At 38.9% G+C, this 144179-nt stretch overlaps 7 protein-coding genes across 9 annotated transcripts in view; 5 read left to right on the forward strand and 2 right to left on the reverse strand.

The window, feature by feature from the left end:
• RGS4 (regulator of G protein signaling 4) overlaps window positions 1–5826 on the reverse strand; it is a 9168-nt gene extending 3342 nt beyond the window's left edge. Inside the window, exon 1 of the mRNA XM_089497673.1 lies at window positions 5657–5826. Coding sequence (XP_089353799.1) covers window positions 5657–5826 — 170 coding nt within the window. The remainder of the gene's footprint in view (window positions 1–5656) is intronic.
• A 20802-nt stretch (window positions 5827–26628) lies between these two features.
• NOS1AP (nitric oxide synthase 1 adaptor protein) lies at window positions 26629–52362 on the forward strand. 3 transcript variants are annotated; one of them, XM_089497687.1, is made up of 10 exons: window positions 26629–26733; window positions 33725–33796; window positions 46006–46098; window positions 46540–46613; window positions 47377–47485; window positions 49754–49931; window positions 50788–50909; window positions 51036–51188; window positions 51519–51684; window positions 51971–52362. In XM_089497687.1, the coding sequence occupies exons 1-10, from the start codon at window positions 26629–26631 to the stop codon at window positions 52360–52362; spliced, it is 1464 nt and encodes a 487-aa protein (XP_089353813.1). The 3 variants fall into 3 exon arrangements, with proteins under 3 accessions (XP_089353813.1, XP_089353814.1, XP_089353815.1); XM_089497688.1 differs by having other exon boundaries at window positions 46555–46613; XM_089497689.1 differs by having other exon boundaries at window positions 46555–46613; window positions 51039–51188.
• A 3846-nt stretch (window positions 52363–56208) lies between these two features.
• CUNH1orf226 (chromosome unknown C1orf226 homolog) lies at window positions 56209–57452 on the forward strand. The gene is made up of 2 exons (XM_089497706.1): window positions 56209–56537; window positions 56927–57452. Exons 1-2 carry the CDS (start codon window positions 56209–56211, stop codon window positions 57450–57452), a joined length of 855 nt encoding a protein of 284 aa, XP_089353832.1.
• Window positions 57453–66075: 8623 nt separating this feature from the next.
• On the reverse strand, window positions 66076–72775 carry LOC149283324 (UDP-N-acetylhexosamine pyrophosphorylase-like). The gene is made up of 10 exons (XM_089497686.1): window positions 72490–72775; window positions 71469–71673; window positions 71155–71330; window positions 70789–70961; window positions 70507–70700; window positions 68737–68877; window positions 68398–68586; window positions 67659–67706; window positions 66361–66427; window positions 66076–66174 (listed from the first exon to the last, which is right to left on the reverse strand). The coding sequence occupies exons 1-10, from the start codon at window positions 72767–72769 to the stop codon at window positions 66076–66078; spliced, it is 1572 nt and encodes a 523-aa protein (XP_089353812.1). The 5' UTR covers window positions 72770–72775.
• A 14134-nt stretch (window positions 72776–86909) lies between these two features.
• On the forward strand, window positions 86910–99553 carry LOC149283325 (flavin-containing monooxygenase 5-like). Its single transcript, XM_089497655.1, has 8 exons — window positions 86910–87050; window positions 87657–87845; window positions 88375–88537; window positions 89236–89378; window positions 89988–90184; window positions 90681–91036; window positions 93635–93707; window positions 99208–99553. The coding sequence occupies exons 1-8, from the start codon at window positions 86919–86921 to the stop codon at window positions 99551–99553; spliced, it is 1599 nt and encodes a 532-aa protein (XP_089353781.1). The 5' UTR covers window positions 86910–86918.
• Window positions 99554–109353: 9800 nt separating this feature from the next.
• On the forward strand, window positions 109354–117796 carry LOC149283326 (flavin-containing monooxygenase 5-like). Its single transcript, XM_089497656.1, has 8 exons — window positions 109354–109485; window positions 110093–110281; window positions 110868–111030; window positions 112150–112292; window positions 113857–114056; window positions 115251–115600; window positions 117046–117118; window positions 117457–117796. The coding sequence occupies exons 1-8, from the start codon at window positions 109354–109356 to the stop codon at window positions 117794–117796; spliced, it is 1590 nt and encodes a 529-aa protein (XP_089353782.1).
• A 6806-nt stretch (window positions 117797–124602) lies between these two features.
• On the forward strand, window positions 124603–130696 carry LOC149283327 (dimethylaniline monooxygenase [N-oxide-forming] 2-like). Its single transcript, XM_089497707.1, has 8 exons — window positions 124603–124737; window positions 125674–125862; window positions 126098–126260; window positions 127020–127162; window positions 127564–127763; window positions 128935–129287; window positions 129415–129487; window positions 130345–130696. The coding sequence occupies exons 1-8, from the start codon at window positions 124603–124605 to the stop codon at window positions 130694–130696; spliced, it is 1608 nt and encodes a 535-aa protein (XP_089353833.1).
• The last annotated feature ends 13483 nt before the right edge of the window (window positions 130697–144179 follow it).

A 144179-nucleotide genomic window follows, 5' to 3' on the forward strand; every position in this document is an offset into this window, starting at 1 on the left:
CCTGGACCTGCTGCCCTAGGATACGTCACTGCATGGGCCCATCGCTAAACCACAGAAAGCATGTCATTACTTTACAAATAGGCTGCTGTGCTTTAAATGGCAAAACCATAATATGGTGGAGCTCTGTATCTGCAGTGGTGGAAGGAGATACTCTTTTCCTCGCAAAGTAAAGAATTCAACTGTCTCTTTAATTACGGAGCACAAGGCACCATATTGTTACAGTAGTTGTAAAAGTCAAAGTATTTGCTACTTATGGGGGGTGCAGAGAAAAATACGCAAACGTTAATAATAACAATCATTAGTTATTACACACTGTTAATACAATAATCATTGTTATTGAATTGTCTTCCTTTAAATTACACAGGTCTACAACCAATAATTCTTCTATAATTAAGCCTTTCAGATGACACAGCTCTGCAGCGTATGCATTGTACGCGTGGGCTTCCATGCATATGTATGCATGCACAGATTTCTCGTATTCTTTCCTTATTATAACATGCTATTTAATCAACACCTTCCCTCCGGTGCCAGCCGCACTGCAGTTCAAGTGGGAGTATTATCCTTGGGGACTTATTTCTGGGTCAATATGAACCTTGCCCCCAAATGATGAAATGTAAATTCAAAAGAGACAGCAGTTATTATTCTCTATATCGCAAGCAAAGAGCACTTACTGACTCATTGTGTTAGGATATAAATAAATCTGCAGATTTGTGCTATTCTTAAGCATAGAGAGGTCCAGGTCATTATAACCTCCTATAACTGTGTAGTTTTAACTCCTTCGTCCCATTATTATACCTATATTATCAAGCATTAACTAGTTTGAAAATATAAAGCTTCCCACTAGGATATGATCTATAAGAAAGGTTATAGATCACCGATGTAATTCGGTCTACTATGGTCTAAAGGGTCCCAATGGGACGAAAATAGTCCAGGGCATGTTTGGCCCATGAACCTACAGGTTAAGTGATTTAAATGTTCCCTGCAATTAAAAAACACACACAGACTCTGTGGATTAACTGGTATTTTCCCAGTCCAGGCCTACTACCAGAGAACTACCACTCTATTAGACCGGAGCTGTTTAAAGGGACTCACTCGCTATTTTTTTATTACTAGTCTCAGAATAAAATATGTTTTTAAAAAGATTGTGCAGTTTTATTTTTTGTGCTTATTATAATGTTTTCAGTCAGCTCTGTATTAGTAATTTGTATGTGTTTTAGCTTTATCACACTGCCTATGGTAAATAATAGAATGGCTCAGTCTCAACCAACCGGCCCGGCACTAATAAAAGTCTATAGAGAAACAGATTTCATTAGCATTGCCATATAGAATCAGTTACATAAGGTGTTTGAGCAGAGGACCACAGCTATCAGCCTACCTTAATAAACTCTGTTCTTTGTGATGCAGAGCCAGACCCACCATATCGGTGATCGAAATGAGTTATATAACTTCAAATACATGCAAAGAGTCGCATGTGAGACATAGTGCTCATATATCATTGCTTCAAAGTGTCTGGTAATCTAGCTGTAAAATTTATACTGTACATCATAATGGAGTTTATTTGTGCATTGTAATTAAATAATTATTAATGTCCTATTGACTGGCATTCCCTAAATGTATGTCCACCAATCCATTATCCACACAGGTGTATTTACTTCCAAACACATATAACTCATACTATACACTACACTGATTTAAAAAAAAATAGACAATAAATCTTCTGTATTGTGCTATATTTAAACTATAAACATTTTTTACACTTTCACTTAAAAATAGCTGGCATCCAACTCCGAAATAGAAGTTCTTCTAGAATGTTATGTTCTCCAGAACAATCTTTCATCCTATTTTTCAAATTCCTTGATATATATGAAAACGTTCATGAACTCCCCCGTTCCTTAAAAGTATATATTTTACAGTTCCTTAATGCTTTGTATAATAGATCGCCTGGAACATAGTAAGTTCTTTTAATAGAATCTCTTTGCACTAGAAATTACCTCTGTATGTCTAAATGTGTGGTCTTCAGAAACAGACACACTACATTATGTGGAAAAAATGTAAGTGAATATTCATGACATTTAACAATGTATATAATTAGATCTGGGCTGTCTCAACAAATTCTGGAGTAAATTCTTCATCATAAAACACTGTCCCTCGCACCCTTGTAGTGCTCTTTTGTTAAAATGGAACTCCAAATGAACATCAGCCAAGTCTTGATAGTCTCAACATCTTTGGAGGCTCTTTTTTTGCTACCTATGTATACAATCTGTCTTCCATACCCCATAACAGGGCAGAGCGGGGCCAGGGACAATCTTGCCATCGCAAGGTGATACAGACCAGGATCGATACTCCTTGCACAAAGACCAGGGACAATACTTCTGTCTTAACAGGTTTTTACCTGGGGTCATACTTTATACGAGGTGAAAAGGAGTTCTGGTAGTTTTCTCCTGGTAAACGTTGTTAGCATTGATTGGCGTGTAGAGAAAAGAACATACCAGATCTGCTTTTCACTGCATACAGAAAAAAAGGTAACATGAATAATAGAGTATTATTATTATTTATGGATATCTACTCCAACGTTAGAGGTTGATGTTATTGATCAATTATATCTGCCACCACATAGGGGTAACCAATAAAGAACCAAATCATAAAGTGATCTATACAATGAATAGTTGTATCATATTAAAACGTAAGCAAGAGTAATCACCATTTAAATGGAACTCTAAAAAAAATACATTATCATTATTTTACGGAGCTGTTTTTAGAGATCTGAATAATGTAAACCTCTACGACATCTGGACACCTTGACGTTACAAATGTAACTTACTTTAAACAATAATATATATTATTTTTGGATCCAGGCAAAACCTTAGAAATGACGTTTATCCTTTTCTTTTTACTCTCTTCCAAATTGGTTTGAAAACCACCTAAAACCTACTTCCCCTGTAATAGCTCTTTGCTTGACTAGTATGATTGAATTTATTTGTTTTAATTCCTACGCATTTCAATCTGAATGAATATGTTATCTTGCATATTTTATTGCTATAATCTGTAATATATTAATTACGGTATATATTGTTTTGCCTTTGTAAAGTTTAATAGAAATATAAATAAAACTCTAGACTTGAAATTCTTACTAGTTAAATTATAAAGAGCTAAAATTAAATATCCCTGTTCAATGGCAAATAAAGCACCAGATTAAAAATGTTTCTTAATCACACAGAGCTAGATTAATTATTCATTACGTAGCATTACATGTTTTTTCATCATGGAGTGACGGTCCTGTTCAACCTGGCATGATTTACCATGTCTTCGAATCCTGAAATAATGTAAGTTATTGTAAATTGATTTCGTTGTCCATTCTCCTTATGTTATAAAAATGATACAGCTCTTAAATTGCTAGTGGCTTTCTAAATATCTTATGTTATTTAGATATATATGAGCTGCTGTACATTGTTAGTGATGTGAAATTTTCCCCAAAAAAAGAATTTATATTGAGAAGCATAACCTTTACCTTTAATACTGTTTAACAGAAATGTATTTACCCTTCAGAATGGACTAATATAGTTATTTAATGAAATGCTAAGGGTGTACCCTTTCTGCTTTTATTCCTTACAATGCTTCTTCAGTCACTGCATTGACCTATTCTGTCCTTTCGCTGTTTTATTCCCCTGTCTAATCATCTCGGTTTTTATGAGCTGCCCCATAATACTCAGCTTGTGCCATGTTCCTCTTATCAATCTTTCCATTCCCTGTCTCAAATCATTTCCCGTCTCTGGCTATGCCTTGATGCTTTCTATAACTGTGCAATACAATGCCCCTGTCTCTGGCTGGGCCATTTGATTTCCTGTGTGTGTGTATGTGTGTGTGCGTGTGTGTGTGTGCATGTGTGTGTGTGTGCGTGTGTGTGTGTGCATGTGTATGTGTGTGTGTGTATGTGTGTATGTGTGTGCATGTGTGTGTGTGTGTGCGTGTGGATTTGTCTGTGTCTCACTTATTGTGTGGCAGATAAGACGAAGCAGTGTGCTGCTGGTCTAACCTACCATTGTCTTAACTCCTTCCACTGTACACTAACCTCTCAAATATTAACCAGAAATCATCCCCTAGAGAGCATTCCACACTGACAACCAATTTATGGGCGTTTAACCATTCATGTGTGCATGACAGTATATGTGTATACATGGATTCTCCTTACAGTATGTATGTATCATATAAGATGTTTGTTTGTACATGAGATATACATATAGACAACATTTATGTTTATTTTCTGCTTAACCGCAATATTGCATGTAGTATGTGCCTTGATAGCCATGATCACAGCGAGCTTTGCAGTAAAGCTTAACATGTTATTTGTGACATACATGTTTAATTGGTTAAGGACGTGTTCTTTAGATACATCTATAACTGGCACAACAATTGTCCCTGTGGCTATTGTGTTTTATTTTGTATTTTCTTTCCAAGTTGGTCAACAACACGTTTTAAGAAGTGGCTCAATCAGTGGCTTATTCATGTCAGCAGATCCATCTAATTTGTGTAAGCTATACTTATAATGTGCCTTTGTATGTGTGTATATGTATGTATATGTGTGTGTACACGTGTGTATATATTTATATATATATATATATATATATATATATATATATATATATATATATATATATATACACATATACCGTATAATGTTCTCAAAGAACAGAAGCAATGACAATGTCAAAAAATACACTTTATTAGAAGCCAGCTACAAATCCTGGTGCCCAGCCAATAAAGGTTATGTAACTCCATGGGCCAGAACCAACCCAGCAATGCAGAGTTGAATGGGTTAACATAGAAACATAAATGCTAACATACTATCATACTAACAATAGGTAAATGACCCTGATGGTCTGAGATGGTATATGTACTAACATTATGAGAACCTTGTTCACACTGTATATGATTATTATATTATTGCAGACACAACATTCATATAATTATATTTACACAGCAGGACCAACAAAATAAAACACTGATTTTTCAAAACACGATGCAGTTATTATATATTACCGTAAATTATATTAAGCCATTATTCCTATTGCCCAGGTATTATATACTATATGTACTCTGTGCCAAATTGTCATAGATCCTACATACTAAGTTCTGAATGTCCTCAAGTGACCAAAGACAAAATAGGTCAAAAGAATGTCCAAACATAAAACCCTGATAAAATACCATAAATACCCTGTTTAATATGATCGTGACCCCAACACGCAGCATGCACTAATATCAGAAGGCACGAATGTATACATTGCATACTATATAGGCAGCCACATTGATGTTACATAACTTTACTTATCCTCACCAATAACAAAACGTTAAACTGCAAGAAGCATTTAATATAATGATGTCATAGTTAAAACACTACAAATGGGGACCATAATACAGCACCTGGCAAAGCGTTAAACCCCACTGAGAATGAACAGCCAATGATGCCCCACACCCTCCCTGCAGCTCCCTATAGGCACCTGGAAATGGCTGAATTGGGGCATCTAGCACACCAAGGGGATCTTCACATTGCATTGGAGATGGGCAATGTGCATCGCACTAGTGAAATGCTCTGCACGCAGCAGGTTGCTCCTGTTCAGCATAAGACACATCCCCATAGTGCGATGCTCTGCAGGCTCACCTTTTTAAGCAGGTTGCGGGGAAGGAGGTGACTCCGGCAAGTCCTTTACACATCTTGACGGCGAGCTCGGGCTCCCACACTGTGCTGCTCGGATAGTTAAGCTTGGTGTCTGTCTCACTGGGTCTGTCCGTCCAGCTTGTCAATGCTCGGCTGCTGCTGTTGCTTCCCATGGTCTCATCTTTTTATAGCGTCAAACAGCAGCACTCAGATCCAGCTCCCAGCCAATCACAGCGGCCCCCCAGCTCCCGGCCACAGCATCCTCCCTCTTCAGCATCAGCCCTCCCTCCTCCAGCAGCTTCCAGGCTCCTTCCCTTTCTCCTTTCCCTGCTTCTACTTTCCTCCTCCTCTTAAGCAAAAAGGGAAAATAACAAGTCTACTGACGTGTGAAGCAGCAGAGGAGGGGGGTGAGATGTTCAGGGAAAGTTTTGGAAACAGCTGTATCTAGAAACTTTAGGGCTGATGTAAATCAGATCTGCATGTGTTTATGTTTCAAGAAACAATGCTTGGAAGTGGAGCGTCATTTGGATATTATTACGACCACTTATTACTGGTACAGACCTATTCTCTACACCGGCGTGCGTAAAACACAGGCCGCCACTACGTACCAAATGGCAGGAGGGATCTGATCAAAAGAGCTTGCAGTTAAAATATTGCAAATACACATGGAAAAAAATTTGGATAATCTGTATTAAAAACAAAATCAACATGTTGATGCGAACAATAAAGATATTATTTAAAAGACAAGCGTGCAATAATGTATACATGATCATATATCCATTCCATAAAACCATCTGTTATGGATTAAAATATATTGTAAGAGGATTTTTTTTAAAAAAAAACAAGCCATATTTGTTGTTTGGTTTTCTGCATACTAAAATCTGTTTTGCTAACATGCAAAATGTCAGCATTGTTGTCCTATGTTAAGGTGATGCATGACATGCAAATTAATCCGTTCCTTTAATTGTATAGGTTTAATTAATTGTATGTGGAAATATACAGGCTACAATTCTCATTTTATCCTTAACTATAAAGACCCTTATATAGCAAATTCTGGATGGGGGCATTTGTAATAATCTGTCACAGCAACCTCTAGGTTATAAACTCGTTTGAGCCGAGCCCTCCTTACCCCTTGTTTCTGTAAGTCATATCTTTTTGTTATACAGTATATACTACTTGTTTACCATTTGCCCAGCGGAATATGATAGCGCTATATAAAATAATAATAACGTTTCTGGGAAAAACTGGCAGTCCTTGAGTAAAATGGGTTAAAATCTATCTTGGGTATAAAGGCGTGCATTGCCTTTCAGCAGGGTCAGCACCAAGGACAGAGGTATGGACCTTATAATATTACTGTCTCTGCATACATAGTGGTTAGGGGATATAAGAGCATTCGGCCCATTTGGTCTTCTCATTTTACCCCTTAAGGACAATGGGCGGTCCCTAAACCCATTGAAAATAATGCATTTTGAGCCAGTACATGTACGGGCTTTGTCATTAGGGGGTTAATCAGGCCTTAGATTGAGAATAGCATTATATCTATCCATACATGCTTACAATTTGTTACTATGTTAGCCTCTACCACTTCTGCTTGGATGCTGTGCCTTTCATCTACCACCCTCTCATCTAACCCTCTAGTTTTAGATTGACTTCTTGTTCTAGCGTTTCTCATCCTTTGAAACAAACTTCTCTCTTGTTGTCTGTTAAAAGCATTAAAGTATTGAAACGTTTCTATCACATCTCCCCTCTCTCGTCTTTCCCCCAAGCTTACTCCATGATCGATGGAGCATTTTGACATCTGTAATGAAAAGTTTTCAAAGAACAGCATTTGGGAATTAAAAAGATATATTGTGTTTTATTATTTCCATTACAATAGACACTGATATACTTGTCTTTCGGGAGGGTTAAAAGAGTTGCGCTAGATATTTGTTTGCAGGCAGTATTCAAGATCAAAACTACCACCATTTTATGCTTTTGGTTTTCGTTTGCTATTTTTCATTATTATTTAAAAAAATATATATATTTAATTTTTTTTGTTTCAAAACTGTATTTTTTTTTTACAAAAATCAATAACCTAATAGTACATGCCATGTGTCATGTAGTAAAAAAATTATCATTATTTATTAATATCTATAGTTCCATCGTAGTCGGCAGGGCTGTACAAGGGTTACAATGATACAAAAACACAGACACAACGTCTACTCGGTATACTACACTATAAAATGAATGATTTATGGAAGTGTTGGGTCCATTTTAATTAATCATATTTGACTTTAGTATAATCCAGTTAATCTGGAAACGACGCTGGCAAGAACCTATTATAGCGAGCAGATATCCAGAATCGCAAGCCATGGTTTTCTGAAACAAAATATGATAATTTGATTGTTTTGGGCCGTGGGCTTTTATTTAGTTTTACAAATAAAAATACAAATCAATGTACCAATGTAACCAAAACATCCAACAACTATATATATTGCCGCCACATAAACATCTATTAATATAATTCATTCCCGCCATTAGCACAGCGTGAGCTACCTTCGCTACCTGGGCGGGAAAAAAACGCAGGCAGAGAGAGAGAGAGTATACCTTGAAATTTCCTACATTAAAATTTACATATAATATCTTTTTATAATTGTTTTTATTACCTTTTGACACTTTTATTCTTAATATGCTGACCTCTCCTTGACTTCTTTATCCCCACAATCACATGCTGCGTTTGCACACCGCAGATAAGGAATCACAGAACTCCTGGCCTGTTTGCGGCCCTCAAAGGCTGGAGTGGCACAGCCCTGCTCTAATGCAATTAAGGGTTCAATTCCATGTTTGTTTTTAAGAAGATTTTTTTCAGGCAGGTGTGAGAGGTGGTAATGAAATAGGAGAGGAAGTAAAGTCATGGAGATAATGGAGGGAGATGTGAGGTGATTCGGAACTAGATAGGAAATACAGTGCGGTGTAGCTTTATTGGTTAAAAGAAGGATTTGGAATAATGGTGAATATGTGGAACCAGTGAATGAAATGAAAAAGATAAGCAACAAATAAGTAAGAAAAACTAGACTACTAGCAACATCAAAAGGAAGCCGAGGTGCGGTAGCAGTGACATGAGAAGACCAATTAACAGGGTGTCAAGGCTCAAGATAATATGTATTTAAATTATAGTTTGGGCTACTATGTACTTCATTAAATAGATAAGCTACATATATATTTATATACTGTATATATATATATGTACATACTGTATATATATATATATATATATATATATATATATATATATATATATATAAAGTACATATACAGTATATACATAATCATGTGCTCCTTGTATGTCTGTTATTTCAGTCTTTAGTGTCCATCTATGTTTGGATTTATTTTATTTATCAGTTTCATAAAAATGTAATGCATGTATTACATGGAGTCCTTGAAAGTCAAAGAAAGATGTTATAATTTAAATACACAAAATAATAATGGTTGACTAATAATTAATTTAATGCTAACGGCGACTTAAGGGTTACTTAATACTTAAATAATAATGTGTTAGGAATATTGACTGAATGCATGACTGGTCGTTCCTTGTTACTTTAATGCAAAGCTATCATACAATGACTTCTGTTTATAAGAGCTACATATGTGATTGACACATTGTAATCTAGATAAGGCTTCTGTTTATGTCACGTCCATCAGCCGTGTTATCTGTAGGCAACTCACAATACGCATTCACATTAATCACATTGATAGGTATGGTATAATTTTATTGACAATAATGTTAATGTTATAATCCAATGGTGGAAGGTTACGACTATGTATCAATGATTTTCAGATGTACACAGAATATCCACCAAATGCCCATTTTTGTTTGGCAAGAATAAATTCACAAATCCCTCAAAAATACTGCATCTGCACTATGTTTCTTTATGGTTCAGCACTGTTAGAGGTAAAAAAAATCAAGGGAGTAAAACTACTGGCCTCGAGGTCAATGGATAGACTAGGATTACTTGACCATAAATTGATTAAATGTAGTGGTTTTTTTTAATCAACCTGTTCTTATGCAGGGATATCAAGAAATATACAACATAAACAATAATAAATAGGACTACTGCCCGCTCAATCTGTGTTAATAAAATCAATATATGTGGGCTACAGTGATGATTTCTACTCAAGCATAGAGTCAATCTGATTCTTTGGTTTATAAAGACTGTTTATGTAGAGCGGAATGCACTATATAAATTATTCCTGGCGCTGGTCGTGGTTTAGAAATGTCACATTGAAAAATCTTCATAATTCAGAGCAGCCATATTTTAACATGGCTCAACGAAGCAGTATTGTTTGCCTTATTGTTAGAAGTTATCCCATTTCACATTGGCGCTCATGTGAGAAGTGCTTCAGTTTCCATTACCCTCCAACTACTTCCTGGCATCATGGGATCTGTGAACGAACCCACTCAGTGAAAAACTCCTGGTTAATGTGATTTTTTTCGTGTGTACTCGCAGTGCATTTGCATCCGGTGGTTGAGTTTAGCAGCCAGTGGGAATAGCCACTTTGCATGGAATTACTCATGGAAGAAAACTATGCGGAGACATTTAAAGCAGCACATATTATAATAAAACAATATATGAATAATAAATGATTATAAACCTGAAAATACCCAGCTTTAAATCCCTATAGTATCGTATTGGCCCGAATATAGGCCGCACTCCCCCCCCCCACTTTAAGTCTTTAAAGTGGGAGTTCAGCATATATTCAGGGTTTAGCGCAGGGATGCGCATTTCGTATCGCCCAACGCCCGGGACATGCAGTGCTGGGCGGGTGCTTTTTTTTCTTTTTCATTTATCCCTGCTGCGCGTAAGGACCCAGACCTACCCGCAGCGCTGCAGGGGACCTGGATGCTCCTCTCCACCGGGGGCACTTCCGCCGGGGCATCTATGGTGGAGCACCGACGTGACATAACCTTCCGGTGCTCCACCATAGAAGCCCCTGTGAAAGTGATGGCAGCGGAGGTTGTCTGCGCGCATCGCATAGACATCCACCGACTGGCCCAGCTAGACACCAGGGAGTCTGGGGGTGCATTGGTAAATCGGGGGGGGGGGGCGAGTGGCACTTCTCGGAAGCAGAGTGGCATATCAGGGGGGCAGAGTGGCACTTCTAGGGTGCATAAAGCATATCTGGGGGTCAGAGTGGCATATCTGGGGGGCATAAAGCAAATCAGGGGTTATAAAGCATATCTGGGTCACAGGGTGCGGCCTATATTCAAGCCAATACGGTATTTCCGGGCAAGACATTCTACGGATTGTGTTGCCATAATTATTTACTACTTAAAATTTTCTAGCTATAACTAACTAAGAAACGAAAAACTAAAAACACCCAAAAAACACGTGTAAGGTGATGGTAAAAGAATAGGAACCAAAAATTACTTCTCTAATGTATCACTGCCGCAGCCCAACCAGAACGCTCCTCTTGGCGTTCAAACACGTAACCAGCAAAATTCGGGGCGCATGTGTACATAGAAAAAAGAAATAATCTTATAGCGTAATATTGTCAAGAACAATAAGCTATGTAAAAGGTGTGAAATGCACTCACAAACAGTGCCAGCACAACAGGCTCGTCTGAGGTATGAAGACTGTTCTTTATTCTTTAAAATCTCTAAGAGCATAAAATAAAGAAAACAACCATATGGTGCAGTATCTTCCTTAATAGTATATGCGCAAGTTAAAAAAAGCACTTACAGGATGGTTGAATTCAAGTCGCTATTCAAACTAAATGTCCATTGTAGTGGATCAGGAACATGCAGATTAAAAAACTTCTCTTAATCAGGAACATGCAGATTAAAAAACTTCTAGTTAGTTATAACTAACTAAGTACTGAACCATATGGTGAAATAGCAATTAATGGAATGTTCCTGCTGATTTGACCATTCCATTGGTTGCTATGGTGAGAAAACCACTCTCCTTGGTGGAGATTACCAACCTTAGGCATTGTTTTGTGTTACAGTGTTGAAAAATATGTACTGAATTATATGTTAAATGATGGTCTTTGATGTGTTTTGTTTTAAGCAGTTTATATTGAAATAATGAGATAACCCCAGGGACCCTTAGCTCCCGCTTTTCCATCTACAATTGGGTTAGTAAATGTAGTAAAATAATTATTGATAAAGGCCTATGAGCCCACCTAAGCTAAAGACCTGAACTCTTCTGCTTTCTAGGTCAACATAGATACATAGTTGCCACCCAGTAGTGGTAGGTAATATTAGTAAAGAGAACAATGTTCGCAAAAAAACATTTTAACTTTTTATTGCTTATTTTGAAAAGAACGTTTTGATCTCAGAACATTCTGTTGCATTCTGCGGCAGATCAGGAATTCAATTACCAACAATGTTTTACAGATGACTGAACACAGCCATGATCACGGCTGGTCACAGCCTTAGTTAATAAAAAAAAATTAGCAGTACCTCCTCAATCGCTTTGAGTATACCTAAATAGGATCAAAAACTTTAAATATTGCAGAATCTGTTTCTTCTGTGTTTGGGTGAGTAGAAATGTGCATTTCAAACAAGGTAATGAGTTCAAGTTATTATTAGACTGGTTCATATAGGTTTATTTTTGAAGTAGAAGGACTTTAATTGGGAATCATTTTATTAATCTCTTCAAATGATCCATTCTAACGTAATTCAGCCGCTTACCATATAGTTTTTATGGAACTAGCCAGCAAGAAGAGCATTCAGATGTGAAAGCCTTCCTTAGGGACCTTAAAACATATAATGTTCTAGTTGGATAAAAATGTAGAATAAATGTAGGATTTTAATTTATATGACATTACCTAAATCATATTGGCATGTGATTTGGACAACACTCAATACAGACCTCTCAATGCCACTGGTTCTACTCGTTATGTCATACTTCATATGCCTCTTTGGCCATAATCATGGTTTTAAGTTGAAAATAAAAAAATGCTGGTGGCAGTCAATTGTCTGAAAATTGGTATATTCATTAGGGAACAGCCTCCTAGCAAGTATGGATGGTACTTTGAAGATTAAACATCAGAACTATTAACAGAAAGCAAAAATCTATTTGAATGAAAAATGTGTAAAACTTTGACATCTTAGTTAGGGCTCTGTAATTCGCAATGCAAGGCTATGATATTGTAACACATATCTTGGAGAATATAAATAAATAGCACTAAGCTAAAATTAATATGCTATTATAAAAAAAAATGTATAAGACTATATAGCTAGCTTCAAAACACTGAATGTACGAGACATGATGAATGTGAAGATGTCTCATGGTGGTTGCACAACACACGTCTCACAGAAAGAAATTGTATTTTTAGAAGCTGATCACGAAATAATAGCTTACTACAGACCAGTCTGAGTCACATTCAAAGCTTAGTCTGTTTGCTGTCCACCTCCAGGGTTGCTGGGAAACTTCCTCACTGGCGAATGTTTTATCCAGACTGGCTCTTACTGGAAAGTAAGAATGTGCACTTTCTGGTCCTCAACCCTCTTGCCTCACTGCACAGACAATTACTTTAGACAGTATTATTTAAAGAACAGCTAGTGCAGATGCTAATAAGAGAAATATACAAACTGAAAATCTATACTTTTGAACACTGAGCAATATTACAGTTATTACAAGGCTAAATAATGATGCCTCTCGTCCTTAGGGGCTGAAAAAACATCAGGAAGACCTGCTTATACCTATTTAAATTATCTGACTTTATTTTATCTAGAGAAGGTAAAAAAAAACCATGAGTTTATACCTAGACAGCTGTATTTGGATCCATTGGGTGAGAATATAAAAAGGTATTGATATGAGTTGGGAGAGCCCTGGAGATTTAAATAAGAAAATAACGTTTTATTATCTAGTATAACTTTGTTATACTAGATAATAAAACGGGTGATACGGCAGACACAGTGGATGGGATGATAATGTATTCCACCTACCTCTAACTCACATCCACCCGCAATCAAGCAACTCCAACATGCTACCTTTCACCATAGGCTGACCTCTTCCTTTCAACATACTATGTTACTCACTTAGTAACCCAAATCTGCCTTATTATTGAGATAAATGGCAATCTATTCAAAATAATTGTGTGTGGTCTTCAGACATCCTGATCTGGTGTGCAAACCATTTTAACTGGTATGTTAACAAATATGATACAAATTCATACTGAAACCTTGCTGGTAAGAACATAGACTAATGATGAATTATTATTAAACCAAAAGGATCATTAATCATCCAACTCAAGCCATCAAGGCTTCCATGAAACAATGCTCTGTAATATAACACAAAAAGATCTTAAACATCAAAGCCTTATGACAAACATCACATTAAAGGCATCATTTTGTTTCTTTAGCTGAAAAAAACAAACAAACCGATCTTGATATCTGTGATAAACCTCACTCTTTTTAGAAAATTTGAATACACTATGCTCTGTTGCAAATACGTTACTTGCAAGGTATTATTGTTATAATCTATAACAAAGAAAGCGGGGGTTGTAACAGATACTAGACCCCTATTTTACAAAAGTCATTGAAATTGCAATTTTATATTGACTTACAGGGGTTCAATTGTAATAGTTTGTATATTCACTCCCTTGTTTTCATTTTTTCTTTTTTTCTTTTTGTTTTAGAAAAGGTGATTATACAAAATATTAAAATTTAACCCAATCAGTGACCCAATATTTGTTGCCACAGCAAAGGCATTAGTACAAGAAGGAAGGAGGTAGTGTGAAGGAAAGAAGAAAGAGAGGCAATATGATAAAAGTGTTTTAAGTACCGATAGACAAATATGTGAGAGGCGATATGATAAAAGTGTTTAAATACAGATAGACAAGTATGTTTTCAAAGAGATGAAATGTTACCAAATACTTTTAGATGAGCTAAGGCTTTGATGTGTTTTAATAAAATTGGTTAACTGAGATGGTGCCGGATATGAGGACATTCCAACAAAAGTGTTAGCGGCTGATACAATGAGGGACATTGTACATGCATGGTAGAGGCATAAGGCTCTCCTAAGCAAAAGAATAGGCAGAGAACCAAGATAGCTTTGACTTTATAGAGGAGAAAAATGTAGAGCAGCCTAATGGCTCTTATCTTTTGTCAAATTCTATAAATCTGTATTACCAAGGACTGCCATATCATTTAATGCATCAGAGACTGCTACTTAGTTTACCTAGTGCTCTTATATTTCCAATAACCTTTATTTGTTTGAACCGCAATGATGCATTCTGTAATTTAGCTTAAGAGCTGTAGTGTGAATTAATATCATAAATATTACTGTCATGCTTTTGGATTAGAAAGTGTTTATGCAAAGTCTTCGACGTGCACGTTTTTTGGGGTCTTTCCAGTAATGTGACAGGAAATACGAAGGATTTTACCCGTGACCTTAAACTAGAAAGAGAAAAATTCCACTGGTCACCAATGAATCAGCATTCTGACCGTGGTAACATTCTCGACAAACTTCATAATGGAAGTTCCATTCAATTAACTGGCTTTAAAAAAAATCCCATGTCTTTTCCAAGATGACAAGAACACATCCATGTGATCAGTGGTGACAAGTAATCGTTAACAGAAAAACAATATATACAGTACATAATATACACTTGTCAGGCCCGGCCGGGAGCACCTACCTCGCTGCGGGGGCCGCCGCCTCGGAGCGCGATCCCCACCGGCAGACCTCCTAGCGACGTGGCCGCACGGTCCCCGGACCGTGCGCCACGCAGAGTATCGGGTCCGGCGTCGCGGGAGACGTCGGGCAGGAGGTCTAATCCTGCCCGCGGACCTCCCGATCACGGCGCGGCACTGCCTCGTGGCAGGCCGCGCTCCCGGACTCCCGGTCTGCGGGCACGAAGTGCCGAGCACGAGCCGCGCACCCGGAGAGGAGGGGGGCGGGGCTTAACCCTGTTGATGCAACCTCCCTCTCCCACAGCCACCAGAGGGAGGGGGAGGAGATAGACCCAGCTCTGTCTCCCTACACTCAGGTGTAGCAAGGGGGAGGGAGACAGGCACTTTGGGAGGTAGGAGTACAGGTGATAGGGGGTGGGAGCCTAATTACCTGCCCCTATATAAACTCCCCAGACCTCTACACCAGTGCTTCTTTGTTAAGCTTCAAGTGCTTGCTTATCCCGACCTCTAGTACTCGTGTCCTTGGTATCCTGACCTTTTTGGCTTTCGTATTCCGTTTATGCTGTCTGCTGCCTGCCTTGACCTTTGGACCGTGACCTTGACTATTCTCCTGGATTTGCCCCTCTTTGTGCTACGCTCCTGGACTCTGTATAGTGGTGCCTGCGCCACGCTCCGCACCCCTCACCTGACAACACTAAATGACAAAAAGTCGAAATTATTGAGTTTAAGTGTTTCAGCCATACCCATTGCTAACGGGTATATAAAATTAAGCACATAGACAAACATTAGCAGTAGAATGGGTCGTAGAGAAGAGCTCAGTGGCACTGATATCTCACTTTGTGGTTGAGCAGAATATATATAGAAGGGCAGTGATGCTATTTCACTGTTATTACTGCATGCTTATCTCTAACTGGAGCTGGGCCGTCAACATGTGAATTTTCTTTGTGTCTTCAACCAGTCTCATATACCATAAAACTTTGACTGATTACTTTCTCCTGAGATAAATATGACATGAAAACAAATGGGTGCACAATCTATAAAGGATATGATAATTAGTTAAAGTCATGCTCTATAATGCATGAACTTAATCTGTATAATTCAAAGAAACATGGTCACCTGATATTGACTGCATGATTCAATGCAAGTTTTAACTAAAAGAAGAAAAAAGCCACCCACATATTTTGTTGTAACATGGATTCATTTGCATGTACGAGACAAGTACAGCTGAAAATAGAACTACAGTTATGTAACATTTATTAGCATTTGCAAACCCTGTTCTTTTAAGAAAACCTAGTATTTGCTTATTGCATTTTGTTGATGGGAATCCAGAATGTAATAATTGTTAGATGTGTATTGTTGTTGGTGCTGTGAAAAAGGATTGCATAAAAATGTCAGGGTGAGACACAATCAATCATTCTTGGCATAAAACCTGGACAGCATGTTCTGTGGTGATATTATTCATAACCAAAACTCCTACCAATCCGGTTCATTAGGAAGAAGGGTCCTTATATTCACCAGAGGACATAGGGAATCATTTGATCATCATGACTCTATTAAACCACCAAGGGACAAACTAGAACTGTTGCATGACTTTAATATTACAATGCACCAAACCTCCCAGGTATGCTGACCTCCTGCTCCATATATGAACTGAAGGAACTGGGTTGGGGAGGAAGGGATAACCAAAACTTGAAGGTAAGTGTATGAGAGGATATGTAACCAGGCAAGTTGGTGAGCAGAGCCCTATACCACCCCCCTAGAAAACAATCTCTACCTAAGAGATTTGTAATCAGCTTTGATACTCTAATCCTCCTGGGCCCATTCAGAAAATTTACCGGGATGCGATTTTAGTTTTTGTATTCCCAGACATTTGTCCTGACCCTGATGCCATCAGTTGAAGCCTGATTTGGTTAAGTGATGTTAGACATCGCTTGGTAAACTGAAACAAATATTTTTTGGATTGAAAAAGTGTAAGCCCAGAAACGAAATTCATTTTGAATTTTTCACAGATCTGATGCAGGCATGGTCAATGATTTGCGTTGTGGTTAGAAGTAAAGATCACCTTCATTCAGTTATGTGTTCTATGTAAAAGTGAAAAAAGAAACGAGAGACTCACGATTTCTGAGAAAATAAGTAATTTTCTACTAGGCATGTTGCAGATCATGGTCAATCGTGCAGGTAATGCAAAAGACATCCAGCATCAAATTACAACATTTCTAGTCCTGCTGAGCACTCAACTCCTTAGTGATTAATCTTTAATCATGCAGGAACACATGGATGGACTCAATATCTGGAGAATTAGCAAGAGAGTTTGTAAGAGAGCTGTCGTTTCAACTACTGCAATTCACTATTCATTATGGAGAACCAAGCCTCTCAAGCAAGAATGGCTGAGCTGGTCCTGCATAATTCTATAGGTGAGGAGACTTTGAAGAAACCTAACTGATTCAACTAAACATCCTACTGGATCTGCCAAGCTCCTTCTGCAGCAGAAGCTCACTGGAGGTAGACGTTCATAATGTATAGAGAGCTCAAGGAGTTGAACTACAACCTTACAGCAAAATATCCAGACAACTCTCTATTTACTGAGCATCAAAGAAATGTACGAAGCCTTGAATAAGGCCCACACATATAACCATTGCAGGGGAGTTGCAGTTTTAATACATTGATCTCAATATGCATTATAGTGACTGTCTGCAAGAAGAGGCTTTTAATGGGAAGTGTGATGATGGTAGTGGGAGCGTTGATCGCCAGCAGGGGAAGAGTTGTCCCTGGATTGACATCAGGCAGCCACATACAAAAAAGATTGAGTCAAGTGTCTATGCTCATTGAATAGCAGAGGGAAGGTAGGTGTATCCCTGATTGGTTGTTGTCCACAAGGAGAGGGGTAGGCGATCCTCCCATGAGCCACTTTATCTCCACCCTGTGGGTATGAAATAATCTGCTTCTCCTGATTAGTTGCTTAGTGTAAATCCCTCTTTTTATTGGTTTATTGCTTCTGACACCTAATTTAAATTGTTAATTATTTTTATACCTTTTCGTTGTTCTGCAGTGTATAACAGACACGGTTTTGTTACTATAAAATCTGTAGTTGTCCACTTAATTGGATTGAAAACACTGATATAAAGCCCTTGCAAAAGAGGGACATTGATTTCTTCACTACTTCTGAAGAGTTAGTGCGTCATAGGATCATTCTCAAAGGACCTGGAAAAAGGCCTAAAAAGGACCCAATTAAAGACCCTTTCTCCCACAACAGAAACCAACCTGCAAGAAGGGCTGAGTTTACCCTGTATAATGCATACTTCACCCAGTAATATGATTTTCATTTTCTAACTTTTGTGGCACATATAAGATATTGGTGGGATTGTTAGTGGAAAGCCCATCGGAACACAGCATTTTTAATGGCGCTCCAATTGTATTCTCCTGCATATCTGAGTGTCAACCTCACCCTAGTATTGAGGTTTTGGCCACTTAATATTATTTAAACAAGATCCTGACAACATTTGTTACATTCCCTTTATGTGCAGACAGCCACAAAGAGGCATATTTAAAAAATATTCATAATTTGAAGACTTTCAAATATTTGAGTATATAATATATATATATATATATATATATATATACACATACACACACACAATATAGACATTTTGTACACGTTTATGGCTTTCTGTAGGATTTGTAATATTTTTTTTGTTGAATGACTATCGGGTATTTGTGTGTTACCTAATATATATAACAGGAAGTAATGGTTTTAACAATTTTCTGTTCCTAGTTACATTACATTACATTAATTTATAAAGTGCCGGCCGATTCCTCAGCGTTGTTACATTCATAGAACATTTTAAAAAAACACAACACATACAATAACAGACTGGTGCAAAGGAGAAGTTACCTAGTTACCCAGGTGTACAAAAAATTAAAATATCAATGAAATGAATGTGTATCTATAAGTGTGTGAAAGGGACTATGTGTTAGCATGAGTGTGTGTGTTCGTATGTATGTAGAAGAGCATGTTAGTGTAAGTAAGCATGTTATGAGCATACGGGGACATTTCCAGACATGATGGTCCAAAGGTTTCTCCTGTCCATATGGAACTAGTAGAGGGCAGTGCCAGACTGGAGGAGAAAAGGAGAAAGGAGCTTGTCATCATAGATAGCCAGAAGATTTTGCAAGTATGCCCATTTCCTGTCTATTCCATCCGTCTATTGTTACTAGGTGTAGGGGCAATAGGGATATCGGGACTGATAAGTCAATGTCTGAGCATCCAGAAATAACTACTTTACTCTACCTGCTACAGAATAGTTTACAATGTTAATGTTACTAATAAAATTACCTTTTCAAAATATGTCAGTTTTTGGAAGGCAGATTAAAAGATAAATGGCATACAGCATGCGTCTTAACATGGGTTTGTATTTGTTGTATTAACACCATATGTGTAGTAATACACTGATACCACTAGATGGCCACCAAACCAGTCAGTCAATAATATTTTACAGCCTTAATAAAATAAGATGATTTACACAAGGCAGTCTAATAAATTTAAGGAATACATTATAAATTGAAGTAGTCAGCTGCCCGAGGTACTGTGCTACAGGGTGTTTTGTAGTCTAGGCATACCAAATGTACCTTGTTTTGATTTCACCAGATGTATTTACTATGTTCACGTCTCAAAATGTAAACAGACATTATTGATTAATAACACATAGAAGTTGAGCACCTACATTTGATACTATTTATCACTGATCACAAGTGTCCCTAAAATAAGTTGGAGTAGACAGAGTAAGTATTGGCACTGTCCAATAATGTTGGGGGCTCCTGGGTTGCATGATGGCACTCCTGGATGTGAGTTAAATTATTCATTTTTAATGTCATATAAAACGTTCTGGAATCTCATGAAAGAAAAGGAAAACAGCCCTAAGAAACTTTAGTAAGTTGTAAGGGGTGAGGCTTAAGAAGTTGTTATAATCTATTGTTGGGTTCAGCATCTGCCAGTAGGTGGCACTGTAATCAAATTAATTTCAACAGCGCCAAGAAAGACTGCAGTCAAACGGGGTCACTTGAGAAACAGGAGGTTGTCTGCAGGTGTTTTTACTGTGTAAATACCGTATTTTTCGCTCTATAAGACGCACCTGCTGATAAGACGCACCTAGATTTTAGAGGAGAAAAAAAAGGAAAAAATATTTTGAGCTAAAAAATGGGCTAAAATATTTATTACAATAACTGAATAAGCTATGAACACAGTAAGACACACACAGTAAGACACACACAGACACAGTAAGACACACACAGACACAGTGAGACACACACACACACACACACACAGTAAGACACACACACACACAGTAAGACACACACACACACAGTAAGACACACACACACAAACACAGTAAGACACACACAGTAAGACCTCCCTCCCTAACCCCCCTTCTCAGTATCTCCCCTCTAACTCCCTAACCCCCCCTTCTCAGGATCTCCCCTCTAACTCCCTAACCCCCCCTTCTCAGGATTCCCCCCCCCCCCGCCCCGGTCACTTACCTTAAACTCCTGTGTTGGAAGCGTGAGGCGTTTGTCTCGGGTGCCGGCGCTTCACTGCTGAGCGCCGGCGTCTGACGTCATATGCCGGCGCCCAGCGTAAAGCGCCGGCACCCGAGACAAACGCTTCCAACACAGGAGTTGAAGCGCTGAGGCAGGCGGCGGTGGCGGTGGCGGTGGCGGCCGCCGCCAGCAAAGGATTCCTGTATATCTGTCAGGCAGGGGGGCCCGAGAGTTGCCGAGCGGTTGTCTTCAGCAACCGCTCGGCACCCCTTGGGCCCCCCTGACTGGCAGAAATCCAGGACTCCTCTGCTGGCGGCCGCTGCCGCCTGCCTCAGTTGCGACCCCGGATTTATCGGCGTATAACACGCAGGTAGGGTTTAAGCTCCGGATTTTAGTTAAAAAAGTGCGTGTTATACGCCGATAAATACGGTATATCGTTGCCCCCCCCCCTCCCTCCCTCCCTGCCTCCCTCCCTGCCTGTCCCTGCCTCCCTCCCTGCCTGCCTGCATCTTCGCTCCATAAGACGCGGCTGATTTTTCATCCTACTTTGGGAGGAAAAAAACTGCGTCTTATGGAGCGAAAAATACGGTACCTATTGTTCTTCTTTGCTTCCTTCACTGGAGCTAAAACTAGCAGAGCTTTAGTTTTTTCACTTGGTAATGTATGTTCCACATTAGTATTTCTTCCGTTGTCTTCTAACCATTAATGCAAATATTTTTTATTCTTTACTATTTGCTGATATATTGGTTCCACAGACAAGAACAAAAAACTAGTAGTTGGTGACATTGCAAACCTATTTGTACTGAAGCAGAGAAGACCCTGCTGAAAAGAGCTTACAGACATACAGAAGAGAGGGTACAGTGAGGCACATGATGTAGCCACAGCATGGCACAAGCTAAACAGTCCCTAGACTGGTAAGGCTGGTAAATAGACTTTTGATTACATCATGTATTTCTCCCACCAGGATTAAAGCACTGGACTGAATGCAACAAGGTTTTCAGCGTTAATGGAATGTGGTGGAGTTTTCAAGACATAATATTTACTTTAAAACTTAAGTAAACTCTAGGAACTGATAACAAAGCTTACTTGAAAGATATGAGATAATGTATACAAAAAACTAGTGTAAAATCCGACACATTTCACCTGGTTTTAGAAGTCTAACTTTTTTTAAAATAAAATAATTGTTAGAACAATGCTGACCGCCCTACTAATGAAGAATGCATTTTAAAGTACTCCAGTCTACCGACTAAATTCAGCATATTATTCCGAGAAGTGCTGAATGTACAAATTCTTTCTAGAAGTAAATCTTGAATCAAGAAAAAAAATGCCTTGTTTATAATTTTGGCTGGGAGCATTTATTGGTTTTATGAAACAAAAGCAGGCACTGTTAGGTAGTTGTTTTCTGTGTTGCTTTTATGTGATTGTGATTGAACCATAAGAGGCAATAATAAAACTGAAGTTTGCTTAAAGGGAAACTCCAGCCATAATTTGCACTTTAATGCATATGACAGCTATGTGGTCCCTTTAAATTTTTGTGGTGTTCCTTTTGAAAATGTATGGATTCTGCAGAATCCCCCATAGCCATATGCCCCTGACCCTCACCGATTGCAGATGAGTTCAGCCAAATACATTTCAATGTGCATGATAGACAATACAAGCAGCTAATCAGTGTCAAGAAATGTCGGACAACAGACACAAAGGGCAGCTGCAACTTCTACGACAGGTAAATGCATATTAAGGTACTCACACACCACTCTTATATGCATTCTCCTTTAATAGAGTATCATGGACATTAAGGAACAGCATTTTGAATGTACCTATAAATACCTAATATCCCCTTTCCCTGGATCAGATGACCAAAATATATTGTATTATAAAACCTACAATGGGGTTTATTTACTTAAAAGGGAATTATAGTTAAAAATTGTTCATTTTACCATAGTTACTGCGCATTATGAAGCGCCAACTGTGACATATTAGCAATATTAGCCTTTCAATATGCACTTATAAAGCAGTAACATGAAAACTTTTCATTAACCTGAAATACACTATTATGTGAAGAAAACCCATTATGTCTGCATGCTCAGGAATGGCCTTTTTGCTGTAGAATATTTTGTGTCATAGAACCAGATCTATACCATACATCTAAAGTGTTTAGGGCTTTCTAGGTTACCAGTGAAACCTCATTTACAATAGTATAGTTCTGGATACCATGGGACAAAGAAGATTCAAAAGAAAACTATTAACTGCTATCCCTTAGGTTCAGTAATAAACAGATGTTTGCCTGGGTCAGGGCCTGTGCAAGGAAATGTAGAAACTGCTAAAGAGCCGGTCTTGGAGATCGATAACTGTAACTACACCTTATGTCTGGTATATAATCACTCCAAGTGATTGTCTTCAACGTCTATGTGCTCTATAAATAGCAGACAGGGGCAAAAAAACTGCAGTACCAGCTGAACTTGTGATACCTGACAGTTTATTTGAAGATTGCTCTTTCACCTTAAAATGCCCATTGTACAGTGTTACGGAATATGATGGCGCTACATAAAACAATAAATAGTATGTGCATATCTACTTGAGGGCATATTCTATATATACAGTATTCCTCCAAATCCAAAAAAAATTATGCTTTCTAAAATGTTGGAAAGGGGCATAATTAGCGCAAGCAGCCACCTCCCCTGCTTGCCCTCTCTAGCCCAGCCTGATGTAAAAACATGCTTTGGTGAGTTCCGCACACTTGTGGTACACAAATCCAAACCCTAAACACTCAACCAATCTGGATTTTTGGGGGGTATTTTGCAGAGTTCAATAAATTATTATATTATAAAAATAGAGTGTCGACTGGCAAAAATTGATGGTAAAATGTGTGCCATGTGTACTATTCTCAAATATTAGTGGGACTAAGTGAATGTACACTATCAGGTACACTAGTTGTGGGCAATTTTTCTTATAGAAAAAAAGTTTTTCTTACATTAAATTGGTATTTTAAATAATAAATGAACAAACAATTGATGAAATGCTTGGGATAAAATATATCACAAACCCTTGTATATGTAGGAGGTAAACACAATATTGACAGGTGTAATGTTGATGGTGCTCTGTTGACGCATACAAAAAGCTTCAAGAAAACAAAATAGACAAACGAGGCACTGGGATTTCTATACCAAACATACGGAGTGGCCAGTGGATAAACCGGGGAAATGCCCGCCTCTCCCTTATTTTAACACCCATTACTGTGGCCGATCTGTTCCTTCAGTGTGTGGCCCCCAGGTGCATCATGTATCTGCTACTGACCTTAAAGTATAGATAGGTGGAGAATGGTCGGTGTATCTGCCTGTCTTTCTATCTATCTATATACACAAAGTCTAAGGCAACGATGACATAATTTTCACTGTGCAGTCAGGTTGAGACCCGGAGCATGATAAGATAAATGATTAATTGTGCTGGAAGCATACATGTTTCTAGTTGTTTACATGTAGAAGCGTTGTCTTTCATGCAAATGAGACTTCGCTCAAATGCCAGTTTCGCCTCAAGCTTCCTGGCTTGGTCAAATGCCCAAAGATGTCCTAGACTGATGCAAAATATCTAATACAAAAATTCAAGCCATCATAATGGCAAGGTAGAGCAAATTGTATGCATATGGTGAGGATGTCTCCTGATCGGCTAGAACAATATGAGATGGCTTTAATGCAAGTCTATATTAGGAGTATCTCTTCAGGAACTGTTCAGCTTTCGTAGGCAATGGGGATCATGGGCCAGTTGGGGAGATCCTCTGGTCTTTCAACTAGCCCAGGGAGCTGTAAAATCAAAAGATGTGTGTTATTGCCAAATTGCAAGTTGCCTCTTCCTGTATAGCAGATGGGTAACCATGGGTTGATCTGCTCCTTCTTGCTACACTGGCATCTTACTGTTCCCCAGCTCCTTGCTTTGCTGGAGTTGCCAAAAACATCCCCTGCTTGTCAGTGTGCAAGATATCCAGGCGGCCCCCCTGTGTGCATGGGCAGAAAGCTTCAAGGAGGGTACCTTCTGTTGTTCGAGTTTTAGCTGCTTAAAGCTTGCTGCTCTGGAGCTGCAGCTTCTCTTGAAGGTAGGTGTATGTTTTTGCTCACAAAGTACTTTAATATGCACTCTTTGTTATTGCGCTGCATGTGTGTCCCTTTACATAATGACCTAAAATGACGTTGCTATGATTAATTCATCATAAACTACCTGTAATCTTTTAAATACTCCAGGATGTGTTTACTGCAATTAAAGTGTTAGAGGATAAATCACCTCTTATACAGATCCTGTATGTTTTCTTAAAGCTTAATATTTTCTGTGGAAGAAAAGTAATCTAAACAATAAGATACTGTTACATTGTTTGGGTAGGCCCTTTAGTTCCAGTGAAGAGTAACATTAATGCTGCAGCAAAACATATTAGACAATTGTATGCTTTTAACTTTGTGGGAACGATTTTGGGAAGTCCTTTCCTGTTCCAGCATGACTGTGCCCCAGTGCAGAAAGCAAGGTCCGTAAAGACATGGCTTGACAAGATTGGTGTGGAGGAACTTGAGTGGCCCACACAGAGCTCTGACCTCGACCCCATCAAACACCTTTGGCATAAATTGCCTGACCTCACAAATGCTCTTTTGGCCAAAATGGCACAAATTCCCGCAGACACACTAAAAAATCTTGTGGCACTATTGAATGGTCCTAATGTATCTGGCAGAGCATTCCTTGACCTCCATTGGGAGAGAAGAAAGTGAAAGCTCACAATCTACACTGTAATAGAAATAAGACAAATGTTCTCCTAATGTTGGTTGTCCAGGTCACTTTACTTTACTTTACAAGAAATGCTGCCTTATGACCCGCATCTTGAGGGTCCATTCAAGCCAACTCACAAGTTGACTCACACTCATTACATAGGGTAGGCTGCTATCTCTCTTATCCATGCCGGAGAATAAACAGAGATAAACTCAAATGGGCAGAGCAGCCATTTCGCAGATGCATGTTCACTCAAACTCACCATATGGACAGGTATTCTTGGCGGTCTTTCTTTGTAGCAGATGTAGTGAGTTGGGTAAATTTTGTCATTTTATTGAGTCTATGTTAGAAAGTAATGCTGATTGATCTAGGCAGCAGTTACACTCACACTCATAATTCTGGGTATTACATTTACTCACACTCAGTTTTCTGTGTATCAGGTCCATTTACACTAATCATGGTGGGTACCACCTTTATTCACCTTTATCATTCTGAGTATCATTTATATTCACATTGACCATTCTGGGCATCCAATCCACTCACACTTATCATTCTAGGTAGCAGATTTACTCACACTCATCATTCTGGGTATTATCTTTACTCGTACATTCTGGGTACGAGGTCCACTCACTTTCATCATTCCGAGTATCAGGTGCATTCGCACTCATCATCCTTAGTATGAGCTCCCCTCGCAGGCTCGCACTCATCATCATTGGTATCAGCTCCACTTGCACTCATCATCCTTGGTATCAGTTTCGCTCGCACTCATCATCCTTGGTATCAGCTCCACTCACACGCATCCCAATGCAACCTCCTGGGTAGGCTCTCACAGCCAGCATTAAAGCTCGGTCCCTACACGCCCCTCCATCGGTGGGCCGTCTCCCCACGCAGCCCCCGCCAGTGGGCAGTCCCCGCCGCCTCCATTGGTGAGCGGGCTCCCTCCCAGCTCCAGCATCGCGCTTCCTCTTCCCTCGGATCCTCCCCTTGTCCAGCGGGAGGACTCATGCAGCGCAGGGATTTGTGAGACTCAGTGCCTGCCCTGAATGGGCTCCTGTCAGGAAATCACGGGCTCCCCAACATGCCGGCTAAGAGCAGGTACAACCTGGTGGATGACGGCCACGATCTGCGGATCCCCATGCACAACGAGGAGGCTTTCCAGCACGGGATCTGCTTCGAGGCCAAGGTGAGACGAGCTGCCTGACGTCATTTTACAAATGGGATCCCCAATAGTGTGTTTTTTGGGGGGGGTCTAGGGACCCTGACTACGGTGAATGGTTTTGTCACGGAGGGTGGGGGCTCGTTATGTGACAGGTACTACTGATACTAGAAGTGCACTGGGGCAACATGACCTGCCCTTGTACCCTCTCACTATTAGAATACCGAGTACTGAGTATTTCAGGCTGGGCTTTTTCAATGGAGGGGGGGCAGTTTATTGGATTATGAATCCCCTATAGGACATTATAGTGAGCAAAGCTCCACATAGGGGTGTGCAATAGGGGTGTGCATGTGGATGCTGTTATATCTATATATTTTGATTTGGTCAGATCACTTATGATACATGTTGGGGGTTGATGTTGAACAAAAATTGATGAGACTTTTTTGTATACTTATTATTTCTATATAAAGTGCTTTCACACCCGGAAAACACATTACAGACTGGCACTGGGAAATTTCTCTCACCAGTCCATTTGCTCATCGACATCTCGTTATCCTTATCTCCCATGATGTCATCCAGCCCTCTATCTTGGTCTTTGCCACACTTCCTGCTCTCTTGTCAAACACCACAATTAAATCCATAAATGTTTCTATAAGTTCACTTTCAATTTCATAATTGTATCAAAAATAAAGGTTGGAGTGATGTTAGTTACAGTTCCCTCTGAAGTCGGATTTGCACGCTATGCACCTTGGCATGGAATGGAATTTCTGGAATTTAATCTTCCATTGTGAATGTCTGGAGGTCTGCCGGAACCCACTGGGAAGTTTCTCTCATTGAGTTTGCTGTAGAATCCTATAGATTAAAACTGGAAACGGGGGGGGGGGGGTCTATTATTATTAACAATAATATTAATAATTGTTTCATATAGCGCCATCATATTCCGTAGTGCTGTACAATGGGTAGCTATAACAAGTAGTGTACAACATAAGAATTTGACTTACAGAAACAACAGGTGATGAGCATTTATGGGTTATGTGTAAAGAGCATAAAGGTGCAGAATCTGAAGGTTGCCCCCTATGAACAGTTAGGGGTTTTAGCCCAGTAATATTTTATTGGGTATCACGGGCCGTTTAGATATAATTTCTTTGCTCCTGAATAAATATCTAGTGAAACTTGCTACTGTAAAAGGTGGCGTAGCACCTGGCAACCTGTATAATGTCGTAGGTGTTGGATCTTCTACAATAAAGAACTTCCCAAGCACACCAGCCATCATCGCTTATCTCACCTGCTGCATTGTTCTGATTAAAACTATCACACAACCTTAGACGTGGTTTTGGCTTTCAATAGTGTATCCTAGCAATGACATGTATACTCATGTATATGGTGCAATCCTTCCTTATATACACCTTACACATTATTCTTCATGATGTCTGTGAAGTTCTTCACTATTAAGTTCCTCCATACGCTCTCCATTTGCTCTTAGTGAGGGTAGCTCGGTTCCTCTCGAGTTCCTTAAGTTACTAATTAAAGTTGCTTTGTGTTTTATGTGAGTAACAAAAATATACATTGGTAATTAAATTAAGAATTCTGAAGGGGGGTTGTTCTTGATTCCTTTGCTGTAACTTTAGGGAGCTGTCTACATTCCATGTAGAAGGGGGAGGTTTTGCATGGGTAAGGGATTTCTGTAATTCCTGCAGGGGGTATTTGGAATACTATGTTTCTTTGTTATTTATTATTATTTATTGTTTTATATAGCGTCATCAAATTCCCTAGCGCTGTACAATGGGCAGACAGGACATAACAAGTAGTGTGTAATTTAACAATTAGATTTACAGAAACAAGAAGTGAGGAGGCCATGAGTTTACAATCTAGGGTTGCAATTTCTAACCCATGCATTGTCCCGAATGTCTAGATTTCTGTTGTTCTCTCCCTTTTTACATAGCTCGGTGGATGCATTTCCATGTGACCTATATACTTATCTTTACACGTGGGTAATTCATAGATATGGAGTACTGCCTTGTATTACAACCAGATGATTTAAACACATTCCCGTAATCCAGACCAACAAACACTCTTTTATCTTCAAACAGTAATTTGGACCTTGAACTGTTCCTGTGACGGCAGCATAGCCTGTATACAGTATATACATGGGAAATATACATATCTTTACAATAAGTAAAGCAGACCGCCACTTGAAGAAAAAAAACCCCATACATATAAATACAGCTAAACATATTTTATTATATTATTTAAATATTGTGTACCATCTCGTAATGACAATTCTAATTATTTCGCTCCATTTTTGTGTTTCTAATGCTTTTCTTTTTTAATAACTGTACCGAAAAAGGCAATAGAATAAGTTAGGGGGGGGGGGAGTTTTAGCATAAGTTCCACAGAAATTATTTTGACTATGAATACATTTTTTTTTTTTAAATCATACATTTATTTTCCTATAATTTTGAACAACATGGCTTTTTTTGTTTTTATTAAAATATTATAATAAATACCAAAATAAAGACATTTATGTGAAAAATGTGGGGTAAGATATAAAGAGCAATTATTGAGCAAAGTTTGACAAGTCATCTTAATTGAATGAATGTCCCTGTGGGTTGAGCTGTTCCAGTGGTTACTATGATAATAAGTTCATCAACTGCAGCAGCAGAATTAGACTTTGTATCATGTGTATGTATATGTATGTATATGTGTGTGTGCTTAAGCCCCTCCTTTTCCCATACATTTTGGCTTACCTGTACATAATCATAGATGCCCAGATAACGGCTTGGTTTATTCTTGCAACCAACAGCAAACCTATTTTGCCCATTTAAACCGGGCATTACTGCCCATTCAATGTATAGATGTATACAGTGTTCTTACAGTAATCTCAAAAAAGGTGAAAATTCACGTTCACCTGTCTCCGTTGTGGAAAAAAATAAGGAATCTGTTTCTTTGGTTTAAATATAAGGTTTGCTACAGTGGGGGTTTTTGTGTACCAGGATCTGTGAATTGAAAATATGTAGACATTTTTTTTCCAATGCCTTCAGCTTAATCATGCATTGGAATTCCACTAGCACAGCTTTATATGCTTAATACAGAGAAAAAGCCTGGGGGCTGAATATTTTAATAAGCATATTGCGGGGTGGAGAATGTGCCTTTTCCATCACATTGCAATGGCAGCAGGAGACCGGCTTATAAGTTGTTCATGGTCTGTTTCATAAATGAATGATAGGTTCCTTCATCTGATTAAATTACGAGCTTGTGACCAAGGTTGGTTCTTTGTACTTTAGTGAGCACTGTGCTGTGACCCTTCTCTGGATTGCGTGGTCACTTTTTCCTCTGGAGTAAGGTCCTCTGGTTTCTCCACCTGCACCTTTTTGTTGCTGTAGGTAATACGACCTGTTTTATCCGGGGCTGGCCAGGTTTCTCTTAGTATGTCCTCTGGCAAGTATAAATGCAAGCTCTGTTCTTCGTAAAACACAATATCTGTCATATAAAAATGAGCTCAGATAATGAATTCCTGGTTAACAGTGAACAAACCCTGTTCCTGATCTGTTTCTGATTGTAAAAGTTTTAAGTACTTTTTAGAGGAAAGTTGGAATTCTTTCTTTTCACACTACAGGGGACATATATAAACAACATGTGGAGCATTCTCTGTAGCAACCTATGTTGCCATAACCACAATGGTACATTGTGCAAAAACAGAGCAATATAACCTATTTTTAATACAAAATTACCGTAAAGGATGCCTAATTTTCCATTCATGTAAACTTCCTGCTGTTTATATCAGCATACCTAGGAACTCTCCGGGGTTAACTCCAAAGTCTCCAAATGAACTGCTACCTCCCTGGGTCTCCAAGTCACTTTTCCTTTTCTCAGGGCAGAGGCGTGGCATTTGGCGAAGTACACTTAAGTTCAGTACCACCCCAAATAGCTAGACACACCCATATGTGCAGCTAACCCCGCCCCCTCACAGAGCCACTCACCCAGAAGTGGGAGAGTTTCGGGTAGCTTAGCTAGGAAAGTTCCCAGGGATATATATGAGTCATGAAGTTCTTTTGTAATAGAATGACTGTGCTGGACCATGTATAGATAAAAATCATGACATCATCCCATGTAAACCATAACTTTTCTCACAGGAGACCTGTAGCCTTTAATCACGCATTGGGAAATCAGCAAATTGTTTTCTGTCACCTACATTTCCCTAAACGTTGAGGTTAAGTAAACAACCTCTGTATGTTTATTAAGTAAACTCTACATGCACTCACGGTTTGTCTAGAAAGACTGTCAAGAACTGCACCCTCACTTTATTGATGACAGGACAGGTGCACTTTAAGAAATCCCAGTCTGTAAAATGCTGGCTAAAGCAGTTTTAAGCGATTTTAGTTAGAGCGAGTGCCGTTTAATAAGTAATAGACTGTGTCAGTTTAGTTCATTGCTTTCTACGAAAGCCTAAATAGCCTAGTGTTTACAGTAAATGTAAAAAGGAAAGAATCTTGATTACAGCATAAATAAATTAATTAGCCATTGTCATCTTTTATGATAGTTCTATATGTGACAGCCTTATAAGCACTTTCACTTTCTTCAAAACAGGTTTATAAAGGCTGAGTTTTAAAACAAACTGTGCACCTGAAATGGTTGAAAAGTTAACTTTTATTCCCGATAGTTTGTTTGAGGATCATCAATGGTTCCTGAGTCTTCTGCCGGAGCTCTGCCGTCCTGGTTTATAAACGTACCCTAATCTGTGGCCAACTCCCATAACCGGCACCAGAAATGATCTATACCTGGTATATATGCACACACCTATATAGGTATATATTTCCATTATATGCGTGTGTCCACATAGAATTAATTCAGTTGTATAAAAATATCGTATGTTATGCATCTCTGCTTTGTTTACCTTTTTATTTTTGGAAGGTATTTAGTTAAAAATGTTGCATTACGCACTAGATTGCTGCGGATGTTCTTGGGAAATGAATGTTTAGTGATCACCTTGATCCCCCCCCCCTCCTCTATGGCGCTTCTCTGTCCGCAACATTTCTCTCTATCTCCTCGGCTTAGTTTGTGGTCTGTCTCATGTTACACATAATCTCTCTTATGCCACCGTTTTTTTTTTTTACTGTCCTCCGCAATCACTATATCTCTTAACTAAGGTCATTTTTATTTCCCTGCTGCGGTAGTTCTCAGTAAATGCTTTAAGGCTTTCTGTGTATAAAGACAAACTACCACCTGAACAAATCTTTACCTAATATATTATACAGCCTGTATATACCCTACCATGCTGAGTATTTCAAAGCACAGAAAATAGATAAAAGCAACATATATCTTATATAATATATATATATATATATATATATATATATATACATATATATATATAGCCTTATCACTGTGTGAAATCAAATCCACCCTCTTAAATCGTTGTGTTGTCACGTTGATTTAATGAACATTTATTTTATCTATTACATTTTTACTTACTATCTACTGGATAAGAAGTTCTGAGGCAGCTGTATATTTGCCCCTGTTCTGTAGAGACTGGTCATCTAACAGCGCCAATAAAAATGTAACGCTGCTGGATGACATCCGAGGAAATATGGTGCAGGTTCCAAATGTTATGGAGAGGAAGTAGGGGAGGAAAATAAATAAATAGAAAAGAAATTATAGGTGAGTTGAGGAAGAAAGGGAGGTGGAAAGAGAGAGAGAGCGAATGAATGAGGAAAGAAGTAAAACAGAAAGAGAGCTCTGGGGGAGAAAGAAAGAGAGAGAGGGGAAAGAGATTTTGGCCACATAATTTCAATGACCTTTAAAGGGTTTTGAGTATTAAATTCTGTACTTTAATTCTGTAATAGTTGCCAAAATGGCTTGAAGGCCATAACTAATATCCATTGTTCATGATGTTACCCCACTAGCATGGGGTCTTTGTAGGGTTTCTTACATGTTACTCCCATTGACCTTGTTATGGGATTTCTGGCATTGGAAAAACAAAACTAAAAATCACATTTGGCACATCGCAAGACATTTGTCCCTTTTGTTAACAGTACCACACTTGTTTCCAAACAGACCATTGTAAGTCGACAAGCATTATTGTGGTTTAAAGGCAGATCACAAAAGACATTTGTTCCTCATAGAAGACATAGAGTGCTTAGCTAACCTCGTCCAACAGCGTGGACTCTTATCATATACCCTAATGCACAAAAATGCATATTGCTTTTTTGCCCCAAGTGAAAATAAAGTCTTTACTTCCCACTAAACCGATTAGATTGAAAGCTCCCAAGATCAGGGCCACCTTCTCCTTTTGTACCGGTTTGTTATTGTTTGGGATTTTACATTTATCCTACAGCCTCTGATTGTACAGTGCTACAGAATCTGCTGGTGCTATATAAATAAATGTAATGTAATTGCTAATACCATTTAGTGATCCACCATAGTAAGATGAAATCAGAAGAAGCCTCTGAAGTTGCAAAAGCTCATGTAATTTTACATGTTTTTCTTTGTTGGCTCACTAAAAGGTATCACAGTTTAATACTCCATACCCTAAAGTATTGTCCTTGTGTTTAAGGAAACGTGTTCTTGTATGTAAACGGTATTGTATAGTTTATGTGTGTAGAAATATGTAACTCTATTGTATAAACTCTCAGGAAGTACTTAGAAGCAGATGGTAAAACCGTCCTCGTGTAATAAATATGACAGTATAGGAGGTGACCTCGCTTGACTGCGACATTTTGTAACTCTGCTTTATTACATGTAAAGCCTCTGGTTTTATGTTGTGTTATTGTGTATTTTGTGTTGTACGCTGCTCTCTCCCTTTACGGTTCCCTTGCTGACCACATTTTCTAAGCTTCTGACATTTCTTGTATTTCTGGTATGGCAGCCAAGTTCAGTGTAAACGATTTACTCCTTCTGTGAAACAAATGAGACCTCGTGTTGTGTGTGTGTGTTTGACAATATACGAGGACCTGGCACATCGTTATATCCAGTGTACCAATATATATCAATACAATGACATCTTGCGTGTCTCTTGCAGTACATCGGGAGTTTGGACGTCCCGCGGCCCAACAGCAGAGTGGAGATTGTTGCAGCCATGAGGCGAATAAGAGTAAGTCAAAGAATAAGCTGGATATGTATATGTTTGTATTAGAGATTGAGAGGCAATATTTCGCCCTATTCCCATCATAGAAGAACGTTACTTTTTTTTAAATGGAAAATGAATAAAAAAAAAAAACCAGCACAGGGAGTCTAGTGAGGTAACTGGTGAAAATAATAAGAAATAATCACATGCACCTCTTGAGATCTTACAGAGTTGTTTGTGGAACGAGTGTTTTGTGTAAATAATGTGATGGACGGTTGTGTTGTACATTTGTGTGATTGTACAAAAGGGGTGATAAGTGTTGTGGGGTAAATGAAGCCTGCATGCTTATTCTGTGGACGGATGACTTGTGTTATGCAAGTGGTTTGACACGTTCAGGGCCAGTCTCAGATTCTGGCTGCTGCTTGTGATGGACGGACCAGCGAGGTGCCAGCAGTCACCCAGATAATGTCTCTAGGGTGTAGAGGTCAGTCTGGTTTCTGCACTGGTTTGGCTGAGGACTGACCCTGGTGCAAGAGAAGGCTCCTCAACGTGGGGAGACATGCACCAAAGATCCTTGCTTGTATTGGCATTCTAAGTATATGAAAGACTGGGGTGGGGGTGCCACAGAGGCTTCTTACATGGGCACTATTTGAGGACTGGCCCTGGATACAGTGTATTAATTTCTGTGCAGTGAATGGTATTCCCCAAATTTCAAGGGGCAATAATGTGTCTGACATGGTGTAGTGTGAAAATATGGAAGTCATTTGCTGTATAGTTAGGGTATGAGTAAAAGAAACTATAGACCTGTAAGCCCCAACCCCTATAGTGGAAGGTTACTTAAAGGACTGTATAAACAAGATTCAGGAATTTGTTTGACATAACAACATCATTAGTGGGAGTATCGACAGGTTGCTGGGTAATACGTCAAACTAATTAACTGGGTCTCTAAGAAAATATGTAAAATGTATACTTAAGTGATGGGTCAAGATGAGAAAAGATTCCGCAGTGGATGGAGCGGAGGTTCCACAAATTTTCTGATACTTCAGTTAAGTATTACATGCTTCTGGAGTTGTTTTAATGGCAATGGTTTAGGTCTTTGGCACATTTATTTCAAGGGACCTTGCGTTCTTCAACTCAGAGCTCGTGTGAGAATATGAATGTAAAATGCGGTTTGTTTTATACTTTAAAAATATTAATAAAACACCCTGTCTTGACAATGATTGATATACATTAAACCACAAAAATGTATTTTTAGAGAATGCCGCACAATAAGATATTCAGGGGCATTTGGAATGTGATCTAATAGACGGAGGTAAACAAGGCATTTTCTTTCGTCTTGGGTTTTGTGTAGAATTCATAGCTAATCACACGCATCTCTTGAGATCTTACCGAGTTGTTTGTGGAACGGGTGTCTTGTGTAAAACAATTATAATCAAGATTTAACAAAGTAGAGGAGGGGAGTTTAATCTTAATTGTTAGAACAATAAATCATAATCTAAGCTTAGAGGGTCAGTGGCTTAGATGTCAAGTAAGGAGGTATTACTTTACTAAGAAGGTGGTAGATAGGTGGAACAGCCTCCCAGCAGAAGTAGTAGAGGCTAAAACGTTGAGGGAATTTTAACATGCAGGGATGGACATAAAGCCCTTCAATGCATAGTCTCTTTAACTTTTAATGGTGTCCCAAATGCGTTTGCAGAATCCTCCCCTTTTGCCTCTCCCCCTTTTCCCCTACCCCAGTTATTTTCCAAGCAGATGATCTGTTTGGCCGGACATACCTCCAGTCAGTTCCAGTGCTGATTAGGAGAACGATGTGGGCAGGGATCTGTTCAGACCTCCATTCAAACACCCAATCAGTAGCGAGGATTTTTGGCCCACAGAGGACGAAGGCAACTGCAGAGCTGCAGCTTCTACTTCATATAAGAATGTGTGTATGCGGTTTTTTTTGTTGTTTAAGAATGCATTCTTAAGCGATCGTAAATATGCATTTTTAGTAGGGCTGTTAGGGACACTTGATTGTTCCTGTAAACAAAGAGTAATTGATCCTTTAAACAAAGAGTAATTGATACTCCTTTTCCCATGTTCCTCATTTTCATGCCAAGAGAAAATTCACAGTCCAGTATGTTTTTGTTAGAGGAGCACTCCGGCCCTATTTAAATGTTAAGTGCAAATTGGAGTCCACTCTTCATGGGCTCCAGTGCATTAAACTGCTTTCAGCTTGGAGTAGGCTATCTTTATTTATTGGAAGTGGAAAAGGAGATTTGTGTCCCATTTAGCTCCTCCCCCAGCTGCCTCTACTGGGAGCAGGAAGCGTACCATAGTATGCTGCTTGCACATGCTCCCTAGAACTCCCATTCTATCCAGCAGCAACAGCTAATCACATGCATGCTATCTGAACACGATACTGCGAGCATGCATGAGAATTGCTGCCGCTTCAATGCAGTGCTACCAAGCAGGGCATGACACAGGAATGGGTTTCTTTCAGAGGAGAGCAAGTTAAAGAAAATGCCATCAGCGAGCTGCAGAAATGTCTCAAATACATTTTAATGCACTTTGATATTAAAGAAAAAAGTTTGGATGAATAAAACATATTTATCATAGCAAGAGCATAAATAAAGTGTGATTAATAATAAAGGAAAACCAAAACCTCTGCACCGGAGCTGATATCTTGAGGTGAGTGTGTGGTCTGTGCAGGGTGAGGAGATCCGAGCCGCAAAGTATTCCCTGCAGTTAAAGAGCATTTTAAACAAGGCTGTGACTGGCAGTGGAAAGAGGGGAACCAGATCTTAAAATTAACAGAGTAAAAATGTAAACCGTATAAAGGTTATTTCTTGGTATACCCCACACAAGGGCAACAACAAAGAGCGAACAGAGCAGTTGCACGGGAAGTAATAGATATATCCATGGGCGTGCAATATTTGTCATTTTTGTCCCCAAGCAGCTTTTCTGTGCCCCCTAAACAGCCTGTCTGTGCAATCTCTTCCCCTAAACAGCCTGCCTGTCCCACCTCTGCCCCTTAACACATATATATTAATTCACTGTCTCACTCACCCATAGAGACAGTTTAAAGGCTGCAAGACAACTGGTTCCTTGTTTACACAGTAAACCCACATTTTTGGGGGGACCCATGGAGTAACCAATCATTGCATTAAGTTCTTAGCTATTGCATTGATTCCTTAGGCTACGGCCCCTTTACATGCTGTATCCATAGGCAGTAGAGAATAGGGTACTATGTGTTACTATCTCCCTTCACCCACTTTGGAAGTCAGATTTAATTTTTTTCTGCAACGGCATCCGGGAGATGTATCAAAAGACCTCCTAAACAAACATTTAGGAGACGGTACAATTTTAACAGCACTGGGATTTGCTCGGCCTTTTTTTTATTCTGAGGTGTAGCAAAATCTGAAGGATTTACTTGTATGTGACTGCGGTCACGTGAACAGATAAGCTTCAAGCTAATCCTTTGACAGAGATGTGAGTGAGGCATCACCGGCTCCATCTCCAAGCGCTCACATTGTTACAATAATATAAATTCCTGAATGTTAATTCCAAACAAATCCTCCAGATGTTACATTTATTTCTGGAGCTGAGCGATGTACTGTTAACGCGCATTCTCAAACCATATAGGAGATCAAAAGAAGAAGAAAACAATAACTGTCTCATCAAATGCCTGCTTCAGATCTATAGCCTTTGCGCTGTAATAATGTTTTGAGGAAATAAGATTTTCCTCTGTGTGCTTGGGGATTATGAAGACAGTAACCCCTGCATTCATATATTGGCAATGTGAACCTAGGGGACTGTAATATAAGAAGAAGACTTTATTGTCTTCAACCTTCATCCCATTCATTAACATTCGTGGAAGTCAGCATTTCTCTGACCAGCATGGCATTGTGTTGAAAGCTCTACTCTGTGTGGTGGAACTCGAGCACAAAAGGATGTCAAAGGGTTATAGCTGGTTGTCAAAGGCCTTAGTCGCCGATTCATATTTGTTCAGGAATCCAGATATGGGAGAGAACAAATTTAAAGGGGGAAAAAAGTGAGGGAGAATGAGGACAAGGAGGAGAGCTTATAAACCGAGGTGAGGGGGTCATAGATTTGTACCAGGCTTCAGTATAGAGAAGGAATTTTAAGAATGTGTTAGTGTGGGAGTATGAGCGATGGAATTCACTTTGCCGGGTTCATCAGAAGGGGAGTGTAGTCATTGTAGAAATTGGATTAAGGCTGGATCTGACTCCTTCAGTTGATTTACTTGCTTGTAAGGAAAAGTGTTGGATTACAAGGTCTGTTGAGGGCCACTTGCCAGAGGAAAAGAAAAATGGTACTGATTGATTCAATTAACAAAATCTTGGGATGAATGAGCATTTGGGGTTGCTTGCAAAGGTCACATAGTTCTCAAGTGGCTTAAGCAGAACAATTTTATGTATATCTCCACTTGAGCACAGGTGGATAAACCCCTTACTCCACATGTTTTTGCCTGCACCTCTTTACCTTTCCTTGACATCTAACTCTGTATAGTCTTTGAGGGCTGTCTGGATGTAAGACTTGTGGCTTGATGAATGTATTTATTGTTTATTTAATAGTGACATCCACGGCAAATAACAGATCATGTCCTTAACAAAACTAAAATAGGAGAGGAATTTCCTTCTTCCGTGAGCATTTAATCTACAGGAAGATAGGCTATTTCTGTCTCCAGCCGCTCCCATTCCCTCGTAATGAAGTTGAAAGTATAGTTTAGCGCCTGCCACTTTGAACTGGAATTATCAAACGTATATTAAAGAGCAGGCAGCCATCAACAGCAACTCTCCAAACATGATCTTTCCCAAACACAATGGAGGTTATTGCTATGGCAGTAGACAGTAGAATGGTGCTGTAGTAGAAAAAGGAGCAAGCGGCCCTTATGGAGGAGAATGAAGTCCTACAAACTGTGATGTACTGAAAGCAACTGGGGGCTGTGTATAGAGACGCTATTTCCATGTATTTGATCTCGGTGGTTTCTATGGCAACCTGTGCTGTGCCCTCTCATGCAACCCAAGCTTCACATCCATTGTCCAAATGAAAAGCTGTTATTTTCTTTTTTTTTCTTTTTCTTTTTTGCTACCGTTTAGTGTTCCTTTTTTTTTTAACCTTTTAATCATTTGGCGCACATGCATCATGTGTCATTTTAACAGCTTCCTCTTGTATAGGCTCTCCAAGCAACAGTTTTCACAAGTAGCACCCCTATGGATTACGAAGGGAGAATGTATAAGAACTGGAGATGCTCTGAGTCACTTCAATTACCTTTGAGTCATAAACACAACTAGTTAATATATTCTCGTCTTTGCTTATGTCACTTTCTGCCTACACTTCCATCAGGACTAATTCTATGACCATGAATGCAGCTGTGAATCTTTCTCTTCTTATAGTCTTTGTAAATAAAATTTATGAATTCTTTTAAATTGTATTTATTTTGAATGTTTGTCCACATTAAGTGTGTGCTCACATTAAGTGCGTGCTCACATTAAGTGTGCATTCAGAACTGCTGCCACACATATACTGCTCCAGGAGTAGTAATGAATATTGCTTGTTTTGCAAGTGTATCTCTCTCTATATGTTTTTGTGTGTGTGTGTGTGTGTGTATGTATATGTGTGTGTGTATGTATATGTGTGTGTGTGTGTGTATGTATATGTGTGTGTGTGTGTGTATGTATATGTTTGTGTGTGTGTGTATGTATATGTTTGTGTGTGTGTGTATGTATATGTTTGTGTGTGTGTGTATGTATATGTTTGTGTGTGTGTGTATGTATATGTATGTGTGTATATATGTATATGTATGTGTGTATATATGTATATGTATGTGTGTATATATGTGTATGTATGTGTATAATATATATATGTGTGTGTGTGTGTGTATGTATATATATATATATATTATACACTATATATGGTATATCAAATTTAATGGGTTTGTTCTGATTGATGCGCTGGATCGAAACCCGGAGAGGTTCCACGTATAACTATGACTCACAGGCAAAAGATGATCGGCAGACAGAAAACTTTTAACACTTTTTTTCTATATTTTTGGCAAGTTACCTCCCGAAGAAGCCCAAGACTTGAGGATTACAGTCCATCACTATTTGAGGACGAACTTTTACGTATTTGCTCTTTTGAGATTTTGCCCATCTGAAATGTGATACTATGCTATATTCTTTAATTATTGGGGGTTTTTTAGAAAAAGGATTGATTCTGAGGACCCAGGGTCATTCTGGACTTTTGTGAGTGCATAGAAAGAATCCCCCTCCTTTTATATTGAGATCCAATAATACAATACTATTATTTATTATTTGTTTTTCACATGTGTTTGAGCCCCTATTGGGGAAGAGCGCCCCATTTAGGTTACATGCCTTTTATAGGTCTCTCACTGTGTAATGTTACACCTTGGCTAGTGTGTAAATGCATTTTGTATGCTGTTTTTAACATCATAGCTCTAATGCTCTAGTGAAGGTTTATTTTGCTTAATGTGACGAATGGAATCTTTACATCAAGTTACATAAGCGGACAAGACCGTGTAAAGACCCTTGAGCTAGATCCCACGTTATAAGAAATGTACCTTCCATTTTATCAAAAAGACATCATAATAATAAAGCATTTGTTTACAGCTGACTCACTGAAAAATGTATTCATTTCATAGCGTCCCCAGGTATTTAGATCTAATCAAAGCTGTCTTGCTCTGGGGCCTCCATCTGCCCACAGAAACAGTGTTATTATTGGTAATTACTGTGCAAATATGTTCTGTGCTCTTCCTAGACCATAAAATGTGCATGGGGAGAAAATGCACAGATCAGCTAGAAGGAATCCTTTATGGTATACTTTACATGCACTGTAGAACACAATATCTGCAAGATGTGTTTCTTTACTCACCTGTGTGGGTTAGGAAAATGCTGCGCCAAAGGTTACTGGCATATACTGGACAACTAAGCACATCTTAGACATGTATAACACAAGTATGATCAGTATGGTCCAACAAAGGCAGCTTTTGACATTTTAGGTTCTGCTGGGTAGCTGCTATAGTATTGTCTACATACAGTCAATGCTACTGGATTCCAAGGGTGCATCCATGTGTTTGTGGTGTTGATGACATTTGGGCTTAATCCGGGTTTACAGAGTGCAAGCTTCATACGCTATTGACATATCAGCTATTGTTGACTTGTGTTCGTGTGACTTTGGCTGGTCTGCTGTGGTGGACCCCAGGTTCTCCTACCTGGTTCACATGGCATTGGCTGGTCTGTGTAGAACTTGGTTTAGGTTTCAGAGCTGGTTTCAGTGTAGCACTTGTATTATGCATTGGATTACATTTTAGTGTGTATTCACTGTTGTTGCTTTGGTTTGTAACCAACTGGGATTTGAGTTCTTTATAGTATTGCCTTTATTAAAAAAATGTTTGGAATAGGCATACAGATAATAGAAATGATATATGGTGTGAAAGAAAAACAAGATCTTCAGATAAGATAAATCATTTAAGGTAAATTTCTGGGTAGCAAGAGGTTACCTTTACTTAACTTTTATTTGTCCTTTTCTGTTGTTTTTTGACATAAGGGTTTTTCTAGTGGTTCCTAACACTAATCGCTTAACAAAACGTGTTTCCAGGTTATCCTTTTATGTCCATGTGTGAATGAAGCAGCGTATGACTCACCTCGATTTTGTTTTCCTCATTCTCATTTATTGAAATGAGACGACTAATTATCCATCGCAACCGTTACCAAGGAAATGCTGGAAACTCTGGTGATTTCCTTGATAACAATCACACGTTAACATTTTTTTTCTGTCAACATCCTATTGGCTAGATGTGTTGGAATACAATCAGATTACTGGCTAGTATAGAAGTGTGCCGGTGTCACTAGGAACATACTCGGACTACTCTGATGCATTTATTTGGCAATCTGGAAAAGTACTCTCTCATTCTGTAACAATCCAGCTTTGTATGTTGACTCAAAAAGTATCATTGTTTTTGTCTTGGTTAATTATAATTTGTTGAAACGCCTTTTTAACCCCTTGAGGGCCCAAGCTGTTTCACACAGCTTCAAGCCCAATTTTCTTTCTTTTTTATTTAGTATAACCACACAAATTATATCTATTTACAGACTAAAATGCAGTATAACACATTTGAAAAATGGGGGAATATTGTATCCCCCCCCCCCCACAGGATATATTCCACTTCTAAAACCTAATTTATGTACTTACATAGTACACTATTTTTTATTAATGTTTGGGCTGGCAGACAACAAAATGTTGTTTAAAAAAAAAATATATATAGATAGAGAGAGAGAGACGGGTATTGTGTGATTGGCATGTTTTAACTTTCTTTAACATTCTTAATCCTAAACGGATTTCTTTCTGTAAATTTGATATCAATCTTGCATTTTTCTGTAAATTCTTTAAAATACTTTTTGGGGGAAGAGCCATCTTGCTCTTTTGTAGCAGATTATTAAGTATCCAAGTAATTTATATTGTAAAGATTTATGTTAGTCTGGTTCTATATGCTACTTATTAGTACTTGGTGTAAGCCATATCTGTAAAGCTTTCCACTGAAAGTACAACTGCAAGACTATCTCACCTTCATCATTCATGATCACACACGCACAGCAAGAATGAAAATAGAAAACTTTTAAGTCATTAAAATAATCAACTGATACAAATTTAAACTATGAAATACAAAGCTTAACAAAATACTTAAGCTGTTTAAAGACAAATTGAATTAGAAACATGTTTATATATCTGGTGTGCAGATTCTCACACTTTATCAAACTATAGACTTTTTTTTTGTTTCAACCTTTTGAATGAAATCACATGAGCGTTACCATCATTTGGGAAAGCTGGCCAATTAGTTAGCAACTTTTATTTATATATCGTTTCGCATATTATAACATTTGTTTTTAAATTGCTTTTTTACTTTTGACTAAATGCACAAATTACATTTTTTGAACAAAATGTTTTTCATAAGCAGCCAAATGTTGCTTAGAAAATAATTGCATAAATATATATATATATATATATATATATATATATATATATATATATATATATATATAAAAAGAAGGCATAGATCCGGATGTGTTCTTTTAAGTGCACTTACATTTCCTGCCTTTTTTTTGTAATATAGGAGACAAAATGTTTCCTGTGTTGCTGCTTACAGTCTTAGGTAGGACCCAAGGCTTTGTGGCAGACCTTTTTTGTCCTGAGAGTAAGTCATAACAAAACCATAGAGCTGAACTACCAGTCTCCATAAGGAATTGGAATGTATTTACTAAAGAGAGAGTTGGCTGGGGAGTTTGCGGGAGAGGTTTCAACTCCCTCACTTCACTGTGCATGGTTGAAAGTGTCAAAAAGGGTAAACTGGCTCTGTGTGATGCATAATTCAGTGGATGAGGAGAGTTTGAAGAAATCTAACTTTAAGATATCACTTTGTATTATACAAGACCCACCAAGCTCTTTCTGTAACAAGCCCACTGGGGTTGAATCTTCATAAAGGGACTGAAACCACAAATCTTGTGTCAACTCAACCTTTATGAAGAATGTGCAGTGCATTGTACATTCAGTTTGCATGTGATGTATTAAATTCTAACTGGTAATTTTATCTGAATTATACTCATTCCTGTATAGTTAAGTCTGAAAAAAGTTGAGTCATTTTATACAACTCCCTGTGTGGGCCAACGTATTCTTACCGCTTATTGTTTCACATGGAGTACTCTTTAATTTGAGGTCACACCAGTGGGTTCAATATCAAGTTCCCTCCATACCAAACTAGAAATCTGTGGCTACCACACACTCCGAAGAAAGAGTTTACAGAACTTATAGCCCTTCATCATGTATGTAGGCTTCTTAAACTTTGTGCCAAATCCGTAGCCACTAATTATAGCAATGCTCGGACATTCAAAAGGCACATGGACAATTTACCAAGAACTGTGATTTAACCGTCGGATGTGTATTTTAAAACTACATGGTGCCAAAAACTAGAATATCAAGCAATGTTGTAAACCTTGTTTTACAGCGTAAGAATGATTAATGCCATTGAGTCCTCTTTCTCCTTAAATAAATAATTGTATTGTTATATGGCTGCTTTCACACTTTTCTGATATTTTCTGTTCTGCTGCTGCTTGCACCCTGGGAATGTTTGCTTCAGCTATGGTATTTTTTTCACAATTGGACTTCTTCCAATGCCCCTCGCTTCACCCATCCATGTTGAAATCGATGGATCTGTGCAGCCCATCACGAGGGTAGGCAGGGCTAGTTAGTGCGACCATTGAATATTTGAAAAATGTGGTACGTAAACCAGGTAAGGTTCTCACACGGCTGTCTTTGAAGTTCCTCCTTGCTATGGCAGTCATCTGCAGACATTGTCAGCTCCTCTTCTATCCTGACTGCTGCATGCTGGAGGTATACAGCGATACGGAATATGACGATGCTAAATAAAACAATAAACAATAATAATGTGCACCAGGGGAGAACCCTTGCTTACTCTGAGTCTGTTAACTTCCTAACTATGTTGATTAGCATCTACGATCTTCAAGAAAAACACAGGTCCCGCACTCTGAATGTGTATTTATGAAATAAAGTGCCAAGGAATCTAGGCAAACTAACTTCTTAACGCATTTTGCGCTAAACCTAGCGCTTACTCATAAGCTCCAACCCATATATTTATTGGGACTCAAAAAACAGGAGGTAGTCAAGCAGTTCTCCATATGTTGTTGGAAAATGAATCTCATAGTTACAACTCAACCCAAGAGCAGACGAATATCCTCTCCTCACTGTATATATTATAAACCAACCATTGGTTGCCTTCTGCAATCAATATATTATCCTTTTTTTAGTTGGCAATGGATTTTATTTGGCTCATGGATCAGTCACTTGTTAACACCAATAGTTTATATTTTATACACTTTACACCCAAATATACTCTCCCCCTTTGTCCTTGCATAGTGGATGTTTGAGCTGCCCATTGTAAATAAGAAGTCTTTATTAGCTTCTGATTCACTCTTTCTTTTGTGCTCTCACTGGTGGGATATGAACTCTATGGATTAAAGTAACAGGTCAGTGGTGACTTGGTGTGTTAATGGCTGCATGCTGCAGACTGTGCGCTACAGAAATCTTATTTAATTCAGATATTGGATAGTAGTTTGGATGCGCATGCTGAGAGGTTTTGGTAATACAAATGAGTAATTTGAAGAAGCGTGCAACTGTGAGTTGTGGTTTTAGCTTCCTCGTCACACTATTTATTTTTAAGGGTTAACTCTGACAGTTTTCACCAGCAAGGAAAGCAGACTTGGCATTGTATAATGCATCATTCAATGTGTAAGGAGACTGAAGAAATCACTGATTTCTATGCACTATACAGAGCTAGCCCCGCTCTCCTGCAGCAGAAACTCACCAGGAGTGGCTTTCCATATTGAATAGTGAGGTGAAGGAACTGAAGCACAACTCTCCGGCAAACTCTCCTTTAAACCCTATTTAGTGAATAAATCCCAGAGTAAATGTAATCACGTGTCAAAGGTTAATACGTTCATACACTTGGGACGTTCGCTTTAACTGCTAAGGTTGATGACAAATAATGTTCTAGTTCTTTGTTGGGTGCTGTTACCTCTGGTTTGTATTGCTGTGGGGCTTAGATATACAGGGGTGAAGAAGCTTTGGGGTGGCAGTGCACTGGTTGATGGCATGGGTTTTGTGATGCTTGGAAGTGGTGACTGTGACTGACCTCGGCATGGAGGGGACAGGGAGGGTGCAGGAGTAATTTCAACCTCTTAGGTTGTGGTGTGGGCATGTGATTGGGAGCCAAGGCACGAAGGGAGGCTTTGGGTCAAACTGTGGACATGAAAAACACTTCATGGAAATGGGTTTAGAGTTTTCATGGGTTGTTTTTGCTTGCTTCGTTCTCGTTTCGGATTTCAGCTACGCAAAATTGGTTCAGTAGTAACGATTAAGGTAAACGATACTTGACGCACACATTTCAGAACTCGTTAGGAATCCAGTAACGCTTTAGATGAATTTAGGTCTTCATGTCTTTCTTTGTTACTTATACTTGTTTCTTTCCAGAACACTTTTTCTTTGCTTCTTCTTGTATCTTTTTTCCTTTTTGTTTCTCAATCAATAAATAGATTCTTCTCTGTCCCATCTACTGACTCTCTAATGTGTCTGCCTGAAAGTCTTTCGTCCTTTTAGTCTCTCTCATTTAGTTTCTCTCACTAAAGCTCTTGTTTTTCCCACAGTATGAATTCAAAGCCAAGAACATCAAAAAGAAAAAAGTGAATATCCTGGTGTCTGTGGATGGGGTAAAGGTGTCCCTAAAAAAGAAGAAAAAGGTTAGAAAAACAGATTTTAAAGGAGCACCAGTCGCTATGATAATTTACCTTTTATTTTGCCTGTTTTTGTAAGCTAATGTTCCCTTTCTTTTAAATTATGGTAAATCTAGCATGATGGCGTAACTCCCTTGATGGTCACTCTGCGAGTTCTTTGCGATGGTGGGTCCACCTATCCCCATGTTGTCTGACTTTTTCCATCTAGAGCCACATAATATCAAGAAGCTTATGATTCTCTGAAATGAATGATGTACAGCAGTAAATTAACTTTGCTGGCAGATTGTGCTAACATCCAGTTTAATTGCAAAGTTTTATCAAACTAAGCCATATGGGATTTACCCAACCGCTGGAGCATTTAAAGGCTTTTGTGTTAAAATCAGACTTAAAATGTTCAGGAGTACTGGTCACGCTGATGCCTTAAATTCCTAAAATTAACTTTCAGTTTTGCTTTTTTTGCAGAAGAAGGAGTGGGCTTGGGATCAGAACAAGATGCTTGTTATGCAAGATCCTATTTACAGGTTAGTTTTCTTGATTTATTAAATATTATTGGGTTTTTTTGACATGGAGAACAAGCAAGTTGTCTCTCATTTTTCTTGACATGCTAATAAAATGTATGTTACAGGAATAATGTAGACTGTGCTTATGGTGATCTGAACCAGGTCTTGAGGAAGGCCGTGGCTGTATTTAACATAAAAAAAAAAAAACATCCTCATTGAGCAAAACCATTGGCTGTTTCTGCTCCAAATACCCCAGAGGTTATCCACAAATCTACGGGTTTACAGTTCTGTCCATGAGATCATATTCATATTTAACTGTATCAATGGGTGGTTGGCGCCCCTAAAAATCTTGTTCTAGCTGCCTGTCTCCTAGAGCTAGCATTACGCAACTGTTATAGGTTGCCCAACCCATATTTAACATATACCCTCCTTTCTAATTTTTACTTTTTTGGGGTACAGCAAAGTGCACAGGTAAGTGCCTAGGGGCACTTAGCATGTAAAACTGGCCTTGAATCCAGCAGCTTCTTCCCATCACCAATAGACTGTTCCAGCAATGGCCAGTGGCCAAGTGGCATTGCAATTCAGGAAGAGATCTAATCAGGACATGTGGAGAGAAGGGTTTCCTTTTCTTATGTGTAATGTATTATCAATTCAATCATAATTTATATATGAATTTAATACACATGTAACCTCACTTTAGCTCTAATTTTATCACTTTTGTTTCCCTTCTGAGTATCTTCTTTACATTATTTCCAATCTCTAACCAAGTTGTATTTGCCCAAAGAATATTCTATGTATCGCATGACTCCCAGGATCTCAAGATCTTCAGCTATATTGCCAGAGACGGAACCAGTAACATCTTCCGCTGCAATGTCTTCAAGTCAAAGAAGAAGGTAATGTATGCGTGTTATTTCTTTCGTCAATCATACATTGCATTTAAACAGCATTCCCCAGTCTCCGAAATAATCTCACTGCATTGTAGCCCCTCAGATATGCATCAACTTTCAAAAAATATTATTATTCATATCAGTTCTAAAATGCAGACGTCATGTTATTGTGAATGACTGTATGTTGACTTGATGTGAAGTGAAGCCCGTTAATGTTGCTGCTGGATAGAGGATACACATAAATCCAGGAATTCAGCAACCGCGAGGCGATAAACTTTTCATTCCCACCTGTTTTACATAGGTATAGTGAAGATACAATTAGTAATGCATTCTTGGAACTGATAGTTTCACTAAAACAATTTAAACAAATGAATAAAACAATGAAACTTCTCTGGGCCTATCTCCTAAACCCCCTGTCTAGTGTTACTGATAAACCCTGAAGGGGACTGAACTCAGGAGTGCAACTCAGCCAAGAGCAAGCTAGCATAGGGGCCGGGGGCCTGTTTCTTTAAGCAGGTTACCTGCCACGAGAAGGCCCCAGTTTGATGGATCCCATACAGCTCTACATATGCTAAATAATTTTTAATCGGGTGATTTAATGTAAAGGCTTCTCAAATGAAATGTAGTCTTTTAAAAATCAGAGACTTTAGATAAATTCAATCTTCAGTATCAATGAATACCTTCGGTTTCTAGAAAAAGCCAGTATGTTTCATTTCCGTAATTTTATATTTGGAAAACACTAGCTAAGGATAATATTAGGGGAACAAATACATGCACAGAAACACTGGTCTAAACTCAGCATACTTTTCAAACATCAGTCACCATTCCTAAATTGCACTAATTTATCCTATTGTTGAGCATCTTTTGAATTTGTTTAAACGTTTATGGGGATTTGGTGGAGTCCTGCTCGTGCGATAAGGAGCCTTCCTTGTTGGTGTGGTCTGGCCTCTTTCCCTCCTAGGGTGGCCTTAAATAATACTTCATTTCTTTCATCTCGCCAATATCTTAGTATTTGGTGAATAAACCCAAAAAACCCTATACCAACAAGAAGAGAATAGACTGCTCCAAGGCTTCATTATAACAGTTGCCATGGAGAATCTCCTGTCTGGACAGAAATAAGATTCAATATAAGCTGAATTTGTGTTTTCTCATTGTTTGACTTCAACATGGTCACATTCATCCGCCTTTATTGCTACTTCAGGCAATAAAAAGTCACTTGAGTTATGTCTTCCCTGCCTGTAGTTTTTATTACCCTCTCCAGCATTGAGATCGGAGTTCTGCACTTGTATCGGTCTTCCTATGAAGACAGCAGGACAATGCATGACAAACAATGCGCTAAAAAAACATTCTATGTACAAAGCTGCGCAAGTTGCTATAGCTTATAGCAGTCATGAAGATCCTTCATGGGCCACACACACACTCAAAGAGCGGGGCTGCCGTGTGCTAAAGCCCATAGCAAGTAAAACAAAGTGCCAGTCCTCTGTAGCATCACTCACTACAGAGTTACATCAGCACAAGGACTGTGCGTCGGGAGCTTCATGAAATGGCCTTCAATGGCCAAGCAGCGGCACACAAGCTAAAGATCACTTTGGAGCAGTGGGATGTATTCTCAGGAGTGATAAATCACACTTCACTATTTGTAAGTGTGATGGGTGAATCTGTGTTTGGAGGGTGCTAGGAGAATGCTACCTGTAATGCTTAGTGTCTACTGTAAAGGTTGGTGTAGAAGGGATAACGGTCTGGGGCTGGTTTTGGGTTAGGCCCCTTAGTACTCGTGAAGGATAATGTTATAGCATACAAAGACATTAGGCAGTTGTATTCTTCTAACTTTGTGGCACAAACTTTGGAAGGCTCTTTCCTGTTCCAGCATGACTGTACCTCTGTGCACCCCATGGAACACCAATTGTGAGCCAGGGTTTGTGGTTCAACGTCTGTCCCTGACCTTGCAAATGTTTGGCACAAATTTCCACGCTCACCAACTCCATATTACCACCTGTAGTTTTAGAACGGGATTTCCAACAAGCTCATATAGGTGTGATGGTCAGGTGTCCACGTACTTTTGGTCATATATATCGTATATAATTTCATTTCAACAAAATTGTTTTTTTTTTTAATTTTATATAACACCCTATGTTTAACTGACATCAACAAAAGCTAAATAAAAGGGATATTCATAATTTAACAGAAGTTATAGACAAATGATGGGATGACACTGTTCCTTAGCATGGCATCTGGTTTGTTTATGATAATTGTATGTTATGTCTTATTGCACAGAGCCAGGCCATGCGAGTTGTCCGGACGGTGGGGCAAGCGTTTGAGGTTTGTCATAAGCTGAGTCTGCAGCACACCGAGCAAGGTGGGGATGGACAAGAAGATGTGGATAGTGAGAAGAGTACTGATGACTCCACAGTACCAGGTACATGTTATCAAAGGATGAGCGCTATGTCATTGCGTTTCCTCCATCACAATTCCAAACGCAAGGGCAAATCAAGATCAAATGGGGCCCTGAGGCAATACTGTTCTATGGGCCCTATTTCAATGTATGCACTTTAATGCTTTTGATAGCTGTGTCTTTAAATGTTCATGGTGTCTCCCTGGCAAATTAATGGGAGTTTCTGTAGAGGACCCCAATATGCATCTATCTCTCCAGCTCAGGGAATGCTGACCCCCAAGCGTTGACATTGCTCCCTTTTTTTTCCACTACATCATTTAGGTGGGTTTTTCCATTTTGGATAAATACTTCTTCTAAATTCTTCTAAAGTGGGTGTCAGGTACATCATACATTTTACGGGACCACAGACAAAGCTAAGGGGCCACAGTGCGAAAGCAAGTTGTACAAGTGTACACATACAAACACCGATATTCAGACACTTAACAGTCATAGCCACATGCATGCATGATGTAATACATATAAATCCAGGCTACAGCAGCAACACTGATCTGTGCCTTTTCATTACAAGCAGAAAGCCATGCAGCTTCCACTCTTATTGACTGCAGCATGTAATTACCAAAGGAGCTTTTTTGCTTTCTGTCGTCTAAAAGGATCAGCTAGTACCCTCTGCTGGTACTGATTACACCCCAGAAAGTAGCCAGCTTCTGCATCTGCTGCAGGAGAGGGACCCCATAGACTAAGTCGGCCTTCACATGTGTATTGTCTCTACTATCATTCTTCTACTCTAACAATATCATACCATGCCCTACCACTTTTTTCTCACCTGTGTCTCTCATGTGGCTCTGACGGTTCTCCTAAATTGTTTCTGTCCCTACCCCAGTGACACAAACGGTTGCCAGCGTGGATCATCCTGCAGATGAGACAGATATTGATGCGCTGGACAGTCCTCTCGCAGGTGGGGAAGGTCCAGCATTTAGCCGCGGAGTGACTGATCTGGATGCTGTTCGTATAGAAACCGATCACACAAATGAAAATAAGGTGAATGGATAGTGCACATTGATTTCCAATCATTTTGCTATGCAAATACATACTCTGCTCTTGCATTGTGTAATGCATGGGTATGCACGTAAAGCCACTTAAAGGTTTGTGTTTTCGGCCATGCAGAAGGACCAAGTGATTTCGGCCTCTCCCAAGCTGCTTCTCCCGGCCAGCAGTCAGCTACCTCCTGGTGCGCCACTTTCTCTGCACCACCAGATCCAGCTTCTTCAACAGCAACTGCAGCAGCAACAGCAGCAAACTCAAGTGGCCGTGGCACAGGTAAGAAAAGTTATGACCACTACCCAGCTAACATAACAGATGACACCTTTTAGAAACCTCTACCAAAAATACTCCATTTCATGTTGATTATCTCAGGTAATCTGTAAATTCTCCCTTTTCATTGTCTCAATAGTTTCCATCTATGGATATGTATGTATAGATCCTTCCTGTAAGACAAACAATTACGAAAATACATTTACAGCAGCTGCCCAGGTCATTCCACTCTAACACAGCCGTTGTATATCTCTGCATAACTCAGTTCTTCGCTTACGCTTACAACCTGCCACCAAAACTGTTACTAATGCCCGCTAAATGTATACTTCTCCACAGGTCCATTTACTGAAAGACCAGCTGTCGGCTGAAGCTGCTGCCAGGCTGGAATCTCAGGCAAGAGTCCATCAGCTCCTTCTGCAGAACAAAGACCTACTGCAGCACATATCTCTGCTGGTCAGACAAGTTCAGGAATTGGAGGTCAAGTTGTCTGGAAAAAATCCTAGTAAGTGGTGTTTTCTAGAATCCAGTGAATTTATTGGAATAGCACTGGTAATTTTGTATTTACATGTGATCACAGTCTTGGGTGTTTTGTCATATGAATTTAGTGCGGGTGCGATGTAGGTAATGTAGCTAAGGCAGGGCAAGGCTAGTGTGCATTTAGTGTCTGATTAGTGAAGGACTTAAGCTACCAAACTCATCAATGATTATTGTGTGTCAGGGAAGTGCAGTGAAGTTGTAATGAACGTATTATAGATTTATTGCTGATTTTATTTCCTGTGTAATTTTAGTGGGATCTCAAGACAGTCTCCTGGAGATTACATTTCGTCCCAATGTCCTCCCGGTTTTGTGTGACCCTTCCACTCCAAAGCCTGAAGATCTGCCTCAACTCACTGATTCGGATCCCTCTTTTCAACTGGGCAGCCCTTTAGGTAGGACAGACTGCCTGGTCAAGGTGCAGTGTTACCGCTTTGTGCCAGGCGAAGGGCAGGGAACGGGTGAACTACTGGGCAGCTTGGAGCTCTACAGGTTCCGAGAGTCTGGCATAGCCTCTGAATACGAATCGAACACAGATGAGAGTGAGGAAAGGGATTCTTGGGCACAAGATCACGATGGTAGACTGGCACATGTCCTACATAGGGACATGCTAGGGGACAGTCTGGAGGATGAGATAGCAGTGTAAATGTAAAAGTGGATGTGTCAGGGTTGGGTGTGAAACTAAGATTATAGAGCTGTCTTTTTTTTTTTTTTTTATTCATGTATTTCATATACGGTACTTGGGGATTTGGCTGTATTTATAAAATGTACATCTGTGATATCATGAAACATGGGTATATCTATTTTTAGACCTGATTATGTGACATCATAGGGATATACGTATGGTGCCTGGTATCAAAACATTCAGATGTATTCAAACTGTATTTATATGCTGAGCCTGGTGTCTGGACACTCCAGTATAATTATACTATGTGTCCAATATCAGGACAGATTAATGTAAGTTTACCTCATCTCTTTTCATTTGTTTTTTTTTATGCCTGTGTTATATGGTGGTAATAGTTTAAAATGTGCAGTTATTAGTATTTATTGTATGTTCAATATCAGACCAATATGTATATTTACTCTACGGCATCAGAGTTCTGAGTAAGAACTGATGGTTGTAGTTATATCTTGCGTAATATCAATTTATGGCAATTGAGGGTGCCTGTAGATTTTTGAGGTCTTAAATAAAAATGTTTTTTGGGGGTAATCTGTAATGCAAGCAATTAAAAACAATAAATATAAGCAACACTATATCGAAGTATAAAAAGTGAGGCTCACAATCCATCTTGTATGGATTTCATTAAAATTAACACAATTGCATTAATATGACCTTTTGTTAAAAATTGATACACTATAAAATTATATTTTTGTAGGTACATTTTTGTACTGAAAAAAATGAATACGAAGAATAAAAACAAATTCCTTGTAAATATATCTCATATCTGACAGCTGATAGATTGCCTGGGCAGCAAGGAACTCAAATAACATCTACACGCAGGAAACAAAACTTTCACATACTGCTACAGGAGATTTATTTTAAAACATAATTTCTTTTTATCGATGATGATGTGATCATTCTGAAAGCACAAATGCACATTCTGGTTACTCCAAAGGGTCTGTTAGAGCAACTTAAATCCAGAGCAGGAATGTTGAACTCCAGGCAGGGGCAGGCTGGCCAAGGGGGCAGGTGGGTAATTACCCTCTCCCCCAGACCGTTCCTATTTGTGAAGACATTTGGACCATGTAACATGTATGAGAGGGAATGTGTGAGAGCATGAATGTGTATGTGTGAGGGTGTGTTAGCATGAATGTGTAGGCGTGTGTTACTGTGAGTATGTTTGCTAGTGTATGTGTGAGTTACTGGTGGGGTGGGGGTGGTCAACAAGAGGCCCTTGGCTTTAAGCACCCAACCCCAGGCCAAAATGTGCCAGCCCTTCCCTGACTCCAGGTTTGTTACATGTATAGTGATCCCAGCATGCAGAATGGCTGTGATATTAGGACAAACTTGTACTTATTCCACACAGTGTGTTTGTTGCAGGACGTGTAACAATAGGACAGGCCTCAATATCTATATACCTATAATGTAAATCTACGTCCATATATACATTCTCTGTGCAATACTTGGGAACTTCCCAGGGTAGAGTAGCCAGAGAAACCTTGAACATAGTATTTTATGGTAGATAAGAACCGTCTAGACTAACGCTTCAATCAGTCCTTGGTCTTGTCAGTCCTTACATTACATGGGTTGGACTGTGTTGTGTTGGGTAGTTCATTATCAATTCTGCCATAGAATGCAAAAGAAAGTTTCAAGAGGAAAAATGAAAAATTGATATTGCAAGTTATGGAATCTATGCCCAAAGTGGGTTTACATGATTATTACATTTTCACTAGTTTTTTTATTTTGTTTTTTTGTCTTGATCAACCAGCAGGAGAGCTTAGCTGCATAGAGGTGAACTACTGTGTGGATATGAAAGGCTGATAAAACACTCAGGCCTCCCTAACCTTTTATATTTGTTATTAAAGTGATATTTGTAAATGATTTGTACATTCAACAAAATTGACCGTTAAGCCATTAGCAGTCAGCTTGGCGTCCCTCTGTAATCATGTTCCATAGGCTCAGCTGGGTACTGCGTTTTATTGTTTTTAGCCAACCCAAAGTCAACATTGGTAAACGTATTGGGTTTTTAAAGGGCCATACAGTCTCCATTACTCCAGCTATTATGTTCTATAGGTCCTAAGAGGGCATAGGGGTTGCCAGTTACTGGGTTAATGCTGTATGGTTTTCATACATGCCACTAGTCCTAGTTTGGTTAGAAGAGTTGCACTGGGTGGTTGTACTTACCAATATCCGTCAAGCCTCCATTGCATTCACGGTGCGTGGGCAGCGCTAGTTTTACAGCGCAAAAATCATTGTAAAAGTTGTATGAACTGGACTCGGTCAGGCTCTGTATTTGCGGTGCCCTTCTGGGGTAAGCTGTATTGGTTCATTTATAAAGCTGTTGTGCTAGTGACTCCTTAGATCTGTTTTTATGTCTGTAAAAGTGCACTTACCTCTTCTTTGTTAATTAACAATAAACTTTATATTTCTAACATGTCTTTTCCTGTCTCTTAATATTCTGTAGTATTCTTCTTTTTAGTTGTCTTGTTCATTTTTTTGCTTATCCTTGTTTTTCCTATTTTAACACAAATGTTTGATAAATAACCCTTATTTTTCTCGCTGTAATACCTTCTGACATCACACATATGACTTTATGCTAATTTGGGAGCTGCATGTGCATTAATTTAATAGTTATGGCAATATTGAGGATTGCTACGGGCACCTAAGCAATGCGTTAAGTTTAAAAACCTCACATATTCCACGTATATGCTTATTGACCACTTAGCGAATAGGTCACTAATGCATGTGATATCTCTTCCTGGTTTTTTTTTTGCACATGGATATTGGTTATTAATTTTTTTCCCACCAAAATTAGTTAACGGTATTGTTAATAGTTGGGAAATTGTGAAAACAATAATTGCTTAAATGGATTTCAAAATGACTTGTGTTTCCTTTTCCTATAATGTGCTGCCCGAGTATTCTCTGTAAGGTAAGACTTGACTCTCTCCCCCTGGTGGTTCGGAATTCCTGTGTATTTTTTGTGTCATCCACAGCCCTGTAGACTGTGTTTCTAAAACAAGGTGTCTTCATTGATTTCAATTCACTTACGTTATCTGATCATTATTTTGTTTTTCTGTTTTCAGTTGAAGTCTTTGTGTGTTTTATTCGTTGTGTCCATACTGCACTGGTATCGGAGTTGTTTCTGTAGGTTAAGGAGGATAGTTTTGTCTGTGATGTGATGCCCATTGTAATTATCATTCTTGGCCCTAACCAGTTTTGATAGACTTTGAAAATGGGTGTTAATAAAGCATGAACCTTGTCTCATATTTACATACAGTGTATATCAAGGAGTCCGATTGGGTTAGGTTAGTCATCATCTTGATCATCTTAAGCCATTTTTGTACCTTAAAAAGGAAACAAGCTAACAAGAGTAGGCGTGACGTTTAAGCAGTAGAGGGTATAATTAATGGCATAAGATTTTTAATATAATAGCGATTTCCTGCTTCTGCTATACATCACAAGAATGATTTCAGCCCACGGTATCTCTCATAACCCCCCCTACATTAAATACCTACTATGGTAAGTTTAGGTAATCATTGATGTCCCGTCATACATATCTGTAGTCATTATTGTTGCAGTCTAATTTGCTCTGTACTTCTAATTACAAAAAAACAATAGTCTTCAAAAATGTTGTTCTTACCTATTAAGAGATGGGCAGAAAATATTTCTGAAAGTAATTAGTGTAATGAAATGTGGTGGGCAAAATCAACTTGCCTTATAACACGGGCGTGCTTAGCTGTGGCTACTATTAATTTTATATTGTAATTATTATGGATCTGCAGTAGTATGTATAGTTCAGTGTTGCTTTTTTGTGAATAAAATATGTAGCTCATGATATCATATGTTTATTTGACAGTTGACCAAAGCATATTCCAGAACTCAAATGCAGCTCACACACCAAAGCTACAGCCCAGCCGATCCCTTAGCCAGTTGACAAAGACACAAAGTAACTCCGATCCTGCAGGGGTCGGTATTTTGGTTGGCAGCACCCAGCACCTTAAAAACCTAGGCAAAGCAGTTGGTGCCAAGGTGAATGATTTCTTACGAAGGAGAGAGACTGATCGAGGAGACATTGGTGTCACAGAAGTAAACAAGACTGTGGTTACAGCGCTCACCTGCAGTGAGATGTCTTTGTGTCGGAATCTTGGTGAAGGAGAAATGTGAGTGTTCCACAGACATCGTTTTTTTTTCTAAATGAGACGATGATCTCTAAAATGTGGTGTTCGTTAATAATGTTTCATTAATTTTCATTAATAATTAAAAACTTTGCATTGTTTATGTGAACCTCGAATAACTACTAGATATGGTAGGAAACGAGTGTTTCAGAAAAAAAGATGAGCAGAAGTCTCATCAAACTTGCTACAGAATGCTAAAACAAAAAATAGCTATCTGATCAAAAGTGACAAGTTATTTTTCAGTTGTGAAGGGTCTCATATTCCTAAAGTAATTAAGCTGGTGAATTAACAAATATTAGTTTTTCTTGGTACAAAAGAACATATAACATTCTAAGCTTCTGGAGGAACTGACACTTATCTGGTAAATTTTGTAGGTCAAAGTTTTTGGAGAGTTTTCCTCGCCTTGAACCTCCTCCACCTGTTGTGAAGAAACGCACCCCACGGGCTTTAAAGACGACACAGGATATGATGATCTCACCAAATCCGGTAATAACCAACTCGGAGAAGCATCTGAGTTTCCCTTTATCCAGCTATAACATAACAAGTGAAACCCCCAACAAATCTGTAGTTGAAGAGGACAGATCCCCAGAATCAAAACACCAGCCTGATCCTTTACCCAACGGAAAAGCAGAAACTGATGTTAAGGAGCATGCTGAGGAGCATAACGGGGTTCTTTCTGAGGCAACCTTCACTGTACCTGACCTAATTCACAAAGAAATGCTGGAGACAGACCTCAGAGTTCCAGCTGCTAACTACTCCTATAAGACAGACATGAAAATCAGCTGTAGCCAAGATGAGCTAAGAAGAGAAGAGACAAATGATTCAGCATGTGGTTCATGGCCAACAAACTCAAGCCTAGACAAAGAAGGTCCCCATCCCGACTTGCTGTCCTTTGAGTAGATTTTTTTATGGTGCCATACTGAGAATCGTTTGATAATTGGAACCATGGGTCTTAAAGATGGATAAAATTATCTTTGTTGAAAGCAGACTACATGAGTAATTATGACCTCACCAGATATACCACCAGGGGTTTCCATACTTTTCTCACTAGTTACATGTTAAGAATTTAAATTATTTCACTGAGTTCACCTGTAATGTGCCTTCAGGAGGCGTCCATGTAAACTATATGTTAAGTGATGTATTCCTTGTTAATGAAAGATTCTTAGATTTTTTTTTTCACTTCTGGGATTTTGTTAAACATTTCAAGATTTTAGGGTATTTTTTGTACTTGTGTAGCTGCATGCCATTTTTACTGTGTGCATATTATCAAAGTACATTTTAGAAATAAAATATGTAACATTAATTTATAACTAACATAAATCACAGTAAATTCAGCAGTATTTTATTTGTTACACAAACGGGGAAAGAAAATACACGTCACACAGGTGTCATCGTCATGAGTGTGTATCATATATTAACACATTTTATGCAAATGAGAATTTTAAAGAATGGAAATTTTGACAGTGGATTAACACTATTAATATATTGCTCCTTTAATGTGCATCTTTAAATTAATTTGAAATGTTTTTAACAGGGGTATAAATCAGTTTTTAGACTTTTATATTTTTTCACTTTCTTACATGTTTGAGTATGTTTTTTTTCTGATATGGGATTAGATGTATCTGTAACACTGTGATGATGAAGAATAATACTTGGTTGCCCACAATGTCGGGACAGAATGTGGCAGTGATGTTAATGCTATCTTTCCGGTTTTGTGGGCCTTGAGCATGTTCCTCTAGCTGGACTGGCAGAAGGCTGGAAGCCACCGGGACACAAGTGAACACCTGCTTTTGGATGGTCAGGTATGTTCATTGCTTGTTCAATGAGGAAACAATTGACTACTTTTTGGTGCAGTAATAGCCTTTTTTCAGGTTGGATATTGGGATTTTTTGAATAAATAGTCTACTAGGGTAAGAATCCCTTGGTGTTTATGGAATACATGCCATACACTCCAAATGCACTAAAGCCTTCATAAAAAGCCAATCATATGCTTGAAGAAAATATACTGAGTATTCAGTAGCCACTGCATGCACTTTTTAGAAGTCCCTACATTCCTAAGGGAAGCTGTCTATAGCAGGCAAACATAGAATTTAAGAGATTTTTTGCGTATGTATACAGTTCTCTGATGTAATGTATTGAGATTTGGGAATTACTGGAATTGGGGTAACCGTACGCTAAATGCTTTTCTGTTTCTAAAGTGTCCTGAATGCGTTGGAGAGACAAACATAGTTTCTTTCTAACATAGGTTTAGTGACCAATATACCAAGAGGTTAATGTTATATGATCAAAAGCTTATTACTCAGTTTATCTGAATTTCCTTAAACACTAGCCCTGTTGTGCCGTCTGAATCTGAGTTCTCGGATGTTACTTATTGTTTCCACAAAGGACACAGAAAAACAGGGAAGGGGAAATGTGGCTAACTTTTGTTTGTTTGTGCTAGTCATTTTCCAGTATGCTCGAGTAGATAAAATATTGCCTTTCATTGTTTCATTAATACAGTTTATGTTGGATTCTTCCAAATGTATCCTTAAGCCCAAATTTCTTCCGCGGCCCATCACGCACAAATTCTCCATACCAGTGACAAAGCCTATTACAAGTTTGTATGTGAATTTGTTGACAGAGATGAGGAATATTACAAAAATTGCATAGGCCAATTTTATCTTTTTTCCCCAAGATGAGCTGTTCTCTGCCGTTCTGCATGTCTACCGTTTAATAAGCAAGTTGCCTTTCCTTTCTGATACACAGCTCTTTACTCCATTTATACCGTTCAGCATCCTGTGGAATCATCAGCGCTTTTGCATTTTTGGTACACCACTCGGTAACATTTCATTACGGCTGGCATGCATTGAGTATTGTCAGTTCATTAAAATCTCAGATGAGTGTAAATGTAGACATAGTTGTATAGTTATTTCTTTGAGCACAGCTAATTTTGATGAATTTAAGCTTGTTTTGGCATTTTAAGTTAACTGGGTTAGATTGGTTAGAATTGTGTGGCGTCAACTTATATAATTGAATGCTTTGGAAAATTAAAATGAAAGCCCTCCAACTAAAAATGGCAAGCAATGGTTTTACTATGGTTTACCAAGGGGCTTGTAATTGTTGTCGTCATTCTACCTTATATAGACAAAGTTTATTCTTCAAAGTGCTAAAAATCAGAACCTTAGTTTGTATGGAAATATTTTTAAAATAATTTACTGGATAATATGTGTCAAGTTATCCAGATACTGTGATGTCACCAAACAGAACTTCCCTTTTTCATTTGTGCCCAAGTCTCCCTCTTCAAACAGTACACCCTGTAGAGTTCAATGTAAGCCAGCTAAGACTGCTGCTTGGCTAGCCCCTGGACTGGCCCGCTGGGAAACCTGTTTTTTTTGGTAGGCCCTGGAGAGAGGCCAACTCGGGCAGATGGGTCCTCGGTGGCTGGTAGAAGGCCATCTGATGCAAAACTCAGGCAACTCGATCAGCCACCTTTGTCTTCCATTGCTTAATAGACTGGTTATCTCTGATCTCCACATTTCACCGCTGGATAGCACAGGATACTAGGGTAACGCTATCATTTCTCTCTATTTTGATTGTTCTTTTGCTGGTATTTACAGCCTAATCAGTCAGTCCCCCCCCCCCCCTGCGGGGTTGTTCTGTCTCTGGATTGACAGGTAGATAGGTGAGGGCTGCACAGAGCACCCTGGCAGGCAGGGCCGGCCCTACAATGGAGCCGACTGGGGCAATTGCCCCAGGCGGCACTTCAGAAGGGGCGGCACTTTGCCGCCCCAAGCGGTTTTTTGTTGTTTTTTTTTGAAGCGGAGGAGAGAGAGAGGGGCTTACCCGCTCGGCGCCCCTCTCTCCTCTGCGGCGAGTTTCCCTGTTCGGTCTCGGTGCCGGCTTGTAATGCAGAGCGCCGGAAGTGACGTGAATTTCCGGCGCTCAGCATTACAAGCCGGCACCGTGGCAGCACAGGGAGACTCGCCGCAGGACTGTTTAAGGGTAAGTACCGGTGGGGGGGGGGGATAGATAATGCCGCCGCCCCCCCCCCAGCGTTGGCGGGGGGCGGCATTTTAAACTTCGCCCCAGGCGGCGTTAAGTCTTCGGCCGGCCCTGCTGGCAGGGCCAAGTGAACAGAAGTGTGTTTCAGTAAAACTGTGACCGACGTTGAAGCAAAATGTATACAATATAGAAGTGTACAATATATTCCTTCAGTGTAATGTGTTTTTATCTACTGATTCCGATGTATAGATATTATATCTATATTATATATTATAGAGAAAATATGTGCTCTATTTTAAATTTTGTAGCAATGTGTACTTTAGAATCTTTCATACATGAACTGTACAATAAATACATACTTATATATAGTATTGTTATTTTTGCATCACTTTCAAATTCACAGCAAATAGGTTGTCACCCCTAATGTCATCAACGATTAACGTTCTTTTCTAGGCAAACATACACAACGAGAGGACGGCTCCGTGACCTGGCTGTCCCACCCGCTTTAAACAAACAGAGCTGAAATACGCAACACATCCTATACTGACTCACGTACATGACAAATCCACAGGATCTGCTAAAAAGGGAACTAAAATCACACAGTGACACAAAGGCAGACCATTCATATCCCACCAGATGAGACACTGCTACTTTTTTAACTGTATAATTTAATAAAGCCGTTTTCTGCTGTTTCTACGCACGTTTCTGGGGCTTTTAGGGCTGTAGAACACTGATATTCTCATACCAGCAAACATTCTGAGCTCCTAGAAAGGAAGGCATGGGGAGGAAAGTGGGGCACAGGGATTTGCCTCCCAATACCTCTCTCTATGATGTTATATATATATATATATAATGTTCATACATGTTGAAATGTCATGATGTACTCTAAAACCAGACAATATATACTGTATGCCTCCCATTTTCACAAAGTATTAATGTATAGATAGTGTTACTTGAATTATTTCATGGTACAAAACAAATCAGAAGCTAGTTTTAATTTTTTTTTTTTTGTTATAGGTATCAGCGGAAATATAATATAAATGCTGACACGGTTTGCATATTCAATTCTGTAACTAATTTATCCAGAGGAAACCAAAGCTACAGCTTGATGTTTTTACTGTATAGTTCAGTAGACGGTTCTATTAAGCATGCAAGTCCCTGCTCATAGCGCTAACCCTTATTTGCCCTGTTATGCTTTGATAATATGAAATATCTACCCATCGAATAGTATAAAATAAAGTATACCCGAGTCCAATCGCAAACAGCTTACACTTACCCATCCTATTATGCTCTGCTGAGTATAATGTAACTCGAACATACATATACAAAAACAATATTTGTAACTAAGATCACAGCCCACACATCAAGTGTTTTGGTTCCATGGCAAGCTTGCAGTCTTTGACAACGGGTCAACATACAGAACACATCCTTGTACGCAGCATTTACACTCAAAATGGATTGTAGGCTTAGCAAACTAAGTGAAAGGATAAAACACACAGAAAGCAAGTTCCTTTGTGCCAAGCTTGCAATTAGCTTCGCAGTTTAGTTTACAATCTGAAAAAGTAGACACAAACTTGGACTGTGTGAACATGAACAGGCAGTACGGTAATAGGAAACAAGGTACCTGCTCGTAGAGCTGGCACTTAGTCTTGCACAGCTGCCATCAGAAATCATGAGGCCCAGTGTAGACGTAAAGCCTGGGCCCTCATCCTCCTCTTATCACCAGGGGAGAGCTGGCAGGTTCTTACCAGGGGGGGCAGGTAAAGCCAAGTGGGCTCCACCAAGATTACATTCTAACAATAAAACAGAAATATACACTTACCTTCATTAATATTATGCTCCGGACTACCTCAAAGACTATAGTATCATGTTTGTGGTTGATTACACTATAAAATTATAAAGTCCCTGCTCACAGATCTAGCACTTAGACTATAATCTTAACAGAGCAGCTAAGGGATAGGATCTAAGAAGCAGATGTTCCTTATATATAGATCTTCACCTTACCAGTCTTACTAGGTTTTGTTAAGCTTACTTTCTCATACAAACCTATAACCATAAACATACTATTAGACTTACCTTACATTTACCTTCGTTAATATGGTCCACTTGCTTTCTTCCCTTCTTCATGGGGTATTCTGTTGTGGCGTTTGGGGGTCCAGTACACTGATGTTATGGAACCCTGTCTAAAGGGCTAGCACTAAACTCCTCTCTTGAGTTTACAATCTGACAAAAGAACCAAGACAGATTCTGCATATCTTCCCCTTTCCTGTCTTATTAGACTCCGCTAAGCTTACATTCTAATACAACAATGGAATTATAAGCATAGATTTAACTTTTCCTTAACCTTCATTATTGTGGTTCACTGGGCTTCCATCTTGCTCTAGGGCAATAGGGTTTGCTTAGTTTTTATTATGGAGGTATATGGCCCTTGCTTACTGTAACGGGTTCACCAAGAGAGCTGTAGTAACTCCCAGAGATCACCCACATGTATCCTCTTGTCCCCGGAATCACTTCCAGCACCAGCCAGCATGCGCACCTTGGAACCCTGCTATGTGTACCCAATAAGTAGACACAACTACCTTGAACTGAGTACAGCAGGAATGAACAGTTTATTGATGTAAAACATAGACTGATATAGCCAAATAACTTCATTAACTTAAATCAACATTGATAAACAGGTAGACAACCCAACCTTTAATCCCCTTTAGCTACTGAATATCCCCCTGGTAGCCATCCTGTTAATGGGATTAGTTTAACAATGGAGTTCCTGCCTGTTTGGCAGCCAGGCTGGAGCCATCTCTGACTACCTTGGGCCCCTGTATAACAGGTCATTCTGTCACACTTACAATCTAAATAATCCAATACACAGAAGACAGTCCATGCCTGGAAAACTTTCACTTACCTGTCTTTTTTGTCCTTCACTAAAGGTTACATTCTACAATATAAACAGACCTATAAACACTTCATTCCCTTTCAATATTATGGCCCGCTGGGTTTCCTTGTTCCTCAAGGAGAATAATGTTGTGGCAGTCACAATCTATTACATTATAATGTATCTGCCTGGGGGGCTGGCACTTAGCTGCTCTGTTGAGTTTACAGTCTAAAGAAATTGATCCAAGACACCCAAGAGGGTCCTTGTCAGCACTGCTTGCACTTACTCGTTTTATAGGCTCTGTTAACTTGCATTCTTACCCCACAACCCAAAAATAGGGTGTTTCTATGAAACCTGTCCTAGGCTGAAATGGCATAAATCAAAAAAAGCAATGAACACTACTGTCAAAGTTTAACTTTTTTTTTAGCAAAAAAGTGAAAATTCTCTTTGGATTTCTTTTGGTTACCGAAAACAGGTACTAAACGTAGGTCTTTCAAAAAGTGGTATAAGGTGAACTTTCGAAAAGCGGGTGATACCTGTAGAACGAGAACTTAACACATACCTTAACTGTTATCTGTAACCACACACTGCCAAAACGAGTGCAACCTAATTGCAGTGACAGGGCTGCCCCATTCACTTAAATGCTAGCTATAGAAGCAAGTCATAGGTCGCCCATCCATTACTGACTCATGCAGATAAAAAAAAAAAACCACAAAGATCCATAGCTGGTTACCTAGATCAACTAATATGGTACGGACATCAAATGAGGACAATACTGTTTTTTTTGTTGTTGTTTTTTTTTTTTAAAGGGAGTTTCTAAAATAACATTTTATATTTGACTCATTTAGGTTACTTGTGCAGTTTGTTAACCCAGTTCTGTTGCATCTTTGCAATAGATGAAGATTTCCAGAAGCATCTGTGGGGTCTAGTGGGCTATGACTTCATATGACTTAGTTCTCAGTGTGTATTAGCTCCAAAAGGGTAGTGATGTCATGCTGTCACCCTGGCAACATCTCTAATGGGTAACATATGTAAAAAAAAAAAAAAGTTTGGAATACCGCCAACTAAATACAGCTGATTTTATGAATTGGGTAGGAAAAACACTTTCATTAGAGCTGGTAGGCACACGAAGAAGACTATAGTTGAATATTTGGTTTCCAGCCTGCATGTACACAGGGACACTAGCTAAATATCTGAATTATTAATTTTAATAAATGCATCTTAAAGCCTTACCATGCTTTAAGCATCATTTTTAGAAACCTATAACTGGTATCTTTGACATGTTAGTAGAGCCACCCAGTGGCAAAACATAGCCAATAACACTAGTCAAGTGAATAACAGATTAGTCCAGTTTTTATTACGCACTTTTATTTAACTTCATTTGTCTGGTCAAAATTTGGTGATCTAGTTTTCACTCACTTCCTAGCCACCTAGAGTTCTGAAATGTTGCAGTTATTTAATCACGGTTGAATTATTTGCAGCGTTAAACAATTAGAAAATATTATGAATAAAATTAAGTTTGATTTTTACATATGGAATTTGTAAACAATGAACTTGGCTTCACATAAATTTGGATGTCCGGAATTTAGATTTTTCTCAATCTTTTAAAATTGATGAAGGTGGCAACATCTTCATGATATTTTAAGCCAAAAATTTTAAATATTTAATTCTCGTAAGAGTAAAGGAATTAAATAAATAAATAAAAAAAAAAAACCTCCAAGACTTGAATCCAGAATATAGAGGGCTGCAGCAAGAGTTTACCTTTCATTCTTGAGAGTATGGAGAGGCAGTGATGGAATACAGTGAGTCTGAAAGAGCAACTCAGAATGGGTTGGAGCAGTGAAACAGAAGAGGGCGTTTAGTAGGGAGCTGAACTAATTCAGATGAGATCATTAAAAAGGAGAGAATTAGTCAAGTTTAACGAGGCATGTGGTGAAAATACCAGGCATCGGAGATCAATATGGTGGAACAAGAAGCAGCAGAAAGTGTACAGGCCGAAGAAGTTCCAGGAGGATAAAGAAAGAAGTGGCTTGCTTACAGTCTAGTGGGGAGGATCTTTGTTATTTTGGTGATGGTGGGTGACTGCTAGGGGAGGGGGGGTTAAAGGAGGAATTTGAAAGGGTCAAGAAGAATAGGGGGGATTACAGACTATAATTCCATGAGTAGTTACAAATATCAATTACAGCTCTGGGGACGTTTGTGTTTTGGTCAAATTTGCTACAATTTAGGTGCAAGTTCTCTGGCTTAGCCAGACAGCCTATTTATTTTGCACAGACCTTCACTGGGTCCAAGGTAAGCAGCAGGACTGCATGCGGGAGAAATTAGAAACATTTTCAAGAAAAATAAATAAAGTATTTCTCTTCCAAAATAATGAGTCAGACAATTTATTACAAAAAAGTTAAGAAAAAACGCACAGTACCAATAAAATATTTAAATGTAGAGGAGTTTGCTATATACACAATGTTAAAAAAAGTTTCCTTAACCTTACAATGGAAATAGGATAATCATAAATATGCATACATTATTTCCTTCATCTTTTGGCATTTAAAAATAGATACAATTACAGTATTGGTAGGAATTGTCCAGGAAGACCCATGCAATTTATACAATTCAATTATCTCAAAGCCACCAACCCCCATTATTAAATATTATTCTTCATGCTCGTAACTTCTATAGACCGTTGCCATTCTTCAACAGCCGATGGGCTCCATTTTCATCTATCGTTAGTGGCGTTTGGAATTCTTTATTCTGCACATATGGTTCCAAGCCCTGATTTTGGATAGGGAATGAAGAAAGCAGAAGCTTAGGGCACCTAGTGCCTGAAGGGAACTGAAAACTATATATAAAAAAACAGCTGGGTCATGTTTAACCCTTAACTAGCACGAGTACTTTAATATGGCAACTAATATTGCCTTCGACAATGCAAGAAAACAAACATGGAAGCTATGTATTTACCTCTCCAGCATAGGATATCAAAGGTGAAATTTCACACTGGATTGGTAGGTCACCAACATCCTTCATGCTGCAAAAAAACAAAAGCCACATATTTAAGTGGAGTCAGTGGTAGTAACCTGCGGAAACCGGAGACTGCAAGCATCTCGATAAGCAGGAGCTACATGTTACAGTATTTATATAATGTACCGTTTATGATAGATATATATATCCTATCTATCTATCTATCTCGGGAGCATCTTTTTGTTTTTTGTTGCCCAGCACTCGCGCTCATTCTTGTTCAATCTCTCTAAAGGTTTCCCTACCTTCTCTGCTGACTGCTTACGCATCTTTTATCATGAATCTGCCATCTTTTTTACCTTCGCATCTCTGCAGAAATAACACAGCAGGAGCTTCTGCCAAAATGGCAGCGCTTGCAGGGACATCCTCTCAACAATCCTCCAATCGGGGGAAAGGACGTCACCAAAAATCACCAACTGAGGGTAATATGGCAACGCTTGCAGTGGTGTTCTCTCCAATTAGGGGAGAGGAGGTAATTGCAAGTGTCATTTTGGCAGAAGTTCCTGACGACTTTGTCAGCAGAGAGGATACCAGATTGGAGATAACCGAGAAGAGGATGAAGATGCGAAAGTAGTCGGCAGAGAAGGTAGGGAAAAGTTTGAAGAGCATGAGACTAAACAAGAATGAGTGTGAGTGAATGTTGACCCACAAACGTCTGAAGGAAAATCTGAGCTTTTTGCTTAGTTTCTTTTTAGGGCTTCGTACGAAATGCCAAAGTTACCAAAATTCAGTCTAGTATGGACTCCTTGAATAATCGCATGGTGCAAGATAAGACTATATGAGCAAACAATACAATAAAAAAGCACCATTTAGTACTGCCCAATCCAACTATAGAATTACTCACTCAGGTTGTTGCAGTGTCTTTAGATTTGTGTAATGTGATACAGCTTTGGTGTTATCGTAAAGCTGTGAAACCAAGGATAGACACATGCAACGAGCCATTCAGTTTACCTGCAGGCGATTACTGTTCTGCAATCAAAAGGGGCCCAATATGTACAAGTCTCCTAAGTTAAGGGGTTACAAGGCGGCCATGCTCTACAAGGCAGTTCTCACTTCTGGTCATAATATTTAATGGACATGCAGGGATACTCAGCGGTATTTAGAATTTGCATGAGTAAGACAGTGAATGAGTAAGACAGTTGTCAGTGACAGTAGGTAAAATAAGGTTAGAGACGTTGGTTCCCGCCACCTCAAAAGGTTTGTTAATAGTGACAGACCCTGCACCATGCATTTATAATTACTTGTTTTGGATATGATCCGGCGCCGCTCCATACACTCTGCTACCATGGCTGTTTTAAAGATAAATATGACAGTTTTGGTCATAACCTATGTCATGTCACAAACCCCCCCCCCCCCCAGTACATTTTAGACATATGATTTCAGAGCTAGAGAATCAATGTAAAGCTGTTCGACCCTATAATAAGATTAAAATGCATAGAATTAGAATTTGTAGAATACCAAAACCCAAGCCTACACAGGAGTCCAGAGTTTGGTGCTAACCAATTGCTACTCTGGTCTGTTGGTCAGCCAGTAAGAAAAAGAAAAAACAGAATTTTATAGCCATTATTATTTTACCACAGCTATTTATATGAGGTTAATATAGCTGTGGCTGGGGTTGCTTTATTCATTCAAACACCTATACATTCTTGAGCTAAAAATGAAATGTATCATTCCCATAATGTTTGAATAGAAAAAAGAAAAAAAAAAAAAGGCTTGTTTTATTGAAATTACTGAAACCGAATACAATACTGTAGTTAAATTCAAGATGGTTTAAGAGCAATATCTTAAATATCCATTTATTAAAAATAAAAAGCTGGGTAGTGTCTGTAAGCGGTGGCTCGCCAATTTTATCTGTTGTAATCAGTCCCTCCTCGATCAAGGACAGGTTCTACAGCTTGAGACCTACTAAAGAGTATCTATTATGGTTCAGGCATCTAAATGCTTGCATGTACTCTAGACTGGCAATAGTATTTTACTCACAGGGGGATGGCTGGAAGTCTGGTTCCATTCTCATCAACAAAATGTCCGCCAGCATTCAAAACCCAGCAGTGATGCAATGACATGAGGGCCTGGCGGGCAGTACTGGGGTTATCCTTCCCGTTTTGGCTGTCGGCATTCTTCAGAGGTGAAAACTCATCCTCGCGCAGAACCTCGAACACGACAAACTTCCTGGCAGTGTAAAAATATACATTTAAACAGCACACATGGCAGCTGCATATTAGCCATTTGTATGTATTCCAAGCACTGGTATGTTGGGCACTTTGTATTAAATAAACCCTCGTTAATGTGTAAGTTAAGTAAATTTCAACAGCGACTTACTCTGCAAACTGAAAGATATCAAATACAAATTTTTCCATCTTTACTCCGTTTGGCTTATCGGGGTGAATTAGTGAACCGTGTGAATCCACATATGGAATTTTCTTGAGTGCCACGTGGTGTTTAAGCTGAGGTTCATAAACCCTGAAACATGTAAGAAGATAATACATTTACCCCATGAACTCATTACTGTATAGCCATTGTAATTCATTATGTAGAAAACGCTGATCATTTAGGCTGCTTAAAAATAGGCCATTTAAGCGATCTCTAAAGTGACAGATGCATCATAATACACTATAAAGCAAAAGTGCATAAGTACCGTATTTGCTCGATTATAAGACGACCCTGATTATAAGACGACCCCCCAAAATCTGAATATTAACTTAGGAAAAAAAAAGAAAGCCTGAATATAAGACGACCCTAAAGGAAAAAAGTTACCAGTAAATGTTAATTCATGTAAACTATTTTTTTAAATAAAAGCTATGATTGAGAAAAATATTTTTTTTGTTTTTATTTCCTTGTATTTTCCAACCTGTCCCCCAGTTACGCACATCTGCCCCCAGGCTTGCCACACCAATATGGCACTGTGGTCCATGATATGCCTTTTAACCCTCTATATGCCACTGTGCCCCATGGTATGCCTTTTGACCCCCTATGTGCCACTCTGCCTCCAGAAATGCCTTATACCCCTATATCCCATTCTGGCATTTAGGGGGTTAAAATGCATATTATGGGGCAGAGTGGCATATAGGGAGGTATAAGGCATTCCAGGAGGCAGAGTGGCATTAAGGGAGTTAAAAGGCATTGTATAGAGCACTCTGCCTCCAGAAATGCCTTATAGCTCCCTATATGCCACTCTGCCCCATAATATGCCTTTTAACCCCCTAAGTGCCAGAGTGGCATATAGGGGTATAAGGCATTCCAGAAATGCCCTATGCCCCCATTTAACACACACACACACACTTACCGGTGCTTCCAATTTCCTGCTGTATTGCCGAGGCAGCGGGTTGACGTCTCCTTCCGCTGCAGCCGGAAGGAGGTGGAGTTGGCAGCGGGGGTTTGTCTGCGTCCGTCGCGGATACCTTCCCCGGCTGTCAGAGATCAGAGTTCCCCGCACCGGTGCGGGGGATCTGGATCTTAGTCTCATAATCAGACCTCTATTTGAGGTCTGATTAGAAGACGACCCCGATTAGAAGACGAGGGGTATTTTTCAGAGCATTTGCTCTGAAAAAAACCTCGTCTTATAATCGAGCAAATACGGTATATAAAGCAAATTCGCTACATTTGAAACGTGTGGTCTCTGTATACCCAATACAGAATAGCTACTTGCCACAATAGACATTTATTGGAGTCAACTTGAGTAGGGGTCATTTAGAATATACTATCTGCAGCTGACAAGACAATTTATAAAGCCACATAAAAGCAAAAGTCAAAGGAACAGCAAAAAAACAAAACAAACAAACAAAAAAAAACAAAACAGACTTTCATGTTCAAGTTATGTCCTGTGGTCCATAGACAAGTACAGCTCGAAAGGAAACGTGAAAAGTTGTCAAAGCCCCATCATCTCAACTTACATAACGTTCTATGTAATTATGTATAAAGAATAATTCTGCTTCCAAATGACAGGAGTATAGCCATCTCCATGAGAATTTCATTGATTGGTTCCCATAGCAACTGCAACACTTACCAGCATATTTTCTTTCTTTACAACACTTTCTGTTGTGTCACTTATCAAAAGCACCCTAATATGGTTGGTTACCCTAAGTCACTTACGCTACAACTTGCTGCAGAAACTGTCGAGTGAAGAAGTGGTTGGCAATGTTGCCAGCATTGTACATAAGTCGGCCGTCCGTGCTACGAGCCTGAGCAGTGGTCAGCGAGATCTCACTATATTCCACGACCTGATACACACCATCCACGCGGCAAACCACGCCAACTGGCTCCGTGGGGTTCATCTTCTCCACCACCTGTAAGTAGTGAGTATTTTACAATACCAAACTGGTGCACAACAAAATAAATAAAAAATGAAGCGACTGTGACAGTCACCAGCCTTACCTTGGCCCCACAGTCTGCTTCCTTCGTCACACAGAAGCCTATAAATATAGGATCTGCCACCTTTACCAGAATGTTGTCCACACAGTATACGTGCATGTACTCTATTCCTCTCTTCTCCATATCTTTCAGTATACCATAGGCACCCAATGCCCTGTACAGACCGCCATTACCATCTGCATAATAAAGAATATGTTTAGTTATTTATAATGCTATACAATGGTAGAAACCAACCATCCTCAAAATGATTCTGTTAAAGAAACTCCCAGAGTTGTACTTAAGCATCTACTAGAGCACTCACTGTGATTTAACCGAAGTTGTAGACAACTTGAGGGCCTATATGTGGTTGAAACCTAACCAGAAGCTTACCTGGTGCCATAGAGAGCTTCCCCTTTTCTTCCATAAGAATCTTGCCCTCAAAGTCCATAGCTGGCAGCATGCCTTGTTGAAAGAGAATGACGTTCTCTTCATTCAGTCCAAAATATTTGTGTTTCTTAAAGAATTCGTGCGTGGATTCCATGGTACGTCCACTGGTCATGATGTACCTATCACAAACGTAGGAGGAGAAGGAGTTGGGCTTGTACATATTGACCAAAGGCATCTTTCATATAACACAGAAAGGGTGCCTAGGACAAAAAAAGTTCCTTAAATAAACTAAAGTAAACAAGTGATACTTCTCTCACCAAGGAATCGTGCATTGCTGGCCATAGAGATCCTTTGCCAACCTCTCCAGTTTCAGTATACGTTCAGCTTGGATCTGGAAGAGACTTTTGTGAGATGGCAGACCCACATCATACATTCCCTTCGGATACGACACACCCAGACGGGTTCCTTGTCCTCCAGCTAGCAACAGGACCGCCACTTTACCCCTAGAAATCTGCAAAAAGCCTGATAAAGCAGGCAAAAGTAAGGCAATGACAGTCAATTGAGATAAGCTTAAATCCCATTTCTGATCTTACATACATTCTTAATACATCGCAATCACAAGGGTTGCAGACCCCACATACTTTATACAAAGTAAAACATGGAATAAAAGGTAACAGTAGAATGTGTCACAGAATTACACTGGGATTAATGGTGAGGAAGCGACACAACATATTGTCAATTTTCAGTAGATCTCCAAGATACCTTAAAAAAAGTTCTCGACCTCTAGTTGAGTCTATTGGAGCCCTCCAAGCTCCCCAGTGTTCCACACTTAAAAAGGGAGATACAAGTTCTTCCCTTTGAGGGACATAGTTGCCACAAAAAGCCAATATTAAACATGTATTTTACCCCATTCATCTGTTAGTGTATGAACCCCCTAGTGTACTGGAGACCCACACAATTTGCTTAGTACATTTTGTCAGCAGGATAACAGGACCCTTTTGAGATTCCATTAGCACTACTGTCACATGATGTCATCATGCATTTAACAACTCCAGAGAGACATGGGGGAGACTTACTGGAACATAGAGGCTGATTCTAGTGCAGACTGATGAGTGCTCTTACTGCAATGGTTTCATGAGTGGGAACTCCAGTGATGTCTAGAGAAAACTGTCACCAGAATCAGCTTCTATACCCAACTCCATCCCATCCACAGCTGATCCATATAGACAATCCTCTCAAGTTATACCTAGCATCTAAATTAATATATCACCATTTGCAGTAGACTGATGTGGCCAGTAACATCACAGAATGGCTTGCTAAAGTAATAGTAGGTTATACCTTGAGTCTCCCAGTCCTTTATGTCCTCCCTGTCCCGGGTCACACTGCCAAGGACCTCTCTGGGCACAGCCTCCATCCGGGAATCCACTTTCTGTTGACTGGACGAGACGGAGAACGAATCCATAGCCTTACGAAAGAAGTCATTAAGCTCTAAGAAGTCCAAACCCTTAAGATCCTCCAGGAGGCTGGATTGCTGGTCCAAGGACAGCTCATCCCAGAACCGTAGTACATGGCCCTGACCAGCGTCGGAGAGGGACTGGCGAACAGCATCCACATCCATTCCGGCCGAAAGATCCAATAACCGAACGCTGGAAGCAGCAGGCGACAAGAAAACGCGTTTAAAACCCAGCAATGAAACACAGATTATAGATCCGTAAAAGAACAGGTCTGTTAATACACAGAAAAAACGCCACATCTAAGTATATGACGTGTACATCTCAAAACTCACTTCCGCCTCTAAACTCTAATGCGCCCTACATACACTCACTATAACCTCACCTTATACCGGGATTCCACTAACCACACACCCACCGGTCCGCCAGCCCTCAATTTATATTAAACAAGAGCAAGCCACGCCCTTTCAGCTATGTTTTTATACTATACAGCAGCTAACCACGCCCATAAAATGCTACAGGTCAGGTTTCTATGGCACCGATACGACCATCTTGCTATTGGCTAAAATCTGACATCATATATTCCCAGTGCAGACGCCCTAATGGGCCGTGGCTCGCGACCTTTCCAAACTATTGGCTCCGGTTTTAGTGACGTCATGCGAACGTCTTGCTCTGCGCTTCAGCCAGTCCTGCCTCCTAAACAGCGTGGCAAATGGTGACATGTAGGAAGGGGCGGGGCTGGGATATGTCTCTCTATAGGGAGATTGCGGACATATGTTATGTATTAGTATAGAATGCAAAGAAACTCAGCGGGAGGGAGAAAGTCATTCGGAACAAGACGGGTTCGCGCTGCTCAGCCGTGGAAGAGGACGTTAACCGCTCATAGCTTCCTCTTCTATGGCAAAGGAGAATACTTTCCATAATAAGCGTAGAAACATAGAATTTGGCGGTAAATAAAAATAATTCTGGCCATTTTTCCTGATGTAGGCCCTCAGCCCTTAATCTTTCCTCCATCCTGTCTTAGGTTCAGGATACCTTTCTGCCTATCCAGTGTACCTTTAAATTCCCTGACTGTATTAACCTCTACCATTTCTGCTGGGAGTCTGTTCCAACAACTGAAACCTTTTTTCAGACCCCCCCCCCCTTTTTTTTTTTTTTTTTTTTTAAAGGTATGTCGATTACGTTTAGCGCACTTTAGTGGTGGTGTTAGACGTCTGCAGACACGGAGTATTAATCATGCTAACAAGGTAAATTATCTCTGCTGAGTAGACGCTAATGAAAGAAAACTAGCATTAGCATAATTACATTTGAATATGCGTATTATGTCTGCTTTCTTTCCATTTAAAAACAGGCTATTTTCAGATCGTTATCAAAAGTTTGAATCTACTGTGAATTCCAAAAAAAACAAACCATTCAACTGTAAAGCAATGTTTTTAGTATAAATAAAACAAAATCGCTGTATGTAAACGAGCGCCACAATCTTAGAATATCACTGAAATAATCAACTTCTCGGATTAATATAAAAGAGAAAATGATTGCGATTCCTCCCTTATTGATGAGACCGTCTGGGCGCTCCGTCTCTAGGCTTGCTTTTTAAGATGCTCGTTGCAGATAGGAGAAAAGAGCCGCCTTTATACAAAGCAATCAGAAACCTGACATCATTAAAAAGCGTTATTTCTCCACAGCTGGGATTACTAACGGGGAGACGGAAAGCCCTCCCGAGGAGTGGGCTTATTAAGCATGAAAGTATGATATGAGTCAGCTGTGCTTTGGAGACTTGGTTTAGACATTTTCCGGTTGCCCCCTACCAGACTGCCCCTGAGTACGCGGGATATATCAATGAATAGCGGGCTTCGTTTTGGAAAGTTCTACATTCTGCATGCTGTGGGGCAGCACTTCACATATGATGCTCAGCAATGTGTGTATATATATATATATATATATATATATATACATACACACACATATATGCTCCCTGGAAAACAAACGGTCAACAGAGTCACCGCTTATCCCAGCATTGCCAATTTACAAAGCAGAACAACACACCAGATTGTAAGATCGTCATCAGAGCCGTCTTTACCCAATTGCTTTATCTTGGTCTGTCAGTGTAAGAACGCTGCGTAAATTGTTGGTGACAACATAACTAATGATAACTTTTCTTCCTGGTCACTCTGCATAGAAATTCTCTTTTCGAACCTTCATACCTGACACCTCACCCAGTGATCCTGCAGTGACTTCATAGGATAAAGCCCCTCTATAGGGACTGCCCCACATATATAGGGACAGCTGTGAGGTATGGATGACGCTATCGTCCATGTGTTACCCCTCACTGATTGATAATCACTGGAGCTTGAATACAGTGATATTTGAAATCAATCTTCTCTGCCAATAATCCTTGTAAAGAACGACTTGTTTTTTCCCCTCAAAACATCAGAGAGATTAAAGAGCCCACCAAGCCGATAAATTCACCTTTCACTTTTATCTTAGTCCTTCGTCTAGCAGATAACATTTAACCCCTTAAGGACAATGCATTTTGAGCCCGTTCATGTACAGGCTTTGTCATTAAGGGGTTAAACCATTCATGGGGTTTGCATATAGTACGTGGCTGTGTACAAGACCAACGTTACTGGTCTGGTGTCAAACTCCAGGTAGGACAAAAATACATTGGTTTGGCTCTGCCTCCCTTTTAAACATAGTCAAGACTCCAAGGAATGGTTTATATCCTCTTTATCTGAGCAGCCATTGTTGTTAGCCAAACATCACTCTGAGCTGATCCTTCATGGCACTGCTATAACTCCTCTATACACTTTCATCATAGTATCAGCTGGGTGACTCAGACTAACCAATTCTATTGTTTATCACAAGGCAATATGATCAAACGTGAGGGTGTCTGTTTAGTAGATTGGACTAATATAACATTCTGAATTCTTTTCTTTGTCCTTATCTTATATCTAGCTTAGCCTTATGGCTGTGCTTGCTTATAAGCCTTCCCTGTATTAACATCTACCATTTCTGCTGGAAGGCTATTCCATGCATGCACTACTATTTAAGTAAAGTAATATTTCGTGATGTTACCTTTGCCCCTCTAGCTTAAGTCTATGTCCTCTTACTTACTTCCTTTATCTTGTTGATTCCCTTTAAGTATTTTAATTTTTCTATCATATCCCCCCTGTCACGTCTTTCTTTGGGGCTATATATGTTAAGATCATTTAACCTGTCCTGGTAAGGTTTATCCTGTAATCCATGAACCATTTTAGAAGCCCCTTTCTGAACTTTCTCCAGCATATCTATATCCTTCTGGAGATACAGTCTCCAGTACTGTACACAATACTCCAAGTGCATGTTAATTTATTATATTACAAAAAAATAGAAGGGTTTTTACAAAGAATATTTCTTAAAACTTATTTTTAATTTGATAATAATCAGATACGTCTACATCCACCTGACACAAATATTGAAGCAAAGAATACCAGCAAAAACCATACATTTAGAGCAAACCGCTGTTATGTAGGATAGTCCAACCACCCACTGCATCACCAGCCTAATGTGGTTCTTCTCACTGTGTTACTCCTGACCTGTGGGGGGAAATGATTGGTCCTGATAGCCTTAGAAGAAGTAATGATGATGCAAGGTCAGGGCAGTGACATAATTAGTTATGCGATATTTGTTATAATTCTGGCATTTAAACTAAAATCTGCTCTTCGGAAACACTGAACAGTGTGCTGTGGCTAGTTTACTTGAAGCCCCCCCATAAACAGTGTGACATGTTTTTTATACCTTCGCTTGTAAGTAAACATTGTGTGGCATAGTTCTTTCATGCAAATCATCGATTTTTCTTTTACTTTAAAGCTGTGATGTCATACTTTAATTGCAGCCACCAAGCACATATCTGCTGTTAACTCTACTTTGTAATTACTAGTTGCTAATGGAGACTCTAAAACGATGTCAAAATAAAAGACGTAAGGACTGATTATGGCAATCCTGTTCTAATGTTAGTGTGCTGAATCAGTGTGTGTGACATACAGAACACGTAAAGGAAAACCATAAAGGTATGTCCTCGTTGTGGTGTCTCAGAGTTATGCTGTCACACCCACACACACACCTGCAAGGTATGGAATAATGGACCAAAGTTTAAAGTGTGAGCCAGTACCATACCCTTGAATATTTTTAATATGTGGTGGGTTAACATATGTTTAAATGATCATACAGTAGCTATGTCACAGGCATAGTTGAGTGCTGTGGATGCCCCTCTCACACATATCACTATTACAATTTTGCATCAGTGCACAAAGAACACATGAAACATGTGAGTAGGATGATGAGCTTCTTTCACAAGCTGCATAAATCATATGGGTAGTCTTAAAATGAGATGAGGACTCAGCAAGCCTTTAACCACAGTTCCACTTGTGTATGAAAATCATTTAGTGTACACTATGTTGGCAATCATGGGAGCTAGTCCAAATAAAAAATATAGATCTTAATTGTATATTGTAAAAGTGCACAGTTAGCAATGATTGTATTATTCTATACTGGGTTGGTTACTTGCTTTTGGGGATGTCTTGTTGGCTATATGAAAAACAGGACATAGACTAATTCTATCCCAGACTTCTCCCGTGCTTCAGATTCTTTGGTGTGTAGTGGTGGCAGCCGGTGAAGGTGTGCGCGATTCGCGTAGACAACTTCTGCCGCTGCCGCCACTTCCGCCGGGGCTTCTATGAATGAGCACCAGAAGGTCATGTGACGCCGGCACTGCTTCATTGAAGCCTCAGCATCGCACAGATGTCCTCCGGCTGCCAGAGAAAAGGCTCCAGGTCCCATGCAGTGTTGCGGGGGATCTGGATCTTAGTCTTGTAGTCAGACCTCTATTTGAGGTCTCATTAGAAGATGACCTTTAATATAAGACGATGGTTATTTTTCAGAGCATTTGCTCCGAAAAAACCTTGCCTTATAATCGAGCAAATACGGTATTTTATAATGTATGTTATTATATACATTAATAAATGACATGCACTTTTGCTCGTCTCTCTCTTTTGTTTTCTCTCCTTACCTTTTTCACTACCTTTTTTCTTCTCTTAACCCTCTTTGTTTTCTCTTTTTTTCTCCCTCCCTCTTTATTCTATGTTCGCCCCTTTTCCCCTCCTTGTTCCTCATTTTCTTCCCTTCTTCCTAGTTTCTTTTTCTTTCTTTTTCAAGCATCACAACCCCTTTATACCTACTATGCTCCCATCACACTCACTATATCTCATTGTGATCACGCACATCACACCTCACTTCCATCACACCCATCACACTCCAGACCTCACACCCATCTCACCCAGTCATCACACATTACAACTCACTCCCATCACACCCAGCCATCACATCTCATGTCCAGCCCATCTAATCACACCCAGCCATCATACATCACATCTGACACCTATCGCACCCAGCCATCACACACAATACCTCATGCTCATCACACCCAACCATCACGCACATCACAGATCCCACCCATCACACTTAGGCATTTTTTTGTACCTCATGCCAATCACACCTCACACTCAGCCACCACACATAACACTTCTTGCCCATCACACCTCGCTCCCACCACACCCATCCATCACACATCCCACCTTATGTCAATCATACTAGATCAACACAATGGGAGCCGATTTCCTGACAATGATTGTACAGGAAAGCAGGAAAAAAAGTTGCTGCAGCCGTGATTTTCTTAGGAGCAGTTTAAAAGACCCCAGAAGCAGCAAAAATGTAACATCCTTAATTTTTAGGATTTAGAAAAGTAGTAAATGTGTATTAATGTACTTGATAATGGTCAAAATTCTCATACTACCTTTAGAGGTATGTTCAAGGAGTGTCAATAGGAAAGAAAAAACAGATATAATAAAACCTGAATTCTATTTATAGTGTCCTTTCCAGATGCAACAACAATACAGAATGTTTAAAAAAACAAGATTAAATCAAGGTAGGTTTTAACCTTTTGTGTGTGTGAGCATGGATATTGAAAAATACAAGTTCAACAATAACCTTCAAATTGATAACCTAAATATTAATAATCAATGTATTAATAATCAATGAAACAAATGAATAGCATTCAGGTAGGGAAGAAGAGGACCCTACGTTTGTGACCGTACAGTCTATTAGGTGATTGTGGGGAAATGAGGCAGGAGGTTAAAAAAACTAATTGCAATCCCTATTTTCCCTATGCACAACAGTGGTAGCCAACAAATAGTAATAATGTTTTTGTACATGTAGTATTGATTTGTCACCACTAGATGGTAGATGGTAATGGAATAACTGGTTAGAATGTTCTAAATCCGTTGTAGTTCAGCATGCTCCCTCTAGTGGAAAAGACCATAATGTGCATAATGTGAACCTTTTGTTAGCCTTTTTTTTTGTTAGTGGTTCTTGTGTCTTGTGTGTGTGTGTGGGGGGGGGCCCTGTTTTCGCGTGATGAGAACTGCAGAGCGCAGTAAGGGAATTAAGACATACATGCATTGTCTGAACAATCTAAAACAAAACCAAGGACTAATTAAGTTCTGAGTGTTTAAATGAGGAAAAATGGGCAGACCAGATGGGCCAAATCTAATATTGACATATCTGCATTTATGATTACAGGCCTATCTAGCAGGCATATTTCTGTATGGGTAGCAACAATGCTAAAGCGAGATGAGTAGAAGAGCATTATGCCAGTTTTTGAAACCTATCCGGTTTCTATTTGTTTTTTTAAAAGAGCACATCCAATAAGGTCACCTTCTCCATGACATTTGGAAGGAAGATGTTTTTTTAGGAAAGTTAGGGTGTCATCAACTGCAAAGGGGGTGGTTTAGCCATTATGCATTTGTAATATTATACACAATTAGACATAAAATTTAATTCATTTAAACACATATACATTTCACTCATATTTCCTGGCCTTTTGGGACAGTGCAGCACTGACATCATGCATGGGTGTTACTGTAACATGATGTTTCACCCATTTAATGCTTCTGTTCTTCACCAAAATGGGCACTGTATGTGTGTTATGATGGTCCAACCTATGGCACCACTCATTGGCTGCTTCAATGAGACCACATGCGCAGGAGGGATCTTGTTAGATTCCCTGCAACGCCTGTTGAGCCAGTGCTGGAAATGACTGATGGTAAGTGAACTATGTGTCAGGAAATATGTTCAGCAGAACTCATCTGTGCGACAAATAGATGGAGAGTGGGGAAAATGCATATGGGGGGATTTGGGGGAATCTTGGAAATTTAAAAGGACCACTGAGCTATCATATGCATTAAAGTGTGTGTAATAGCTGGACTGTCCGATTAAGAGTCCTTTAACATTCTTTTACACAGCTGTTTCTAGCTGGTTAATGTGTTTTTCCATTTTTTGGCCACTAAAGTAATGCATCATTTGATATTTTTGTTGCTTTCATGAAGCACTTAACAGATTTTTATATTCAAAACCTCACATCCGCCTTAAATCAGGGCAAACTGGGACAGCTATTACATAAGTAACCGTTTCTTGCTAACATGTGATATGTCTTATGCTTAACTTGTTGATGGAATGTTATTTCATTCTGAAGAAATGCCAATGGTTTGTTGCACTTATAATCATGTTTAGATAATTTTCCAAGTAGGGAAAACACAATAAGTGTTCTGTACAATCTGCTGTCTTTCTTGCCCCCATGGTGTCCCATCTGTTTATTGGTCAAAATACTTTTATTTATATTTGTACTCATGGTGATATCTGATTCCTTGGTGTGTAGTGGTGGCACCCGGTGAAGGTCTGTGCGTGGCTTCTATGAATGAGCAAGAGAAGGTCATGTGATGCCGGCACTTAGTCATAGAAGCCCCGGCAGAAGTGCCTGCAGCAGCGGAGGTTGTTCTTCGACGACCTTGAATATAAGACGATGGTTAATTTTCAGAGAATTTACTCAGAAAAAAACTTATATTATAATCGAGCAAATACGTTATTTTATAATGTATGTTATAATATACATTAATAAATGACATGCGCCTTCGCTCGTCTCTCTCTTTTGTTTTCTCTCCTTTTTTACCTTTTTTCACTACCTTTTTTCTTCTCTCAACCCTTTGTTTTCTCTTTTTTTCTCTCTCCCTCTTTCTTAATTCTATCTTCTCCCCTTATCCCCTCCTTTTTCCTCATTTTCTTCTCTTCTTCCTAGTTTCTTTTTCTTTCTTTTTCAAGCATCACAACTCACCCCTTTATACCTACTATGCTCCCATCACACTCACTATATCTCATTGTGATCACGCACATCACACCTCACTTCCATCACACCTAACACCCATCACACACCAGACCTCACACCCATCTCACTCAGTCATCACACATTACAACTCACTCTCATCACACCCAGCCATCACATCTCTTGTCCAGCCCATCTAATCACACCCAGCCATCATACATCACATCTGACACCTATCGCACCCAGCCATCACACACAATACCTTATGCTCATTACACCCAACCATCACGCACATCACAGATCCCACCCATCACACTTAGGCATTAAACTTTGTACCTCAAGCCAATCACACTCAGCTACCATACATCACACTTCTTGCCCATCACACCTCGCTCCCACCACACCCATCCATCACACATCCCACCTTAGTGTCAATCACACTAGATCAACACAATGGGAGCTGATTTCCTGACAATGATTGTACAGGAGAGTAGGAAAAAAAGTTGCTGTAGGCGTGATTTTCTTAGGAGCAGTTTAAAAGACCACAGAAGCAGCAAAAATGTAACATCCTTAATTTCTATAATTTAGACAAGTAATAAATGTGCATTAATGTACTTGATAATGGCATAATTGGAGTGTGGTCAAAATTCTCACACTAACTTTAGAGGTAATTGGGAGATATGTTCAAAGAGTGTCAATAGGAAAGAAAAAACAGATATTGTGACAGAATGATCTGTCATACAAGGCCCCAAGGTAGTCAGCCTGGCTGCCAAACAAAGATTGCACAGGCAGGAACTCTATTGTGTAAACTAAAGCACTTAACAGATAAAATGGTATATTTAAAACCTCACATTCACCTAGAATCAGGGCAAACTGGGACAGCTATTACATAAGTAACCGTTTCTTGCTAACATGTGAAACGTCTTATGCTTAACTTGTTAACGAAATATTATTTCATTCTGAAGAAATGCCAATGGTTTGTTGGACTGATAATTTGCAAAGATAATTTTCCAAGTAGGGAAAACACAATAAGTGTTCTGTAGAATTTGCTGTCTTTCTCGCCCCCATGGTGTCCCATCTGTTTATTGGTCAAAATACTTTTTTATATTTGTACTCATGATGTACAGATGTCTTCACTATTGCAGATTAAGTGCTGTCAGTATGCTGGGAACTCTCGGGTTGCGGGGTCCTTGCCGTCAGCAGGAACTCCCACCAATGTCATGGGACCGCTCGCTGACGTCAGTGGTTAGTCCTGGCCGTGTCCCGCAAGGGAAGGCTCCAGGTAGCCGGAGCCCAGACGTTCCCAGGCATGCTGGTATACAAGTCTCAAGTAGGCTGAAGCCTTCTTGCCTGAAGTCAGAAATACAGCTAGCTGCACGCAGCAGCATGTTCTCTACCCCACCTACCAACGTGAGGTGGGATTTTACCGACATGAGGCAGGATTTTAGTCACTACTCTCTAAGTAGTAAACACTCTAAGTAAACACTCTAAGTAGGATCAAAGGCCTAAATTGCTTGCAATCTATTCTATAGTGAAGCATGGAATAAAACAACTAGCAGTGCCACCACAACAGTCACTGGTGCCAACAGTACTGAAAGTACTTTCAAGCACTGGAATGTTTCTAACTTTCTAAAGATGGGCAGAAGAGTGAGAGGGTCAATCATAACAGCAGAAGTGGGTATTACTCCACATGTGCACAAGTGGAAAGAATATGGTCATTAATAATGTCAATGAAGATGACCTGGATTTTGAACTTGCGAGTACTGGATTGGATCCCTTTTGCCTTCAGAACTGTCTACATTCTTCATTTCTACAAGGTGCAGGAAACATTCCTCAGAGATTTTGGTTCATATGGACATGATAGCATCACGCAGTTGCTGCAGATTTGTTGGCTGCACATCCATGATGCAAATCTCCCGTTCCACCACATCCCATATGTGCTCTATTGAATTGAGATCTGGTGACTGTGGAGGCCATTGGGGTACAGTGAACTCATTGTCAGGTTCAAGAAACCAGTTTGAGGTGATGTGAGCTTTGCGACATCGTGCATTATCCTGTTGGAAGTAGCCATCAGAAGATGGGTACACTGTGGTCATAAAGGGATGGACATGGTCAGAAACAATCCTCAGGTAGGTTGTCGCATTTAAACGATGCTCAATTGGTACCAAATAGGGGCCAACGTGTGCCAAGAAAATGCTCCCCACACCATTACACAATTAGTACCAACCTGAACTGTTTATACAAGGCAGGATGGATCCATGCTTTCATGTTGTTTACACCAAATTCTGACCCTGCCATCCAAATGTCGCAGCTGTAATAGAGATTCATCAGACCAGGCAACGTTCTTCCAGTTTTCCATTGCCCAATTTCGGTGAGCCTGTGCGAATTGTAGCCTCAGTTTCCTGTTATTAGCTGACAGGAGTGGCACCCGGTGTGGTCTTCTTCTGCTGTAGCCCATCTGCTTCATGGTTCCATGTGTTGTGCGTTCAGAGATGGTATTCTGCATACCCTGGTTGTAACAAGTGGTTATTTGAGTTACTGTTGCGTTTCTGTCATCTCGAACCAGTCTGCCCATTCTCCTCTGACCTCTGAAATCAACAAGGCATTTTGTTCACACAACTGCCACTCATTGGATATTTTCTCTTTTTTCTGACCATTCTCTGTTGTGCGTAAAAATCCCAGTAGATCAGCAGTTTCTGAAATACTCAGACCAACCCATCTGGCACCATCCCATCACTATCACCTTTCTTACACTGAGGGATGAATTCAGCAAAATGGTTGGGGGGGGGTTGTTCAGTCCCACAGGTTGCTTCATGTTACCTGGCTTCTATACAATGTTATACCATCCCACCCTTAACTTGCCTCTAGAAGTCTGTAGAAACCTACTTAGTTTTCTTAGTGTTACTGAGAGAGTTGATGGATCATCCACTTGTCTACTGCCTCTTTGACTGCATCCTAACTTTCTTAAGGCTGTTGGTCTTACTGGCAGGTATTTTTCTGACCACGGACAGATTCCCAGCAGATTGTAACATTGCTCCTCAATCTGGCCTGTGTCCCTGCAGCCCACAGACTCTGTCTCACTAACGCTGCTGTCCATGCCACCCAGGAAATGGTGGTTGTGGGCAAGTAGCCCTTCATTCACTCTCTCTACTTTCCCTTCTAGGTCTTCTTTTTCCATTGCCTCCGTTTCAGACTTAGAATGAGAGATTAGGCAAAATCAATAACAAATGCTTATTGAGAAGATAGATCCATCTTTATACCTCTCAGATATTTTAGTTACTCTTTTATTTGCAAAGGTTATAGATACAACTAGATACCTAAGGGATGTAACATGGCCTACCACTTGCATACTGGAAAAAACTGCATTGGGTCCTACACTCTTAAGTTACCATCTGCAAGAAATGTCCCTTCCAACTCAGACATCCACCAGTGTAGACTTACTTGGGAAGAAAACAAGGCACTTAAACATGTATCCAAACCCGCATTTGTATCCAACCAGTAAGTAAGTGATCCTAAGCACTGAATGAAAGCGGTATACTTTTTACTATTTCTTATTTGTTGATTTATTTTTTATTTTATTATTTATTTAACTTGTAATGCACCTTGCATCGCCTTTCATAGAGGTGCCTGCAATACTAACCTTTTGAGTAAGGCCATATAAAGAAGAATATGTTCTACTCATTTGCTGGTGATTTTTCTAAATTGATTTCTATTGTCTATATTCCTACATCTTAATTTTTATTCCTACATCTTAATTTTGTTCCAAGAAAGAAAACCTTTGCTGCCGTGATATTTTTAAGATCCACACTTTGTTGACTCTTTAATTATGATGAAGTTCTGTTTATCCAATATAATCTTTTTCCCCATAGACTTCCTTTAGTGTGTGTAATTAAGACCGAGTCATTCTATTGTTTACCACAAGACAGTATAATGAGGACTTTTGCCTTGTAGACAGATAGAACACATGTTTATGTCAACTGTTTGCTACCTGAAAACATCTAAAACCTAGAAAACAGCACAGTACTCTCAAGAACTCCTTGACTTTGATACTGATAATAAAATAATTGATGAAAATTTTAATCTTCATCTTTTAGCAGAAGGAAAAAGTGACAAATACTGTGGAATTAAAATTAATCTACAGAATAACAGAGCAAAAGTGTGGGTAATAGATACTTGTTGCATCCAAAAGAACCTTGTACCCTAGTTCCAGCCAAAACCGCTGTTATCAGATAATAGTGTGGACGCGTACTTTTAGGAGAACAAGATATGGGATAGAGTTCATCCTGTATTCTTCCACAGGGCCGGACTGGCCCACCGGGATACCAGGAAATTTTGCCCGGCAGACCAGCATTCAAAAAAGCCACTGAGCGGCTGCAAGCGGGATTGAAAGCTGCCTCTGCCTGCGCCTAATGAAATTAAAGGGGCCGGCGTGCACGCACTGTGCTGCCCAATGGCCGTGCCTCAGCACTTCGTCTCACGTCTTAAAAGGGGTGGGATGAAGGTCTAAGGCACGGCCATTGGGCGGTGCGGTGTGTGCACGCCGGCCCCTTTAATTTCATGAACGCCAGCCTCCACCTTCTGCCCCCACCAGACGCCAGGAAGTCAGAAGCAGTGGTAAGTCGGGGGGAGTGGCATATAGGGGGTATAAGGCATTTCTGGAGGCAGAGTGGCATATATATATGCCTTTTAACCCCCTATATGCCAGCGTGGCATATAGGGGGCTAAAAGGCATATCATGGGGCAGAGTAGCATATAGGAGGGTATAGGGCATATCAGGGAGGCAGAATGTTTTATAGTTATTTGTATGACAAATAGTGTGACTCGGATATGTATAAGGGGTGCGTGTGGGTATGAGTTCGACCGCGAGATAAACTATATGGGGCTGCTCTCCAAATGTTTCCAGGGCTGCTTTTCATTCCCAGTCTCTCGCCTCACTCTTCCTATGGGCCTGACAAAGTGGGACAGAGGTAGGGATAGGTGGGATAGAGTGCAATCGGGACTGTCCGACCCAAATCGGGACAGTTGGGGAGCATGCAGATATGTGGATTCTATTCTCTACACGATGAGCACTCTAAAAGTTGCCTGATGTTATTACCAAAGCTCAAATTACCAACATTAATAAAAATTGCAGGAAATGGCTACTCAATGAATCATTGTGATGTTTATGTTCCTGTTTTATTCTGATTGACCCCTTCTATCAAATATGCTCCAGTCACCACCCTTTTTTAAGGAATTCCAATTTTCAATTCTAAGTATTTGTTTTTATGAACACTCTGGGTCATATGATGTGGAGGGGCAGGGTTACCATAAATGAAAGCATCTGTTTAAAATAATTTCACTTTAGAAGAGCACTTACTCTTGGACAAACAGGCAAGTGCCTTTTTTTTATTGAGACTAGGTGTATTATAATATCTGCATTTATAGATCTAATTTTAGAAAATGTTTAGCAGTATTTAAAAAATGTTTAGCATAATTCTTGGGTGATTTCATACATATATATATATTATTCTATATGCATGAATAACACAAAGTTCAGAGCAAAACATCTTTAATATTTTTAAGCATACTTAGTGGTAACCTGTTCAGTATAGCATTAATTCATTTTGTAGCCAGAGTAGTTCTAAGCTATTGTTATTATAAAGGTCTTTAAAGAGTTTAGGTTTAGGATAAATAATTAAATAGTGCAATTGATTTTATACAGAAGACATCTAGGGCAGTGTTTCTTGAAAATTAATTGTATGGATTTAAAAAAAAATAAATATGAATTTGTATAATTTGAATTTAATTTTGTAGTGTAAGTAAATGGCACTATTATTGTATTTTCTTTATTTTTGAGGAATCTTGGCTGCCCCCATAGCAAAAGAATAGAAACTCTAATAGTTTAGTTATCACCGCATCTCCATTTGCACCCTTTTGGATGTGACTATTGTTCTATGCATAATGCAGTCATTACATTTTTTTAATTGAGATTTTGAGATGTTTCATCTTTACTTTGAATTATTGAGCATTAAAAGTTGATTCTTGATGTGTGCACTTAACAGACGGTATGCCTATGGAAGAGTTTAATAAATGTTAATTTCTTCAGCAGCCTTTCCATTCCATTAAGCTAACGTGAAATCAGCAAAATGGTTAAGAAAGTTGCAGTAATTGGAGCTGGTTCGAGCGGTTTGCCTGCCATTAAATGTTGCCTGGATGAAGGCTTGGAGCCCACATGTTTTGAAAGAACTGAAGATATTGGAGGGCTCTGGAGGTTTAAGGTATCTTAATGTTGGCTAATATAAAAGACTGTAAATAATGTACTCTCTGTACTTTAATACAATATGTACCAAAGATAATTTTCATTGACAGTTTCGCTGCTCTTAAATTAAATGCCGGCCAACTCATCCTTTAGTAAACAGACCCCTCTAATTGTGTATTACGCATAAAACACATAAAAAAGTCTTCGGTATGCTGCTTCTTCTTTCTTTTTTTGTTCATCTTGAGCCATTTAAAAGGGTTTTATTTTTTTTATATAACTTTGTAGTACAACTGCATCTTGTGTGACCCAAATCTTTGTCTTATTATTGATTTTTATTTGTATTTTTTTTGTCTAGTTACTGTTCTCTGTTGCTAAATTGCTTGTTTGCACCATAGTAAAGAGAAGATGAGAAAATCATCAGAAGTTGACACAACAATCTCATGTAAATTAATTTAGGTTATATAATACGTGGGTAAACGTCCATTTTAGCCCTTTGCTTTAGCAGTTCTAATTGATATATTTCCCAAATATTCTCATATTTTGTTGTAGAAATGTTAACAGCTATTTGTCTCTTGATGTAAATGGATGGACATTGACGTTTTTTTGAGAAATTTATTTGTTGCAGGATGTTTCAGAGGATGGCCGAGCCAGCATTTATAATTCCGTCATCATCAACACATCCAAAGAGATGATGTGTTACAGTGATTATCTAATACCCGATGATTACCCAAACTATATGCACAATTCCAAGGTGCTTCAGTACTTTCGTCTATATGCCGAACAATTTCAGCTCATTAAATATATCCAGTTCAAGGTAATGAACATAAAACTGAATTATTTTAGAATTTAAATGGATTCAACCAGGGCATCTAACATAGCCATGTAACTTGTGAGCCAAAGGGAATATTTGGGATTTATTTTTTTCTCACTTTATCAACACAATTTCCTCAAGGTCTATTAATAATTGGGGTTTTATAGATTATTCAAGGTTATAGATAAAATAACAGGGGTATATTTAAAATTGTGTGGACTGGTGTGAAGAAAACTCATTGAGCCCACAGAACCCCTAACACCAACTAACATCACTAAAGCCAACTTATTAGCAGTTTTAATGTTAAGCTCCTGGAGACAAATATCCCTCAAATTGTCAGATGTTATGGTGAATCTTTAAAGCAATAATAATACAAATATATTACATTATGTATTACTAATTAGTAGAATGTTTTTTATGTCAGTTAGCAATATAACTGTAACACATGTCTTCCAACTATACAAGTATGGCTCTGATATATAAAATAAGGTAAAATAAATAAGAAATTAACCATTCCCAATTTCCTTTTAAGACCACTGTTGTCAGTATAAAGAAAAGCCCAGACTTTGCCACCACTGGCCAGTGGGATGTTATCACAGAGTGTAATGGACAAAAGAAAAAATATATTTTTGATGCTATCCTCGTCTGCACAGGTCACCACTCGGTTCCAAACTTGCCTCTGAATTCTTTTCCAGGTATTATGATTCAGTCTACTGTTCTAGAACAACTATTATGTGTTGATACTATTTTTCCTTTGGAAGTCTAAAGTATCCATGAGTAATCTTGAATGAACTAACTGGAAACTTAAAGGGAAACTCCAACCATCATGTGTAGTGTAATGCATATAATAGCTACATGCTGTCCATTTTGAATTTGCAGATCCAACTTGTATTTGCCCCTTCCCCCTCCATGTATGTATGTATATATGTATATATATATATATATATGTGTATATATATATATATATACGGTGCATTATAAAGGGCAGCCAAGGACTTTCTGCGCATACGAGCTGGATCTTCAAAGACAACTTTCTTTGCCCCCACGCTACTCACCACAACTGTATTCTTGCTTATCAGTGCATTCAATTACATACATTGTACTGCAAGTAAAAAGGCAAGTGGGGGCCTCTTGCCACGAGGGGCCCTGGAGAAACTGCCACTTTTGCTCCATTGTTATGCTGCCCTTGGGCTTTGGTCTTCATTTAGAACTGTAGCTGCAGAAGCATGTCATCGATGAGTCCAAATCTGGTGTTCCTTTGAATCTTATGCTGATAACTAGCAGGATTATCTTTTTTACAAAAAAACAAATGCCAAGCAAATTATATGTGTCTAGACAGATACGTATCATGTTTTTTTGCTGTGTGTACGTCTTAACTTTTCTATCGCTACAGGCTTAGAGATCTTTAAAGGTCAGTATTTCCACAGTCGCGATTATAAAACCCCTGAGGCATTTAAGGGTAAAAAGGTTATGGTTATTGGTATTGGAAATACAGGAGTTGACCTGGTTGTAGAACTCAGTGCTGTCGCCAAACAGGTAGGTGGTGAAACTCGCTATAAATATAATGCTTTTATCACATGTATAACTATATGACTCTTCAGAATGTCCATTTTTCAAAATAAACAATTTGGTCATTGGTAAGTTTATTCAGACAAGCACAATATTAAAAAGGTTTTTTTTTACCTTTTGTGGATAGTATTATGCAGTCAAGCAGATGAAAGTAGGAAGATGGGGGGTCAGCAGACATTGAGTTTGATAATATTGATAAAGACTGGTCTGGATTCAGACGGTGGAATGCTAAATCTAGTTTGACCTTGATGAAGTCCACAGAATAAACATAAATAAACCACTATGGCATACGGGTGACGTAGAGTAAAAACAACAACAATTATCACCTGAACAGGATTCTTCACCTCCGCCATGCTTGCTGTGTGAAATATAATGTGAGCAGATAAGTGAAGGTGACAACTGAGCTCTTCTGACTATTTAGCTGCAGAGCCTATCCTGATGTAAGACACTATAAGGTTTTAGCAATGTATAGGTCTACAAGTATATATATAGCCAGGTCACTGATGGCTGCGTATATAACATGTTATTGTATGAAATTTACCTGTGAATATTAAAAATGTTCATTGCCCATCTTAGGTCTTTTTGAGCACCAGGAGAGGAGCATGGTTACTGAATCGTGTCAGTGATGACGGTTACCCTTTGGATGTAGCCCATTTCACTCGTTTTAAAAGCATCATTCTGACTGCTCTGCCAACTTTGAGCTGCAAATTCATAGAAAATAAAATCAACTCAAGGGTCAACCATGATAACTATGGTCTAAGGCCACAGCACAGGTATGTTCGGTTTGTGCCAAATTAAGTACTAAGAACATATTTTCCAAGGAACATGAAAGGATTTTTTTAAGTGTAAGGAAGATATGGTCTCATCAATCTCCTGAAGCATAGTGGGGGCAAGTAGCTACTACACTACCTCTGAGTTGATATTTATTTAATCTGACCCCTTATACTACCGGTAATTGTTATGTAGCAGATTAGACTTGATCTAAAACTACTATCCTTCCTACAAGTGACTCCTGAGTCCTTACTTCTGTGCATTAAGCCTTTACACCATTATGGATCTGTTGATTCCTCATAAAATATATGCCAAGTATTAAAACAAACAAATGCAGTACCATATTATAATTTAATTGAAAGCTCAAAATGTTTTATACGGTTATGGTTATTTGTGAATTCCATTTGAAGAGCGTAAATCTTTCACACAAGTTCTTTGTCTTGATACTATTCCCACTTAATTTTGCAAATTTTATTTATGATCGCCCTACTCATACAGATTTATGAGCCAGCATCCAACTATCAGTGATGATCTTCCCAACCGCATTATTGCTGGCAAAGTATTGATGAAGACAGATGTGGAAAGGTTTACAGAGACGGATGTCATCTTTAAGGATGGGAGTGTGGAAAAGGATATTGACGTGGTCATTTTTGCCACAGGATACCGATTTTCCTTTCCCTTTTTTGACGATTCTGTGTTGAAGGTTGAAAACAACAATATACCTTTATACAAAATGGTGTTCCCCCCTCATTTGGAAAATCCTACGGCGGCATGTATTGGCTACGTACAGCCTATCGGGGCTATAATGCCTGTATCGGAAATTCAGGCTCGTTGGGCAGCTAGAGTCTTTAAGGGTAAGTAAGCCTGGTAGTTATTGTGAAAAAAATGCTTTCTGGATACCTGATGTAACTGTAATTCGGTTTCTGTGACAATAATTATTTTATTGGTTATTTTTTTTAATACGTGCATGGCTAAAAGGTGATTATGGTGGATTTTTAGGCATTTGTAAAGCATAGAATAGAATTAAGATTATGCTTAAAGCACAGGTAGTGAAAAAATGTGTATAAGGGCCTAATTTTCACGTAAAGAAGTGAATTATAATGAATATAAATGTAACTATAAATATGAATATAAATATAAAGTACTTCCCAAGTGACTGCAGCTACTATAAAACACTCAGGGTGTAAAAATATAAATCACCAAACCATTGGAGCGCATGTACATAAGGGAAAAAAATAAAAAATAATAGTGCAATATGTTGAAACCAAATTGGTGAATCGGACCCATCAGAGAATTCAGATAAAATTTCTGTTTAATGGCTTCTTAAAATCTGCAAAACAGTAAACTATAATGGTGTAGTCTTCAAGTCTAGTGTTCTTCTCTACACGTTTCGCCAATTTTCTGTGGCTTCCTCAGGAGAATTGTCACGTGGTAATTGAAGAAAATCTGTGTAGTTATGATGGTTCAAAATTAAAATTGTTTATAAGCCTATTGAAAAGTGATTGTTTAATACTAATCAATTGAAAATATTTGTTTAACAGCTTCATGACAATGGCTGATTTTATTTTTTGTATCCTTAAAATTTTTGCAGTGCTCGTGGTTAGCTGTCATTTTCTTCTTTCTCATTTACTGTACCCACATAAGCTATATACCAATCAGCTATAACGTTGTAACTACTGACAGGTGAAGGGAATAACACTGATAATCTGTGCAAGTGAACATTTCGTCCTCTAAGTGTTAGAAGCAGGAAAAATGGGCAAGCATAAGGATCTGTTGGGTGTTTCCAGTCTGCAGTGGTCAGTACCTATTAAATGTGGTCCAAGGGAGGAACAGCAATGAACTGGCGACACGGTCATGGGCAGCCAAGGCTCATTGATGCATGGGGGGGTGAAGGCTGGCTACTGAAAGTGCTGAAAAAGTTAATACTGAAGGTGTCAGAACACACAGTGCATCACAGTTTGTTGTGTATGGGGCTGTGCGGCTGGTGACCAGTCAGGGTGCCCATGCTGACCCCTGTCCAATGCTGAAAGTGCCTACAATGGGCACGTGAGCATAACAAATGGACCACGGAGCAATGGAAGAAGTTGGCCCGATCTGATGCATTTCACCTTACAAGAGGCAGTCATATCATATTTTTCCACTAGGTGTCTATAGAAGTAACTGTAAAACTTGCAGAACAAATAAGGAACAGCACTTCTACACAAGGACAGCTATAATCACAAATATTAAAAAGTATATATGAACTTAAAAAATACATCATATTAAATATACCTTATTTGCTCGATTTATAAGACAAGGTGCTCTGAAAAATACCCCTTGTCTTCTAATCAAGGTCATCTTCTTATCAGACCTCAAATAGAGGTCTAACTATGAGACTAAGATCCAGATCCCTGCAGCGCTGCAGGGGACCTGGATCCTCCTGTCTGGTAGCCTCAGCTGCTGCCGGCACTTCCACAGGGGCTTCTATCACGTTGGTGAAAGCGCGGGCAGCAGCGGAGGTTGTCTACCCGCATCGCGCATACCTTCCCCGGCTGCCAGAGAGGAGAATTCCCCGCAGTGCTATGGGGAATTCGCTTCTCTGGCATTTGGCGAACCTCCGCTTGATGGACGCAGACAACCCCCACTACTGCTGGGACTTCCGCAGAGGCTTCAATGACAGAGCACCGGTGTCACATGACCTTCCGGTGCTCAGTCATAGAAGCGCTGGCGAAACTAACCCCGGCCTCCACCCGCTGCCCCCACTAGACACCAGCACTGGTAAGTCGGGGGGGGGGTTACGGAGGCTTTTCTGGAGGCAGAGTGCCCCATGATTTTAACCCCTTTTAACTCCCTTTATGCCACTCTGCCTCCTGAAATGTCGCTCTATCCCACTTGCGCTCTTCGCGGTAGGGACGTCCGCGTCTATAGCTTGTTTGCTACTTATGTCGAGGGATGATGAGGTGAGATCTACGAGAGACTGCTTTCTCCTTTACCACGCTCCTTAGCCCGATTATCTTGCGTCTCCCGACCTGGTTATCACCATCCTACAATCACCAACATTGATTGTAACCACAATGTGGTTGTTCAACATGTGAACAACACTGTTTTGGATAGGGCTTACCAGTTTGTGCATATAAAAAGTGATTCTGGAGCCAAGTTAGAAAAGTTGCATGATCACTGTAGCATCCAGTTGAATGTTCCTTCTGATCGCCAAAACCTACCACTAAACTTCACAAAATTAATTTGTGATGAAATAATCAGTTTGTCAGATTTAGCCAGGACATTCTAATAATGGAGTCAGGGATTATCTGCCGTTTTACTTACTTGCCCCTGAAAGGCAGCAAATGGTATTTCATTGCCAAATCAGAGTATTGCATATCATCAATTAAAAAAATAAGAAAAATGTGAGCAGACACTTGTTAATCATCCACATACCATTTACTATGAAATGTATTTTTGTAATTTAATTCTAGGCCTGAATACGTTGCCATCAAAAGAAGAAATGATGGATGAAATTACCACAAGGAAAGAAAATATGCAAAAAAGGTTTGGATTCCTTAAATAACAGAATGTATTGTTGTATATACTTCTCCTCTCTCAAACCAATACCACCAATTGATATGCGTGGAGAATAATCCGTTCTGCGTTGTGTATTAATGATAAATGTAATACCCTTGTTACCTCCTCCAAGAACTACATATAACCGTATCCCCTTTTCCAGATAATATATATGTCTAGTTCTACTAAGGTTTTCTACCTGATATTACAATAAAACAGCCAACCCAAGATTCTTACCAGAGAGAGAGCTTTAATTAGAATCTACCCAGATTAATGTTACAGCAAAGACAAAACCAGAGTTACAGTGATATACAGATGACAATCATTCATACCACTCACAAACATCCCATCTATCTAATATCTGCTGCTAAGTGTGTATGCTGTGTGGGTGATGTGCCAAAGGTGAGACTCACCAATCCAGTCTCCTTCTATGTGTTTCTACAATGTCTTTTTAAGGGATTTCTCTATTGATGTGTAAATGAGGTCCCTGTCCTCTGTTCCCAAGACCCCACCGTGTGATGTTATTGACTTGCTATGTTTCCCATGCCTATCTCCAGGTGATGCATTTCCTTCCTTCTCTACATAGTATGCAGGTGTGATATCTTCTTACAGCTGTCTTTCCTGTTACTTCCCCCCTAAGTGGCTTGCAGCTATCATACATACATATATACACATAAACTTAATCAAGCACATATTAATTACAGATATACATACTTTGTATTTACCCCAACACTCCCCCACTTGAATAAGATCCATATAGGAACTTATTCATAAAGACATATACCAACTCAAACCCAAACAGTATTACAAGAACCAATATACTGGTATTTTATATCCCTACAATTGATGCTAGCTCTAATCGTTCCTGCTTGGTGTGTGTTTTTTTCAGTTCTTTCCTCTAGAAGCAATATAAGATGAATAAGGAGCAAATTAATACAAATTGCAGGAATACAAATATTACAGAAGCAGTTCTTAATCCTGGGTGTGTGTATACATTGTAGGGGATGCTCCACCAGGGCTCTTGAAAGCTGTGTGTAATTTCTTTAGTGCTGGCTAAATTTTCTTTCACCAGATCCTGCAATTGCACAACCCTTCTATTATTTCTTTTAAATAATGTATCCAAATCTATGTTAAGTGGCGGGATTGTTTTAAATAGTGAGGGAATCATCTTATTCCAATTTCCCAGCTCCTCCTGTACCATGTTCACAGATACCTGTGTGAGTTGAATGTTAGCTCTTATGACCTCCTTACCCACTTTCATGGAGCCATAGGTGAGATTAACACACCATCCTGTAGCAGGTACCTTACAAGGTACAGTTTGTTGCCAGAGAATTTTAGATACACCCAGTGCACAGATCGTAGGGCCCTGCCCATGTACCACCCTTTTCCATCCATTTACAGTTCTGTGAAGGTGAACTGGGCAGCTCCCTGAGCTCTCCATTATGCATCCATCTGACCGGACTAGGGGTTCTAGTACACAGGAACAAAGCCAAGCATTTTTACGTCTGTCACAGCAACTGGGGTTAATAATCTTCCATAACTGGTTTTCTTTTACCACCAAGCGGGTTTGTGGCAGGAGTTGTTTTAAAACATTAGTGCCATTAGCCACGTCTAACTCACCCAGCATAGTCATCTTATAAACAGGTACAGGCTGTTCTGTCCAAACTGGAATGTCGATTAGTAATGGAATTACCTTTTTCCCTACTTTACACTTATTGCACCAACTCTGTAGACTTTTAATTTTGGAAAGGACTACATTCTGGCAATCTATGCCAAATTCCCTAACCAGATCAAAAACTAGGGTAGAATTCACAATTCTGGGCCATTCCCCTTGTTTTATTTCTTGGAGGCCTAAATTTAGATGTTCAACTAGTAGATTTCCGACTATACCACATACCATAGCCTTGGAGACATCATTATTCTCAACTGATTCTCTCAGAGCATTTACAGATATATTAATCCATTGCAAATCTGCAGCAACTGTGTGAATGTTCTGTATTGATAGATCAGTTTCGGCTAGAGTGTTAAATTCCACACGTCCCTCTTTAAGTAAAATTTGTTGCAACCCATCTACAAATTTTTGTTCTCGTGAGTTTAGATCCTCTATGTCTCCTCTATTCCAAATTGAGGTCCCCAAACTGAATCCTGATATTATATCAGTACCCAGATCCCTTTTTTCTCTCTCTCTAAAACGAAGCCCTTGTGTAGCATCCCAGAATAGATTAATATGTGCTTGAAACACCTTTTTAAACCATTCTTTCAACATTTCTGGGCAGCTCTCTGGTATATTAAATGAAGAAAAATTTAACAATAAAGGTAATGTTACATAAGACACATCTGTATAAGCGACCGTTTGTGTTGGTTGTATGAATAATCCATGCTCTGGCCAGGGGGTGGTTGTTGGGCAGTCCTGTGAGTTAGTAAGTTGTACTTTAATTTCTGAGTCTACTATAGTATGCAGTCCACTGTGATTTGGGTTGCATGTCACAGAACCATCCTGGGTTAATGTAAAATTTCTTTCCAGCAGCATCTTTATTCTCACTTCCTTTTTGGTATTGGTCCAAAATGTACTGGTACTCTTATGCATATCACTCCGTCCTGGATAGCTCCAAACTGCAAATTCAGAGGGAAGGTTAGACTTAGGCATTGAAATATTACACTGTACCACTATCCATCCCCCTATAGCCCCAACCATGGTATGCTTATCCTTAAATGTAACTTCTGGCGATTGCCCCTTTACTCTTAAAGTTACTCTGATTTCTCCTTTTTCTTCTGAACGTCTTTCCTCCCTCTTATAAAATGTTAATTTCCTGCAAGAAATAACATGTTAATGTCCCGATCCACGGGTTTGTTTACTTTCTTCCTTTTTTTTTTTTCTTCATTTAGTATCATCTCTTCTTTTTCTGAAAAACAAATACTTTAAAACAAATAGATTAGCATCATATGTTACAACAACAAATGAAAACAAATCTAGAAGACCACACTAGTTTTATTCTGTTTTTCAACTCTTTCTTTCTGTGCCTTAATAACATGGTAGGGAATCCAAGGCTTGATATAGTCTTTCCTAACATCATTACCTCTTCCCTGAGATCCCCACCTAGTGTAATTAAAACAACTCTTATCTACCTGCCTCCAACTATCAACCATGGGTCTTTCCTGAACATCGTGTTCTTTAGCAGAGTGAGAGTGGCAATTTCTGGCAAAATGTCCTACTTTACCACAAGCAAAACATTTAAAGGCTTCCCTTTTACCTTTGGGTCCTTGAAATTTATGTTGTAGCCTGCTCTGATACAACTGTCTCTGAAGCGAGGGGCTTAATACAGACACAGGCTTTGCAATGATTTTGCTGTGATTTCGGATTATTTTATGATTAGCATTACTTTGCTTCTCATCTAAACCTTGCCCATCTATTTCAACTGCAGCCACAACATAATTTCTTTTCTGTAGCTGTACATTTAACTTGTTACCGTTAGCTGTGCAATGCACAGGATCAGCCTCCCTCTTACTGCAGGCTGCCAGGGTCCTAATCTCCCCCTCTGCATCCCTCAGCCTCTGAGTAAGGCACTCATTTGCACTACGCAATTCCTCAATTTCTTGCAAAGTCTGCTGGTTGCTTACACATAAAGCTGCAGCATTCTGTGCAAAAAGCTTACACTTCTCAACTTCAATGTTTAAACCTAGAACTTTTGCTTTCAAAAGTTCTTTTTGCTCTTTCATTGATTTGTGCTGCTCCGCTATCCAACGAGCAGCAAAATCCAAAGCAGTATTCACTCTAAGATCAACAATCTTATTATTTAACGCGTTATACATCTCATCATGCTTCTCAGATTTTACTTTAATTGAAACATTCAGCTCTGCCAACTTATCCTCCTTTGCTTTCACAATTTCTTCTAATCTTAAACAACAAGAGAGTAGTCCTTGCACAATGCAACCTTTTCTTTTACTCTCCGACACCTTTTTTTCAAATAATGTCTCTCCCAAAAACTTCTGCAACATCTCCCATGACTGTTTACAGTCCTGTGGGATTTCATAAGGACCACCATGTCTCTTAATATAATTCAGAAGCCATTTCTTAACATTTTTAGAATAAGTAACTTTTGCATCCTCCATGTTGCATGTCATATCAAACGAACAAATCACAGCAATATAATATAATAACAGTTATACTCACCACACTCCAGGCAGACTCTGTAAAGTTCTTCTGGCCAAGAGTCACGGCACCAATATGTTGTATATACTTCTCCTCTCTCAAACCAATACCACCAATTGATATGCGTGGAGAATAATCCGTTCTGCGTTGTGTATTAATGATAAATGTAATACCCTTGTTACCTCCTCCAAGAACTACATATAACCGTATCCCCTTTTCCAGATAATATATATGTCTAGTTCTACTAAGGTTTTCTACCTGATATTACAATAAAACAGCCAACCCAAGATTCTTACCAGAGAGAGAGCTTTAATTAGAATCTACCCAGATTAATGTTACAGCAAAGACAAAACCAGAGTTACAGTGATATACAGATGACAATCATTCATACCACTCACAAACATCCCATCTATCTAATATCTGCTGCTAAGTGTGTATGCTGTGTGGGTGATGTGCCAAAGGTGAGACTCACCAATCCAGTCTCCTTCTATGTGTTTCTACAATGTCTTTTTAAGGGATTTATCTATTGATGTGTAAATGAGGTCCCTGTCCTGTGTTCCCAAGACCCCACCGTGTGATGTTATTGACTTGCTATGTTTCCCATGCCTATCTCCAGGTGATGCATTTCCTTCCTTCTCTACATAGTATGCAGGTGTGATATCTTCTTACAGCTGTCTTTCCTGTTACTTCCCCCCTAAGTGGCTTGCAGCTATCATACATACATATATACACATAAACTTAATCAAGCACATATTAATTACAGATATACATACTTTGTATTTACCCCAACATGTATCATGAGGCGGTAGTTTCATTTTTGTTTGGCTACTATTTGCTATTCATTGGTATTCATTTATATAACACTTCCAAAATCATCAATAACACAAATCATCAAATTGACATTACATTTTGTTTTAATTTAATTAAACATGAGCAAAGCGTACAGTTTAATGGTAGTGACTTCAACTTTTTGTTAGTTTTTGCAGAAAACAGAAGTAAACAGTTTCTACACTTCCTTTTAACATTAAGTAACTTGGTACTATAGATTGTTATTATATGTATTGTTAGCTTTCTTTCCAAAACTAGTAAATCCTTACTCTTTTGTTATGTGGGACAAACATTTTAGAACAGTGCAAGGGTGAGTGCAGTACAGTTGTAAACACAAGAGTTAATGTCATAACATTCTTGTAAATAGACTCTTGAAATCCATTTTTAGTACATATGCTCTGTGAATTGCAGACTAGACAAGTGGTGTAAGCACATTTAGTAAGGCAGTTTCATTACAAAATTTAAAAATGATTTTCTAATGCTAGTACTCTATCATACTCATGCCTCCAGGTATGTGAAAAGTGAGCGCCACACCATCCAAGTGGATTATGTTCCATACATGGATGAAATTGCAGCAGAGATAGGCTGCAAACCAAATCTGATGAAACTATTTGTCACTGATCCCAAGCTAGCCTGGGAAGTTTTCTTTGGACCATGCTCTCCTTATCAATATCGCCTGTTTGGCCCAGGAAAATGGAAGGAAGCCAGGAGAGCCATTCAAACCCAGATGGATCGTGTTATCAAGCCAACTAAGACTCGAGTCTTGAAGGATCAGTCTGTTCAAAGTTCTTTTTCTTTCATGTTTAAGATTCTTGGCATCCTGATTGTATTTGCTGCCATATATGCCTCATTGTAAGGTGATCAAATATTGTACATTATGACCTATCATTAAGCTTAGCTAGATTCCATTTTGACTGAAGCTCTGTCACTTTTCATAAATAAAAATACATGCAGTCGCATCAGGCTGATATTCATTAGTTGTAGAAAGTAGCGTATAATTGTTACAGGATCACCGTACCCAAGGCTGGGTAGCCCTGTTTGAGGGCTGAGGAATCACCAGTCAGTACCTATATCCATGCTATCCACGGATCAGTCAGACCACAATTCGTGCAGTAAAACAAGAGCACTTTTATTACAAAGCACACAAATCCCCAACAAAGACCTCCAAACCACCCTCACACAACGAAACACTTTGTCTGTCTCTGCCCGGGGACAGGAAGACCTCCTGTCCCCGGGCAGAGACAGACAAAGTGTGCAACTCCAAATCTGTGTGCAACTCCAAATCAAGGTGCAACTCCAGTTAACCTGACCCTGTCACAATAATGGGGAAAAGAAAAAATGTCGGTGCGCTAAGCTAGTCTCAGGCTCAAATAATGAATGTATTTGCAGCATGCTCACACTGTTTGGTAGGCCTCATATTATACATTTGTATTATTTGAGCCTGAGACTAGCTTAGCGCACCGACATTTTTTCTTTTCCCTGTTTGCACATATTTGAGGTTGTTGGCTCCTCATCAGTCTGGTTGCAGCTTGCTGTCCAGGGGTTAAATGGGAGGAGGTTTAATTGCACCTCCCCCAACACATTAATAAGGTTTTGGTAGCAGTATAAACTGCTTTGTGTGCCCACTATGTAGGAGGTGAGAGTAGGATCTCACCCTATTGAGAGTGTGCCTTGACGTGGCGGGTGAGCTTAATTATGCTTTGGCCAATTCATATAACCAAAACCTCTCATTTATATTATGTTTATATATTTGTTGCCAACTTTATTAGGGTGAGAAGCGCAGACAGTATTTTGTTTCCTGTCACAATAATGCAAGTAATAAATAGACTTGTGCATTCGTCTTTGGGCGAACATGAAAACGAACACGAAGAGTGCATTTTCGTGTTCGTTCCGAAGACACACCGAAGAGAAGACAGCGGCGGTAAAACGTAGGCGAAGACGAAGACACACACCACGAAGATCTTCGTGATCGTCTTCGTCTACCACTCTCCCCGGTCCCTTCCCCTTCTAACTTACCTTGGCATCGCGGCAGTTCACGGAAGTGGAAATCCGCAGGTTCGCCGTCACGGGTTACAGGGCAGTGCGAATGAGCCTACTGGTCGCCTACAGGGACCTCCTCTGGCATCAACCAATTGGTTGATGCCAGAGGAAGACTCTGCAGGTGACCAATGGGCTCACTCGCACGGCCTTTGTAACCCCTGACAGCGAACCTATGGATTTCCGCTCCAAATCCATAGGTTAAAGGGCCGTGCAAGCGACCAATAGGCTCACTCACACGGCCCTTTAACCCCTTAAGGTGCAACAAGTGCACCAGGAGCCTAAAAGTCTGTACGAGCGACCAACAGAGTCGCTCGTACAGACTTTAAAAAGTTAACCCCTAATGAAGCAACTTGTCCTGCAGATCCCACTGGTCTCCCTGTTCTATCATTTATTAACTGATAGAACAGGGAGACCAGTGGGATCTGCCGGGTAAGTTGCAGCATTGGGGTTTTAAAAGTCTGTACGAGCGACTCTGTTGGTCGCTCGTACAGACTTTTAGGCTCCTGGTGCCGTAACTTGTCCGGCAGATGCCATTGGTCTCCCTGTTCTATCAGCTAAATGTCCGTACGAACGACCAATAAAGTTGCTTGTACGGACATTTAACTGATAGAACAGGGAGACCAATGGTATCTCCCGGACAAGTTACGGCACCAGGAGTTTAACAGTCTGTACGAGCGACCCTATTGGTCGCCAGCAGGGGGCTCGTCTGCCATCAACCATTGGCAGACGAGCCCCCTGCTGACGACCAATAGAGTTGCTCATACGGACATTTAAACTCCTGGCGCCAGAGCTGCTGCGGTACGCGTTAACCCCGTATTAACCCCTTAACTGGAAAAACCGAACACGAAGAGAAGACAGGAATAGGCGAATATTCGCGGAATACGAAGATTTTTTTTCCCCGAAGACGAGCACGAAGACGAACACGAAGAGCCCCCTGGTGCCCAAGTCTAGTAATAAATAAAGGTCATGAAATTTGAAATGCACACTCTATATTATAGTATATTACATAGGCATCGTTCAGGTGTTTCTGTGTAGGGTTTTTTGTCCAGTGAACTAAAGGATAGTCAAGGTGTTGCTCTTAAATATAAAGTATGTTTTTTAACAAAAACCCTAGACGATACCTGAACACTCAACATTACAACAGTTCATTAAAAGGTTAGATGGGGGTTGCTGTCTTCGTTTTCAGGTATTTCATAAGTGAACTTGTATAGTTTTTCATTCTAATGGATTCTAGCCCTCTCTACAATAGTTATAGGCTTCATTTGTTTGCATAGTGTCTAAAAAGATAGTAATTCTGCTAATTTGAAGAAATTAATATGAGGCTCTTAATTAATCTTAATATTGAGCTCTTATTAAAACATTTACTTGTACATCAATGTAATTTTGTTATAAAAAATATAAAACCTTGAATGCATATTAAACATATTAAAAACAAGTGACTTGTATAAAAAACGGAATTTTTTTGTTTTTGTAGAGCCATTTATACATACCAATACATATAGTGAATAAATAGCCTTGCTGGTTTATGGAAAAACCAAAGATTAAACTAGGTAAAAAAAAAACAATTTAACCGAAAAAAAAATCCTACCATATAATACTTAGCTTCTAATAATAGTATACTAAAACACCATTATGGCATCAAAATATCTGGAACTGTTCCTAGCTACCTCTATCACACATGGGACATGAATCATAAGATATAATTCACGAAGCCCTGATTACTAAACCCGGCATATCTTGTATTGAAATGCATCCTTGAATCAACTTCTGTAAGGCTACAAAAAGTTATCCTAAAGTATCACCCTACCTATGCCCTGATTACAGTACAATCTAGGCCTGCATTAAGGTGTTTCGCGGTAGCCATCATTGCATCGCCAGGGCGTATTAGAAGCATGGAAAGTGATGAGACAACTTTAAAAATAGCGAGCTAAGAATGCCTATAGGCTTCATCATTAAAGGGGGAAACAATAAAAAAAGGGTTTAGCAGTTATACTATTTAATATAAATAAAATTTCTCGCTATTAAAAATCAAATCTCCCCAGTCTATACACTATAAACATAATGGGCACGCAAGATACATGCGTGTATACTGCATACCAAAACTGCCCATGTTCCCAGACAAGCATTAAAATTGATCTCTCAAAATGCTATGTATACCGACCTAAGAACAGGAAAGCATTGGGACACCAAGGCAAAATAAATCAGAGCCAGAGGAGCCGTACATCACACATCATTTGATTACAATAGTTCCTTATCAGACCAAAGCCATGCACCCTCTCCTCTAGGTATAAAAACATCCAAAGTCACATCACAAAACAAAATTGTCCCATAATATGGTTCCCATGATCCACTATAGCTAGTATCTTCCAGTGTCAGCCACACAGATGCTTCATCCTATATTAACCAATAGCGTCCCATACCGCTTTAACCTGCTTGTGAGGGGCACTGTGATCACACGGCACCAATCCTCCCACCTATCGCTAATCACGAAAGGGGAGTCCCTCCCCACTATTGGTAATCATAAACACAATAAACGTACTGGATCATACTTTTGCCAGGAACGCATTACTCACTTAATCATTCACGACATATTTGTATGAATAAGGTTCAGTGTTGAACAAAACCCAAATAAATTAATAGTTAATAATAGTTGCTAGCCCGGACATCTGTAAGGTATATCACGGTTGTCAATTGGTAGATTGTGGCCAAAGACTTATACAAGTCAGATAATGCATTGATGTATATCAAACACTTATAGTATTATACAATAGTATTTTTAAATCTGTTCCAATGAGCTAGTGTAGCTAAACTAAATGAGAAGTAGAACATGAAAGTTTGTTCTTTGAATGTTTGTTCTTTGTGTTTGTTCATATTCCAGGCCATGGAGCATTATATTTTTGGCAGGCTTTCTCTTTAAATCAGCAGTCGAACCAAACATTCAAAACAAACAGTAAATATTTAGTGAGTTTAGAAACCAATATGTTTTCTTGTGGAATGAAGATAATTCTTTAGAATGGGACTCATCCTTTTACCGGCTTGGATCATGTCAAAACACTCAAATTCTTGGAGGGAACATAGGTTTGGCTCACTTTCATATAGCTGAGCCTTACAATTCAACCAAACACATGTGGACTTAATGCTAAAACCAATGTGTTAAAGGGCATTTGAAGTTATGGACGATTATTACAGACATGAAGCACACAGAAATCAGAAGGGCAGTTTGGGTCATGAGTCTTTAGGTTGATGGTAATAAGACAAGCTTTTCTGAAACCCCAAAGATGCAGTATGAGTTTGTCAAACTTGCCACTATTATAATTAACTCGATTAAAAACCTGATTGTCCAAGGTCCTGAACCTGTAATCCAAAGGGACAGAATATGCACTTCAATGTATATCACAGCCTTGATTTCAATTAAAGCACTTCCCTGAAACTAATTGGCTGCTAAAAGCAGTCAAAATAAACTGCATCTTCTCTTAAAGGTAAGTAGCTTTGTTTTTTCACATATAGGTTAAGGAATTCATATTAAAACACTTACAAAAAATGTCATATGTATTCTTCATTGGTGGGGCTGTATGGTGCACCAGGTTGCCTATTTAATATATATATAGGGCAGCTGTTCTCCCCTCCCAAGTGAGTGTAGATAATATAAATAATACCAATCCAATGTAGCAATTCAATGTAGCTTCAAAGAGATCCGAGCAGTATGTTAAATTCAATCATAAAACAAGAAAAATAGAAAAAGACATCATAGTGTAATTCATCAAGACAAATGTATATATATATCTGGTAGGCAAATTGGTGGGGCTTATTCAAGCCCATAGATCGCACAAAGGGATGAGTGGTTGGGTTTATTCGTCTCCCGGGTAGATTTCACTCTCCACCGTTAGATTTTTTATATCCAAACTTCGTAATCTCAGAAAAAAAGAGAAACGAGGAAAATCTTCCCGAATTCTTGAAGCACAGATACTGGAACATTTCATTGGAATTGGAATCGCTAAAAAAAAAAAAGTAATGTTTAAGTGGTCTTCGAGGAATTCAGGAAGATTTCCCTCGTTTCTCTTTTTTTCTGAGATTACGAAGTTTCTCTTTGAAGCTACATTGAATTCCTACATTGAATTGGTATTATTTATATTATCTACACTCACTTGGTGTGGGGGGCGTGGTCACCTATATATGTTTTCTATTTTGTTCACATAATTTTGTTTTATATTGTTTATATAATTTATTTGGCGCACTACTCATTTTTCTTTTTAGTTTAGAAATTCAATATATACATATTAACCACATGTTTTGGAGATAACGGTAAAGTGTATTTCAATAAATAATGGTCATCTAGAGTAAAAGAAAGATTTAACATTTTCTTTTTGTCGCCTACATTATTTGTGCTAAACTTCGTGCCCCCTTAGTCAAGCTGCATAAAGGTCACATTGTGTGGAGATAAGTTATGTGGAGATAAGTTAAAACCACAGATAGAGATGTTGTAAATGGAACAGCTGCTGCTGCTTTAGTTAGACTTTAGACAGAGTCCATCATGCGATATTAACCCGATCGACAAACTACTCTCATGCCAATCAGCAGCAATAGCTTAGCAGGTAATACATTATTTTATTTTCTCATCATGTATGTGAGTTGTATTAAGCCGTGATGAAATAGAGAAATCTCCCAAAACCCTAGCTGAACTTTCTGTTGAATTGTGGTGGGAAATTTAATGACACGTGTAACAGTGATGAAAAAAGCAAGATTTCTGATTCAACTACCGACATAAATCAACAGAAAAGAACCTTGCCTAAGTATTTCATGGAGTGTACAAAATTTTAGCACATCTTCACTTATTATTTTCAATAAGATTTTCTAGACAGACAAAAGGAATTCTAGAAATTTGCAGACATATATAAATACGCTGTTAAAGCCTAAAGCAAAGACACGGCACAGGCGCAGTTTAACACTGCCCAGTTTAACCCCTTGAAACCTTCAAGACGTTTCAAGCTGTCATGAAATAAGTGGCCCAAAAACTTATCATGACGACATTTAAGATCATGAAGAAAGTTGTGGTGTGCACTCCCTTCCTGAGGAACCGCCATTAACCCTCCCAGTGCCAGTATTGCATGATAGCATCAAGACTTTTATTATGAATGGATGCCTTGTGTTCTCAATGAAAGCAAGGATCTATAAGTCGAATGCCAATCAGTAGTCTCAGTAAGGTAAAAAAAAAAAAGTAAAAGTTAACCAGTGGCAGGCTGGATTACTGTTAGCGCAAGCGAGGCAGTCCTCAGGAACAGCCATTAACCCTCCTAGTGGCGGATATTTGTATATTGTACATATCATAGGACCCTTTATTTTCTGTGTGCCTACTTGCCCCATTATGTGTGCCGATGCCCATTGAAATGGCCAGATTTAGATGTGCTGTCAGAAGGCGTCTCTGGCGAAATGTTGTGTGAGATCTCATGGGTACACCCTGTTTACACGTTGCTTCATGCTTGAGCTTGTGATATATCATGTATTCTGCATATTTATTTATGCTAATGTGCAAAAATACTGCAACTTGTGAATCATTATGTTCTAATATGTGCCAATTTTGCACAGCCGCCTTTGTTGTGCTGACGTTGTATATTTTTGCCCTTTAAATCACTAGTGTGATATTCTCTGCTTTGAATTTATAACTTGCCCTGGCTAAAATGGAATACAAGCATCTTACTCTGGGGTTTTGCCCACAAAACTGTGTATTTTCAAAAATGTGCAAAAATGTGTATTTTCTCTCTAGGTTTTCATAATCCCGATTTTATGTTTGCCTAACCCGTGATATACTGTATGTTGTATACCGTCAGCTGCACAATCTAACTGTATGTAGAACCATATGTAACATATGTATTGGGTGATTTTATAGGGGTGGTGGAGGCCAGGCTTTAAGAAAGTGTTTTATTTTTCATTAGCTTTATTATTTGGTTTAATATATTTATGGGGTTTTATTTTTTTGTTTTGTACCACTCTCTATATATATAATGGTGCTATATAAATGAATAAATCAATAATTATAACCAGGCATCTATGAAGTGCTCAATTTGCCTTTAACTCTCTCTCTGTCTATATATATTTCCTTAGGAAAAGTATTTATACAGTTTTCCCCTAAATATAATCCAAATGATGTAATCTGGTCTGAAATCACAAGGCCACAAAAAGTTTCTCCCACACAGAGTTAAGGATTATTTCAATTTCATAGAAATACAGACACACAGAATTTGGCGGCAGATAAGAATCATTCAGCCGATCGAGTCGGCCCATTTCTCCTGATGTAGAGACTGAGACCTTAATCATTCCTCGATCTCCTCTTAGATTCAGGATAACTTACTGCCTATCCCTGACTGTATTAACCTCTACCATTTCTGCTGGGAGTCTGTTGCATTTATCTACCACTCTCCCAGTATAGTAAAACTTCTTTACATTACATCTAAACCTCTGGCCCGCTAGTTTTAGATTATAACATCTTGTTCTAACATTTTCCCTCCTTTGAAATGTACACTCCTCATGTACGTAGTAAACATGCACTGCATATGCTAAATACAATGCAGTATAATCTGCTTTCAATTGCCTAAAATGATTTAGGCCTAATTTTCCCTACTCTAAATCACTCAGCTGTTGCCCAAAGTAAAATAAAGTATAAATAAAGGTCACTACATAGAATCAACGTAGTCATGCTCCACAGTCCTCTTCCGTATACTGTAACAATCCTACTCCTGATTGGTTAACTGGTTTTGTACACGCCCCTCTCAGACAGCCCTCTTTCATTAACACCTTTTATGCTGGAATATTATTAACTAGTACAGTAAGTTAATGGTCTATGGTTGTTAGCTTACCATCCAAAGAGTTAAAGACAATACACAGAATCTAAACCGAGCAGGTCCTGCAAGCAAGAAATCAGGAAATCTGTGCTTACATTCAGACTGATGCAGGTAAAGCACAGACAGGTGAGCAAAGCTGCATAAAAAGAATATATACATTATATAGGTTAAGCAAGCAAAATAAGATCCGTAAGAAATAGCAACTACTTATAACTTTAGATTTAATTGTTTAACCTTAAATATTTGTGTATTTCTTTCTAGATGACTTAATCCAATCTTGGTGTGATTTATTATATTGTTTCACTGTAGATTGTACATAAATATATATAATTAAGTAGGTGTGTTTGTTCTTGCACGCACATAAACACAGACACATACTATATATATATATATATATATATATATATATATATATATATATATATAATGCAAATAACAGATTGTGAATTGCATATAAATGTAGGTGCTACCTTCTGTAAGTCTAATTTATCATGTACTCCCTGTAATGTCCCATTGTATGGCACTATGGTATATGATACTGTAATATCAATCTATATATATATTTATATATATATAGAATGTGTATGTATGTATTTGATAAGATATGTATCAAACACATTTAACTAATAGTTAAATTTATATGTTCTATTTGTCAAAACAGCTTGAAAATTTAACTTAAATAATCATGTAAAGTAGTAAAAATGTAACAGGAACATTTTTCAGTTAGCTACATTTTTTCCCAAGGCATTTTATTAATGAAATAACAAAATCTACATGTTAACATATTACCCAAGGGTGAAATTACACACAGAAAGGTTTGAGAACAACTCTAAGAACGGATAGTCACTTAATGGCCTCTTGGAGATATCTTATGGGGTTCACCCGTCGGATATGGACCTCCTTGATCACTTGTGCCTAGAGGGATACCAGCTGTACCTCACTGATGAGCCCAATGAAGGCTAAAATCTGGAATTGTTGGTTCCCCCATGCAAGGAAAATGTGCCTCGCTTTCCAGTTCTGGACTGCCGTCTGACATGTTGATAGAGATTTTTCTACTGTGGTGGCACAAGTGAGCTAAGACGTTCCTGAGCAGGGACCCTCCATAGGGCAAGCTTTTCAGCAGCTTTCCATATCCGATTGAGTCTAAGTGTTTTTTTGTATATATATATCATTCTTAAAAATCATGCAGGTCTTCACTTCTATTGTCAAATACATCAAGTATTAACTAAACGCAAGGGTTCTATAGTGCTTGAGGGTTCCTTGAAACATTGTTTACGACCTTCTTTCCATCGCTTTATCTTTTGTAACATTTAATTATGAGTACTTTGAACTTTGTCCCACAGAAACTCTTATTGGTTTTTCTCAACAAGACTCTTATACGTGCAAAATGTGCAGCCATTGTACATATAAAAGCGGTCCGGAATTGGAAAATCAAGTGACCTAGAGTTGTCGTTATCCATGTGAAATATATACATCAGTGCAGGCGCTTCAATTAATCACACAGTGCTGGTACAGGGACTCCATTACGTACTACAGAATTTACATACATTTCATTGCTGTCGGGTGTAAGTGAAGCTTTATAAACTGTAAACCTGTGGCACACACTGAAGCCACTGATTAATAGTCTAATAGATTTTTGTCATGCTCCTTGTCAAAATGTTTTTGTTTGTAATTACCATCATTTTACTGATGTACGGAGGAAGTTACAAGTTATTATGTGGGTAACATATTACAATTTAGCAAAAATAATGTTGCATTTTTTTTTATGCTGTAGGACACAATGGGCAAGAAGGTTGCTGTGATTGGAGCTGGAGCCAGTGGTCTGGTTGCCATTAAATCTTGTCTAGATGAAGGTTTGGAACCTACCTGCTTTGAGAAATCTGATGACATTGGTGGTCTATGGCGGTTCAAAGTTAGTAGTCACTCATTTTTACTGTTATATTCAAAATATTTTTTCATAATGGATCTGTTATAATTATATAGCTTATAGAACAGTGCCTATTTTAACAAAATGTATTTTTATTATTTATTTTCCAAGCAGAGAGTGTGACTCTTGCCTTCTCTGTGATCAAATTAACACTGCTGTATATATACCGGTGTGTGTGTGTGTGTGTGTATATATATATATATATATATATATATATATATAGTTACAATTTTTACAATATATTGGCCCTTATTTGGAAGTGGAATACACTTCAGGTTACATGATTCATTTTTGGTGCCCCCTTTTTACCTTTTGTATTTTATAGAAGCCTATGGTACCCCTATATTTCTTTTTAAAAAATACCCCCTCGCCAGGGCCAAATGTGTGGATGTATGATTTATATGTATGTGTGTGCACAAGAGGCAGAAAGCAGAAAAACAGGTTGCTAAAGGCAGGAAATCCAGAGAAGGGACCATTGCTGTAAAATTGCTCCAGGGCCAAAGCGCCCTAATCTTCTCAAAAGCTCTGAAAATAATCTTCTATGCGGCCAATGATGATTTATACTATAAACTGTTCCAATTGTAATTTGCAGGAAGATCCTGAAGAAGGCAGAGCAAGTATCTACAAGTCTGTTATTATTAACACGTCCAAAGAGATGATGTGTTACAGTGATTTTCCCATTCCTGATGATTTCCCGAATTATATGCACAACTCTAAGATCTTCAATTATTTCAAAATGTATGCTGAGCATTTCCAGCTGACAAAATACATCCAGTTCAAGGTAAGATGCCATTTAGATATACTGAGCAAAATAAGATCCATTGGTTACATTCTGGCTTTAATAATAATGCATTGTACTTTCTTATAATAAAATGTGTCAGCCGGGGTAAAAAAACTATTTTAATATAACAGTGTTGGTTAAAAGTTGTGTGTGTGCGAATACTATGGGTCCCTAAAGGGTTTTGAAAGTATATCATGAGTAATGTTGACTATCATCATTTTTTATTTTCCATTTAACTCTTTTGTAATGCTTGGATGTCAATATTTTCAATATATGTTCTATGTACAGGCATAACATTGAATAGGAGGAACTAGGCCCTGAGTTATGGACTGTGGTTCCAGAACAAGGTGGAATATGAACTTCCCTACATGTACTTTTAAAATATTCATTATTTTTAAAGTATTATGGCACCATGTGGGTTTTAAAATGGCTGTCCATACTCTGATTTCATAGCCAGTATAAATTATGAAATACAATGATTTTACAATGATTGCGTAGACGTAACATTTGAATCTTTTGTTCATATTTTTAGTTGGTATGCCCTGAAATATTCAGGCTTTATTAACCAAATTATTAATTCTTTTAGACAATCGTTTGTAGCATAAAGAAGCGTCCAGACTTTTCTACAACCGGCCAGTGGGATGTTGTCACTGAAAATGAGGGCAAGCAGGCAACGGCTGTATTTGATGCTGTCCTAGTTTGCAGTGGACACCACACAAATGCCCATCTCCCACTGGATGCTTTCACAGGTCAGTTTACTTCAAATAGAAGACAATACATTTATTTAATGTTGGTATTATATGAGCATTCGCATAGTGCTAGCTTTCTACAATGTTAGGCAAGCTGGCAATGTAGCACGTTGGTTGGCTGCCTTCCAGCACTCAGTGATACAGACAGATGTGGGCTGGCAGCATGCAGACTTTTGGGCAAATCCAACCAAATATCCCAGTACTAAAAATATCCGAGAGAGAACATGCCCTGTGTATACTATCTATTCCTGTCCAAAACACACTCAAAGAGCATGCAGTCATCAAGGAAACTTTATCTAAAGCCTTTCTTACGCTTGACATCCAGGTGGTTATTCTATAATTGCTATAAAAGCAAAAGTCAGGGCAATTGTCCTACTAGCCTTCCTTGCCAGCCCTTCCCTGGATACATAATTATTTGCTAAGTCATGGTTTCTTCCATTGTAAAATGATAGTGACACTGGTACAGTCAGAAGCTTTGCCAGTCTAACACTTCCATTTGGCAAGCTAAGGATTACTGCCATCCAGAGAGAAGAAGCATTTGGCCATCTCTATAGAGTACTCCTACCATTTACATTAAAAAAAAAATTCTCTGCATGCTTCTTAGTTCGCACAATAAAAGATTTTTAAGACATCAATGCAATCAGACAGAGAATGATTTTGTATTTAAAGGAAAATTCCCAACTCCCCAAAAGACACCAACTAAGAAGAGTATATATTTTAAGGTATTTGCATGGTTATGAGGAGTCAAGCTTTTTTGTTATACCTGCATGTATGACATTACTTGGACCGACAAGATAATCACAAAATATCACCTTATCAATACAAGTGTGAGCATAAAGTACAGATCAAATCATGTGTTTTATCAAATACAGTCACTCCTTGAACTGGTATTTACAAGTGTTGTCAGACCTTTTCACCCAAATAATAAAAGTGCAGAATGTGACCCAATGTAGTTGAATCTATTTATCATATATTCCTTTATACGGCAGTCATGTGTATTTTAAAACACGAATATTTAATAATCTTTATGATCTCCTGACACTGGTTGAACAGAGTTATAAAAAGTATAATAAAATGTAAGATGTCACCGGTATCTTTATCCATCTTAATATCTGATAGGCATTGAGAAGTTTAAAGGACAGTACATACATAGTCGAGATTACAAAGCTCCGGAAGCATTTAAAGGAAAAAGAGTGATCGTAGTCGGAATCGGCAACTCTGGCGGTGACATTGCAGTGGAGCTCAGTAGGACAGCTGAACAGGTTTGCTTTTTTAAATGACAACAATGTGTGGTTTGGCACTCCAAGGTAAAATATATAATATAATATGTAATATGTAATTTACGACCAAAACTACTGTTTACCCAAAAAAAGGAGGTGGTACTCAAATACAAGCGCTATAATTGTGTGTGTTTTACGTGTGGCTTTATCAGTACAAATAATAAATAATCCACGTATAAAATATTTTGAAGACAAATACCCTGTGTCTATAATACCTGTGTTCCTATATCTGTCTCAGCTACTAAAAGTGGTTTAGAGAATCCTAAAAAATACTCAAAACATAAAATAATAAAAAAGTGAATTCCAAGGAAAAGCAGTTCGGCATAGTCATTAAATACAGTAATTAAGTATTCTAGGTTTTACACAATGTAAATGCTCAGGATTGTGCAGTTCCAAAATATGTCCTATGAAGGAATTCATTAAATCATGAGTTGTTCTCATCAAAGTAATGTATCCCTATCTCTGGTTGTAATTATAAGGCAGACCTAACCTTGTAACTCATGATTAAAAGAAAAGGCCAAATTCATAACTGGGTCCCATCTCCGTGACTAGGTTTTTTGCCTCACAAGCTGCCATGGGAGTCTGCTCATCTGACACGCTGGATCTTCCACTCCAGCCTTCTCCAACCATAGTTTCCCCAGTCTCCACCATTATGTTAATAGGCCAGACTAAAAATGTTATGACCCCACATGGAGGTTAAGACACTGTCCTTGAAATAACATCCAGTGTGGTACCAGAAAGCGGAGGACTCCAGGCCCCTGGTCTACTAATATCTCCAGACATTTGGACACATGGGTCAAATACAAACCTTATTGTGGATTTATACTAAGGACTGATAAGTAGTCAAGGTTACATTCCAAAGCATTTACAGTGTGCATTCGTCAGAGATATTTTCTACAAAGCTTCTATAAAACAAAATGAATTAAGAAACTGAATTTTTTTGATACACCTTTTCTTCAACTTCCGACAATATCACTGCAGAAGCAAATCAGTCATGTTAAACATTTGAAAGCCTGCACATTAATCTATGTTACAAAACTTTGGTTTTGGTTTACATATATTGTACAAAATATCACATAGCTGAGCTTTAGCTTGCTTAGTTTTTGTGTTTTTGTGCAAGATAAACGATTCATGTTTTCTTAAAGTGGATATTAAACCATGTAAAGTAGAAAAATATCCAGCATCCAACTCCCCTCAGGTCATCATCCTTGGTACATGATGTGAAACGATCTTGCCCATTTCTAGTGGGTGCTGTCCTTAAATGTAAAATAAACCCCATAAGACATCAAGAAATATTTTAAAGCAAAGTTCAACAAATAAAGCAAGCTTGCTAGCTTTGAACTGATTGTGCATGTGTGCCATGTGTACCACTAGTAAAAGGGCAATTAATCGGGAGAGACAATACACCAAATCTAAATTCTTATTTTGAAAGTACTTACTTTCTTACTTTGAAGTGTTTGCTGCATACATTCTTTGGTAAGGTAGAGGAATGGACATTTCAGTTTTTAAGTGTTAAGTGCATCCAATAAAAGATTCTGTTCTCCAGGTCTTTTTAAGTACCAGAAGAGGATCCTGGGTTTTGAATCGGGTCTCGGACTATGGTTATCCCGTGGACATGATTGTTCTTACTCGATTCTTAAACACTCTTAAACACTTATTACCTACTACCTTACTGAACTGGATTGGCGAATCCAAGATAAATAAGAGATTTGACCATGCTACTTATGGCCTGAAACCTAAACACAGGTATGTTTGTGATCTATAGTTTCTCAACCAATATTATATGTACCCCTTAAGATGCTAATATAGTGGATCAAAGGGTACATAACAGGGGCGTAACTAGAAGCCTCAGGGCCCCGGTGCGAGAATCTGTTAAAGCCCCCCTTCTCACACCATCTACCCCCTCCCCCCCTTCTCAGACTATCTACCCTCTCCCTACACCCCTTCTTACTATCTACCCTCTCCCTACCCCCTTTGTAGGTCACTTACCTGCAGTCCTGTGGTGGGGGCACGAGGCCTCTGTCTCTCTGCTGTGCCGCGGTACGCGGGGCTTCACTGCTGAAGCACCGGCACCCGAGACAGACGCTTCACGCTCCCACGCAGTTGAGGCATCGCTGAGGCAGGTGGCGGCAGGGAGCAGAGGAGACAGAAGGGCGGCGAGCGGTTGCTGAAAACGACCGCTCGGCACCCCTTGGGCCCCCCTGACAGGCAGAACTCCAGGGCCCGGTTGCAGTCACGCCCCCTGCAACCCTGGTAGTTCCGCCACTGGTACATAATAACCATCTTATTTCAGAATGCTAATGGTATTTGACAGAAAGCATTTGTTAATAGGAGCAGTTATTCGTAAAATGCTGTTACTTGGTATACTTGATTTAAGGACTTGTGATAAAAAAATCCATTGCATTAAAGATCTACAACATGACACTGCTTCTACTGTTAATGAAGCCTGGGGCATTACCAAGAAAACAACATGCCATTTCTTTTCATTTTTATATGTTACTAAGCAACAATCATAACAAGCACTGAAAAGATAAACATTGATAAAAAACAAAGACAGAAAAGGGCAAAAAGCAAAACAGCAGAACTTTATGATTATTCATAAGCTTATACCGAGATGCCCCCTGTAATTATTGTTCATGTTATTTCGGTTGTGCTGGGGAAAACACTTGGTACTCAGGCTACAGATCTGGAGTGCTCTTAGCCTAGAATGTCACTTAACGCTACACACTGTCGACCCTTTTTTGTGATCCACATGTGTATCGTGGAATTTGAGGCCAATGTCTCAATTGTCCTGAGCTCAATTATGTATTTTGGAGGGACACTGTCCTAGGCCTGACCTACATGGCAAGACATGTGCTGAAACATTGTAATTCAATTTTTTATTTCAACAAATGTTCTCTGTATATTAATTTGTAAATATGTTATGATATATTTTTGTAGAATATTTAGCCAGCACCCAATGGTGAATGATGATCTTCCAAACCGTATTATTGCGGGTACAGTGGTCATAAAGTCTAACGTGGTCAAATTCACTGAAACAGATGCCATTTTTGAAGACGGAAGTGTGGAGAAAAACATTGACGCTGTAATTTTTGCAACTGGATATAGCTTTGATTTTCCTTTCTGTGAACATCTCAGAGTCCAAAAGAACAAGATCTCCTTGTATAAATATGTTTTCTCTCCAGAGCTTGAAAAACAAACCCTAGCTGTCATTGGCTTAATACAGCCACTTGGTGCCATAATGCCTATTTCAGAACTCCAGTGCCGGCTTGCTACCAGGGTTTTCAATGGTAAGACTGAAACATTTGCACTTATTTTAAGTGGAATGGTCATTGAACCTAGCTATCTATTTTCTCTCTTCTTTTCCTTCTCCCCCCCCTTTATTGTCTCCCCTCTCTATACTCCATTATGTCTCTCCCCTACATCTTCACTCCTCCGGTCGACCCCTGTTATTTCTTTGCTCTCTTTCTCCAGTCTTTTTTTTTCTTTCAGTCTTTACTTCTCCTCTCACTCATTTCTCTTTTTTTTCTTAATTCACCCTTTCTCTTCTCTCCTTCTGGCTTCCCACCGCACATACCACTATTTGAGAATCCCAATCTGTACGAACTGCCTTTTTAAACTCATGTCTGAATCACAATACGATTCAAGTCAGGACTTTGACTGGGTCACTCCAAAAACCTTCATTTTGTTTCTTTTGCACCAGAGATGGACTTGCTTGTGTGCTTCAAATCATTGCACTGCTGCATAACCCAATTGTGCTTGAGCTTTTGGTCAGATATTCTCCTTTAAGTTTTCTGATATTCATGCTTCTACCAATTATAGCAAGTTTCCCAGGTCCTGATCAGCCCCAAATCATCACATTACCACCACCTTGTTTGAATGTTGGTGTGATGTTCTTATTGTGGAATGCTGTGTTTACATCATGGGTTATTCCAGATGTAAACTTCCACTTTTGACTCATCAGTCCACAGAATATTTTTCCAAAGATCCAGGACTCATCAGTAGTGGTTTTCACCTTGTAACTGGTCCATGGATGCCATTTTGGCCCAGTCACTTTCTTAATGTCGAAGGTTGTGAACTGAGAAAAGTGAGGCCTAAAGTCCTGTACATGTTAGTCCAGGTTCTTTTGTGACCTTCTGGATGAGTCATCAATGATCTCTTAGAGGAACCCTATGTAACCCTTTCCAGACTGATAGATGTCAATGATTTTGCTTCTCATCTGTTCTTGAATTTTTTCATTGGTGGCATCATGTGCTTCTTTTTGAGACCTTTTAGCCTACTTTACTTTTCAAGACAGGTTCTATTTAATTGATGTTTAGATTAAACAGGGCTGGTGGTAATCATACCTGGTGTGGCTTAAACTGAACCCAATTATCAATTATATTTGGTTAATTGGCTGATTTAGTAACTAAGGGGCAATTACTTTTTCACATACGGCCAGTTAGTGTTGGATAGCTGTAAGTTTAACAAATATGCAAAAATACTTTTCCACAGCACTGTATTTACATATACAGTAAATATATATACATATATATGTGTGTGTGTGCAGTGTTTTATTATAGATCAAGCGGTTTTATTAGATGCCCATGAGACATGAGAAACTAATCCATTACAATAACTTACTAAGCTTACTGGAGCCTAATGATAACATGTTTTACACTTTTTGAAAAACGAAGACAAAAGCTACAAATACCATTTCTTGGCATTTAAACAAAGCTTTATAATGAACTTGCAGGTAATCAGTTAATGCCATCTGTTAGTGCCATGAAGGAAGATATCCAGAGAAAGAAGGAAGAAATGGAAAACCGGTAAATCTAATTTTCGTATAATAAACTGAAACCCCCTGGATATTGATTACCAGAGCTATCTCTACACATCTTAGTAGTACTAGTAATATAGAAATCTAAATGTTAAAATTGAATTTTCATATGCATGTATTTATTACTTTCATCAGTTAATGATCAGATATATGTAAAATAATGTCACACTCTTTGTCTTTCCCTTCTATTTGGGAATCTCCTAAACATTCTCTGTCATCTCCTTTAGGTCTAGATCTGTACTCATTCCAGAACATTGCACATATTTTTTGTTTGTAAGAAATATCAATGCTTTTATATAACCTATGCATCCAATCTTTTATTGTCAGCTATGTGAGCAGCCAACGCCACACCATACAAGTGGACTATATGGAATATATGGATGAACTTGCAGAGTTATTAGGTGTAAGACCAAACATAGCAAGCCTTTTTTTGACTGATCCAAAGCTGGCCTGGCAAGTTTTTTTTGGACCATGTACACCGTACCAGTATCGACTTTTTGGGCCTGGAAAGTGGGACAAGGCAAGGAAAGCCATCCTCACTCAATGGAATCGAGCTTTGAAACCAATGAGAACTCGACATATAGACTCTAACAAAGGAAGTCCTATAGTGAATTTAATCATTATAGGGATAGTGGTGCTTCTTGCCACTGTAGTCTTTTACTATTGATTGGAAGTAGGATACATGATATAATATACTGCAAGGGTTAAACATATTTGCCTATTTCAAAGTGAAAGATGACTACATTTAGGACTTTTCGCATTCTATTGAATTGTGCATCAGTAAATACAGTAATGAGAACTGAATGTGTCTTCTTTGGTGGATGAATACAAAATTGAAGTCCTACTTCTAAAAGTTGAATGTCTTGATTTTTTTTCTGCTTTACACATATTGACATATTCTATCTTTACTTTTGAGAAACAAAATGTAAATGGGTTTCCAATAAAAAAAAAATTACACTTGCTTTTCCCTTTGTATATTTTAAACAAAAATATATCTAGGGTTGCCACATTTCCTGAAAAATACTATTTTATTGCTTTCAAAGGTTTCTTTTTATTAAGCGGGCCATCAAATATCGGTCAGGTGTCCATTGTATGTTTAGCCCTGAAACTTTTTATAAAAAAATAAACCTCCTGTTCACATAGTAAGAATAGTGCAACCAAAGTTCTCAGTGTCACAATTAACAATGATTTTTTTTAAAAGCATGTATTACCAAACAACACTGACCTCAAATCTACACATTGAGTAGAAGAAGCATTTACTGTAATCCCATTATAATGGTATTAGCAAATAAATGTTTTCCATTTAGAGAAGCTAATGTAAATTTTCTTAAAAATGCAAGGAAAAATAATATGTGGATGTTGGTTTTATTTAGAAATATGTGTAATGTGTAATTTTATTATAACACTAATGCAGATATTTTATTGTATTTCTTGATTTTAAAACAATTTGTAAAGCATTTCCTTTTAAACATTGTATATGTGGATATATATTCACATGACTCTTCGTTAGAGTATGATCTTTTTCATAATCTGTGTATAAATACAGCAATAGGTAGGCTTCTAACTTGTGAAAATTTTATTTTAATAAAAAGTGCACTTTACTGAAGTTTTCTATCATTCCTCAATCATCTTTATTCAGAGAGGAGCAATAGTCTTGAACTCTAATATCCAAATGGAGACCTGTTGCAGAATGTCTTACAGTTAAGGAATAATTTAGTCAGAGTGTCTCAGATGTGATATTCTCAGGAAATATTCACCTTGTGAAATGAGTTGTACATTTGCTGGGACCCGTCCCATACATCTGCACGAGAAAAAATTCAGTTATGATGCTAACAAAAGTTATGGTGGGTAAAGGTGATGGAAAACCCTTCCACTTAAAACTAAGGGGGTAGTAGAAGCATTGCTAAACACTCATCTACAAACACCAGACAAGCGTAGGAAAAAACATGTCTTCTGGCTTGTCTGGTGTCTGTAGATGAGTGTTTAATAATGCTTCTACTGGACAGAATAAGGTACATTCATAAGAAATAGGATACTACTTTTGCATGCAGTCCACGTGAACTTTTCTACTTTATCTACAATATTTTTTTATATTTAATTTTATCAGCAATGTTTTCTATCCTTTAACCGAAATACACGCTGTATGTCCTTAAGGAATGCCAGAAACAAATCTTCTGCATCCTTTCTTAGCACTTTCCAGCAAATGTGATCAAGGTGTGATTGATATAGCACATTGGGAACACCTCTCATTTTCTTCAAAAAGGGTATTTTGGTAATCAACCATGACCATTCAGTCGCTTGCGTGTTTACTTCTGCTAATGGATCCACATAATTTTCTTGATAGTTCACCGTAAAATGGCTGTAACCAATGGCATTTAGATTTCCATATGCAGGCCCTTCATCGGAATGGATCACTGAACCTGTTTCGCATTCACTCTGAATGATCGGTATAAGAGTGTTTCTGTCACGCCGTTGTTCATACAAATATCGACATCAATTCCTCTTAAATCTGCATAATCTTCTGCATATCTTCAGAAAGAGGAGGGTTATCGCCACTTAGCATTCTTCCATGATTATATTTCCATCAATCATCAAATCTTGTCTCATCAATTTAGATGTGGTTAACATCTGTGGCAACCATCTTACATTGTGCACGATGAGAACAAAAAGAATTGGTGGTGGGACTGTATGACTTGCAAAATGTTCTGGTATTTGTCTGAAACGCCTAAACCATAATTAGCAACAGTTTGCCATCTACTGGCCACTTTCGATTGAACATGTTGGGATTGTTATGCCACTGACCTTAATGTTTCTATCCCCAATTTTTTTTGCAGGCCTGAATAAGTTAAATCAAAAGTGACCAGTAGATGGTGAACTGTGACCACTTGCTCCCTTTAAAGCTGCTCTCTCTGCATGCCAAGGGCCAATATCTCTCACCACTTACAACCAGCCGAGGTGTAGTAGATCATCCAATCTGGGAAGAGGACATTACCGAAAGCATCAGTTGAGGGCAATATGGCGGCGCTTGCGGTAACAGATTGGAGGATCAGGGAGATGACGTCACCAAAGTGCCACCAAATTGGAGGATCAAGGAGGATGTCAATGCAGCACCGCTATTTTGGTGGAATTTGATGGGTTATGTCCGTGGAGATCTGGACAAAGAAAAAAGGATTTAAGAGAGGAGAGAAGGGAGAAGATAGCTGATTATGACAAAAAACCACATAATTGGAAAGTTAAGTAAACCTGTATTTGTGTCTTAAGGGGATCAATGAAGCATCAGAGGGCAAGGTCTAAGTGTCCACTGAAGGTTTATAAAGTATTGGGAAGTGACTAAGCACCAAATTGTGATGGCTAGACGACTGGGTCAGAGCATCTCCGAAACGCCAGCTCTTGTGGGGTGGTCCCGGTCTGCAGTAGTCACTACCTATCAAAAGTGGTCCAAAGAAAGAAAAACGGTGAACCAGCAACAGGGTCATGAGTGGCCAAGCCTCATTGATGCACGTGGTGAGGCGAAGGCTGGCCCATATGGTTAACTCCAACAGACAAGTTACTGTAGCTCAAATTGCTGAAACAGTTAATGCTGGTTCTGATATATGTGTGTCAGAACTCACAGTGCATCCCAGTCTCTTGCGTATTGGGCAGTGTAACAGTAGGCCAGTCAAGATGTACATGGGTAGTGCAAGGCAAACCGAATCTTTACAGCTGCCAAATGGACATGTACTCTGCAAATAGTTTTAAGATCTGCCTAATTCTTCCTTCTCAGTAACATAGGGAAATTGTCTTAGGGTACCAGCTTTTCCTGCAAAACAACTTCGAGCAGTTAATAAATTAGTTATTGTTTTTTAAGCTGTAAATGATCCAAAAGTAACTAAACACAAATAGTTCACATGCCTCTGAATAAAATGATTTTGTTATGTACCTAGTTAAATGTTCTTTTAATCTGTATCAAGATAAGTATCTTTTTTCCTGCTGTATTTTCTTAAGCAAACAACACAAGTTTTAACATAAACAGGCAATGTTGTCTCCCGGAATCACATGCTTGCTCAAAGGGATAAACTGCGATTGAACTGCAGTGTTTGTTAGATAAGAACTATGTTTATTAAACGTGTTCAACTCCAGTTCTTGTTCTAAAAATCACCTATGTTTATAAGTTGCTTCATTTTAGCTACAATAGTATATTATAGCCTAATGTAAATAATAGCGTTGGTTTCCTAGCACATATTACTACTCTGCATAGGGCCAAATCAGAAAGTGCTGATTCCACTCAAAGTGCTGATCACAAGCCATCCTTAAAGCTCGATGGACATGTCCATTGGGTTGAGACTGAAATTGCCATCTACAACACTTTTTTTCTTCTCCTTAACATATTATCCCTGACTGGCAAAGACATGCCACCCGTCAATATCACACTGAAAAGCCATGGTCTGCAGAATCACCCCCTTAATGGCGAAATTGAAGAGATCAAGGCCAACCTCAGTTAAAAGAACCCCCTGTGGCCGCAAATTACGTTTGCAACATTACCCTTAAAGACCTGGTGCTGCACTGGAATGATTTTAACCCCTACAACAAACTTTGATATCCTATTGTTTCACTTTTCACGTGCTGCCAAAAATTCAGAGGGACCACTTCAGATCAAATGATCTGTACATCAGGAAAAATAATTAAAACCTGTGCCAGGTCACGCTTAATAATACCCCCAGGTCCCATAACCATGCCAAACCTAAGCATGTGGGACATTGATAACTCAGATGATGTTGCTGAATGCAAACTGTGAGATTTTTGTATGTGCACACATATACAATCAGAGAGAAAAATGTGATATTGCACATTTTGGAGAAAAACCTTTTTTTTTTTTTGTAAACACCAATTTTGGAAGATGTTGGTGCTAAAAATGGTAAAAAAAATGGAAATCTGCATATTCCAATTTGGACCCCATTACATCCAAAACAACATGGCATATATATATATATATATATATATATATATGTCCATGAGTGGTGATCTGGCTATTGTACCTCTTTCTGAGTTTTGTCTAAAGGCTGTCTTGTACAGCGGGCAATTACTTTCAAGGAATCCATGTATAAAGTGGATATAGAGGCAAAGGTGATAATTGTTAACCTTGTTTGCATGCACCTACCCAGAATCCCTTGTGGTTGTGAAAGCACCATGAGATTTCTGAGGGAAAAGCAAGCCTTCTGGCTTGTCTGGTGTGTGTAGATGGGTGTTTAATAATACTTCTATTTACCCCTTTTATATATATATATATATATATATATATATATATATATAAAAATATATATATGTGGGACTTGGCTATATCCAGAAAATGTTGAATACACATTTATATTTTTTTTCTGTTTTTGCCCACATTTTTTGTTTTCTCAGCTATAGCATATACTGTATAAATGGGAACGGTTTCATATAAAAAGCCCTAGTTGTCCTGAAAAATATAAAAGAATAAAATAAACAAGAAGGCAGGAAATTACAGGTAAATGGAGCTATAGCAAAAATGCTGAAAACCCTAGCACGCTCAAGAGTAAAATAATATAAAATACTTTACACTTAAGGGGTTCTTAAGGGGTTAATAAACTTAAGGGGTTAATAAAAAGTTCTTTTTTGACCTCTCTAACTTTTTAGCTTTAGAATACCATGTCATGCAGGGTGAATGTAGTATTCTGGAATGTAAAAAGCAAAGCCAGACTCACCTGCCAAGTAGGGAAACCATGTTTTTTGGGGGGAAAATAGTCATGAAACAAAACTAACATGAACAAATAACATATACACTCAACTTTGAAGAAGGGTTTGAGCACATAATCTGAATAACAACCTTTAATGATAAACCACTCTCATTCCATCAGACTGAAATACAGAATGTAGAATTAGATCTCTCTCAGCCTATACAGCAAATAGTTAACATGCACCAGCTGTAAGTGGCATGAAGGAATATAAAGTCTACCCTGATACCTGGACCCTCCCTTCCCTCCCTTCTTAATACATGGTGTGTGCAGTGGAACACCCAAAACTGATCTTGCAATTCTAGGCACAGTTGACTTTATATTTAGATTGGATTAGTATGAATTTACATCTGTGTACAGGATTTAGTGGACAAATGTTCATCGTATAAGGCATATTATCCTGCAAAAACAAATAAAGCTTACATTAAAAGCAGTGTTTGTGCTCTGTAGAAGAAAAACAATATATATATATATATATATATAGATATATCGATAGATATAGATATGTCAGTTTATAATTTAATATTTATATGCAAATTAACAATTGGATTTATAAAGGATAAATTAAGATGCAAATAATATAAAAAGTGTAGATTTTGGATAATTTGTAAGTATCCGCACATTACGGCATCGACCAATTTTTCTCCAACACATATACATTTAACATGAATCTCTGTGCAGTCCTACCCAGGAGGTTACCGATTCCCTTCTGTGAGTTTATACATCTCACATGGTGCAGGGCAGCACATTACAATATGTATGTGTCCTTAAGAAAATGGCCAACATGGTCCTCTTACTATACAAAGATTTATGAACCGGTTACATTTTGCACAGCGTTCAAAATGTACTTATCGTTGTTGGGTACTCCCAGCCACTACTAAAACTAAAAAAAATACTAAGATATATTCAGAGAATGTTAGAAAAAAATCTAAAAAATTTAATTGAAATCATTATAGTTTTTTAAATGAAGGGTAATATTAATTCACCAAGTATTTACTATTGTTGCCATCCTCCTGAAGTACACTAATTTTTAAATGACTTCATTATGTAGGAGGAGCACTCTTTGAGGCTGATTTCAAAAGGAAAGTTACAGACTTATCGGTGACACAACTTCTTTGGCACCATCAAGGAAGCACCAGTCTTATTCACCAAAAAGTGTAAGTATAAACTTAATATATTAGTTACATGCGCTATAACAAGCAGTTACAGGGTTTGCGTAAATCAACAGAAATAGCACAGAACTATTTGCTAGAAAATTCAACAGCGTTGTGATGCATAGTGCTGTTTTTCTATAAAGTTTTTAAGAGGAAAATATCTGGGCACATATGAAGGTTTATGTCTAACGGCTTCTGGAATATATGTCCAGGTCTGGAAATACCACTTTATTTTGGTTTCTCTTCGTGCTCTTTGGTTAATTATGGGACATCAATTTACTGATATATAAATTACTCTACCAACATCTTAACATTAGCAAAATGGGGTAAGGGTTCACTTGTATGACATAAAATATATGTGTTCATTGGATAGTATTAGAGTTCATGGTCAACCCAGGCACATATACTTTACAACGTCGCTATATAATTTAATTCTTGGCTCACAAAACTGAAAATATGTGATTCATGGAGTCAAGTTGCCTATTTAATTTCAGTGGAAGCAAGCTTATTTTTTTTTAAAAAGATTTTTTTGTAAATAATGGGTATCACTATATCTATGTCGGTTTTCTAGTATTTTTTCTGCAATGGTGAAAATGAGGGTTGCAATTATTGGAGCAGGAGCCAGTGGTCTGACATCTTTGAAATGCTGCCTCGATGAGGGTTTGGAGCCTACCTGCTTCGAAAGAAGTGATGATATTGGTGGGATTTGGAGGTACACTGTAAGTAAAGTCACTGACCTTCCGTAGTTAAGATGTTATCAGATCTATCATTTTAGACTTTCCTCAAATATCTACCGATCATGTAAAACAACATAGCCACGCTTTTATAAAGCATTTTTCCATTTCTATGGCAACAGCCTAAAAGTGCCTGCTTTTGTGTGACACTACAATGAAGTTTTATTCACAAATTCTGAATGATGGAAAATGTTACTTGATTTTTTATCCCGAGAAGGGTTGGGGCTTCTGAAGCAGTTATGTTTCTGATGCTGAACTTAGTTACAAAAATTTAAAATTAGGCAGAATAAGGGGGACTGGAGAGTCAACAAATTGTTATTAATTTAATGAATACACTACTATATAATTACATTATGGGCATGTCATAAGTATCATAGGTATTTTTACAATTTAGGAACGCGTTATAATTATATTATAGGGTGTGGTAAACTGATTGCTGCTTCATATGTGAACACCATTGCATTTTAACAAAGGCAAAAAAAGTAAAAAAATAAATGGAGAGTCTACTGTCCCCCACAACCTCATGATGGGGTAAATTAATGAGTGCTTTCATATTTATTCTATACCTACCTCGCCCAAGATGCTACAACTCCAGACCTGCAGCATAGAAAGATTGCTCACTGAAATCTTGCTCATGTGCACAGAAGTCTTATTAGACCTCCTGGAAATCTAGGGTATAAGGTGACATATACACTAAAGCACATGGCAGTAGTGTATAATACACTTAGCTTTATTACATTAAACTACATTTTTAAGTGACAAAGATAAATAATAACAATGAGACAATTCATTGTTTTACCATTACGTAACAATCTAAATTTCAAATTGCAAATCCGCACAGACACCAGTCTGGTTAAAAAAAGCCTTTCTTGTATTTTTTTTTAATTCCTAAATTAATGTATGACTTCATGTTTGTTTTAGCCAAATGTGGAAAATGGAAGAGCCAGTATCTATCAGTCCGTTGTCAGCAATACCAGTAAAGAAATGATGTGTTACAGTGATTTTCCACACCCCGATAACACCTCCAACTTCCTCCACAATACTAGAATGCTGGACTATTATCGGAATTATGCAGAAGCATTTGGACTACTGAAATATATCAAGTTCAGGGTAAAAAAGAAATGTCAACTTCACTATCATTCATTGATCAGAGCTAAAAATCTCACGACAATCATCATCTGTCTGAAAAATTAAGATCACTTTATAATCAATATATTATTGAAATGTGAAACTTGAATAAGCTTTTTTTATATAATAAAACAAATATTAAACATATTAAGATAATTATGGATAATGGATTATTGGATAGTTATGTTTATGTGTTTGCTATGCGGGTTTCTTTCAGACACTCATTCGGAGTGTGAAGAAAACCTCTGACTTCTCGAGTACAGGCCAGTGGGAAGTGACTACAGAAAAAGATGGAAAGCAAGAGACAGCCATCTTTGATGCTGTCATGGTTTGCTCTGGTCACCACACTGAACCAAATTATCCACTGGAGGCTTTTCCAGGTAAGTAATGAAAATTGAAAATGATTTTATATTTGCAACCACAAACCTTATTAATTAACATATTGGAAATTATCTCAGTGGGACTACATTAGTATAATAGCTAAATGTTTTTCACTGTAGATAGCCCAAGCATGAAACTAGTAATTATGCTTTTGTATTTTAATGTTTTTTTCCCCATTAATGGGTTATTTATATTAGAAAAAAAGTGAAATAGTTGCTATCCACTAATAAAGTTATACAATTGCACTGCATGAGGCATGGAAAGAACACATTTGTTAAACATGATTATTCTATAGGCCAGGTAGATTACGTTTGCTAGTTTTCAAGATAATGTCTTTCCTCTGGCATGTTATACAATCAAAAATGTATTTGCTTATACATTTCCAATATACCATTTTATATAAATCTATATAGTATATGTAGGAGAAATTCCAAGTAAAACAGTAAAATGTGCAAAATAATTAATGCTGTTTAGCTAGCCGAAGAATGCCCACATTCCTACTCTACGTTGGTTCCAAAACCACATTACCCCATCAACGGTCCACTCAACCTCAGCACCCTCAATCCATTTCATTCTATGCTTGTCACAGCTTCCTACCACAGAACTTCTTGAAGCATTAAAAGTTTTCAATTCCTACAAATTGTGGAATGAACAAAACACAGTATTCTTGGACAACAAGAATTATCTGTTTATGAAACGTATGATGTTCAGCTACTCACTAATTTTGGATTAACAATATTTCTCTCACTGATTCACAGGTATAAAAGTTTTTAAAGGTAAATACTTCCACAGCCGAGAATACAAGACTGCTGAAGGATTTAAAGGGAAACGGGTTCTCATAGTAGGAATGGGAAATACAGGGTCCGATATTGCTGTTGAACTCAGCCGAACTGCTTCCCAGGTAACATGCTTTATGTTATCCACAATGTGACATATTCTTTGACTATGCTATCTTGAGATCCTGCTACAATCATTCAATCAATTACCATTCTGGGTATCAGTGATAATACTGTATTTAAGGCTCAGTTTAGAATTATTAACTCATTCATGACATGTATGCTAAAAGGGTACATAAAATAAAAATTGTTAAGAAGACACATCTGTTGTTTGTTGCATTGTTGTGTAAATAAAATGTTATTTTAACAATATATGTTCCTTTTTGTTTGCAATATTTTGCTAGGACTAGGTTCTTTGTTGGTTGGTATAATGATTTCTCATGTAACTTGCTTAATATAAAATGCTAAAATAACTATATAAAGTATTAGCTAAATATATATAAAAGGTAACCTACATGTTTTTCAGGTGTTTCTTAGCACACGAAGAGGATCCTGGGTAATGAGTCGTGTTTTTGAGCAAGGTTACCCTTGGGATATCTGCTTTGACACACGGTTTCAAAATTGGTTCCGTAATATACTTCCTGTATCTGTTGTTAGCTGGTTAATTGACAGGAAAGTGAATGAATGGTTTGACCATGCCAACTATGGCCTTCAGCCCTGTGACAGGTAATTGTGAGATTTTTTTCAGGAAATGAGATGTAACAAAGAAATTTCAACTGGAGTTGCAAGGCTGGTTTAATCGCTGTGAGGAGTGTTCAGGCATGAAGACCATTCTTCTGCATGCAATGGAACCTCAAACCTTATATGGTCCTTGGCTTTGTCTTATGTTCAGGATAACCTTATGATTGTTCCATAAAATATTAAAGTCCCACGCTATATTGAACTATAATGCACCTGCCGAAAGTCTATTGCCCATCAGTTGTTCATTGAAATAAAAATCCTCACAATAAATCTAAGCCTGTGATCCTCCAGCTTAAAAATACAATATCTTGCCCTGCAATTTATTTTTCTTTTAAATATACATCAAATACTTTAGTTTATATACATTTGTCTTAATTATTTTATGTATTTGAATGCTTCTGTGAAAAGCCACCTGCTTTTGTCTTTACTCCAACATATAAAGGTTGATCGAGATTTCTGAAAGTTTTCACAAACTCCTATGTCTTTTTGTCTGTATTTAATCCTGCTTGCCAGCATACTTTTTTCCAGGGTGCATAATGTTGCCTCTTAGCATCAGCTAAAACAATAACTGTCCATAGGATACCTTCTGTAATATAATAACATTTTGCGTGGTAACGCATGCCCCTAAATGTCTGTGTTTTAGGATTGAAAGTTCCTCTTCAAGACACATCCCTCCGTCCTTCTTTTCTCCCCTAAAGTTACCTTTTTCTGGGAAAATGTTTGGTGAATATTAGTTTATCACACTGCTCTACTGGACTTCAAGTCAAAATATTCAAGTGTTTCTGACAAAGCTCATTTTGACTTGCGAGTCACCAAGCCCCTCTCCCAAATAATAATAATAATAATAATAATAATAGTTTGTTTAGTGTTTTGGATAAGCAGAATAGTTTTCTATAAATGAAAGAAGTTAATACAATACTTAAAGCACACTTTTGATAAGTCTCCCTGACATAAAAGAAGTCCTGTCACAAAGTCCAGTCACAAAACGGAGGGTGGAGCTGATAAGAGAGGCCAAATAGCTCCTTATGTGTTGCCACATTGTATGGTTTTTAGGTTTATTTCTTAGAAATACAAAGCAACAAAATTGTTGCATTCACCTACATTTGTCTGAACAAGAAGTAATCCATGTGTACTAATCAAAACCATTTTTGTGCAGAACTCAGTTTAAAGAGCCCTTGCTAAACGATGAACTGCCAAGTCGGATAACATGTGGATTTGTGTTGGTGAAGCCAGAGGTGATAGAATTCACTGAGAATTCAGTCAAATTTGATGATGGAACTACAGAAAACATTGATGTTATCATATTTGCCACGGGGTATAACTTCTCATTTCCCTTTTTGGATGAGTCTATTATAAAAGTTGAAAATAATAAAACATCTTTGTATAGAAACATTTTTCCAGCAAGCTTGGAGAAGCCCACTCTGGGTGTTATTGGGCTTATCCAGCCCCTTGGTCCTATTATGTCAGCTGCAGAGATCCAGGCTAGATGGGTCACCAGAGTCTTTAAAGGTAAGATTCCTAGAAAATCATTATTTTTTTTTACATATTTTGCAAAGATATATTTTAACAGAAATACATGTTTACGTCTACATTGAGCCAAAAAAATGTATGCCAATGATTTAATTTTTCCTTATAGGTTTGTGTAACTTTCCATCTTTGAAAGAGGTGATGGCCGATATCGAAAAGAAAAAGCAGATTACCAAAAAAAAGTAATTCTATGTTTCCTTTTATTAAACTTGCATTCCAGCTCAAGCACTAATAATATAATGAAAATGAAATGTCATACTCATAAGACTCTTGCTGTTTAATGGCTCTGCCTGAGGAATAACAAAAAGCATAGACAGTGTGTAGCATATAGCTGGATCGTGCATCAAATCCAATCTTTTTTAAGAGGGTAATATGGCCTTTAATAAACATTTGTAATCGTATTTAATTGCAGACTAAAACAGAAATAAGATTATATAGGAAGTTATGAATGGAGCACAATGAAATCTACTCTGAATCTGGCAAATTGGAATTTTCACATCAAAAACTTCCAAGTGTATAAAATGTATGTGTGCTTGCAATAAAAGTAAAATATTGGACACATACACCACAGAATAAGTATAGAAACTATTATTGTTGTTCCTGGGTGATCTGGCTCTTTCTAAATGCATTAGGTCACATTTAAGGGAGATTTAGAGCTATCACATAGGGACAGAGCACCCCAAATATTTGGTTGGCATGGTGATTTGGTGCATTCTTCTGATAGTTCACTCTTTTCTTGGATTGTATTAGACCGTGGTACATCAGTATTGATATCCGTATGCAGCTCCCAGTAGAACGTTATATCTTAGTGATTATCACTCCTATATAGTATACGTGTGTGTTCTTGTCTAAAACATTCAGCCTCGATTAAAAACAGGAGATAGCCATATTTGCGTCTTAATTTCATTGGGTCTATAAGAAGAATGTGAACCTGTCATCCACCCATGTATACTTCTTTCTTGTAGTTCTTAAAACATGTATCTCAAAACATTATATAATGAAATGAAAGCGTTGTACTATTTATTATTATTCATTACAGGTTTGGCACATCAAGGGAGAGTGGTTTACAGCTGGATTACATTGAATACCTGGATGAACTAGCAACTGACATGGAGGTCAAACCTAATATTTTACAGCTTTTCCCCACAGACCCATTTTTAGCCCTTGCAGTCTTGTTTGGACCCTGCACACCAGCACAGTACCGTCTTGTTGGACCTGGGAAATGGCCACAAGCCAGGAAGCAGATCATGACCACCTGGGATCGCATAATAAAACCAATGAAAACTCGAACCGTGAAACAACATGAATCTAAATCTATGGGAATGACATTTTTCCTTGGAGCTATTTGTGCTCTAGTTGTGCTGTTTTCAGTAGTTGTGTACAAATATTAAGAGTGTGAATTATAGAGATCTTCTTTAGAAGGTTTTCTCCTTTAAATTTAGATTTTAATAATGGTGTAAGACTTTGTCCAGACATCCTTTACTTTTAAGGAATACTGATAACAAGTACTAATCGCTTTTGTTTTATTTTAGCACTCTTACCAAACCTACATAGACAAATAATATTGTATCTAAGTAATGTATGGTGCATCGTTTTGGTACTTAAATGACTAGGTGCTAAATATATAGCTGGACAAGCCAGCATAGGCTTTAAGAAGGCTCAACAATGATGGAAAGGAAGCCAGATCCTGTGTTACATCTATCTAGACGTTAACTTTTAGGTATTGGGATAGAATAGCACATGCACTTTGTCTTCTCTATGGCTTCCATGGATGTAGATCTAGGTGGGGAAGTGGCATTTTTTGTGGCATGTGTTAGTACTGGCGAGAGTTTGTGCGGCAAACTGACATTTGGCAACTATTATCGACATTTTGTTTTTGACGATAGCAGTAAAATCAAGTACCTTGTTTCTTATATTAGTGGAAGCTAATTATTTGGATTATTCTTACAGTGCAAGGAAATTCAGTTTTCCTCTGGGTTAGTCAAGGCTGGGGTCTGGGCCAAGATCAGATTGTGCTGCTTATCTTAAGCGTGCCAAGATCATGCTCTTCTACCCTAATACTTGACAGAAAAGTGTCAAAAACAGTTTATGTATCTTTTTGAAACTGCAATTATAGAGATTGATGAAACTGTAGTGGCAACAAACGCACATATAATGTAGCCAAAAAGAATTTTGAAACAAAATTACCAAATGTAACCATGTTATAGTATTATGATATTATTAAATAATAAGATCAATATGTCACAAATGTGTTCAATTGAATTATTTATACCGTTGTATTTGTTTCTGTTTCTTTTTTACATTTGTTTCCCATTCGTAATAATACAATAACTAGATGGGATAAAAAGTTAACTATTTTTGTTGGTATTGCTTGAGCTAGTCCTTAAGAGCCCCCCCTCCCCCGGTTATCCTCTTCTACCTATAATATATACCTAATGGAATACTTCTACATAATCCCTTAATCTGCAATTGGTACGTCTCCAAGACATGTTGAAGAAATTTTTTTATAAGGTATTCCAAATCAAATGTTGAATTTACTTGCCCCATGCAACATATATGCAACTGTCACGGACTGGGTCCAAACAGATGACTGAAAGGACCCAGCGCGCCCGATGATTGTATGCAGGAGTCACAGTGCAGTAGTGGAGTTTGGACAGGGCCTGGTTGCAGGGTGACCACACTCACCCAGGTGTTGAGCACCTAGGGTAGTGCAGCCAAACACCAGCGCCCTGATATGGCAGCGGATGTAGTCCAGAACAAGGTGAAGTGGTATCCTGCAGGCACCCTGGAGCAGGCATGAAGCATATTATTAGAATCACGTGCAGGATGCTGCAGGCTGGGAGTATGGAAGCTAAGCAAAGGGTAAGCAGAAACATAACAAGCAAGGGACAGGGAGACCAGGCACGAAACATAACCAGACAAGACATACATGTTACAGGCACTACAGTGAACCAGACAAGGAATAAACATTATTAGACAAGATATACATGATACAGGGCACAACAAAGGACAGGGAACAAGGCAAGGAACACAGGGGAAGGAGTGAGGAGCCGGAATCCTCGGACGCTTCTCCTTTAACCCCTTCGTGACAAAGGCTGATTTTACTTTTTGTACCCTTCGTGACAATGGCCTTTTTAACATTTCTGCGCTGCTTGTGTTTAGCTGTAATTTTCTTCTTTCCCGTTTACTGAACCCACACACATTAGATATTGTTTTTTTCAGGACAAGAAGGGCTTTCTTTAGATGACATTGTTTTGATTGTATCATATTATTTACTACTAAAAAAAGTATAAAATATGGTGAAAATTTTAGAAAAAAATGACTGTTTCTAACTTTTAGTTGAAAAATCTTTTACTCATCTATAAAAGGTAATGAAAAAACCTGCTAAATAGATTCTACTATTTGTCCTGAGTTTAGAAATACCCAATGTTTTTATGTTTTTTTGCTTTTTTCTACACATTATGGGGCAATAAGTACAGGTAGCGTTTTGCTATTTCAAAGCCATTTTTTCCAAATCTGGTAATTCTTCCCCCCATGTGCCATTTCGGGTATCTTTGAACCCGGCCAATGCAACTTACCCCATCAAATCATATATTTTTGAAAACTAGACAGCCCAGGGTATTCCAAATGCTAGTATTTTAACTATTTCCATGCACCATATCTACCACCAGTTTTTGTCAAACTTTGTGGTAGTCATTTTTTTGCATTTGTTTTGTCACACACATTTTACTTCAGGTATGAATTAAAAGGTTCTCGTTTATGTCACTATCACAAAACACCCCAATATGTGTTCAGCAACATCTCCTGAGTACAGCGATACCTCACATGAATGATTTTGCCTGGCTGTTTGGGGGCAAAAGGGCCACATTTGGGGCATGCGCATTTTTCAATGTTGAACTTTGGCATTTGGGGATCCACTGCCTATGCCCTATTTGGTACATCTTTGAGTCGGGCCATTTCAGTGTGCCCAATAAACCCATATATTTTTGAAAACTAGACACCCCAGGGTATTTCAAATGCTAGTATTTTAACTCTTTCCATGCACCATATCTACCACCAGTCTTTGTCAAACTTTGTGGTAGTCATTTTTTTGCATTTGGTTTTCCACACACATTTTACTTCAGGTATGAATTAAAAAGTTCTCGTATATGTCACTATCACAAAACACCCCAATATGTGTTCAGCAACATCTCCTGAGTACAGCGATACCTCACATGAATGATTTTGCCTGGCCGTTTGGGGGCAAAAGGGCCACATTTGGGGCATGCGCATTTTTCAATGTTGAACTTTGGCATTTGGGGATCCACTGCCCATGCCCTATTTGGTACATCTTTGAGCCGGGCCATTTCAGTGTGCCCAACAAAACCATATATTTTTCAAAACTAGACACCACAGGGTATTTTAAATGCTGGTATTTTAACTCTTTGCATGCACACATTTTACCACCAGCATGTTTTCAAAGTTTGCAGTAGTATTTTTGTGTGTGTATTTTTCCCACACACACCTACTTTATGTATGAATTTACAGCTCCTGGTATATGCCACTGTCACACGACACCCCATAATGTGTTCAGCAACATCTCCTGAGTACAGTGATACCCCACATGCATGGGTTTGTCATTTTTGTGGGAACTAAAAGGCCACATTTGGTACGTGTGCATTTTTCTAATTGGAAATTAGGTGTGTGGCCATCCTTCCCCCGGTGTTAATTGGGACGTTGTTGAACCCGGCCAATTCAATTTACCCCATCAAATCATACCTTTTTTAAAAGTAGACACCCCACGGGCATTTAATATGCCAGTATTTTAACTCTTTCCATGCGAGAATTGTTTTAAGCTAATATGCTAATTTTAGGACTTGCTCACAAAAATATATTTTTTATATATATATATATTTTTTTTGTCTTTTTAAAAAAAAAATTTTAACATTTTTTTTCAACTTGGAGGTTCCCCTGATAATGACATCAGTGGGAAATGATTTTTACATTTTACTAGTTTTTTACTATTTTTTTTCTAATTATTATTAATTTTATTTTATTTTTTAATTTATTTTTACTAATCACACTGTGATTAGAAAGCTGGGTTCCATTGACTTGCATGGTGAATGCAGTACCTGTATTCAACCTGCAAGTGGAGCCAAAGTTCTTTAGATGGTCTGGACCATCTAGCGAACTTTTAAAATTTGTTGGTTCCTGTTACAGGGCAGCGGCCATCTTGCTTGATGGCGAAGATCATCGGCAGCTGCGGGTGTGACCGCTCTCCGGAGCGGTCACAGCCCATCGAAAGGTAAGTGTTTGGTGTCGCTGGATGCCTCCTGATCGAGGCATTCCAGCGACACCATTTAAGTTTAGGAGACGATCGTCGATCGCCTCCTAAACGCTTTTAAAACGGGCGTCCGCCGCCATACAAAGTATGGCGGATGTTGACGCCCCGTGGAGGGGCCAGAGATGGCCCCTTCGTTCCGATTGCGGCGTTGCTGAATGCCTCGAGGTCGAGGCATTCAGCAACGTTTTTTGGGTGCAGAAAGCGAAAACAGATCGCTTTCTGCACCTGTTTAAAGACGTGCCGGTCCTGGCACGTCAATTGTCGTAAAGCACATGCTTTTCCGTGTCGTGCCAGGACCGGCAATTGTCGTTAAGGGGTTAAGCAAGGATAGGACATATTAACTAGGACAAAGGGAGAGGAGAGAGGAACCGGAATCCTCAGATGATACAAGGAAGAAGGGAAAGGTACATAAGAGAAACAAACATGAATACAAGAACTAGCCTAAGACTGTTTGATAACAATTGGAGATTCCGTCACATGATATGGCCATACTATGCTTAGCCCACCGCTACGCCAAAGTACTCCAATGACGGTGGGTCCTAACGCTAATCCCTGCTGATAGTGGTACGAAACAAACCAAACATGTAAACCAAACATGTAAACCAAACACATAGCACTGAGACATACCTTAGACTGAAGACTGAGACAAACAAAACACACAGGTGGGGCACACCTTATAAAGGATACAAAGCAAAAGCAAAGAGCTGAAGCAGAAGCAAGGAATGGGAGATCAGAACAGCGCAAAAGGAAATCCAGGAATGGATCGAAGCAAAACAGGGAAACTGAAACAAGAGCGAGATATGCAGCTCCGCAGCCTGGGTAGGACATGACAGCAACAGATGCCTCTTCGTTATTATAGCCCATGTTGCTTCATGGCACAATAATTAACTATTATTTATTATTAAATTAACTAGCTAAAACTAATATAAAACACAAACTTGAGTACTGTCCCCCCAAAAATAGAAATCCTGATATTTACCATAACATGACCAGAAATGGAAAAAAGAATAGTAAAGTAATACAAAAGTCTCCAAACCAAAATTGTGATAAAAGCACACACACACACACACACAAGTCCTGGTTTGTTTTGAGATATAGGTTGCCAAATTAGAATAACTTCCACCTTTAAACAAAAATAGTTTGTGCTTCTCGTCGGCTTTATTTAGAGAAGTAGAAAACTTATTTCTAAGGTATTGTTTAAAATATTCTAGAACATTATTTATGGGATTATTTTCACACTGATTAATTTTTTATTTCATTTTTGGTCCATTTGTTTTCGGACAATGTATGTTTATTCGGGGGGCTTTTTCCATTCTTTTCTGTACCTTTCTATCTCCATGAATCTGTCTGCATTATTCTTGCCTCTTGGAATACAAAGAAAAAATTCACAGAGACTAAGAGGCAAGGGGAGAAGTGGAACTAAGGAAAAGGAGACAAGGATACAAAAGCATTCAGCAGAGAAGGTGGGGAGATGTTAAGAAAGAGCTTAAAAGAGTGAATGAGAGTGAAAAAAAACCTATAAAATGCCAATTCGGGCTCTCTTCTTGATTTGCATTTGTTGGGGGTCCCTCCTCATTTTTGGACATTTGTGTGAATTACTCAATTTGACAGATTTTGTTAAAAATAAGCCTTGTATAAATCTGATTGCACAAGTCTACTATTTTTTGGCTCTATTTTTACTTTAAGCAGTGGAAAACTGATGACATTTGGACTCATAGTAACATAAATTTTATTCAATGTAGTGTCTTTTTCATCTTAAAAATCAGGCCTAATAGAAACTTCATTCTTGATGCAGAAATCTTATAAGAATGCATTTGGAAGCCAGCTTGTGAAATTCCAGGAACCCCTGGAACAGAAACAGAAACATTTTTATGGAACAGATGGTTTTTGTCTGGTTTTCTAACTTGGACTGTATCCCACTTGGCAAGTTAATCCTTGGTGACTTGAGTCTGAAAGTAGTTTCTGACCCAGTACGTATAACTAAATACTAGTGGAATATGTTCTTACTTATGGTTGCCCAGCATTGGAACCTATTTATTGAGTATGACAAGTTTAGATATAAGGTAATATGACAGAGAGTACTATAAGATGTAACTATACTGCTAGTTTTAAGTTTAATGGTTCAAAGACCACGGACACCCATCCTTAAAATAAAACCTTGTGTAAGGGATATAGACATGCAGTGGAAGGTTATGAGGTCAAAGTGGTGGGGGGAAGAGGTGATCCTTTAGCAAGAGTGGTAGTACTACTTCTAAACCTCTTGTGTCCTATTGTGCTCTATGCTCTATTTCTAAATTAAACCAGCAGTTAAATCTGGGATTTTGCATTAGCTAGGTGTCAAGAGCTTTAAAACACTGCAGATTATTATCCGCCAAGCCGCAAAAATTGAAACACTCAAAACAAAAAGGAAGCTTTGTGCCTAAGCATGTAACCTATTGAATTGCAAGGTTACTATATAAGTGACCAAATAATAAAGTAGCCTTAAGCACATTATGCAAAGCAAGTACTCAATATACACTATCCACAACTGTGCGAAAACACATTATATGACATTAAATTGATTGAAAGCCCAAAAAAGACATATAGAGAATATCTAATTGTCATTTGAGTGCTGCCTAAAGTCATCGTTACTTTAGGCACTCTGGTGACTATATGTGATATTGCACATAAAAACATGGTAAAACAAATTCAGGTAGTGGCACAAAATCTTGAGTCATGAATTTCTTGACACATCTTCTATTAAACAACAAGTAGGAGTGTGAAGAAGCCAGATACAATCTCAAAGCTCATATCTCGACTTTAGTCTTTTGTTCCATTGACAAATACGTATGTTGGCGTATAGCACCATATCACACAGAAAAACATCTCATTGGACAGTTGTATCCCTGGATGTACATTCTATTGGATGGCTGGGCTACTTGGCATCCTTATAATGTTATATTAAATAAATCTTTCTAAAAGGAAATACCCTACCTGTACGTATTCATTTCCAGGTTTGAATCTGGATTTTTTCCAAAAGAAATTCTGACACTTTTTAAGTAAGGCAAGAAACTAACCTGTTGCCCAAACATTAGGCCAACTTCACTTGAACAATGATATTAAATTGTACTCAAAAATTTTAGAAAATAGACTCTCATCTCTTCTCCCAGACCAACCCAAAATTAGAAATTCTGATATTTACCATACCAGCCCAGGAGCCCAGAGCAAATGACACACCAGGCGCATCTGAATAACTGAGTGCCATATGCAGGGGACCATGAGCAACCTCATTGCGGTTGCTGCAGACTCCACCACCTTGAACTTCATGTTGGATACCGTTATCAAGGGATGGTGCAGCATGCTTGACTGTAAGCCTGCCCTGCTCCTCTTTGGGAACTCTGCTCCCCATGATAGGGAGCAAATAATTAGATGTTGGAGGTGGTGACTGAAGGCAGATGTGGGAGAAACAGCACCCTGCTGCACGCCTGCCTCTCCCCTTCTAGAGTGACATACGGGGCCAGGCTGTGGCTGTGTGGTATATGCTTTACACTGGGCTTGATCAGCCATGTTGTACACGTAATACTTGAAGTGTCCTTGCTGATAAATGTGATAAGGACATACAATTGCCATGAGCATCAATAGATATCTCCCTTTCAGTACACAAAGGGAAAATATTTTTGCACCTTGTTGACCATACTTTCAAAAAGCTTGACCAGCCACGTTGATCATCTACTGCCTTAAGATCATACCTGGCAAACATGGGAGAAGTGCCTGCTTTATCATTTGATAGTGCCTGAAGTGCCTGCTTTATCATTTCCCTGGATCGACACCCAAATGCTCCATGTTGTGGGAACGGGGTCCTGACACACCCACTACCAGCCTATTTCACCTTTAAATAGGGGCGTTTCCTGATGGACCATCCCCTGATGTCAGCAGGTTGTCCTGGACATGTCCCGCAAGCAGTGGCGTCTCTACAGGGGGGCAAGGGGGGGCAATTGCCCCCTTAGGTTAATCCTTGCCCCCCTGTTGCCCCCCTGCTAAATTTGGATCCTGTCTTTCTTTCCTTTTTTTTATTTATTTTTTTAACGCGGAGGAGAGAGAGGGTGCGGCCCGAGTAAGATCGGCAGCCAAGGCAACCGATCTCACGCGGGCCGCACCTCGAGCCCTGCTTCTTACCTGTGGGAGGGTCTTCTGTACTGCATAGAGGAAACTAGCAGAGTTCACGTGACATCACATGACTCTGCTCCAGTCCCGCTTCCTCTGTGCTTTACCAGAGAACGCAGAGGGAGGCCACGCCCTCTGCTGAAGTCTGTGAGCGGCATCAAGGAGCTGCAGTGCAGGTAAGGGGTGGGGAGGGAGTTTGAATGAGAATGTATGATTGAGGGAATGAATCTGTGAATGAATGAGTATATGAATGAGTGTGTGTGTGATAGCATGGATGTGTAAGTGCTGGAACCTAAGCATGATGGGACTGTGATTGCTGTTAGCAATCACACTCCTATCATGCCAAGTCAGCCAGTACATGCTGAAACCTAGCTAGCTGCCCCCCTTGTCTATGGATGCTGCCAGCAGTATGGGGTCTGCACATCACTTACAGCCATCCTGTACCAGCATGTACTGGCTGACTTGGCATGATAAGAATGTGATTGCTAACAGCAATCACAGTCCCATCATGCCTAGGTTTCAGCATTTACTGGTTGGATGTGTAAGTGCTGGAACCTAGGCATGATGGGACTTTGATTGCTGTTAGCAATCAAACTCCTATCATGCCAAATCAGCCAGTACATGCTGAAACCTAGCTAGCTGCCCCCCTTGTCAATGGATGCTGCCAGCAGTATGGGGTCTGCACATCACTTACAGCCATCCTGTACCAGCATGTACTGGCTGACTTGGCATGATAGGAGTGTGATTGCTAACAGCAATCACAGTCCCATCATGCCTAGGTTTCAGCATTTACTGGTTGGATGTGTAAGTGCTGGAACCTAGGCATGATGGGACTTTGATTGCTGTTAGCAATCACACTCCTATCATGCCAAGTCAGCCAGTACATGCTGAAACCTAGCTAGCTGCCCCCCTTGTCTGTGGATGCTGCCAGCAGTATGGGGTCTGCACATCACTTACAGCCATCCTGTACCAGCATGTATTGGCTGACTTGGCATGATAGGAGTGTGATTGCTAACAGCAATCACAGTCCCATCATGCCTAGGTTTCAGCATTTACTGGTTGGATGTGTAAGTGCTGGAACCTAGGCATGATGGGACTTTGATTGCTGTTAGCAATCAAACTCCTATCATGCCAAGTCAGCCAGTACATGCTGAAACCTAGCTAGCTGCCCCCCTTGTCTATGGATGCTGCCAGCAGTATAGGGTCTGCACATCACTTACAGCCATCCTGTACCAGCATGTACTGGCTGACTTGGCATGATAGGAGTGTGATTGCTAACAGCAATCACAGTCCCATCATCCCTAGGTTTCAGCATTTACTGGTTGGATGTGTAAGTGCTGGAACCTAGGCATGATAGGACTTTGATTGCTGTTAGCAATCAAACTCCTATCATGCCAAGTCAGCCAGCACATGCTGAAACCTAGCTAGCTGCCCCCCTTGTCTATGGATGCTGCCAGCAGTATAGGGTCTGCACATCACTTACAGCCATCCTGTACCAGCATGTACTGGCTGACTTGGCATGATAGGAGTGTGATTGCTAACAGCAATCACAGTCCCATCATGCCCAGGTTTCAGCATTTACTGGTTGGATGTGTAAGTGCTGGAACCTAGGCATGATGGGACTTTGATTGCTGTTAGCAATCACACTCCTATCATGCCAAGTCAGCCAGTACATGCTAAAACCTAGCTAGCTGCCCCCCTTGTGTATTGATGCTGCCAGCAGTATGGGGTCTACACATCACTTACAGCCACCCTGTACCAGCATGTACTGGCTGACCTGGCATGATAGGAGTGTGATTGCTAACAGCAATCACAGCAAGCACAGTCCCATCATGCCTAGGTACCAGCATTTACTGGTTGCCTTTGTATGATAGGAGTGTGATTGCTGTGTGGGTAGTGTGGACAGCAGGGCCGGTTTTGGGGTGCGCAACCTGTGATCTATGTATGTTATTTAGGGGGTTTTAAATATACCTTTTAATGACGTGTTTTTATGTGAATTCCAATTGATCTTTACCTGCAAAGCTGGGTGTTTGCGTTATTCTGTAGATCCATATCTATATATTTCCATACATTATTTATGTATACCTGCAAATACCATGTATTTATTTGATCTATACCTGCAATGCTACGTTTCATATACTACTGTATACCTGCAAATACAGGATTTGTATGTCTGATTCTGTTTATTTGATATATATCTTCAGTGCTGAGATCACAGGTGAATTTCAGTTGATCTATCCATGCAAAGCTTGGTTTGTGTGTTAATGTGTTGATCTATACCTGCTATCGGCAACTGGGGCTAATATTAATATATATGGGCAGCAGGAGCAAAAACACTGAGGGGGGTATAAACGACAATGCAGTGTTAAAAATGTATTCTGATGCAGACGTCTGTGATGTGGATTGTGTCCTGCTGTTTGTGTGTTTTTGGTTATCAGTGTAGCAGAGCCTGTCCTCGGGTGTGTGTATAGGTGTTGGTGTGGCAGAGCCTGTCCTGGTGTGTGTTCAGTTGTCAGTGTGGCAGAGCCTGTCCTAGGGTGTGTGTTTGGGTGTCAGTGTGTCAGAGCCTGTCTGTGTGTGTGTGTGTGTTTGGATGTGGGTGTGGAAGAGCCTGTCCTGATGTGTGTGTTCAGTTGTCAGTGTGGCAGAGCCTGTCCTGGTGTGTGTGAGTGTCTGTGTGGCAGAGCCTGTCCTGGTGTGTGTGTGTGTGTGTGTTTGGATGTGGCAAAGCCTGTCCTGATGTGTGTGGGTGTCTGTGTGGCAGAGCCTGTCCTGGTGTGTGTGTGTTTGGATGTGGGTGTGGCAGAGCCTGTCCTGATGTGTGTGGGTGTCTGTGTGGCAGAGCCTGTCCTGGTGTGTTTGTGTGTATGTTTGGTTGTCGGTGTCGCAGAGCCTGTCCTGGTGTGTGTCTGAGTGTTGGTGTGACAGAGCCTGTGTTGGTGTGTGTGTCTGGGTGTCTGTGTGGCAGAGCCTGTCTTGGTTTGTGTGTGTGTATGTTTGGTTGTCGGTGTCGCAGAGCCTGTCCTGGTGTGTGTGTCTGAGTGTTGGTGTGACAGAGCCTGTGTTGGTGTGTGTGTCTGGGTGTTGGTGTGACAGAGCCTGTGTTGGTGTGTGTGTCTGGGTGTCTGTGTGGCAGAGCCTGTCTTGGTGTGTGTGTATGTTTAGTTGTCGGTGTCGCAGAGCCTGTCCTGGTGTGTGTGTTTGGTTGTCGGTGTGGCAGAGCCTGTCTTGGTGTGTGTGTATGTTTAGTTGTCGGTGTCGCAGAGCCTGTCCTGGTGTGTGTGTCTGAGTGTTGGTGTGACAGAGCCTGTGTTGGTGTGTGTGTCTGAGTGTTGGTGTGACAGAGCCTGTCCTGGTGTGTGTGTTTGGTTGTCGGTGTGACAGAGCCTGTCCTGGTGTGTGTGTTTGGTCATCTGTTCCTGGCACTTAACTTACAGTAGGAATTATTTAATTTATATTTATCCAGAGATAAAATGCCCTCCTGAAGTTGTAGTGACTTCAGGGGACAAAACGTTCAAGGCCCTGAAATCATTTAGTGGAAAAGTTATTTATTTTGTTATAATATTTATTTCAAGGATTAGTTGCACTCAATTGTGGCTTCAGGCTTCCCATGTTGAATGATCAAGTATTATTTTAGCCCAATAACAAAAGTATAATTCCATAGCACATTACTTTTGGAAATTATGAATGCCCCCCCAGTTTGACTGTGATATCTTGTGTGCCCCCCCTATATATTGTTTCTAGAGTCGCCACTGCCCGCAAGGGTAGGCTCCTGATAGAAGATACCCAAATGTTCCCATGTATGCTTGAAGTTTTGCCACCAAAAACATGTGTGTGACATACTTGGTCACTCTTTACTGAGATAATGCTTATCGTGGCCCCCTTCTCCTTAAAATGAGACACAGACGATGCTTAATACTTAACAATCGTTTATTAAAAGTCAGCTATGGATAAATATGTCCACAGTGAAGGCCATTCTTTCAACCACACTGTGACAATCATATAAATGTAATTTGCATATTAACCATAATAAAGACCACCAAAGCATTATTACAAACGTCATACCTCATTATAATTGTGTAACTTTATACCAATAATTTGCCTTTATGGCAATGTAAACAAGTACCATACCCAATTCCAACCAAACATAACTTAACTTAAACAGATATTGACCACCATGCTGGCATAGATGTATTTTATAAGGGAAGAGTTGTTACCCTCGGCAAGCCCCTTACATAATGCCCCATGCATGTGACCGCAACCAACCAGATACCTGGAGGCTTCTGCAAGGAGCAGCAGAACTTATGAGAGAGATGGAAGGTAACCTCGAAAGTGGTGCACCCACCTCTGTCATGTGGCCCCTCCGCCTGAGTGTCCCTACCTCTGAGGCTGTCCAGGGTGTCTTATAGACGTAGCACCAATGTAGCAAGCAAAGCAGGACCTAGATGTGTGCAGGCCAGCTCTAGAGTGGTTTTCCCCCTACTGTGGGGAAATAGTATTTGTAATAATTGCAGGGTAGGGCTAGCATTATTCTACATAAATAATTTAACTGTCAAAATATGTGTAATCTGTATTGTACAGCTTCTATTACAAAGCAGTTTAATATGGTAGGCCGTATGTATGCCAAGCACTTGTTTATGCATTACTGTCAATGTAAAACAAAAACAATGAATACACATTACCCAAGAAGTTGTTATTTGTATCTTGGCAATATAAAGTAGAAACATTCTAGATACTTCCATAGCTAAAATTAAGATTCTTACCAAACCATCAAATTTTCAGCCGAACTGAATTCTGATATTACATACTGTCAGTGCGCTGAACATAACATCTATCTAGTAAGTTTTCTCAACCATTTAATCATGCATTCCTCCTTTTTAAAATTGTTATTCAATAACAACATTTAAAAAAATGTTAAAATAATGTCATTTCTAAAAAGTCAATGAATCTACACTGCACCCTGGGCAATCTCATTTTGGTACAATGGAATTGCCTTCTTTAGGAGGTGAAGTCCTCACATGGGACCCATATTCCCTTTTCCTCTTTCCTCTCCTGATGTGCCTCTTTCTATGTGCTTAAAAAGGTTTTTTGAGTATGAGTGTGTCATATTGTCCTACAGTCCTAAAATCTGCAATAATAAATCTAGAAGTAACAAATCTTGAAAAAACTCTGGCTTCTAACACCTCTAACTACACCCCCCCCCCAAACCAACAGAGGAGGCTGATGTATTTTTCACATGGAAATCACTACAGTCCATGTGGTCAATGAATTCCAGTTCTAAAATGTCCTCCCTCTGTCTATAGTATCTAAAAAATCTAACCAGCCTATTGAGCAGTGGTATACTGGGGAGCCTGACCGCCCAACAGTCCCCTATTTTAAATCAGAGGGGCTGCTAAATACATACAACA

The sequence above is a fragment of the Sceloporus occidentalis genome, unplaced genomic scaffold (assembly GCF_023333645.1).
Source record: "Sceloporus occidentalis isolate IW3139 unplaced genomic scaffold, rSceOcc1.0.p SCAF_106, whole genome shotgun sequence".
Classification (NCBI taxonomy): Eukaryota; Metazoa; Chordata; class Lepidosauria; order Squamata; family Phrynosomatidae; genus Sceloporus; species Sceloporus occidentalis.

What these genes read in the sequence shown, in the direction of transcription:
- CUNH1orf226 (XM_089497706.1), top strand. Translation starts at nt 56,209, where the DNA reads ATGATATCATATGTTTATTTGACAGTTGACCAAAGCATATTCCAGAAC. An exon ending in AATCTTGGTGAAGGAGAAAT is followed by an intron (nt 56,538 to 56,926) that starts GTGAGTGTTCCA and finishes TAAATTTTGTAG; the next exon opens with GTCAAAGTTTTTGGAGAGTT.
- LOC149283325 (XM_089497655.1), top strand. Translation starts at nt 86,919, where the DNA reads ATGGTTAAGAAAGTTGCAGTAATTGGAGCTGGTTCGAGCGGTTTGCCT. An exon ending in TTAAATATATCCAGTTCAAG is followed by an intron (nt 87,846 to 88,374) that starts GTAATGAACATA and finishes TTTCCTTTTAAG; the next exon opens with ACCACTGTTGTCAGTATAAA. An exon ending in GCCTCTGAATTCTTTTCCAG is followed by an intron (nt 88,538 to 89,235) that starts GTATTATGATTC and finishes CTATCGCTACAG; the next exon opens with GCTTAGAGATCTTTAAAGGT.
- LOC149283324 (XM_089497686.1), bottom strand. Translation starts at nt 72,769, where the DNA reads ATGGATGTGGATGCTGTTCGCCAGTCCCTCTCCGACGCTGGTCAGGGC. An exon ending in GAAGCTCTCTATGGCACCAG is followed by an intron (nt 70,962 to 71,154) that starts GTAAGCTTCTGG and finishes TTTATTATGCAG; the next exon opens with ATGGTAATGGCGGTCTGTAC. An exon ending in AGACTTCCAGCCATCCCCCT is followed by an intron (nt 67,707 to 68,397) that starts GTGAGTAAAATA and finishes TCTTTAAAACAG; the next exon opens with CCATGGTAGCAGAGTGTATG.
- NOS1AP (XM_089497687.1), top strand. Translation starts at nt 26,629, where the DNA reads ATGCCGGCTAAGAGCAGGTACAACCTGGTGGATGACGGCCACGATCTG. An exon ending in ATCACACAAATGAAAATAAG is followed by an intron (nt 50,910 to 51,035) that starts GTGAATGGATAG and finishes TCGGCCATGCAG; the next exon opens with AAGGACCAAGTGATTTCGGC. An exon ending in GTTGTCTGGAAAAAATCCTA is followed by an intron (nt 51,685 to 51,970) that starts GTAAGTGGTGTT and finishes GTGTAATTTTAG; the next exon opens with TGGGATCTCAAGACAGTCTC.
- LOC149283326 (XM_089497656.1), top strand. Translation starts at nt 109,354, where the DNA reads ATGGGCAAGAAGGTTGCTGTGATTGGAGCTGGAGCCAGTGGTCTGGTT. An exon ending in GTGGTCTATGGCGGTTCAAA is followed by an intron (nt 109,486 to 110,092) that starts GTTAGTAGTCAC and finishes TGTAATTTGCAG; the next exon opens with GAAGATCCTGAAGAAGGCAG. An exon ending in CAAAATACATCCAGTTCAAG is followed by an intron (nt 110,282 to 110,867) that starts GTAAGATGCCAT and finishes TAATTCTTTTAG; the next exon opens with ACAATCGTTTGTAGCATAAA.
- LOC149283327 (XM_089497707.1), top strand. Translation starts at nt 124,603, where the DNA reads ATGGTGAAAATGAGGGTTGCAATTATTGGAGCAGGAGCCAGTGGTCTG. An exon ending in TCAGCCGAACTGCTTCCCAG is followed by an intron (nt 127,163 to 127,563) that starts GTAACATGCTTT and finishes CATGTTTTTCAG; the next exon opens with GTGTTTCTTAGCACACGAAG. An exon ending in GGTCACCAGAGTCTTTAAAG is followed by an intron (nt 129,288 to 129,414) that starts GTAAGATTCCTA and finishes TTTTCCTTATAG; the next exon opens with GTTTGTGTAACTTTCCATCT.